Below are 143,826 nucleotides of genomic sequence, written 5' to 3' on the forward strand. Positions count from 1 at the left end.
AACAAATTACAGTTGGGCAATTGACAAATAAAGAGAGCATGACCATGCACATACATATCATGATGAGTATAGTGAGATTTAATTGGGCATTACGACAAAGTACATAGACCGCCATCCAACTGCATCTATGCCTAAAAAGTCCACCTTCAGGTTATCATCCGAACCCCTCCGGTATTAAGTTGCAAAGCAACAGACAATTGCATTAAGTATGGTGCGTAATGTAATCAACAACTACATCCTTAGACATAGCATCAATGTTTTATCCCTAGTGGCAACAGCACAACACAACCTTAGAACTTTCTCACATCGTCCCGGTGTCAATGCAGGCATGAACCCACTATCGAGCATAAGTACTCCCTCTTGGAGTTACAAGCATCTACTTGGCCAGAGCATCTACTAGTAACGGAAAGCATGCAAGATCATAAACAACACGTAGATATAACTTTGATAATCAACATAACAAGTATTCTCTATTCATCGGATCCCAACAAACGCAACATATAGAATTACAGATAGATGATCTTGATCATGTTAGGCAGCTCACAAGATCCGACAATGATAGCACAATGGGGAGAAGACAACCATCTAGCTACTGCTATGGACCCATAGTCCAGGGGTAGACTACTCACACATCACTCCGGAGGCGACCATGGCGGCGTAGAGTCCTCCGGGAGATGATTCCCCTCTCCGGTAGGGTGCCGGAGGCGATCTCCTGGATCCCCCGAGATGGGATCGGCGTTGGCGGCGTCTCTGGAAGGTTTTCCGTATCGTGGCTCTCGCATGCGGGGGTTTCGTCACGGAGGCTTTAAGTAGGCGGAAGGGCAAGTCAAGAGGCGGCACGGGGGGCCCAGACCATAGGCCGGCGCGGCCAGGGGTGGGGCCGCGCCGCCCTAGGGTTTGGCCACCCCGTCGCCCCTCTTCGTTTCGTCTTCGGACTTCTGGAAGCTTCGTGGAAAAATAGGCCCCTGGGCTTTGATTTCGTCCAATTCCGAGAATATTTCCTTACTAGGATTTCTGAAACCAAAAACAGCAGACAAAGAATCGGCACTTCGGCATCTTGTTAATAGGTTAGTTCCATAAAATGCACGAATATGACATAAAGTGTGCATAAAACATGTAGATAACATCAATAATGTGGCATGGAACATAAGAAATTATCGATACGTCGGAGACGTATCAGGGCCCATCATAACTTCTTTGTTTGTAGTTGGTTTATCATTATTCAAAATCAATCCTTTGTTCACAAATCATTTATTTGATCACAAAGTAAACCATACCTACAAGATTCAATATGTACTTCGATCTCCATGGCTAAAACACTTTTGTAGTCTTGGGAGCCATGATCGTTATGGCCGCTTCCGAAACCAATTCCGATGCTGCGCTACTCTGATCATTATGCTCAGGTTCATAAACCTTATCAAATTATATTGTTCTCCCACTCAAATACTTCACTAGAAACAATTTCTCGGAAATAAGAAACATTGACAAACACTTTTGTCTTTGTCTCGTGGGAAGAATTCCCAATTAAATCTCTGGGATAACCAACAAAGACATTCATCCGATTTTGGTTGTAAACTCTTAGACCAAAATTTAAAGAAAAGACTATTAGGGTTTATACCCATACCATAACTTGTATGGTGTCATTTCAACGGATCATGATGATGCTCTATTTAGTGTAAAAGCGGTAGTCACTAAAGCATAATCCACAAAAATATAATGGCGTCATAATATTTTATCTCATCATTAATCCAACAAGGTTTGGATACATATCTCGGATACTATATCATCATTATGATACTCCAAGAAATGTGAGTTGTAGAACAATTTCATAACTCTCTTAGATGTTCGCTAAAACTCGTAATTCAAATATTTCCACCATGATCCAATCATAGATATTTGATTTTTCTATTACGATGATTTCCACTTCATGCTGAAATTTATTTGAATCCTATTCAAATGTTTCAAACTTTTCCTTATTGAATATATCCACATATATACTCAATTCATTGTTTGAAAGTTTTCATGAAGTAGAAGAATCTTCCGCACACAACTATGCCCAGTGAACCACATATATCATTATGTATGTTTTCACTAAGTTAGTTGCCCGTTCAACTCTTCGGCCTATGAACGGTATTTCAGTCATTACTTTTTAGAAAATATTTTGCAAGTGCCAAACGATTCAACAAATCGAATGACTCCAAAAATCCATTTGCATGGAGTTCCTTCATGCGATCCTTTCTAACATGACCTAAATTGCGGTTCCACAAATAAGTGGAATTCAAATTATTTGCCTTATGGCATTTTTAGCGTCAGTGTTATGTATGTGTGTTTCACCATTAAGATTTATAATAACTTATCCATCGTACATGGAGTAATGTCATAATTTGAACAACTCATTGTTTTCATTTGACCAGAGCAAAATAACAATTATTAAGTTCTTTATTATAAATTCTAAGGGCTAGATAGAATGCCAACGACGAACATAATAACACTTTATTTTGTTCCAGACGTGCATTCCTATCATATTCCTTGTCAGTCACTTAGGTCATTGTATTCTTGTATTGCGTTGTTTTGTATGACACTTCATACCAACCAATATGGTACTAATACCCAAGAATTTCATTGTGTGACTTAACTAGGAATACAACCATAACATGTATATCATTTATATACACCTGAGCTAGACTTTCTAGTCTTTTCTTTTCTTTTGCCAAAATATCTTTTGCAGTTTCTCTTTTAGCTTTCCTCATTATTCAGAAAAACATTTCAACATCAATAACTTCTAGGTTTGTTGGTCAATTACCAATAACCTTGAGGTTCTTACTTTGAAGTTGATCATCATATGACAAGTGTTTCAGATTTCACTATTAGTAACTTTGTAATACGATGAACAATTTCACTCATAATTTTATCCATCAATTCATGATAACTTTCTGAGACCATGTCTATACATGCTAGGCTCATAAAGTTTAAACCTTAGTATTCGCATATGCAAATCTGGCTTGCACCCGTTGGAAGCACACGTAGAATCTATAACACCCGATCATCACGTGATGCTTCGAAACGACGAGTCTTAGCAACGGTGCATACTAAGGACAATCACTTCATGGATATGTGAATATCGTTAGTGCCCCAATAGTTGGAGGATTGGGACGCCTTGCGTCTTCAACCTTCGTACATTCCCATAAAACTTATGAGTTTATGTAGTCTCACCAAATTTATATTCTATCATCTTGCAATAAGGTCTTAGATATCACATATATCTCGTACCTTGATTATTTCTGAAAACTAAATTTTCAGCTCCTTACTTTTCAAACAGATTTGAACTTCAAGTTTCACGGAGACAAGATAACTTTAGGTACTAATTGAAACCATAGCTCTCTGAATCAACAAAGTGAGGTTTACTAAAAGTTTGCAATAGGAATTAATCATTTCTTGATTCATTAACAATACGGTACCAATCCGTAAAGTTTCTAGTCAGATTTTAACAGTATTTCTATCTCAATTATAAGACTAGCGCATAGTAGTAAACGGATGCCAATACTACAAAATTAATTCAAAATACTACTCAGACTATGTTTATGATAATTAGTTCATGTTTTAATCTAATTACTAATGAACTCCCACTTAATACAACATCCCTCATAGTTGTAAAGTGGTACACGATCCAAATCCACTACACCAAAACCGATCATCACGTGAGATGATGTAGTTTCAATGGTGAACATCAACATGTTGATCATATCATCCATATGACTCGTGTTCAACCTTTCGGTTTCCATTGTCCCGAGGCCATGTCTGTACATGCTAGGCTCGTCAAGCAAACCCAAGTATTCCGCGTGTGCAACATGGCTTACACCCGTTGTATGTGAATCGTTGAATCTATCACATCCGATCATCACGAGATGCTTCGAAACGACGAACTGTTACAACGGTGCATACGAGGGGAGATCACTTTATTATCTTGATATTAATGTGAGGGATCATCTTATAATGCTACCGTCGCGATCTAAGCAAAATAAGATGCATAAAAGGATTAACATCACATGCAGTTCATATGTGATATGATATGGCCCTTTTGTCTTTGCGCCTTTGATCTTCATCTCCAAAGCACGGACATGATCTCCATCATCTTCGGGCATGATCTCCATCATCGTCGGCGTAGCGTCAAGGTTCATGGCGCCGTCTTCATGGTTGTTCACCTCATGTAGCAACTATTACAACTACTTTGAAATACTACTCAACATGAAATTTAAAGACAACCATAAGGCTCCTGCCGGTTGCCACAATACAATAATGATCATCTCATACATATTCATCATCACATTATGGCCATATCACATCACCAAACCCTGCAAAAACAAGTTAGACGTCTCTAATTTGGTTTGCATATTTTACGTGGTTTAGGGTTTTCGAGAGAGATCTAATCTACCTACGAACATGGACCACAACGTTGATACTAATGTTGTCAATAGAAGAGTAAATTGAATCTTCACTATAGTAGGAGAGACAGACACCCGCAAAGCCTCTTATGCAATACAAGTTGCATGTCGAACGAGGAACAAGTCTCATGAACGCGGTCATGTAAAGTTAGTCCGGGCCGCTTCATCCCACTATGCCACAAAGATGCAAAGTACTCAAACTAAAGATAACAAGAGCATCAACGCCCACAAAACCATTGTGTTCTACTCGTGCAACCATCTATGCATAGACACGGCTCTGATACCACTGTAGGATAACGTTGCATAGAAAACAAAAAATTTCCTACCGCGAACACGCAATCCAAGCCAAGATGCAATCTAGAAGACGGTAGCAACGAGGGGTTTATCGAGTCTCACCCTTGAAGAGATTCCAAAGCCTACAAGAGTAGGCTCTTGTTGCTGCGGTAGACGTTCACTTGCCGCTTGCAAAAGCGCGTAGAAGATCTTGATCACGATCGCTTCCGGTGCCACGAACGGGCAGCACCTCCGTACTCGGTCACACGTTCGGTTGTTGATGAAGACGACGTCCACCTCCCCGTTCCAGCGGGCAGTGGAAGTAGTAGCTCCTCTTGAATCCGACAGCACGACGGCGTGGTGTCGGTGGTGGTGGAGAAATCCGGTGGAGCTTCGCTTAAGCGTGCGGGAAGTGGTGGAGGAGAGAGACCGCTAGGGTTTGGGGAGAGAGGGGGGTTGGGCGCCGGCCCTCTAAGGGGTGCGGCCAAGGCTGAGGCTTGAAGTGGTCAGCCCCACTCTCCTATGCCCCTCATTATATAGGTGGAAGCCCCAAGAGTTCCAGTCCAAGTCTTCGAATAAGACCCCAACACTAAAACATCCCATATGTGGGAAACCTACTCAAGGAGGGAGTCCTACCCAAGGTGGGACTCCCACCTTTCCTTGAGGTGGGGTGGCCGGCCACCTTTAGGTGGAGTACACCTGGGACTCTTCCCTTTAGGGCTGGCCGGCCATGCTAGTGGAGTCTCTTCGGGACTCCACTTTCCAAAGTGCCATTCTTCCGGACTTTTCTAGAACCTTCTAGAACCTGCCATAAATGTACCGGATCATTTCCAAACTTGGAATATGACTTCCTATATATGAATCTTATTCTCCGGACCATTCCGGAACTCCTCGTGATGTCCGGGATCTCATCCGGGACTCCGAACAAATATTCGAACTCCATTCCATATTCAAGTTCTACCATTTCAACATCCAACTTTAAGTGTGTCACCCTACGGTTCGTAAACTATGCGGACATGGTTGAGTACTCACTCCGACCAATAACCAATAGCGGGATCTGGAGATCCATAATGGCTCCCACATATTCAACGATGACTTTAGTGATCGAATGAACCATTCACATACAATACCAATTCCCTTTGTCACGCGATATTTTACTTGTCCGAGGTTTGATCTTCGGTATCACTCTATACCTTGTTCAACCTCGTCTCCTGACAAGTACTCTTTACTCGTACCGTGGTATGTGGTCTCTTATGAACTCATTCATATGCTTGCAAGACATTAGACGACATTCCACCGAGAGGGCCCAGAGTATATCTATCCGTCATCGGGATGGACAAATCCCACTGTTGATCCATATGCCTCAACTCATACTTTCCGGATACTTAATCCCACCTTTATAACCACCCATTTATGCAGTGGCGTTTGGTGTAATCAAAGTACCTTTCCGGTATAAGTGATTTATATGATCTCATGGTCATAAGGACTAGGTAACTATGTATCGAAAGCTTATAGCAAATAACTTAATGACGAGATCTTATGCTATGCTTAATTGGGTGTGTCCATTACATCATTCATACAATGATATAACCTTTTTATTAATAACATCCAATGTTCATGATTATGAAACTAATCATCCATTAATCAACAAGCTAGTTTAAGAGGCACACTAGGGACTTCTTTGTTGTCTACATATCACACATGTACTAATGTTTCGGTTAATACAATTATAGCATGATATATAAGCATTTATCATAAACATAAAGATATAAATAATAACCACTTTATTATTGCCTCTAGGGCATATCTCCTTCAAATTCTTGGTTGATCTTGACCTTGATCTTGTCCTTGATCTTGTCCTTGATCTTGCCCTTGATCTTGTCCTTGATCTTGCACACTAGAGGGAGGGTTTTGTTCTTGTTCTTGGGTTGGTGAATCATTTGCTTCACTTGATGGGGTTTGTTGATGTTGAGAAGATGAGGGCTCCACCGTGGTAGAGCATAGTACTTCCCGAGACGCCACACCGTGTCCCTCAACGGGGCGGAAAAATCCCACACCCATTCTTACTATGGCATCTTGAGGTATTTCATCACCTGCACATACATCAACTTGCCCCACTTGGGAGCCATCATTTTCTTCGAACCTCACACTACAAGATTCAATGATAATCCCGGAGGCTATATCAAAGATTCTATAAGTGTGAGACTCGGCACCGTAACCAACAAATATACCCTCCAAAGCTTTAGGAGCGAATTTAGATAAACGAACCCCTTTGATTTTGTAGAAACACTTACACCAGAACACCTTGAAGTATGAGATATTAGGCTTGTTCCCGGTGAGTATTTCATATGGAGTCTTGTTCAAGCCCTTGCGGAGATAGAGCCGGTTGGAGGAGTGACAAGCGGTGGAGATGGCTTCGGCCCAAAAGTTATAGCGGGATTTATACTCCGCCATCATGGACCTTGCCATATCCATAGGAGTCCGGTTCTTCCTCTCCGCAACACCATTTTGTTGAGGGGTGTAAGCAGCGGAATATTGATGACGAATCCCCTCATCACTAAGAAAATCATTGAGTGTGTAGTTCTTGAACTCGGAGCCGTTGTCACTTCTTATTGCCATAATGAGGAGGTTGTGTTGGCGTTGCACCTCGGTAGCAAAGTCAATGAATATTTGTTGAGTCTCATCTTTCGTCTTGAGAAAGTAGACCCAAGTGTATCTTGAGTAGTCATCGACAATCACCAAGCAATGTTTCTTCGCACCAAGACTTGCATGAGTAACGGGACCAAAGAGATCCACATGAAGGAGCTCCAAGATCCTCTTGGAAGAGATGATGGTCTTGCTTGGGTGCGGAGAGTCATGCATTGTGCCTTCAACACAAGCCCTACAAACACGATCTTTGGCAAAAGACACATTTTCCATTAGTCCCACAATATGGTTCCCCTTGTGAAGACTTTGCAAAGTTCTCATGTTGACATGGGCTAGGCGGCGATGCCACAACCAACCCATGTCCGCCTTTCCGAATAGGCACATCGCACTTGTCGTGGTGGTCCCCGAAAAGTCCACCACATACAAGTTGTGTTCGCGATACCCAACGAATGCGACTTTTAGAGTCTTGCTCCACAAGAGGACCAAAATATCATTATCAATAAAGACGGCGAAACCCATCTTGCCAAGGGCGGAAACGGAAAGCAAATTGTAACCAAGGGTTTTGACAAGCATGACATCCACAAGAGTAATGTTGTGTGCAACCACAACCTTGCCAAAACCCAATACCTCGGATGTAGAATTATCGCCAAAGGAGACGGTGATATGATTTATGTTGGGCCTCAACTCCTTGACGAGGTTCTTGCCGCCGGTCATATGACTTGTACATCCACTATCAAGTACCCATTTTGAACCTCCGGCGGCATAGTCCTACATGAGATCAATTCTTGGATTTAGGTACCCATTTTTCAATGGGTCCTCTTTTGTTAGCAACAAGGGTCTTTGGAACCCAAATAGACCAAGCAACATAACCATCATATGGACCAACATATTTAGCATAAACATCACCATAATAATCTTTAAAGAGAACATAGTGAGGGTTATCTATTCCCGCACCATCATCATTAATGGTTTTGCCCTTTCGGGTTTCACCATTAGCTTTCTCATGTGCGGGCTTGGTTTTTTCTTGTTTGCCTTTTTAGCCTTGGGATTATAACCAAGTCCCTCCTTCCCATTGTTTGACCTTTGCTTACTCAAAAGATCATCCAAGGAAAGTTTACTTTGGGGAGAGGAGGCCTTAGCAAGTTTATCCTTCAACCTAGCATTTTCCTCAATAATATTTGCATGATCACATGAAGGAGTAGAGGTACTAGGTATGTCATATGAAGCAAGCCTAATTTGAAGTTGCTCATAAGACTCGGAGAGGAGAGAGTATTCACTCTTCAAGGCTTTGTGAGCCTTGTTTAGTTCATCTAGATCCTTCACAAGTTTCTCATGATCAACACCAAATTTGGCCTTTTCCTTTATAAGCACTTTAGTCTTAGCTCTAGCAAGGTCTCTAGCTTTAGTGAGCTTGTTAAGTTTATCTTGAGGTTCTTCAAGATTTTCTAGCTTCTCTTCAAGAGATGCTATAGTTTCTTGACATTCCTCAAGAGCATTTTTAAGAGCATGTATTTCTAGAGAGTCTTCTCTCTCTATTTGGCACTTTTTCTCAAGAGTATCATTTAGTTGAGCCATACGTACCATGAGACTTGAAACATGCTTCTTAGTGTTACCTTGTAGGTTATTAATGAAATCATCAAACTCTAGCATTTCTTGTTTCACTTTTAGACTAGCGGGGTCAACCCCTAGATCATTAGAAATGTTAGGCATAGAGGGGTTAGGAGATGATACCTCGGAAGATTTAGCCATGAGGCAACTTTCTTCCTCCACATGAATGACCTCATTGGGAGATTCACTTGTTGATGAAGAGTTAGTAGAGAGGGAGGCAAGGGCAACCAATCCATTTGAGGTTGCATCTTCTTCATCATCAACATCTTCATCTCCGGAGGTATACTCTTCTTGAGTTGATAGCACAATAGATTTGTCCAAGGTGGACCTTGCCATGAAGCAATGTGCATTCTTGCGTTGAGGGTTCTCATTGGGTGAATCAAAGAGAGAGGAAGAGGGAATGTTGGTGGTGACAATGGCGGCCACTTCTCTTGAGCTTTCCTCTTCATCATCACTAGCACTTGCAATCTCATCGGAAGAGTATTCTTCATTAGCAACTAGCACAATCCTTGAGGGCCTCTTGCCCTTCTTGTTCTTGTTATAGAATTTCTTGTTGGGGGGCTTTGAATATTTGCCCTTTGAGTCTTTGCTCTTGTCCTTGGGGATGAGCCTTCCACCATGAGTCTCCCTATTCTCATAGGGACATTCGGCAATGAAATGGCTCTTGTCATTGCAATTGTAGCAAGATCTTGTTCTTGGGCCCGAGCTTGAGGGACCCCTTGAGTTGTTTCTCTTGATGTTGTCCTCCTTGGCCTTGGAAGGATCAATCCAAAAGGTGTTTGCATGGAATGCCATGTGGTCATGGTAGTGGTGTTCCAAGTCTTCCGGATAGGTCATGCTCCAAGATGCCCTATAAGATTCTTGAGGAATCACTTCTTGCACGGGGTCAACCACCAAGGCAAGGTTGGACCCTTTTGTCATCCCAATTGCACGATTGCGGGAATCATGAGAGTTTTGCTCAAGCACCTTGAGAGCTTGCATCTCGTGCACGGCTTGTTGAGAGGTGAGAGAGGCATAGCATTCTCTTCCGATAAGAGTCTTGACATCAATAGGCTCGAACGGCATCATGCACTCAATGTACTTCTCCTTGATCCAAGAGTCATTAATTTGAGTGGCTCCAACAATCCGGAAGGCGTCGGCAACGGTGAGGAGTCTTCCATACATGTCTTCATGATCTTCATCCGGAAGCCTCATGAATCCTTCGGCTTTATTCCGAAGAGCATTATACTTGTTCCTTCTTGTGCTCTCACTTCCAATGCAACTCGCGGCCAAAGCATCCCAAGCATCCTTGGCGGTGGTGAAATGCCGAACACGAGACAACTCCTTTGTCCCCACGGCAGTTTGGATCATGTGCAAGGCGGTGTTGTTGAGTTGACTATCAACCGCTTCTCTTCTAGTCAACTTCTTGGGGTTGTAAGGATTGAAGCCTTCCTCAATGATTCTCCAAAGTTCATTGGAGGCACTGCGAACATGAGAGCTAAACTCAAATTGCCAAGTATCGTAATCATTAACGGAAAACTTAGGTGGGTCGCCCCGGATGTTTATATGCGGATGGGGAACCGGTATATCGGGTGATTGGAAAGGTGGAGGTACTCGATTGTAGCTCTCACTTCCACTAGTTCCCTTGGGAGATGCAATGGGGGGTTTGATAGTGTTCAAGTTATCACCATCCATGGGTGTGGTAGCGGAAGGTAATACCGAAGTATCACCCTCTACAACCGCATCCGTGATATTAACCTCTATGATGGGAGCCACGGGACGGGGAGGAGCCAAAAGCTCGGAAATCATTTTTCTCATGCTTTCCATTTGAGCATCCATGGATGACTTCAACGAATTGATATCCTCCATGGTGACCGGCCTAGTCTCCCCTTCCGAAGGTCCATCGTCCGGCATACTCTTAGGCGGTTAAGCCCGAAATAAGAGCCGAGGCTCTGATACCAATTGAAAGGATCGTATGCCGCACCTAGAGGGGGGGGTGAATAGGTGCTAACCAATTTTTAGTTCTTTTTCAATTTAGGCTTGACACGAAAGGTAAATTCTCTAGATATGCAACTAAGTGAATTTACCTATATGACAAGGCTAACAACTAAGCAAGATATATCTAAGCAAAATATAAGAGATAGAATAGGATAGAGGTAACCGAGAGTGGAGCACGCGATGACACGGAGATGATTCCCGTAGTTCCCTTCCTTTGCAAGAAGGTACGTCTACGTTTGGAGGAGTGTGGTTGCTACGAAAGCCAAACCAACAGCCACGAAGGCTTCACTCAGATCTCCGGTGAGCAACGCCACGAAGGCCTAGCCCACTTCCACTAAGGGATTTCCTCGAGGCGGAAACCGGGCCTTTACAAGGTTCTTGGGGCACACATCCACAACTGAATTGGAGGCTCCCAAATCTGTAACAATACAACAATCAACAACAACACATCAACACAATCAACTAGGGAACCAAATAGGAACACTAGCATGAGATCCCTCAAACAAGAGAGGGGGAAATGAAGAACGCTTCGGTGAGGATGTAGATCGGTGTCTTCTCCTTCGAATCTCTAAAGATCAAGAGCTTTGGTTGGGGGAGGAAGGAGATCTTGCAAATCTTGTGTTTCTTGAGGTGGCTCTAATGGAGGTGTCTTGGCAGATTTCTTGTGCAATGATTGAGCAAGCATCCAAGGTAGAAGAAGGGGGGTATTTATACCCCCCCCCCCCCAAAAAATGAGCCGTTCAGCTTCCGGGGGGCCGGATATTCCGGCCTAAGTAAGGGCCGGATAATCCCCCCCCCCCGGATAATCCGTCCTCTGGGACAAAACCATGAAAAAATCCGGCCAAATGTCCGGCCCCATGCCAGACTTGTTTTTCTTCAGGTCCTTAGCCAAATTCGAGGGGGCCGGATATTTCCAAAATATCCGCCCCGGATATTCCGGCCCTGGTACAAAACCGGGACAATATCCGGGCAAATGTCCGGCCCCTATACTGCGCTGCTTTTCCTCAAAGACTTAGCCGAAAACAGGGGGCCGGATATTTCCACAATATCCGGCCCGGATTATCCGGCCTGACCAACTTTTTGCTGATTTCTTTTGACAGACCGACCATATCCAACACACATGAACATGTATCTATGTAATCCCTGTACCACTTAAACAAACATTAGTGTATCACATATATTGACATCAAACACACAAAACATAATGTGAGAGATGTTCTTTCAGATGCTGCTCCAGCACGGCGGCCCGGCCGCTGCGATCGCGCCCGCGGCCACGTGTGGGATCACCATTAACTTTCCACGAACAATCCAGTCACTATGCATCCGACCACTGGATATAGATATAGAAACATTTTTCGACCGCGCGGTGTCGTTAAGATAGCCCTTAGAGCATCTCCAGTCGCGTCCCCCAAACCGCGCCGGATTGAGCGTTTGCTGCGAAGAAACTTCCGTGCACGTATTCGCTGCGAAGAAACAACACTCTTCATCATCAGTCGTCCTCCTCGTCGGTGCTGTCGCCGTGGTAGTCCCGGCGGCAGCGCGTCTCGTCGAAGACCATGACGCTCATGTCCCTGTCGCCGAAGTAGGAGAACAGGAGGATGAAGCCGGCTTCGAGGCTGTGGTGGCACACGAACTTCTCCCAGCCGATGTTGATGTACATCTTGCCGCGCGCGTCGTAGATCACGTCGACGATCCACTGGTAGTAGCCGCACGAAGCCTCCCGCAGATGCATCGTGCGCGGGCGGTCGTCTTCGGCGACGTACTCGGCGAAGGAGTCTGGCAGCCTCTGGATGCCGCGTGGGTCACCCTTAAGGACGAGGATGAACTCGAACATCACGCCCGGCTCCACGTCCATCTCCGACGGTGAAGACGACGGCGTGGCAGGCAACGGCGAGCGTGCCGCTCTGCTGCGGCCACGACCACGACCATGGCCACGGCCGCGAGCTCGGACTCCGCCTCTATCAGACACGACGTCGACTCTTGTTGAGTACTGTTAGATGTATTTTCTTTCTTTTTTCTACATCCACTGATTCAGAAACCGTAACTTGTTCCGAACTCGAGGTAGAATAAAAGTTGATGACATATGTGTTTTTTTTTGCGTGAATTTGCGACCAGATGATGTATTTATTTTACACAATTGTTTTTGCACGTCGGCCACCCTAGATGGAAAGAACGATTAGAACTTTTATTTTTAGAAAGTGAGAAATGTTAGATTACTTTATTTTTATTTTTGGGTGGAACACTCCTTAAGACTAACTGGTGATAGGGCACTATATAGCCATAGAGTTTTTTTTTTTTTTTTTTTGCATAGAATATCGGGAGCTTTATTAAATATGGTTTCCAATACAATCAGCCCTTAGGCTGCTGGACAAGAAACTAGGATTTTCATCAAGCCAGCTACAGGTTTGATCAAGTGTACAAGCTAGTCTCGCACATACATGAGCAGAATTATTTGCCGAACGCCTAACATGCTGAACTGAGAACGACACAAAATCAGAAACCAGCTCCCCAACTTCATCTAAGATAGGCGCCACGATGGAACGATCATCCTGGCGCAAAGACCAGAGGTTAACTACCTCCAAACTGTCCATCTCCATCACCACATGTGAGAACCCTCGGAGTTTCGCGAAGATCACTCCATCTCTTAAGGCCAATACTTCAGCAATTAATGGATCAGTCACTCCAATGAAAGGTTTACTCCAAGCACCCAGAAAGGACAGGTGAGATCTAGCAACTCCACCACCGCCACCCTTCCCCTCAGGTGCATTGATGGCGCCATCTGTATTGATTTTAACCCATCCCGGATCAGGTGGTCGCCAACATTGTCCCTCTGCAAGTTTCGAGTTCTTTCCTTGCATTTCTAACATATACAACTCCTCCCTAATCTTGCGCATTGACAAGATCGGATCATATGTCTCATCATCATGAACCCATCGATTCCTGGATGACCAAATTGCATACATGGTACTGATAATAGTGCACCTTTGGTCATCACTAAACATGGGGTCACACAGAATGTCCTTTGCCCATGTGTTTTGATGAAGCCGAGGTAGCTTCAGATCAAACATCCGCCTACCTTCCTCCCAGAACCTTTGTGCATGTGAGCAACTTATCAGAGCATGCATGAGGTCTTCTTCAGAACCAAGACAAATCTCACACCTCCCAATCTCCTTAATATGTCTACGCTTCAGGGTAACACTGTCAGGTAAAATACCCCTTAGCACCCGCCACCAAAATACTCTGATCTTAGGCAGCACTCGTAGTTTCCACAGAGATTTCCACGTATTTTCTTCTGCAGTTGAAGTTCCCATGACCGTCCCTTCTTCTAGAGCAAGATGCTCTTTCCGAATCATTAGAGCACGGTATGCTGTTTTAACAGAATATATGCCAGTCTTCTCTAGACTCCACGCCAAAAAATCCTCCCCTCCATTTGCTCTTAAAGGAATATTTAAAATTGCATCCGCATCTGGAGCAAAGAAATTATTCCGAACCACATCCACATTCCATGTACCACTTCCAGCAATGATCAGATCAGAAACTTTTTCCAATGGTAGAGTGCCCATCCGGCCCATAGGTTTCAATGATAGAGTACCTGGGATCCAATGATCTTCCCAAGTTCTTATCTGAGTTCCATCGCCAACTCGCTTAATCAGCCCTGTAGATAGAGCTTCTCGTCCCGCCACAATGGCTCGCCATGTCGCGGATGCACCTCGTGGTACAGTAGCCTCCATAAAATCCACATTATGGAAATACTTCCCTCTCAAAACTTTAGCACATAAAGAGTCTGGGTGAGTTAAGAATCTCCACCCATGCTTGCCTAATAATGCTATGTTAAACTGCTCCAGGTCTCGAAAACCCAAACCACCTTTTATCTTTGGTAAAACCATCTTTTCCCAAGATAACCAATGTAAAGACCGTTTGTCCAAAGATCCACTCCACCAAAATTTTGCTATACTTGAAATCAACATTTTATACACCTTTTTGGTGAGCTTAAAACAACTCATACTGTATAAAGGAATAGCCATAGAGTAGTGCTAGTCGCCTCACATAGACTTTTTTTTCGTCTCCAGATCTATGTGTACACGTACGGATGTACCGAATCTAACATTGTATATTTGGTTCGATGGTATCGGCGTGGGCACGTGGCCCCGCGATGAGTAGTGCGTCTGGGCTATAGTCTCGCTATTTCCTGAGGCCCAGTTATTTGGGCCGTATCCCGCCGAGAGCCGCGATCGCACCCCAGCCATCGGGTGTATGTACTTGTTTTGTCCCACATCGTCTACGTAGCACAGCACGAACCAGCTTAAATTAGGTTTCCGGGCGTAACGCTCTCGCCGAGTCCATTAGCGTGGGCTCAGAACCCTAGCTTTGGGGGGCCAGCTCGGTCGGTGTGACGTATTGCTGGGTCCCGGCCTTGGACCTGTAACCCTTGGTAAAACATGTTGATTCATCCATGTTGGGAGCGGAGCCTCTATCCCTCCGAACTGCTTTTTAATCCCAATTTCTATTTTATTACTAACCTGTTGATACTCTTCGCTACGTTTCCACTGCCGCCGCCACCAACAGCGCCTTGTCCCATCCCCTTGATTGCTCCATTGCCATTACAAAAGATGCCCTCCCTCTCCCACCCAATCTGCCACCGTCAACCTTGGATCCTACACTAGATAAGGCACCGTAGGGAGAGATAGTGTCTGGCTCTAGCGTGTACGATATTTCTATCCAGTGCCCATCCGAGCTGGTGGTAGTGGCTGCTGAGGCCCAAACATGGTTGTGATGTCCCGTCATGCTTCGGCGAGGTGGTTACCCCGTATTTGCGCCGCATTTATGTTTCAACGGATAGACCGATCATTTTGCATCGAATCGCTAGGCTGAGGTACAGATCAATTTTTTTCGCACTGACATAAATGGTTACTTTGTAGTTGTTTGCGTTGGATCCACGAATATATTGATCCATTTTAGTTCGGGTGCTCTGCTAGATTTTCAGTCCAGTGTGTCCGCGCGGATATGCACTTCACTCTCCCACGACTTAGGGCATCTCCAACGGGGCGACGCATATCGGATACCTAAAGTGGTCGTGCACGTATGTTTGTGTCAAACCGCGGACATGAAAATGGTCGCTTTTGACCGCGCGTCCGTTTACGCCTGGGGTGCCCCTAGTGAGTCTACCCATAATGATTTTACCTATTTTTTTTATTTAATCATTGATAGAAACATTACACAAACTACTACATAGTTTGAAACATGGTTGAAACATTGCAAAATGAGGAAACCTACTAGTGTTGGCCTCACGAGTTTCATTCTTTCGCCGCCAAGAAAGTGAAGGATAACGTTGCATAGAAAACAAAAAATTTCCTACCGCGAGAACGCAATCCAAGCCAAGATGCAATCTAGAAGATGGGAGCAACGAGGGGATGAACGAGACTAACCCTTGAAGAGTTCCAAAGCCTACGAGAGTAGGCTCTCGTTGCTGCGGTAGACGATCACTTGCCGCTTTCAAAAGCGCGTAGAAGATCTTGATGGTGCCACAATCGGGCAGCACCTCCATACTCGGTCACACGTTCGGTGTTGATGACGACGTCCTTCTCCCCGTTCCAGCGGGCAGCGGAAGTAGTAGATCCTCCTCGGAATCCCGGCAGCACGACGGCGTGGTGACGGTGGTGGTGGAGAACTCCGGCAGGGCTTCGCCTATGCGCTGCGGGAGTATTATGTGGAGGAGGAGAGGCTAGGGTTTGGGGAGAGGGGGAGGCTAGGGCGCCGGCCAAGGGCAGCCCTAGGTGGTGCGGCCAAGAGTGGGCAGCCCCCTCCCTCTCCTCCTCATTATATAGGTGGAAATCCCCAAGTGTTGGTATCCAAGTCTTCGAATAAGACCCCAACAATGAAACCTCCCATAGGTGGGAAACCTACTCAAGGGGGGAAATCCCACTCAAGGTGGGACTCCCACCCCTTCCTTGGGGGGTTGGCCGGCCACCCTTTGGGGAGTCCACCTTGGACTCCTCCCCTTTAGGGTTGGCTGGTCATGCAAGGTGGAGTCCCTCCGGGACTCCACTTTCCATGGTGATTTCTTCCGGACTTTTCTAGAACCTTCTAGAACCTGCCATAAATGCACCGGATCATTTCCAAACTTGGAATATGACTTCCTATATATGAATCTTATTCTCCGGACCATTCCGGACCTCCTCATGATGTCCTGGATCCCATCCGAGACTCCGAACAAAACTTCGAACTCCATTCCAAATTCCATATCTACTTAAACGACATCAAACCTTAAGTGTGTCACCCTACGGTTCGTGAACTATGTAGACATGGTTGAGACTTCTCTCCGACCAATAACCAATAGCGGGATCTGGAGATCCATAATGGCTCCCACATATTCAACGATGACTTAGTGATCAAATGAACCATTCACATACGATACCAATTCCCTTTGTCACGCGATATTTTACTTGTCCGAGGTTTGATCATCGGTATCATTCTATACCTTGTTCAACCTCGTCTCCTGACAAGTACTCTTTACTCGTACCGTGGTATGTGGTCTCTTATGAACTTATTCATATGCTTGCAAGACATTAGATGACATTCCACCGAGAGGGCCCAGAGTATATCTATCCGTCATCGGGATGGACAAATCCCACTGTTGATCCATATGCCTCAACTCATACTTTCCGGATACTTAATCCCACCTTTATAACCACCCATTTACGCAGTGGCGTTTGATGTAATCAAAGTACCTTTCCGGTATAAGTGATTTACATGATCTCATGGTCATAAGGACTAGGTAACTATGTATCGAAAGCTTATAGCAAATAACTTAATGACGTGATCTTATGCTACGCTTAATTGGGTGTGTCCATTACATCATTCATATAATGATATAACCTTGTTATTAATAACATCCAATGTTCATGATCACGAAACCATGATCATCTATTAATATACAAGCTAGTTATACAAGAGGCTTACTAGGGACTCTTTGTTGTTCACATAACACACATGTATCAATGTTTCGGTTAATACAATTATAGCATGGTATGTAAACATTATCATAAACACAAAGATATATTATAATAACCATTTTATTATTGCCTCTTGGGCATATCTCCAACAGTCTCCCACTTGCACTAGAGTCAATAATCTAGTTTACATTTGTAAAGATATAACACCTTGGCCTTCTAGTGCTTTATCATGTTTTGCTCACGGGAGAGGTTTTAGTCAACGGATCTGACACGCTCAGAAACGTATGTATTTTGTAATTCATTTGCGTCTCAATCGCATCACTCATTTCCAAATGAGTCGGCATTAAATATGTTTGATCTTTTGGTGGAACCTTAATTCCGCTGTCTGAAATATGTCACTAATATTGTCACACACAATATAGCTTCAAAGTTCGAGTCGGAACTACACCAAGTTCTCAAAGAACCTCTTGACTTTAACATCCTTTGTCATTGTCAAAACAATGACATATTCTGCCTTCTTTTGTAGAATCCGTCACAATATTTAGAACTCTTCTAAATCTAGCATAGACAACTTCTAGCTTATTGTGCTAACTTTTAAAACAACACTTAGTCTAATTTGAGATTGAAATTTTATTTTTTTATATGTGACAAAATAAATATCGGTGTAATCACCTTACAGCGATTTGTTTGTCATTTCTCCATACAAAACTATATATATATCCTTGGTTCTTCTAAAGTACTCAAGGATACTCTTACTGTCGTCCAATGATCATCTCATGAATCATTCTGGTATATGCTCATAACATTTTAGAGCACAAGATATCTGATTTTGTACATATTATTCGTGATCTAAAATCACTCATGTGTTTTTACTCATCGAGTGTCATATACACTCAAGTCTTGTTAAACCTTCACATGAGAAGAACATTTTCTTAATATTTCTATATTGAACTACTTCAATATCCATTCTATGTACTTTGACTTAAACTTATTATGTGTTTCAATCTATCTTCATAGATCTTGACACTAAATATGTTTCAGTCCATATCCTTTCATTAAAATTAATTTCTCAATGAAACCTTTTAATCAAGTATATAATTACATCATTTATAACCAACTATATGTCATCTACATAAAGTATTATAAATATGTCTCAGCACTCCCACTTAATTTCTTGCAAATGCAAGCCTCTTCATCGTTTCTGATGAAATCAAAAACTCTTTGACTATTTCATCTGGTGAAGATTCCAACTCCGTAATACTCACTTCATCCAATTTGAAGTTCGTATACCTATCTAGTATTCTACGGACTAGCAAAACAATTGGTTGTATCTTGTATACATACTTCTGTTAAGTAGTGTATTTTGCCATCCTACTAGCATATTTCATAAAAGAAATATGTAGTGATTACTAGAATAATCCACATAGACTATAAGCATTGCTACGGAAGATCTAATTTTATCGTAGTCAACTCTTTGAACTTTGTCGTAAACAATTTTTCGACAAGTCAAGCTTTCTTCAAGGATATTTCATCCAAGTCCATCAATTTCATAGATCCATTTACTTTCAAAAAGTATTCATCTATCTTGGATTTCATGGCGTATAGCCATTTTAACGGAGTCAGGGCCCATCATAACTTCTTTGTTTGTAGTTGGTTTATCATTGTTCAAAATCAATCCTTTGTCCACAAATCATTTATTTGATCACAAAGTAAACCATACCTACAAGGTTCAATATGTACTTCGATCTCCATGGCTAAAACACTTTGTAGTCATGGGAGCCATGATCGTCGTGGCCGCTTCCGAAACCAATTCCGATCGCGCTACTACGATCATTATGCTCAGGTTCATAAACCTTATCAAATTATATTGTCCTCCCACTCAAATACTTCACTAGAAACAATTTCTTGGAAATAAGAAACATTGACAAACACTTTTGTCTTTGTCTCGTGGGAAGAATTCCCAATTAAATCTCTGGGATAACCAACAAAGACATTCATCCGATTTTGGTAAAAAAACTCTTAGACCAAAATTTAAAGAAAGGACTATTAAGGTTTATACCCATGCCATAACTCGTATGGTGTCATTTCAACGGATCATGATGATGCTCTATTCAGTGTAAAAGCGGTAGTCACTAAAGCATAATCCACAAAAATATAATGGCGTCATAATATTTTATCTCATCATTAATCCAACAAGGTTTGGATACATATCTCGGATACTATATCATCATTATGATACTCCAAGAAATGTGAGTTGTAGAACAATTTCATAACTCTCTTAGATGTTCGCTAAAACTCGTAATTCAAATATTTCCACCATGATCCAATCATAGATATTTGATTTTTCTATTACGATGATTTCCACTTCATGCTGAAATTTATTTGAATCCTTTCAAATGTTTCAAACTTCTTCCTTATTGAATATATCCACATATATATACTCAATTCATTGTTGAAAGTTTTTCATGAAGTAGAAGAATCTCCCGCACACAACTATGCCCAGTGAACCACATACATCATCATGTATTTTTCCACTAAGTTAGTTGCCCGTTCAACTTTTGGCCTATGAACGTTATTTTAATCATTCTCTTTAGAAAAGATTTGCAAGCGCCAAATGATTCAAAAATCAAATGACTCCAAAAATCCATTCGCATGGAGTTCCTTCATGCGTTCCTTTCTAACATGACCTAAATGGCGGTTCCACAAATAAGTGGAATTCAAATCATTTGCCTTATGGCATTTTAGCGTCAGTTTTATGTATGTGTGTTTCACCATTAAGATTTATAATAACTTATCCATCGTATATGGAGTAATGTCATAATTTGAACAACTCATTGTTTTCATTTGACCAGAGCAAAATAACAATTATTAAGTTCTTTATTATAAATTTTAAGGGCTAGATAGAATGCCAACGACGAACACAATAACACTTTATTTTGTTCCAGACGTGCATTCCTATCATATTCCTTGTCAGTCACTTAGGCCATTGTATTCTTGTATTGCGTTGTTTTGTATAACACTTCATACCAACCAATATGCTACTAATACCCAAGAATTTCATTGTGTGACTTAACTAGGAATACAACCATAACATGTATATCATTTATATACACCTGAGCTAGACTTTCTAGTCTTTTCTTTTCTTTTTTCCAAAATATCTTTTGCAGTTTCTCTTTTAGCTTTCCTCATTATTCAGAAAAACACTTCAACATCAATAACTTCTAGGTTTGTTGGTCAAATACCAATAACCTTGAGGTTCTTACTTTGAAGTTGATCATCATATGACAAGTGTTCTAGATTTCACTTATTAGTAACTTTGTAATACGATGAACAATTTCACTCATAATTTTATCCATCAATTTATGACAACTTTTTGAGACCATGTCTGTACATGCTAGGCTCATAAAGCTTAACCTCAGTATTCGCATGTGCAAATCTGGCTTGCACCCGTTGTAAGCACACGTAGAATCTATAACACCCGATCATCACGTGATGCTTCGATACGACGAGTCTTAGCAACGGTGCATACTAAGGATGATAACTTCATGGATATGCGAATATCGTTAGTGCCCCAATAGTTGGAGGATTGTGACGCCTGACGTCTTCAACCTTCATACATTCCCATAAAACTTATGAGTTTATGTAGTCTCACCAAAATATATTCCATCATCTTGCAATAAGGTCTTAGATATCACATATATCTCATACCTTGATTATTTCTGAAAACTAAGTTTTCAGCTCCTTACTTTTCAAACAAATTTGAACTTCAAGTTTGACGGAGACAAGATAACTTTAGGTACTAATTGAAACCTTAGCTCTTTGAATCAACAATGTGAGGTTTACTAAAAGTTTGCAATAGGACTTAACCAATTCTTGATTCTTTAACAATACGGTACCAATCCGTAAAGTTTCTTGTCAGATTTTAACAGTATTTCTATCTCAATAATAAGACTAGCGCATAGTAGAAAAACGTATGCCAATACTACAAAATTAATTCAAAATACTACTCAGACTATGTTTATGATAATTAGTTCATGTTTTAATCTAATTACTAATGAACTCTCACTTAATACAACATCCCTCATAGTTGTTAAGTGGTACACGATCCAAATCCACTACACCAAAACCGATCATCACGTGAGATGATGTAGCTTCAATGGTGAACATCAACATGTTGATCATATCATCCATATGACTCGTGTTCAACCTTTCGGTTTCCGTTGTCCCGAGGCCATGTCTGTACATGCTAGGCTCGTCAAGCAAACCCAAGTATTCCGCGTGTGCAACATGGCTTACACCCGTTGTATGTTGAGTTTATCACACCCGATCATCACGAGATGCTTCAAAACTACGAACAATGCAACGGTGCATACGAGGGAAGAACACTTTATTATCTTGATATTAATGTGAGGGATCATCTTATAATGCTACCGTCGCGATCTAAGCAAAATAAGATGCATAAAAGGATTAACATCACATGCAGTTCATATGTGATATGATATGGCCCTTTTGTCTTTGCGCCTTCGATCTTCATCTCCAAAGCACGGACATGATCTCCATCATCAACGGGCATGATCTCCATCATCATCGGCGTAGCGTCAAGGTTCATGGCGCCGTCTTCATGGTTGTTCACCTCATGTAGCAACTATTACAACTACTTTGAAATACTACTCAACATGAAAATTAAAGACAACCATAAGGCTCCTGCTGGTTGCCACAATACAATAATGATCATCTCATACATATTCATCATCATATCATGGCCATATCACATCACCAAACCCTGCAAAAACAAGTTAGACGTCTCTAATTTGGTTTGCATATTTTACGTGGTTTAGGGTTTTCGAGTAAGATCTAATCTACCTACGAACATGAACCACAACGGTGATACTAGTGTTGTCAATAGAAGAGTAAGTTGAATCTTCACTATAGTAGGAGAGACAGACACCCGCAAAGCCTCTTATGCAATACAAGTTGCATGTCGAACGAGGAACAAGTCTTATGAACGCGGTCATATAAAGTTAGTCCGGGCCGCTTCATCCCACTATGCCACAAAGATGCAAAGTACTCAAACTAAAGATAACAAGAGCATCAACGCCCACAAAACCATTGTGTTCTACTCGTGCAACCATCTATGCATAGACACGGCTCTGATACCACTGAAGGATAACGTTGCATAGAAAACAAAAATTTTCCTACCGCGAGAACGCAATCCAAGCCAAGATGCAATCTAGAAGATGGGAGCAACGAGGGGATGAACGAGACTAACCCTTGAAGAGTTCCAAATCCTACGAGAGTAGGCTCTCGTTGCTGCGGTAGACGATCACTTGCCGCTTTCAAAAGCGCGTAGAAGATCTTGATGGTGCCACAATCGGGCAGCACCTCCGTACTCGGTCACACGTTCGGTGTTGATGACGACGTCCTTCTCCCCGTTCCAGCGGGTAGCGAAAGTAGTAGATCCTCCTCGGAATCCCGGCAGCACGATGGCGTGGTGACGGTGGTGGTGGAGAACTCCGGCAGGGCTTCGCCTATGCGCTGCGGGAGTATTATGTGGAGGAGGAGAGGCTAGGGTTTGGGGAGAGGGGGAGGCTAGGGCGCCGGCCAAGGGCAGCCCTAGGTGGTGCGGCCAAGAGTGGGCAGCCCCCTCCCTCTCCTCCTCATTATATAGGTGGAAATCCCCAAGTGTTGGTATCCAAGTCTTCGAATAAGACCCCAACAATGAAACCTCCCATAGGTGGGAAACCTACTCAAGGGGGGAAATCCCACTCAAGGTGGGACTCCCACCCCTTCCTTGGGGGGTTGGCCGGCCACCCTTTGGGGAGTCCACCTTGGACTCCTCCCCTTTAGGGTTGGCTGGTCATGCAAGGTGGAGTCCCTCCGGGACTCCACTTTCCATGGTGATTTCTTCCGGACTTTTCTAGAACCTTCTAGAACCTGCCATAAATGCACCGGATCATTTCCAAACTTGGAATATGACTTCCTATATATGAATCTTATTCTCCGGACCATTCCGGACCTCCTCATGATGTCCTGGATCCCATCCGAGACTCCGAACAAAACTTCGAACTCCATTCCAAATTCCATATCTACTTAAACGACATCAAACCTTAAGTGTGTCACCCTACGGTTCGTGAACTATGTAGACATGGTTGAGACTTCTCTCCGACCAATAACCAATAGCGGGATCTGGAGATCCATAATGGCTCCCACATATTCAACGATGACTTAGTGATCGAATGAACCATTCACATACGATACCAATTCCCTTTGTCACGCGATATTTTACTTGTCCGAGGTTTGATCATCGGTATCATTCTATACCTTGTTCAACCTCGTCTCCTGACAAGTACTCTTTACTCGTACCGTGGTATGTGGTCTCTTATGAACTTATTCATATGCTTGCAAGACATTAGACGACATTCCACCGAGAGGGCCCAGAGTATATCTATCCGTCATCGGGATGGACAAATCCCACTGTTGATCCATATGCCTCAACTCATACTTTCCGGATACTTAATCCCACCTTTATAACCACCCATTTACGCAGTAGCGTTTGATGTAATCAAAGTACCTTTCCGGTATAAGTGATTTACATGATCTCATGGTTATAAGGACTAGGTAACTATGTATCGAAAGCTTATAGCAAATAACTTAATGACGTGATCTTATGCTACGCTTAATTGGGTGTGTCCATTACATCATTCATATAATGATATAACCTTGTTATTAATAACATCCAATGTTCATGATCACGAAACCATGATCATCTATTAATATACAAGCTAGTTATACAAGAGGCTTACTAGGGACTCTTTGTTGTTCACATAACACACATGTATCAATGTTTCGGTTAATACAATTATAGCATGGTATGTAAACATTATCATAAACACAAAGATATATTATAATAACCATTTTATTATTGCCTCTTGGGCATATCTCCAACAGAAAGAAGACTCTAAGAACCCAAACTAGAAAATCCATCGGGCTCTAGGTGCCCTGTTGTTCTTCTATCCGCAGGAAGAACATACAGAAACATACAATAATGGCTTCAATTGGTCGGTGGCATATTCGCTGCAAAGAAAAAACACTTGAACAACACTAACTGGTGGCATCTTCGCTCCAAAGAGAAAACACTTGAACAACACTAACTGTCGGTTTCCCTGCCGGACTCGTTCGTGTGGTATTGTCTGCGGCAGGATATGTTGTCGAACACCTTGACGATCATCTCATCGTCGCCTTCGTAGAGGAAGGTGAGCAGGCAGTCGTCCTCGCGGTTGCGGACGCGGGCGAACTTGTCCCACCTGGTGCGCAGGTACATCTTGCCCTGCCCGTCGAACAAGACCTCGGCAGGCCACCGACAGCAATCGCACATGGCCTCCCGCAGCTGCAACTCGGCTGGCTCGGCGCCATCGATAGACTCGGCGAACTTACCGGGAAGCCGCTTGATGCCGAGGGGGTCCTCGTCGATGCGGAGGATGAACTCAAGAGCACCTTGCCTCCTGCAAAGACGATGACGCCGTAAGCGACGACGAGTGGAGGGGTGATGCTGCTCCAGCACGGCGGCCAGGCCGCTGCGCCCGCTCCCGCGGCCACATGTGGGATCACCATTAACTTTCCACGAACAATCCAGTCACTATGCATCCGACCACTGGATATAGATATAGGCACATTTTTCGACCGCGCGGTGTCGTTAAGATAGCCCTTAGAGCATCTCCAGTCGCGTCCCCCAAAGCGTCCCCCAAACCGCGCCGGATTGAGCGTTTGCTGCGAAGAAACTTCCGTGCACGTATTCGCAGAAACAACACTCTTCATCATCAGGTGTCTTCCTCGTCGGTGCTGTCGCCGTGGTAGTCCTGGCGGCAGCGCGTCTCGTCGAAGACCTTGACACTCATGTCCCTGTCGCCGAAGTAGGAGAACAGGAGGTTGAAGCCGTTTTCGAGGATGTGGTGGCGCACAAACTTCTCCCAGCCGATGTTGAGGTACATCTTGCCGCGCGCGTCGTAGATCACGTCGACGATCCACTGGTAGTAGCCGCACGAAGCCTCCCGCAGATGCATCGTGCGCGGGCGGTCGTCTTCGGCGACGTACTCGACGATCACGGCCACGGCCGCGAGCTCGGCCTCCGTCTCTACCAGACATAGCGTCGACTCTTGTTGAGATGGTTCCGGCTAGGGTTGGGGAGAGAGGCGCTAGGGTTTGTGTGTGAGAGGGACGATGAGAGGCGGCCCTTTTTATAGGCCGGAGGGAGGCGGGGGAGCGGTGGCGCTCATTAATGCCGGCACGCAGAGCTAGGCGCGACGAGACGCGTCGCTGCGCCTCTGTGGGAACTGCACCGTCGCTGCGCGCCAATAACTTCCGTCGCGAGGTAGACGACGGTTAGGTCAACATTTATTGTGCCGCTGACGGGTCGGCCCCGCCTCGCTTTTCGGTGTGTCCGGCATCCCCGGTGCGTCCCGTGTGGGGCAGGAACGGGCTCGGGACGCCGGACACCGTATTGGAGCGCGCCGGATAAAATTGGGCTTTGGAGAACGTAGGTAGAACCATTTTTTAAACCCATCGCGCCCCAAATTGCTTTCAGGAACGCGACGGAGATGCTATTATCGAGTTTGTTGACCACGTCCACGTCCTCGCTCCTTCCTCCATGGACCACCGTCGGAAGGGAACTCATCTATCTTCCTATCGACGCGCCGTGCGGGCTGCCGGTCCAGCACGCACGACCCACTCCTTTTCTCCTTCTCCTCGCACGGCACGCCCAAGTACACGGCCCCCGTCGCGGGCGTGACACGCCCACTAGGATAGGATCCCCCGGGTAGGTAGCCCGCCCGGCTGCTCCTCTGGAGCTGCGTGCGCAACCAACCCGCCCGCCCATTTCCCCGCTCCTCCTCCTCCACCCCACTCCCCACCCACCTCTCTCTCCCCGCCACACCGCCTCTGCGCGACCCACCCGCGGCCACCACCCATGGACGCCACGTCGCTCAGCCCCTCCCCCGCGCTATCATCGCCCGTCAACGCCGCCAGGAGGGCGGGCTGGCGGCGCGCGCCCCCGCCCCCGCGGCCTAGGCTCTCCGTGGTGGCGAGGCTGGAGGGGGGCCTGGGGAAGGGCGCCGTGCCCACCACCAACTACGTCGTCCCGCTCGACAAGCCCACCGGGATGACCCGCCCGCTCGTCGAGATCCTCCGGGACCTCAACAAGCGCGTCCCCGACAAGATCATCGACCCCGAAACCAACACCGTACCCTGGTGAGAGACACCCGCTGCCGATTCTAGCTAGCATATTCTCTGCCCGACTCGATCTGTTCTCTTCTCCCTCGAGGTGCCGCTGTTCTGCCTGTCTAACCACATGATCCTTGCCTTGACCACCGCGCCTAATTAGTGATCGTTCTGCTGAGATGCTCAAAATCTGCTCCAGAAGTCAATAGGGATTTCTGCAGCTGCTGTTTCTCCCATCTGTACCTTATTCGCCTCTGAATTGAATTGGTAGGATTGGGCTAATGAAATGGTCCTGACCAACGCATTTGGTCCCAGCATAGCTTTCCTCCTCCTGCTGGATCACCCATACCACGATAACTCATCAAAGTTTTCCACCGCTGGCAACAATTCATTTCGTTCATGATAGATAGCTCACCCAATTTCCACCACGGACAAAAAAAAAAAAAATCCTCCGACCCATATTACTTGCTAGATTCGATAGGATGGTTCTGAACTTGACGTGCTCTGCACTGATATGTTTAATCACCTCTCTGCCGAGTCGATAACTTTTTTCTGGCCTAAACTAAGATATAAGTTCAGGTACTAGCTTAGTCCCTCCCTAAAGTGACCATACTTTTGTCCTTCATATGGTTTAATATTCTCAAACTTAGGTTGCTGCTGCTGCCGTGTTGGTACATGGAAAAAAGTCACTTGAGCAACTTAGTCTTGTGTTTCACTTTCAAGCTTCGTAGATAGATAAAATAAGTATAAAGCCAGTGCCCAATCATTTGGTGTTGTTGATTAAGTTATGCTGTTTGGACAAGGACAGTTTGGTGGGCAATTCTGTTATGTTAGTCTAAAACGGGGAAGAGTTCTGCTACTTCTGGACTTCGTAAACAGATATTATCTACAGTGCATGCTGTCATATCATCCTGTTTTGAAACCGCGTACCTATCTTGCTTTAAGATGAAGCGTGGGGATCTGGTCTATATCTGGAAATATCGTTTACATGCAGTTTTCCTAGGTTAGCTGTGGCAGTTTGCGAGTTCAGCGGCAGATATAATTTCTGCACCTGCTGTTTCTTCCTTCTGTAGCTGTTTAGCCTCTGAATTGAATTGGTGGGATTTGACAAATGAAATGGTCCTGACCAACGCATTTGTTCCTAGCATAGCTTTCCTCTTACTGGATAGCTCACCCAAGTTCCACCGCTGTCAATGATTCATTTTGTTCATGATAGCTCATCCAATTTCCACCACTGACAGAAAATCCTCCGGCCCATTATTACTTGTTAGATTAGGTAAGGTGGTTGTGAGGTTGACATGCTCTGCTGTGATATCTCCTCTCTTTTGACTCGATAACTTTTTGTTGGCCTAAAGTAAGATAGGTTCAGGTACTAGCTTGGCACTAAAGTGACCATACTTTGTCATTCAAATAGTTTAATGTTCTCGAAGTTAGGTTGTTGCTGCCGTGTTGGTAGTTTCGGAACTTCTGTTGGATGGAAAAGTTACTTGAGCAATTTAGTCTTCTGTTTTACTTTCAAGCTTTTGGCAGATAAAATATATAAATGGCAATGCCCAATCATTTGGTTTTGTTGATTAAGTTATGCAGTTTGGACAAGGACAGGTTGGTGGACAATTCTGTTATGTTAGTCTAAAAAGGGGAAGAGTTCTGGTACTCTGGGCCTTGTAAGGGCACCCACAATGTATAGCCAAATGTGGTTCTATATTAGCTTTTTGGCTTTTGGAACTAGTTCCCTACATTGTGAAGGTAGTTCCAAAAGAAGCAAAAGTGGGAACCGGAGCAAGTAGTTGCTCCGATGCCAAGTTTGTGGCCAAATGCTTGATGGGTTAAAATATGCATATCTAAGGAAGAAAGAGAAGATGGTTAAGGTGAGAGAGAGGATGGCTGTAAAGAAAAACAATTCTTTTACATTGTTTGTGTCAGTATCAGGGCCCATTGTGTAGACATTTGGAACTAGGCAACATTGTGGAGGTGTAGCCATATGTAGTTCCGATGCCAAATACTGTGCTTTGTCAGATTTGGCCATTCATACATTGTGGATGCCCTAAACGGATATTAGCTACAATGCATGCTGTTGTATCATCCTGCTTTTAAACCGCCGTACCTATGTTGCTTTAAGATGAACTGTGGGGATCTGGTTTGTATCTCGAAATGTCATTTACTTGTATGATAAAACGATAAACATATATGCACAGTCTTCTTAGCTAACACATTACACTGTTGGTTTAAATCATTTCCTGACTAAAATTGAACCTTAGCTACACATTACACTGGAACATCTGTTAGATGGGAAAGTTACTTGACCAACTTGGCTTCTGTCTCACTTTCAAGCTTTGGTAGATAAGATCTATAAAGTCATTGGTCAATCATCTGGTGTTGTTGATTAAATTATGTGATTGATTTGGCGATTCTATTAGTATAAAAAGCGGAAGTATTCTGGTACTCTGGACTTTGTAAAGTGATATCAGCTATCGGCCTGTGTATGCTGTCGTATTATCCCTTTTTTTAAACCGTTGTACCTATGTGTCTTTAAGATGAAGTGTGGATCTGGTTTTACATCTAGGAATATCATATATTCGTATTCATAAAACAGTTAAAGTTACATGTACAGTCTTTTAGATAGCACAGTACACTGTTAGTTTAAATCATTTCCTGTATGTTAAGTTGGACCTTAGCAGTGATCTGAATTACTTCATTTCTATCTCCTTTTTTGTAACAAGAAACAATATAGTGGTGTGTATGCTTTTAGTTATGGCGAATAAAATAAATCACCTTGATATATAAGTTATCCTAGCCAATGGAGAACATATTGTGAGGTTAAATAATAGGAGAGTAGAATGCAACTCAAGTATAAGGTACTCATGGCATCTACCTCTTGTCAGGTGAGAGAGACATGTCTAGCATATCTGCAGATCTCTTGAGCTAAAAATACAACTAAGCTTCCTTTTTCCATTTGATAACACATGGATAAAAGTTCGTTGCTATTTAGATCCCTTAATCTTGACGCTGGTCCTGTCCACTCATTAACAAGATAAATTTGTAGCATCTTCTTTTGTCATGGTTTGATTTTTTTGGATGAAGAGTAGAATAGTTAACACCGCCCCTAGTCTTTTGATAAGAAAGGCTGCAGCTACCTATCCTGTGTTAAGCTGGTGACAAATTAATTGTATTTTGTGAACCTTTCTTTTAACAGATACAAAAGCCAGTAAGCCTAATAAACAATGACATGCAATCAGTCATTTGGCTTCTACTATGACTACTCTTTTTATCAATGTTTGATATAGAAATAGAATCATGTAGTTTGATACCTTTTCCCTTGCATAATCTATTTTCCTCTCTCATCGCAGGTACCATGCCAATAGAATGCTGAGTTTTTACGCACCAGGTGATTTCTCATTAAACTTCCCTCTGCAATTAAAATTTTATTTTCTAGTGGATTCCTGAGTCTACTCACCCTGATGCTTTCATTTGTTTGAATACAACTTTAGTTCCAAGTCTGTTTTTTGATGCCTTGTGTATTTGTGACCTCCCAATTTCATATTGAGCAATACCAACTTATCAAGTACACATTACAAACTTATACCATGCCGTACTTTCGGTTTGTTACATAGAACTAGAATGATGGTCATTATACTCTGCATACATAATGCTTGGCAAATGTGCCATGTTTCAGCTACTAAAAGTTCTTAACCTCGTTGTGTTGGATATTTGAACTATTGGCACACATCAACACTTGGAGATAACCATGTAAAAAAATAAAAGGAAACAATTTGTGTACCGTCGAACACAGAAAGCACCACCAGTAATGAAAAAGTGATCAACGGTTCCTATTTTTTCAGGTTGGTGTGGTGAAGTTCGCGATGTTATTTATTCTAACAATGGAACTGTGACCGTGGTCTATCGAGTGATTCTGAAAGGAACCGATGGAGAGGTATTTATTCTCCCTTTTCTGCATTAGTTAGACACATAAAACATGGACTCATCGAGATCCGAACCAGCTGTACCAATTCGTTTTAGTTGAGCATCCTAACATACATAATAATAAAAGCGTTGGTTTTCCTTCTTGTTCATTTTTCTTGCCATACCATTTGACACTCATATATGTGTGGTAGGCTTTCCGAGACGCCACAGGCACAGCAAAGGTTCATGAGGGGCGTAGCGACGACGCTGTCGCGGCTGCAGAGGAAACAGCCTTCAGCAAGGCCTGTGCACGGTTCGGTTTTGGCCTATACCTGTACCACCAGGACGAGATCCCATAGGGAGGATGCCAGCTTTCAGGCACGTTGGTGTAGGAACTCTCTGGGAATTTGGAATTTTTTTAGACTGCTGTGAATCATGCTTTCCCTGGGGCTTATGCAAGAAGCCTGTAAATTGTTCTTCTGTTACGGTCTCTGGTGTTATCAGCCTCGCTTGCCAGAATTCGTCCAGTTATTAGAGATAAAACGAAAGGAATATTAAAGATGTATTTTTTCCCGCTTACGTTTTGATAGAAAATTTCTTTTTTTTCCTTTTACTTTTTGTTAGAAACTTTCTCTTGTAGTAACAGTCAAGCACATTTTACCAGCCAAATTGTACTTATAGTTTCAAGACTTTTGTCCATGTCTAAAATCCTTTGAAAGACCGGATGGAATATATCACTTCTTATAAATAGTAGTACTCAAAATTTTCAAGCAAACGTGATGGAGAGTTTTCTTCCGACAGTGTAAGTCATGTGCACTTGCCAAAAATCATAAAAGATATGGCCACACTTGTGACCTAGACCAAAAATAGACTTGACATAAATAAAAAGAGGAGTTATATACAAAGGAGTCTATATTTAAGATGCATGTAATTGTAAGTGGTACAAATGTCTCATTGAGCAATACCAACTTATAAAGTACGCATGAAGCTTATACCATGCCATGCCTGAAGTTTGTTGTACATAACCAAACTAAAATGGATCGTTATACTCATAATAGTGCTTGTTGAAAGTGCCATATTTCAGCTAATAAAAGTTTATAATCTCAGTACGTTTCATATTTGAACTAATGTGATTACACTTAAATACTCGAAGATACCCCCACATGGCCACATAGAAAAATAGAAGGAAAAAATTGTGGAACATCGAACACAGAAAGCACCATCAAACACAGAAGGCAGCATGCAGACTAAAGATAAGTGATCAACCATTTCTATTTTTTCCAGGTTGGTGTGGTGTGGTTCGCGGTGTTAAGAATGGAACTGTGACTGTGGTCTATCGAGTGATTCTGAAAGGAAGTATCTCTTTCCCTTTTCTGAAGAACATTGTCCACTATGTATTATGCATTAATCAGCCTCCATTTTTCTTCTTCTTGTCCTACTTCCTTACCATTCAACTTGATGCTTTTTTTTTTTGAAACGAGGCAAAATATTTTCCATTTTTATTGATTAAGGAGAAGTCTTAAAAACCAAACACACTTGACTAAAAGTCAAGCACAAATGAACCTAGCCTATTCTCGCGTCATGACATTACTCAAAGCCTTAGCCCCGGCGAGACTCCATATGGCCACATCTTCCTTTATTTATCAAACTAACATATTTGAGGTAGAAGCTTCATTTCGGAATACTCGTGCATTTCTTTCCTTTCAAATTTCCCATGAGATCAACATAGCAAGCGATGACATGTCCTTCTTCCATTGTCCATGCTTGTGCACTCCATCCATCCACCACTCTTTGACGGAGCGCATTGTTTTGGCAATCACTTATGTCCACCTCGTTTAACCCAAGACAAGACTTAACTTTGGACCATATCCGGATGACGAAACACTATTTGAAGAGGAGGTGGGAGGCGGTTTCTTGCACTTGATTACATAGCTTGCACATACCACAATTTGGTCATCCTCTTTTTTGGAGCCTATCCGTCATCCACACTCTATTTTGAATGATCAACCAAGAGAAGAACTTGCATTTCGGTGGTGCCCAAGGCTTCCATACCATGGAGGGCAAATGAGATTTTGTTTGACCCAAGAATTGCATAGTGTAGGCCGTTTTGGAGGAGTATGATCCATTGTGGCCTTAGTTTTTGGAGATGTGCCTCTTTTTGTTAGAAACTTTCTTTTTTTCCCTCTTACTTTTTGTTAGAAACTTTCTCTTGTAATAACGATACTTCAGAACTTTTTAGCAGCCAGATTGTAGTTAAATTTTCAAGAATGTTTCCAGTGACGAGCTTCGGACAAATTGGGTAAAGAGACACTTCATGCCACTAATGGGGGTGTAAAATGGGCCAAATATAGGTTATTTTGTCAACATTTGCTATATATGAAGAGATTTTAGGCAAAAAAAACTTTGGCTAGGGGCGGTGCCCCCACTCCCCAGCTACCCTGCTGCGAGGAGGGGACCTGTTTGTTTAGGAGGCCACCATGGTAGCACAACTACTGCGGTGCGAGGAGGTTGGTGTCAGGGTAGGGACGTAGGGTGGTGACCAGTAGCAGCACAACACTGCTGCAACCATCGAAGACTGAATCGATGCTACCGTGTTGAGTGCTCTCCATCTCCGGAGTGGACTCAACCATACATATAGGCATGTTCGGTAACCTTTTATTTAATTTTATTTTATTACTCGGCTCATGTAACAACCACTAGCGGTTTGCTTCCACCACCCTGTACCAGCACCGACTACTGCAATTGTTCACGAAAGAGTGGGCGGTTGAAACAAACTTCTGCAAATGTTCACCATTCATGGTTGCCACACGCAAGATCGGCCCAGCTACGAGCCATTGGTCGCGGGGCAGCACAACTTGCCGACAGGGTCGGAGGAGATTGGGGAAGCCGCATGCGTCTGGGAAAGGCAGGACGGTGCCCAGGGTTAGGAGGAAAGGGGGAGGCGAAGAGTTAACCATGGCGCTCCGCCTTGATGGGTGGGTACAAGAGGCGGTGTGTGATCTCACGAAGGAGGCACCCTCTTTCTTTAGGTTAACATGCGACTGACATGTGCTCCCTGTCATCCTAATTTCCCGGTCCAAGTTCGACTAGTTTTGACTAAAGAATTCATTATTTATTCAAAACGTTTGAAATCGTAGTAAATGAAACGTAGTGCATTAACGGTCAAATTTGACTAGTTTTAACTAAAAAATTATGTGTATACACGGATTTTTTAGAATAATAAACGTTTTTTTCATTAACCGGTTTGTAGATTGCTGATATCGTGCTTCAGAAGAATTTACAAGTTGCGTGCACATATAACAACTATAGTTGCCTAAATTGTTCCTGAGAACAAACTGGTTTTCTTTTAACATTTTTTTTGCTTGAGAATTTTTTTTAAGAACAGTTGACACGAGAATTCAGGAAGCCGGTTTAGGGTCTGGTTTCGGCCCATCTGGAACACTCTGCCATCTTCCGAGAAAATCCAGCAACGCACACAACGCGTACAATACCGGCCAAGGCCAACATCCCGACAACCACACGGCCACGCCCGACCCCGCGAGAGAGTTGCAACGAAATAGGCCGGCCGCTTCGAGAAGCCCCGTCAAGATCAAGCCGCCTCCCCGGAATCGGAAATCGCCCACCCCATTCGATCGCTTCCACGATCCATCCACCCCCGTTCGGCGACGCGGCGGAGGAGGCAGCCGAGCAGCAGCAGGCGGAGACCCAGAAGAAGAGGAGATGGCGGAGAACCCGCAGCTGTTCGGCAACGGGATGCCGGTGCCCTTCAACGGCGAGATGTTCGTCCTCGCGCGCGACGGCGTCGAGTTCAACGTCGACAAGATCCCCTCGTGCGTACCTACCCCCTCTCCCTCCCCCCTTGATTGTCCCTGCCGCGCCGGGACGGATCGGCTCTCGCGATCTGGCCAGCGATTACGCTGCCCGGATGGGGATTTTGTTTGATTAGGGATTATATTAGGGTCGGTCGGTTTCGATGGGGGAGAAACCGTGTGGGGTTGGTTAGTTCATCTGAGATTCCTCCGTGCTGGTGGTGCGCGAAGCCGAAATTGAGCAGCGGATTTTGGCGTGTCAGTAGGGCTAGCGCGCTGCCGCATCTTCATCCTTGTAAAACATGGACGATCACGGGCTAAATTGCTGGTGCCATCTGCCATGGTGGTGTTTACTTGAACTTTATAGCTTAATATGCACTGGTAATAGAATTCCGTACAATTGGTGGGAGCTGCTGGATGGCAGGAAAATATATGCTGAATATTGCGTGGGCTTGCTGAATACTATTTAGAATAACCGAAAGACTTGGTGGCGCAATTCGTATCTACAGATATGTGCAGCTTGTTTATCATGCTGAGCACCCATCTGAGCTAGATGACAACTGCTTCCATTGTTGTGGAGTGCTTCCATTGTTGTAGTATTAATTTACAAGTCTTTGTCAGTTATGATCATCTTGAGTTATTCTTGTACTAAACACTTCTCTGCGAAAAAAATGAGCTAACCCAATACTATCTGTTCTCAGAGCGCCTGGCGGCCACGCAAAAACCAAGGGCACCATTTACCTCTCCAACATAAGGATGGTGTTTGTTGCCGCCAAGCCTGTTGGCAACTTCTTTGCTTTCGATATGCCCCTGGTGAGTAATTACATCCTGAAAGTTGGCTCTTCCTATTACAGCCTGTGAATTTGTGAGAGGAACAACTCTTGGCACTTCCTTAATTATCTATGTCACTGAATCACGAGTTCTGAACAAAATGCGCATTCCCTGACATGGCAAATTGTTTGCAGTTGTACGTGCATGGTGAGAAATTTAACCAGCCGATCTTTCACTGCAACAACATTTCTGGATTCGTTGAGCCGGTGAGTGTCAGAATATTTCATATAGAACTGGAGCATGCCTGTACATCTTCTACATTCCTCGCAAAACAGAAGGCACTTACCTTGGGGTTCTCAATGCAGGTTGTTGCAGAGGGCCAGAACAGGGCTCTGTACTCGACCCACACCTTCAAGATCTTGTTCAAGGAAGGAGGCTGTGGTACCTTTGTCCCTCTCTTCCTGAACCTGATCACATCTGTGCGGCGCTACAACCAGTTTGAAGCCCAGTCTGCTGCTACGCCCCGTGTGGACCCTCTGCAAGCTGCGCAGACCCCTGTCGACGAAATGATGCGCCATGCGTGAGTGCACCATCTGATATTTCCTTATCTCCTTGTTCCGGCTATATTCCTGTTTGTAAACCCGCACCGCTTGACATTTGCAGGTACGTTGATCCAAATGATCCTACCAAGATTTTCCTTCAGCAGCCTGCTGCAGAATCCCAGATGAGGAGGAGAAACTACCACGGGCCTGCTGATAACGCGTACTAATGTTTTGGCCTGACTGCGAAACTTCGATGATCTATGTAGTAGGGAAGGGCATGTGTGTTTCCTGTCTTTGTGGTGATTGTCATTAAAGAATGCGGTGAAGTATAGTATGATCTCGGACAATTGTGTATTTCTCTGTCGGATTCAGTCCAAATGTCAGTAATAATGTACATATTGTGTGATCTGCTTTACTATTGCTGACTATGGTTGTTTCCCCTTCTCTGTATGTTATCTAATCGTTACGGACGATGGTTACAATGCGACTGGTCTGAGTTGGAATCTTGTTTACTGTCAGCCCTTGCGTGTGATCAATTCCATCTGTTTATTGGCAATTCCAGAAATGGTTCACCTTTGAGTTAAGGGTGACTCCACCAGGATGTGTCCAGCCCATTGATAACGTAACCTGCTATGAAGATGTGCAGACATCGGTGTACGAGCAGTGATCCTTTGAAAGTGTTGTATTGTACAGTAATGCCGATCCTTTTGAAGGTGTTGCATTGTAGCAGTACCGTGCTCTCAAGTAGTATTCATATCTCCGTGCTAGTGGATAATATATCCTTGTCGTTCTGAATGCGCTGATGCGCAGTAATGATGGGTTTCGAAAGATGATAAACTCAACATGACAATTATTTGTTATCGGTAAGGAGAACAGCGACGGGTTTCAAAACATGATGATAGACTCAATTATTTGTAATTTCTGTATTCAGCAAAGCTGATTTGTTCAGCTAACATATCTGCCATCGTCTCAATAAATTTTACATATATGTGCAGTTGGGGACCCAGACAAAGTGGATTTCGCTACAGATTCGCAAAAAATAAAAGTGGAAATTGCTACAGAAAAGAATATACTTCGGCTCAAGTCATAAAATACTTTCTTGTAGGAGGGGAAAAGTACAAAAATACTTGGTCTACTTGCTCCGATTTGTCCCGATCAGCAACCTCCTCATTCTTCTTTGTCCCCAAGCCCTCCTCAAGGGTTTTCCTCTCTCACCGCTGCTGCCTTACCTTCTCCGCAAGCCTCCGTCGCCGCCGCCCGCCCGCGCGTCCGATCCGCCATGGCGTCCGGTAACTAGCTCCAACCGCTCCTCCTCGTTGGTCTTCCGCGCCGCTCACATGGTTTCCGCTGAATTTTTCCGCGCGCTTCGGTTCCTCCCGCGCTGCTCCATGATCCCGTCCGCGGCTAGCGTCCAGCCGCTAGATCCGCGGCAGGGGCCGTGATTTGGGGAGTTCCAGTGGTCGCGGCGCGGGAATCGGAGCGTTTGGTGCGCGCCGTTTAGATCGATTTTGGGGGATGTGGCATGTGGCCGAGGGGAACCGAACTGGTGTACTACACGGCAGTAGCAGTCAATTCTATAGGTGTTGGATCGATTAATGTCAGGACATCACAGCTGCTGGTACACCATTTTAGGGGATTCATCTGAGGGGAGCCAGTGTGGAGTGGTGGTTTTGGAGCTCATCGTTGATTCATGGCAGTGGCAACTAATTGTTTATTTTTGGATCGATTAATGTTCGAACATAGTAACACTGTTGTTCTGTACTACTATGATTGCTTCACTCGTCGTTTGCCAACTTGTTTATTTTTAAAGTAAGGCGGCATGTGCTTATAATGCCTGGCTAGAGTGAGCTTCTACCTTGCTGCTGCTGTGACGTGATGGTGGGCAAGACATGTGTAGCTAACCTGAAACCATCTGCTGCTGGTATATGATGTACCTTGGAGCATGCTCTTTTAACTAAACCATTGTTATTACTGTAATTGTGTTGAGCACGCAATTGTTGGCATTAATTACTGGTTAAGACGCTTAAATAGTGCTTGTAACTTCACTCTGTGATTAAGACAAGACATGCAATGGTAGATGCCTTTATTTATTTCTAATGCATGATTCTATAGCCTCTGATGTGCTCCTTTTTCTGTCCGACAATTGCATTTCAGACCAGAACAAAAGTCCGAAGTCGGATGGGTCGTCTGAGGCACAGAAAGGGTCTTCGCCGACAGCTAATGCAGGCCTTCCCAGTCCTTTTGATTTTTCCAACATGAGCAGCTTGCTCAACGTATGTTTTCTCCTTATGCCCTTGATATGTTCTGTTAAGTACGGACTTCAAATGTACTTTGACCGCTGGAAGCGTGAAACATATTCTCTTCTGTGCATTGCAGCAGGTCTACTTCGTGTATATGTCTAACTTTGTCGTTGTCACGTGCAGGATCCATCTATAAGGGAGATGGCTGAGCAAATTGCGAGCGACCCTGTATTCAACCAGATGGCTGAGCAGCTTCAGAAAAGTGCTCAGGCGACCGGGGAACAGGGTCTTCCAAATTTGGATCCTCAAGCGTACATGGAAACTATGACGCAAGTTATGCAGAATCCTCAGTTTATGTCAATGGCAGAGCGTCTTGGGAATACTCTTATGCAGGTATCACATTTTATTTTCTCACTTGTCATCCTGGTACTATACTCCATGTTATTTTTGCCTAACGTGTTCCCTATGTATGACAGGATCCTGCAATGTCCACTATGCTCGAGAACATGACTAGTCCAGCTCACAAAGAGCAGCTTGAAGAGAGAATGGCCCGTATCAAGGACGATCCATCTTTGAAGCCTATTCTTGAAGAGATTGAGAGTGGTGGTCCATCTGCAATGGTGAAGTAGGTATCGTGTGTGTTAGAGTAATTCTTGCTCAGGAGTTAGCTAGTACCTTCTAGTAGTACTGTAGGTGCTGGTATGTTCTAGTATGTTCTAGGAGTACATTACATATGTAAGTCTTAGCCAGTAGAACACTCTGGATAACTCTACTAGTAGATAAGGATAGCAGTAGAAAGCTCTAGAAGGCTTTAGAAATCTACATGTTGTACCTAGCTTGTATCCTATAAATAGCACTATGCAATACAAGCTGCATGAAGCTTTTGGCAGCATCACAAATCCAGACCACTTCCCACACACTACACTACCTGTGAACTAGCTAGCAAGGCTAACAATTGGTATCAGAGCCTTGGTGAAGATAGGATCCTGAGAGATGTCAGCTCCAGTTGGAGGTGTTGTTGGCAGTCCGCCTCGCCAGCCGCGGCGCCGTTCCCCTTCACCACCACCGAGACGACCGCGCCACCGTGATGCAGGAAGGCGCGAGGTTGTGGTCGAGCGAGTCGTGAAGGACGTCGGCGATGGCAGTTACCCGATGCTGACGCGGACGAACTACACCGAATGGAGCCTCCTCATGAAGGTGAAGCTGCAGGCTCGGGGCATCTGGGATGCAATTGAGCTCGGCGCCGACGACTACCAGGAAGATCGAATGGCGCTGGAGGCCATCTTGCAAGCGGTGCCACCAGAAATGATGGCTGGACTAGCCGTCAAGCGGACAGCCAAGGAGGCGTGGGAGGCGATTCGAGCCATGCGCGTCGGTTCGGATCGCGTGCGGAAGGGCAAGGTGCAGCAGCTAAAGAAGGAATTTGAGATGATCTCATTCCGCGACGGGGAGTCTGTTGATGATTTCGCGCTACGCCTTACGAACCTCGTCACAAACCTCGCCACGCTCGGAGCACCTATCGACGAAACTCAAGTCGTCGAGAAGTTTTTGCGGGTTGTGCCGCCAAGGCTGTCGCAGATAGCCCTTGCGATCGAGACCCTCCTTGACACTTCTGATATGTCATTGGAGGAAGTCACCGGCCGGCTGAAGGCAGCTGAGGATCGTCTCGAGTCGCCTGAGCCGGCGCGTGAGCAGGGCAAGCTCCTACTCACCGAGGAGCAATGGCTAGAGAGGATGAAGGGGCGCCAAGGAGGCAGCTCCTCCAGGCCTGCACGCAGCAGCGGACAGCGACGACGACGGCCACCACGTAAGAAGGTTGGAGAAGGCAACGACGATCGTGCAGCAGCTAGGGACGGCCCGCGAGATGACACATGCCGCAACTGCGGCCGTCGCGGCCATTGGGCCAAGGATTGCAGGCAGCCCCGGAGAAACAGGGCATACCTGGCCGAAGCAGAGGAAGATGATGAGGAGCCTGCACTCCTCATGGCGCAGGTCTGCACCACTTCTGCCCCTGCCATGGTGGTGCAGCAAAGCACTACTCCAGCTCCAGCCATGCCGGTGGAGAAAAGTGAAGCTCCAGCTGCTACCATGGTGGTGCAGCAGAATGTTGCTCCAGCCCCGGCCATTGTGGTGCAAGATAGCACCATCAAAGCTCCAGAGCATGTTCCTCTTCACATCGACGAGCCGAAGGCAAAAGCTTACCTTGGGACGAGCAGCGACGACGAGCGAATCGAGGGCTGGTACCTCGACACTGGGGCTACAAATCACATGACGGGCCATGGGGACGCCTTTGCTGAAATTGACCGTACAATCACCGGCACTGTCAAATTTGGCGACGGCTCGGTCGTGGAAATCAAGGGCATGGGCACCATCATCTTTGCAGGCAAAAATGGTGAACACAAGGCTCTCAGCGGCGTCTACTACATCCCACGCCTGAAGAACTCGATCATCAGCATTGGTCAACTTGACGAGAGCGACGCATGCGTGCTGATCAGGAGAGGTGTGCTTCGCATATGGGATCAGCAAGGACGACTCCTTGTTCGGGTCACACGCGGCAGGAATCGCCTCTATCTCCTCCATCTTGAGATTGCGCGGCCAATTTGTCTCTCTGCCTGCCGCGATGATATTGCTTGGCGCTGGCATGAGCGATTTGGGCATCTCAACTTTGATGCTTTGGAGAAGATGGGACGCCTCGCCATGGCACGTGGGCTGCCACGGCTGGAACACATGGAGCAGTTCTGCGACACATGCGTCATCACGAAGCATCGTCGCAGCCCGTTCCCTCGGCAAGCAAGGTATCGTGCACAGGAGCCACTTGAGCTTGTCCACGGCGACATCTGCCGTCCCATTTCGCCGGCGACACCTGGAGGCCGGCGCTACTTCTTGCTCTTGGTGGATGACGCCACTCGCTACATGTGGGTGATGCTCCTGGCAGCCAAGAATGATGCAGCAGATGCCATCAAAAGAGTTCAGGCAGCAGCGGAAGCTCGAAGCGGACGCAAACTGCGTGTGTTCCGCACGGACAATGGCGGTGAGTTCACCTCAACGGATTTTGCATCCTACTGTGCTGATGACGGAATCGAGCGCCACTTCTCCGCGCCATACACCCCACAGCAGAATGGCGTCGTTGAGAGGCGAAACCAAACAGTGGTGGCAATGGCACGTTCTTTGCTGAAACAGAGGAGTATGCCAGCTGAATTTTGGGGGGAGGCGGTCGTGACTTCATCTTCCTCCTAAACCGAGCTCCCACCAAAGCCCTCACAGGAAAGACTCCTTACGAGGCGTGGCATGGCCGCAAGCCGGCTGTCCACTACCTTCGCACCTTTGGGTGTTTGGCATATGTCAAGGAACAGGGGAACCTACGCAAGCTCGATGACCGCAGCTCTCCCGCTGTCTTCATTGGCTATGAGGATGGAGTAAAGGCATACAGACTGTTGGACCCAGCCACAAGGCGTGTTCGCATCGCTCGTGATGTCATCTTTGATGAAGAGCGAGGTTGGGATTGGGCAGCAGATGGCGGCGAAATCCCCAGCAGCAACTTTGACGTGGAGTATATCAGCCGTCATGCCACAAGACTGCCTAGCCAGGTGTCCAGTTCAGCGGGGGACAGATCTCTGTCTTCGAGACGTGGGGCTCAAGGTGCCTCAACCAACACCCCACCAACACCTCCATCAGCTCCAGCAACAAGTGTTGCAACCGCATCAACCCCGGTTTTCGTCACGCCACTAGCAGATGATGATGACCGACTGGATGCTGCGCATGGAGACACACCGGTTCGCTATCGCAGGGTCGAAAACCTGATTGGAGACGAACCAGTGCCTAGGCTCGTACCGCGCAACCTCGACTCTGAGCTACACTTGGCCAGCACGGGGGAGCCGTGCTCATTCGCAGAAGCTGAGCGCGACAAGGCATGGCAGGCAGCCATGCGCGAGGAAATTGAAGCAGTGGAGCGAAACAACACATGGGAGCTTGTTGACCTGCCACTCGGGCATCAACCAATAGGCCTCAAATGGGTCTATAAGTTGAACAAAAATGAAGCCGGCGAAGTCATCAAACACAAAGCACGGTTGGTCGCTCGTGGCTTCGTCCAGCAAGCCGGCATAGACTTTGATGAAGTCTTTGCTCCCGTCGCTCGCATGGAATCAATCCGGCTGCTGCTTGCTTTGGCTGCCCAGGAGGGGTGGCCCGTCCACCACATGGACGTAAAATCAGCCTTCCTCAATGGAGAACTGAAGGAGGAGGTCTATGTGAAGCAGCCACCGGGTTTCGTCGTCACCGGAGAAGAAGGAAAAGTCCTACGGCTGCGCAAGGCCCTCTATGGTTTGCGGCAAGCTCCGCGGGCATGGAATGCGAAGCTCGACTCCACGCTCAAAGAAATGGGTTTCAAGCAGAGCGAGCACGAGCACGCAATCTACCGGCGCATCACGGGTGACGCAATCTTGCTCATTGGAGTATATGTGGATGATCTGATCATCACAGGTTCGTCCAAGGGAGCAATTGAGAGTTTCAAGGCCGAGATGAAGACAAAATTCCAAATGAGTGATCTTGGATTGTTGTCATTCTATCTCGGAATTGAAGTCCAGCAGCACGGCGATGGCATCAGCCTATGTCAAGCACACTATGCCTCGCGCATCCTACAGCTGGGTGGAATGGAAGGATGCAATCTAGCACACACTCCAATGGAGGAGCGGCTCAAGCTTAGCCGTGAAAGTACAGCAAAAGAGGTGGATGCTACGAAGTACCGACAAATCGTTGGCAGCCTACGCTACCTCGTCCACACCAGGCTAGACCTGGCATTTGCTGTTGGGTTCGTCAGTCGTTTCATGGAACGACCCACAAAGGAGCATATGATGGCGGTGAAGAGAATTCTTCGCTACGTCGCTGGCACGACCCACTATGGTCTTCACTACCGACGGAAGACAAAGGATGCACATCTAATTGGTTACAGCGACAGCGACCTAGCCGGTGACATTGACACTAGGAAGAGCACGAGCGGCAATCTGTTCTTCCTCGGCAACTGCTTGGTGAGTTGGCAATCTCTCAAGCAAAGGGTGGTTGCTCTGTCTTCATGCGAGGCATAATATGTTGCGGCCACAACTGCAGCAACTCAAGGTATTTGGCTGGCTCGACTTCTTGGAGAACTTCAAGGAAGAAAAGCCAAGACAGTTGAGCTAATGGTGGACAACAAGTCTGCCCTGGCATTAGCCAAAAATCCAGTCTTCCATGAGCGCAGCAAACATATCGATATTCGGTACCACTTCATTAGAGGCTGTTTGGAAGATGGAAGCATCAACGCCAGCTTCATCAATACTTCAAATCAGCTCGCTGATATTTTGACAAAATCACTTGGGCGAGTGAAGTTTCAGGAGCTGAGAGCTAGAATTGGAATGGTCCAAATCAAGTCAAGCATGAAGAGCAAGGATTAGGGGGAGAATTGTTAGAGTAATTCTTGCTCAGGAGTTAGCTAGTACCTTCTAGTAGTACTGTAGGTGCTGGTATGTTCTAGTATGTTCTAGGAGTACATTACATATGTAAGTCTTAGCCAGTAGAACACTCTGGATAACTCTACTAGTAGATAAGGATAGCAGTAGAAAGCTCTAGAAGGCTTTAGAAATCTACATGTTGTACCTAGCTTGTATCCTATAAATAGCACTATGCAATACAAGCTGCATGAAGCTTTTGGCAGCATCACAAATCCAGACCACTTCCCACACACTACACTACCTGTGAACTAGCTAGCAAGGCTAACAGTGTGCGTGTATGGGTACCTGATTACAGCTTTAAGTTGCTGAGATTGTTTGCGCTACTTAATCTAGGTACTGGAATGACCCAGAGATTCTTCAAAAGATTGGCCAGGCTATGTCATTGAACTTCCCAGGAGCTGATGCTACTTCCACTGTACTATCTGGACCTCAAGAAACTGAGGAGGAAGACGACTATGACGAGGAGTCCATTGTCCATCACACCGCAAGTGTTGGTGATGCAGAGGTAATTGCATTAAATAACCCTTGACTTCTAATTACTGTCTGCTGCTAGTATTTGAGTTGCCCATTTTATTAGTATTTATACATGTTAGTTTTTTCACAAGAATGCTCAAGTATGCTACTCCCTCCATGTGAAAATAAGCATCTCAAATTTTTCTAGATACCGGTGTATCTAGATACACACCGGTGTATCTAGATACACCGTATCGGCGTATTTAGACAAAAGTGAGACACTTAGTTTAGAATGGAGGTAGTACTTAGTAGTTAATCTGTAGGGTTTGGCATATCTCAGTATCCAACCAGTTTTTTGTCAATGCAAAGCATGTATCTCCAACGAAGCAGCACAAACTTATATTTATATGACAAAGAATTCTCCCTTCCTCCCATGATTTTAGATCATAATCAGTGTTCCTGGGCTTATAGCTTATGGGCGACATGCATTATCTGTTTCTGTTAAGCAGCTCGCAAATCAGCCGACATTTGGTGTAGATCTTGAAAATGTGTCCATTCTCAGATGATTGCTGCTCCTTGCAGTAGATTATCTGGAGTTGAACTTTGAGCACATTTCTCACCGGACACAACCTGTATTTTTCTCTTTTGAATGGACATCTCTGAGAACCTTCCATTAGACATGGTTTCTGCCATCTTCGATCTTTTATTTCCATCCGAGGAAATCTCTATGAAATTGTTGTACTTGTTAACTATAAAGTGCTGCATTGACAAGTTGAATAATACAACAGGGTCTGAAGAAAGCATTAGATGGTGGAGCAGACAAGGATGAAGAAGATGCAGAGGGAAGGAGGGCCTTACATTTTGCATGTGGATATGGCGAGGTGCGTTATGTGCGGAACTTTCGTAAACTTAAACCAATGATGCACCATTCATTCAGACTAATGTGAATATCCCCGTACACCCTACTATGTTTCCACATTTTGGATTTTCTCTTTCTGTCACTTGTAAGTTTGAAATTCCATCAGTTGGTAAATCGGCCTGCCTTTGGTTGACCTGTTTCTAGGCATGGTGTATCTTGTTGCAGCCAGTTTGACCAATATACTTTGTGATCTGGTAAATTGCTAATGTTTGCAGATACTTTACTTGCAAGGTGTTTTCTTAACAATCACTAGTCCTTAGTTGTTGCATTGCTGCAGAATTGCATACTGTATTATACTACTCCAAGTTCTGAATTCAAAGTCCTGTGCTGTATGGTTATTTCTATCTGTTAGATATCTTCTAGGGGGTCCTGTGTAATCTAGAAAAATGGACTTGGTTTATCAGCAATTAATTGGATGATTTTTTGTATTTTTCAGTTCAAGTGTGCAGAAATCCTTCTGGAGGCAGGTGCTGCAGCAGATGCATTGGACAAGAACAAGAACACCCCACTGCATTACGCCGCTGGGTATGGTCGCAAGGAATGCGTGGATCTTCTCTTGAAGCATGGTGCTGCTGTGTAAGTTAAACCGCCTGTTTACTATTAACTTGGTTCAATCACGGATACAGTGGTTTAGATTCAACTTTCTGAATGGTTGCAGCACGCTCCAAAATCTGGATGGGAAGACCCCCATCGAGGTGGCCAAGCTCAACAGCCAGGACGAGGTCGTGAAGCTGCTCGAGCAGGACGTGTTCCTATGAACAGAATCCCTGGACTAGACTCAGCGCGCATCGAGCATAAACTTCCTTTGGTTATAGACTCCTGTTAGCATCTTGTCGTGGCGTGTTGGTCGCCTGTAAACCTGTGTGGCCGTTCGGTTGCTTCCTGACACTTGTGCTCTGTTCTATCTTCATCGACGTTGATTTGATCCAGCTGTGTAGAAGTGTCATCTCCAGAACCTGTGGGCAGCGCTGAGCCTGATCTTGCTATTTCCCGTGGGAACTGCCAGTGGTGATGGTTGGGTCGTGAATATTTCTCGGTGTTTTCATATGATACCACAAATGTGATTTTCTTTTTCCTGAATCTTTGGACTCATCTCGCGTTTCGTTATTCGGCGCGTGTCTTGTACCCAAAACTGTGAGCTCGTGCAACCTGCACGCATACGCATGCTGTTGAACTTGATTCTGTTCTTCAGGCGGAAACGCATGCAATTGTGGTTGATGGCAAGACGTAACCAGCCTGGTTCAGACAAACAGTCTGCTACCTACCCCTGGTCACTGGACAGTTGGCCCTTTGCTTGCTGGTCTGTTCAACATGATCAGATATAGGGTCTCAAAATCTCTAGGAACTGTTAGGAATAAATTAGGCTAATAAGGCAGTTAGCATTTTCATTAGAATAACTGCCTAACAGTTAGAATTATAGTGTTGTCCAAATGCTATGTACATCGAACAGTTGCTACGCCTTTTAGAAGCGACGCAAATCTTGTAACTGACATTGTCGAGCACCTGTTGGGACCTATAAATACCCCCCAGTCACAATCAATAGAATCAATCATTTCCCTTCATTCTTTGTGCTTTTCTTCAGGAACTTCATATACTCTTGCGACCCTAGGTGTGACGCCGTGGTAACTCAAAAACTTCGCAATGAAACCATTGGTCCAGCTTTGACTTGTCCTCCGATTAATATGTTTTTCAATGAAAAAACTCTACTTCATTGCATGTGAATAATGTAATACTACCAATCATTCGAGAACACAGAAGCATGAGTTTTTGTTGTTTATGTTTTTTTTCAAAAAGAGTTTTTTGTTGGCGCTTTCCCATCAGTGGACGAGACGGTACGAAACGTTCGATCCTGTGATCCTTTCCGTGACGCAAACGCTCGCAGGCTCTCGTCTCCTGCCACTGCCAAGTGGGTCCACTCCCAAGCATCTTTTTTCCCCGTAGAACATGGCGCAGAATATGCCGCCGTTACCCTCGCCACTACACCCGCTGACGCTGGGCCCGCCGAGTCCTTCGGACCCACCCGTCAGGCCGTCACCGTAACGGTCTCCCACTCGCTCCACCGCCGTTGCTTCTCCCACCCGCCTTCCAGTCGCCCGGCCGGTTGACCGGGCGGTGGAGCGAGCGAGGCCCCGCGGCGCCGTTTTATACACTCGCTCCTCCCCCATGACCGCCGCACCGCGAGCGCGCCACCACCACCATGCTCGGCGCCGTCCTCCGGATTCGCCTGCGCGTGCTCCGCCGCCACCTCCGCCTGCGCGGCCGCCGCCGCCGCCCGCGCTCCCGGCGGGGCGGTGGTGAGACGGCGCCATCGGACGAGGAGGAGGGGGCGCGCGAGCCGGTGCTGCTGGTGTCCGGGATGGGCGGGTCGGTGCTGCACGCGCGCCGCAGGTCCGACCCCAAGTTCGACCACCGCGCCTGGGTGCGCATCCTCCTCGCCGACACCGACTTCAAGAAGTACCTCTGGTCGCGCTACAACGCCGACACCGGTGAGTGGGTGCCCGTGCTCCTCAGGTGCTCGGCGAAACGTTTGGCCCGGCTGTCTGACCCGTCCACCATCGCATGTTCTCGCGCAGGGTACGTGGAGTCGCTGGACGACGACGTGGAGATCGTGGTGCCGGAGGACGACCACGGCCTCTTCGCCATCGACGTCCTCGACCCTTCCTGGGTGAGTGAGCTGAGCTTCTGGGTCCGTGTTAGTTCACTGAACGGAGCTGAAAACTAGGCCGTTTCTTTTGGTTTCTGGGCGTTCGACGAATGGTGCATTGGCGATGGGGTTAGATTAGATTTTGCCCCTTTCTTTCGAGCATGGCCCTCCCTCATGAGTTCTTTTTTTTTTGGGGGGGGGGGGGGGGGGGGGGGGTGATTCTCGTAAAGCTTGGTGGTGTCTTTTAAGTGTTAATGAAAAAATAGGAGATTAGAAAATGGACACATAGAGATAGGGGATAACAGAATAAGGACAACCCCCATTTGGTAGATACGGTTGCATTTAGGTTGCCTTCTCGATCCTTCCTGGGTGAGTGAGCTTCTGGGTCCGTGTTATTTCACTGAATGGAGCCGAAAAAATAGATCTTCACTTTTGCGTTTGGCAGATGGTGCAGTGGTGCGGGGGGGTTAGCTTTTGCCTCTTTCCTTGAGGAGCATGGCCCTTTCCTTGAAAACGGGAGAAGAGAAAACGAGCACATAGAGATAGAGGAACAAGTGATGGTTATTGGTGCCGTATGAAAAGCTTTCTTTGTCCTTTGGCTTGCTAGTGCTCCTGGAGAATGGATAACCGAATAAGGACAAGCATTTTGGTAGATATGGTTGCAGACACGCATGGATAGAAAAACAAAATCGGGTTTATGTGGACAAATGTTGCTTACCAGTAACTACCACTAACAGGACAAAATACTGGGCCGTACCTAATAATATAGTCCATCAAACTTACAATTTTATTTTCTTATTAGTTCTAAGGCATGAAGACATGCTTTCGCTCACGAAGTGTTCAAGCAAATTTCCTAGACAAAACATGCGATGTATGCAGCATGTGAGGAATTAGGGGGCTAATACTACTGGTTTTAGTCTACTGTTTGCTTAAAATAGAGCACCGAGACGGGGATAATACATGCTAAGTTGCTAACATGCTTGCGTGTCATGTCTTCGAGATTTGTGTTAGAGCAATTAAGCCGTAAGTGAAAGTGATGCTGATGCTGCTTAGTTGCTCGTGGTACTTAAATATTTTGACATTCATTTCATTTTCAGGTGGAATTCCTTCCGTATTAAATTAGGAAATAGAAGTAAAAGGGAATTTAGTTGTTGGTACCTAATGGTTTCACTTAAGTTGTACAAAATTGATAAGAGAACCTTTACTTCCAGAAAATGGGAGAAGAAGAAACGGACACATAGAGATAGAGGAACAAGTGATGGTTATTGTTGCCATATGAAAAGCTTTTTTTGTCCTTTGACTTGCTAGTTGCTCCTGGAGAATAGGTAATGGAATAAGGACAAACATCTGGTAGATATGGTTGCGTTTAGGTTGCGGACACGCAAGGATAGAAAAACAAAATCAGATTTATGTGGACGATGGTTACCACTAACAGGACAAAATACTGGGCTGTAGCTAATAATATAGTCCATCAAATTTATAATTTTATTTTCTTATTAGTTCTAAGGCATCACGCCATGCTTTGGCTCATGGAGTGTTCAAGCAAATTTCGCAAAACCACACGATCTGTGCAGCATGTGAGGAATTAGGGGGGCTAATACTACTGGTTTTAGTGTACTGTTTGCTTAAAATAGAGCATTGACACGATAAAGGCAGATGCCAAATCGTGGGCGACAGCGGGGGCTTCGGGACTTGCGGCACTGCTCCCTGCTCCCCACAGCTTAGTCTGTAGTGTGTCGCGTTGTACTCAGGTGTGGCCTCTCTAGGCTTTTGAAACGCAAGCTTTTGCGTTTTCTTGAAAAAAAAATAGAGCATTTAGACGGTGATAATACATGCTAGGTTGCTAACATGCTTGCATGCCATGCCATGCCTACGAGATTTGTGTTAGAACAATTAAGCTGTAAGTGAAAGTGATGTTCATGCTGCATTGTTGCTCTTGGTATTTAAGTTTTTTGACATTCATTTCATTTTCAGGTGGAATTTTTTCCCTATTAAATTAAGAAATAAAAGTAAAAGGGAACTTAGCTGTTGGTACCTAATGCTTTCACTTAAGTTGTACAAAATTCATAAGAGAATCTTTACTTCCAGAAGATGGGAGAAGAGGAAATGGACACATAGAGATAGAGGAACAAGTGATGGTTATTGGTGCCGTATGAAAAGCTTTTTTGTCCTTTGACTTGCTAGTGCTCCTGGAGAATGGGTAACTGAATAAGGACAAGCATTTGGTAGATATGGTTGCGTTTAGGTTGCGGACACGCAAGGATAGAAAAACAAAATCGGATTTATGTGGACAATGTTGTTATCAGTTACCACTAACAGGACATAATACTGGGCCATAGGTAATATAGTCCATCACATTTATAATTTATTTTCTTAATTCTAAGGCATGAAGCCATAGTTGGCTCATGAAGTGTTCAAACAAATTTCCCAAAGAAAACACGTGAGCTATGCAGTATATGAGGAATTAGGGGGCTAAAACTTGTGTTGGTGTATTGGCAGCTGAAAATGGACCATTGGGACAGTGATAATACATGCTAAGTTGCTAACATGCTTGGGTGTCATGTCGATGAGATTTTGTTTGAACAAGTAAAGCTTTTGGTGAAAGTGATGAAAAATCTAAGTAATTGCTCTTGGTACTTAAGTTTTTTCTACATTGATTTAATTTCCAGATGGAATTCCTTCCCTATTAGGTGAAAATAAAATAAGAAGTGGATATTTTTTTATTTGTACAAATTTGACAAAAATGTTACTTCCAGAAAATATTGATATTGATACCGAATGATTTCACTTTCCAGAATTCATGGGATAGATGAACTCTTCAGGGTATTTAATCATGTAGTTGAAAACAATATTAAGAGGTGAATCACCTAACCATTTGTCCCAAAGACCATACATTTTGTTCTCTGATTTGTGCTCCATCTCTTTTGACTTCAGTTTGTAGAGATACTCCATCTGACTATGGTGTATCATTTCCATGATATGATTGATATGCTCATTGACTGTGGATATGAGAAAGGAACAACACTATTTGGATATGGTTATGATTTTCGTCAAAGCAACAGGTACAATCCTCTAAATCAACCTCGAAGTGGGTTCTTTTGCATTCTGTAATCAGTAGCATCAATAAACGAATGGCTTAGCCTAAAACATTTTACTGTTGTGCAAGCACAAGGTGCTGTAACAATGGTTTTATCTGGCAGGATAGACAAAGCACTGGCTGGTTTGAGAGCAAAACTTGAGACAGCTTATAAGGCCTCTGGTGGAAAAAAAGTTAACATAATCTCACATTCTATGGGAGGATTGCTAGTGCGCTGTTTCATGTCTATGAATCATGATGTGAGTTGTCTTGTTTGATATGCCACGTTGCCTGTGCAACCAAAATTTGGTTCTCAAACCTTCCCTTTTCGTTTTTTCTAGGAATTTGCAAAGTATGTCAATAAATGGATTTGCATTGCTTGTCCATTTCAAGGTAATGCACTTTCAGTCAATTGATGTAGACTGCCACTGGTGACCTATGATAGAATGCACTTCTTATGTTAGTTCTCATAACTTGGCAGGTGCCCCAGGATGCATAAATGATTCTCTACTTACTGGACTGCAGTTTGTTTATGGTTTTGAAAGTTTCTTTTTTGTATCTCGATGGACGATGCACCAACTGGTAATTTCTTGACTATGTCGAAACTAAGCTTCGTGAACTTGTCAATGTTTTCTACTGTACACTTGCTATTCCATGCCATCTAATAATAATCTCCATCTCTTCTCTCTATGTAGCTTGTTGAGTGCCCATCAATCTACGAAATGCTGCCAAATCCAAACTTCAAGTGGAAGGAAAAACCAATTGTTCAGGTTTGGCGAAAGAATCCTGACAAGGATGGAACAGCGGACCTAGTTCTCTATGAAGCAACTGAGTGTGTTTCTCTGTTTGAAGAAGCTTTACAGAATAATGAGGTAACCATACTCACCCTGTACATGCTTTTCATGTAATAATGTCGTTTATATTTGTTCGTGGTGCATAAGGGAGTTACAAGCTCATCTACTGGAGACAGAAAACATGTAGATAAAGCACATGAAAACTGCATGAACATTGTCCAGTACATTAATTTCACAGTGTACATTATTTGTGAATTCCAGTACTTCTTTACTTTGATGGTTAGGGTAGTGTCCAGTACAAAGGAGTTCATTGTTTTATTGTTTGTGGATAGGGGCAGTGCACCAGCTGAGACTATGAGCTTCATATGTCCTAACTGCTATGCTGTTGCCTCTTGATTATTATGCTGTGTTCAACCTAAAAAAATTAATGAACTATTTAGACATTGTCACGTTTCCTTGTATAATTGCCAAAACAACTTTTCCTTGCATTGAAGTTTTTGAAAATTGTGGAAGTTGACCTGACTCTTGCATAAAGCTTCGTATAGTGGTTTAATTACTTTGTTGACTCCTGGTCAGCTACTCTCTTGATACTTCATTCTATTCTTTCATCTGTATGTAGCTTAAGTATAATGGGAAGACAATTGCAGTACCATTCAATATGGCCATCTTCAAATGGGCTACTGAGACTCGTCGTATCCTCGAAAATGCTAAACTACCAGATACTGTGAGTTTTTATAGCATATATGGAACATCTTATGAAACACCATATGATGTCTGGTAAGTATTATGGTGACAGTTCATACTAGCATCATTAATCTTTTTTATACTGTTCTAGATAAATGTGTGAAATTTATCATTATTATTTTGGGCAGTAATCTTATCACTATACAAAGTTAAGGTGTCATAAGTCTAGAACTGATCATTAGTTGGGCTATTTGTATACAACAGCTGTTATGATCGAATATAAATGAAGCAATTTCCTGTTGATGTTTGCCTCACGGTAGTCTGCTTAGTCAAGCAGGAGCTATCAGCTTACAGTTCAATATCTTTTTCTTTTGCAAGGATAACGTGGAGTTGTTTTGTTTTAGATAAACTCAGAAGCTGATGAATCTGATAGAGAATGTACTTAGTTTAATTCCTCCTGGCTTTGTTTTTGGCACAGCTATGGCACTGAAAGCTCCCCAATTGGAGATCTGTCAGAAGTGTGCCGCACAGTGGTACAATACTCTGTTGCTCGAAATCTGACATATTCTTGTTTGTGAAGTTGCAATGAATATTTTGTTTACGGTAATGACGTGCTGTTATCCAATTTTCAGCCTGCATACACTTATGTGGATGGAGATTGCACAGTTCCAGTCGAATCAGCCATGGTAACCATTCTTTCTGTCATAGTGAAGCATGTCAACAGTCTAGTATGTACTATCTGAAGCAGAACCTTCGGTGTACAAAACTGACTTCACTAGCCAACTAATAATCCTGTTCCATTTTACCTGCAATAAATATATTAATAATCCTGTACCATTCGTTTAAGAAATAACAATCCTCTACCATGTCTCCTGGCAACAGTGGTTACACTGTGCAAGTCTTATTATTGGATTGTCCGATTGTACATCTTCTCCCTCACTTATGGTCTTTGGAGCTATATTTCGTTGACAGGCTGATGGTTTTGCGGCGAAAGAAAGAGTCGGCATCAGGGCAGACCACCGAGGGCTTCTGTGTGATGAGAATGTGCTCGAGCTTCTCAAGAAATGGCTCGGCGCAAGTGAGAAGATGCAGCATCGGGTATCGAAGTCGCGGGTGATGGCATTCTCCCAGAAAGGAGCCCCGATCAGGTTCTGCGGTGACTAGTCCGCCCATGATAAATGTGGCATCAACATTTTCAGGAGAATGGTTATTTTGGTCCTTTCTCTTGAAGAGACGTGTTTTCCACGTCGGTGTAAATGTGTAATAGTGATTGTGTACAAAGTGTATTTACAAGTTTACTGTAATGGAATGGTCGCTACTCCGTGTAAGCAAAAAGAACCATCTTCGTATCGAAACAGGCCTGATCGAACGTTATGTTCTGTTTATCTAGGCTGCACCGCGATGTTCCTATCTAGTTCTCCATCCGTTCCTAAAAAAGCTTCGCAACTTTTTTAGATATGAATGAATCTATATCTAAAATATATCTATATACATTCGTATCTAGCTTTTTAAAGAACGGGTGAGTATAATTCTTTGAATGAGTCGAGTTATGCAAACGTGGCTTCTCGTGCATTCGTATTTTATGTAAGAACATCTCTTTTTTTTTTTTGGCTCTAGGCTCCAATAATCCTTTAAAAAAAATGAAATCACACTTATGACTTTTTTAAAAATATAAAAAAAAATCTGAATGTACCAATGTTGCATCTCACAAATGTGCGCATATCAATTTTAAATACCTTGTAATTTGAGTTTGAGAAAATGATAAAAGTGTGGTTCTCGTTACACATATTTTAAAATCTCCGAAATTTTTTCAGATTTTATCATTTTTGTGTATCCTGTAATATAAATTTCGCATTGCAGTTTTACATGCTTGCAAGTTACAGCATTGAGTATGTCTAGATTTTATTTTCCCTCTTTCAAAAAAAAAAAGATTTTGTTTTCCATAAATTTATGAAACTTATAGATACTCCATATGATTTTTAATTTATTTTTTAAATAAAGGAAGCTGAAGAGCCAAAGACACTTTCCGCAAAAACTGAAAGATTTTTGCCGTGTGCTTCAAAAAGTTTTACGGCACCAAATTGGTGTTTGGGAGAACAGGTACTGGAAAATGGTAGGCGTATAATCTGTGGGACACTCAGGTCTCCTTTTTTTTTTTTTCTCCCTTCCCCTTCTTCTTCCTAGTTCCCCCCAACCCGCCGCCCCGCACACTTGACCTCTGCCCGCCCGCCGGCGCCACCCGCACCGCGTGCTCGCGCCGCCCTCGCCCGCCCTCTTGCCGGGGTTACGCCTGCGCATCCGCGCGCCTGCCTAGAACCCCTGCAGGCTGAAGATCCACCCGGCGCAATTCCTCCGCCCCGTCGGTAAGGGATCCCTAGCTCGTCCTACCCTCCTTCCCGTCGTTCCTTTTTGCTGCGAGGTTTCATCAGACCCGACCGGATCTCGGCCGATCGATGTTGATGGGTCACATCATGTTGAAGCGCAATCCAGCGCGCAGTGCACGAGTTCATCTGGATCCCCATGCGCTTAATGCGGTCGCTTCGTTCTGTGGCATCAGTCGAGGATGTGGGTTTGCCTCTGAACCAGCGTTTCCCGTGGCCGTGGGGATCTCCACGAACTCGCTTCGTTCTGTAGCATCAGTCCAGGATGTGGGTTCTGTGCGTCCTGCTGGATCAGTTTCCATAGATTGATAAGATTCACGGTTTAGTGTTTGAGCCCAGTTTGGGGGCACTAAATTAGCTGCCTAGCTTATTTCTCATTCATTTGATGGCAGGCCAACGCCGCGATTCCTGGATGAAGCACATATACAAGATCATCGCGGTGCTGGCGGCGATTACCGCCGTCTGGGTTGCGCTCCTTGAAACCTCGACGGTTCCTCGCAGCTATGCTTGGTTGGTGAGTGTCATCAAAATTTTCAGTTCCTAATTTCTTTTAAGTTGAGAAACTGTGTTCAGACAGATTAAGATGTTTTCTTGGCAATTCTGTTCTTGCAGCTTCCGATCTACTTGGTAGTGGCGCTCGGGTGCTACGGCCTTTTTATGGTTGGATATGGGCTCATGTTCTTCCCAACGTGTCCTCAAGAAGCCGTGCTATTACAGCAGGTAGCTGATTTAGTCCCATCAGCCTATTTTTTCGTCTATGCAATTTCTCCGCTATGTTAAAACTAGTTGTGGTTAAGGTCTAGTTTCTTTCTTCTTTGCTCATATGATAGAGATAGAGAGTGCTTATTCAAGGTATTAGTATTACGCAAAATACAAAGGATTGGGACTTCGGAAACTCTATAAAATCCTCTTTTACAGTATAGTATTATTGGATGAATCTATATGCTGGTCACAAAGAATGCCCCGCCAACTAAATATGGAGGCTTTTGTTTTGCTGTATCAACTATATTTCTGGCTCACTCCTATTTGTAACTTGTTTGAACTTGACTTGGCATGCAGGATATAGCGGAGGCCAAGGAGTTCTTAGCTAAGAAGGGTGTTGATGTGGGCTCTGAGTGAGGTGTCAATTTCAATGATCTATGTTTTATGACCGCTTTGACGATTCATACGAAGCTGCTGCTTCCTTGGAACTGTAGTGTTTAGATACTGCCATTAACATAGTTTCGGTGAAAGACGTGTCACAATTCTACTTCTGTTAGTTTTGGCGAGTGACTTGTTAATGGAAAGTGAACAATGAAATGAATAGTTTGTTAACAAGTGCATCAGTCTTCAGGGATGCTTCCTTTGTAGCTCAATGGATTTCCCATCACTGGATGTGTATCAATTGTGCTGTGAAATATATCATTTTATGGTGATGCTTGAAGTTGCAATTTCCTTTGATGTTCATCATGTACTAATATGTCGAAGTCTCTCATTTCTCCATGTTTTGTTAGGGTTAACATCGAATCCAGATGTAGGATAGTAGTCCCCACATTTACGGATAGGATTCTGAGAAAACTTAGAGATACATCCAAGGCCTACAACTATATATGTTTACAAACAATAATGAACCTACTATACACAAAAAAAATCCTAATGTACACATGTAGCCACATGCCAGGTTTGCAGCAGACGAATTCCTTCTACTTTCAGGTGCTAGCTGCTGACGCGGACTTGTTGGAAGCTGGTTCATCATCTTCTCCGGCATCCGTAACTTGCTCCGCCGCGTGGTTCTCTGTTGCTGCTTCCTCGTCCGTTGCAACGGCAACCTGGGCCGTGCTATCGGCGGTCTCCCTAGAGCCCCTGCTTGCAGTAGGTTGTCAGCAGTGAGTTGTGAGAATATGACACTATCACAGTAAATATTTCTAGCTACTCTTATGAATGTTCAGAGGCAGAAACAGAAGAAAACGACATTACTTGTATGAGTAGATGACGAGCCCAATTGCTGTGCCGGCGAAAGCAACAAAGTACATCCAGTCGACCTGCAGATGCCCAAAGTTTGCTCTCATCGGTTCAATATATATAGTGCGGTTTGAATTGTGAAAATTTCAGCATGACCAGATATTTATGTGCACAAACCTTCTCATGGTAAGCAAAGATACGGATTAGAGCTGCCCACATGTCCGAGGTTAGGAGTGAGAGGTTCAGCATAGTTGCGCCGAATACCTGAAACAATCAAATATGAACTAAATTCTTGAAAAAATATTCCAGGACAACCATGAATCTGACTACAATAAGATAATGGTCTACCTTCAGGATAATAGGTACTGTGGAGTAGAACAAGAACAATGCTAGAGCGAATCCAATAAAAGGGAGCAGCTGAAAGGATGCAGAAAGCCAGCGTCACAACAATAGTGGTCTCAATTCAAAAATAAAAGTTATGATTGGCAAGGGTAATTTCTAGTGGCATGCCATGGAAATATGTTGACCTCCACAGAAGGTTTTGACATTGCAAATTTTCTGTTGGATGACAGATAATTTTTATGAACGTTAACCAGTATGTAAAGTTTAGAAAGACTGCATTTCACAGGTGGATGCCTGATAATTTTTACTAGCAGTTTAACAGCTTTGGAAATCTTTGAAAATACTGCATTGCAATACATTCCAACATGATCATAATTCAGTTGCTTTATGCTTTGTCAGTTGGAATCTGAAGTTGTCGAAAAGTAAACTGTAATATTCTATGACAGTAATTTAGGTTTATTGACCCTGAATCAGAATAACAGAAGTGCAGGGACGGCGGGAGACTCACCGCAGCAGCATTCCATTCTGTTGATCTAAGTTCCTCCCTCTCAAGTATGCTTCTGTTGCAATGTCAAGGGATAGGTATTCTAATTTCCAGCTTAGTTGCTTCTTTCGTTCCTTGTTTTGATCCAATCACTATGCAAGTAACCGTGGATGATTAAAATTGCGTGCTACTTTCAACTTTGAGATGTTTTAAAAGAATACTATGGGTGAATTCCATGTCATGTGGGATGAGACATGATTGGTTAATCTATTACTTGATTATATTCTATTAACATAAGTATGAGTTATTAAATATCTTCCAAGCAAAGAGATAACATATCATCAAAATTACTATGGAATGATCCGGTTCAGTATGTCAATTCGCTAACAAAATATGATTGGATACTTTATTTGTCAAAGCTGAAGCACCACAAATATAGTGAACAAAACAGGAATGTACTAACTCATAATTTCATCAAGCCAAAGGATACATCTGTATAGCACTTATAACTGCTCCAAAAACACCTAGCATCGCCATCAGCTCAACTCTGCTACCTTCTTTGACAATATACTCCTGAAATTTTGTAGACAAGATATATGTGATATAAACTTCTATTGATATAATTAAGGCAGTGGAGTGTTGACAGCTGAGGATTAGTTGATACCTCAGTAACGTTGCTGACAGCATAAAGTGTGGCCCCAGCAAATACAAGCAGGTCACCTTTCAGTGGGTTGGGTCCTTCTGCAAGACATTCCAAAATGTAATATTTATAAGTGCTTCAGACATGTGCAAAATCGAGCAAATCTTGGTGTGTGGGAAATAAAGTGTACACACACAGTTAAAACTGCGAAAACCATGAGTACCGCTAACGTGGCACCGAATTTGGATACACCTCGTTTCATTATTTAGGGACAAGTTTTTAACATAACAAAGAAAACTTAGAAGTCGAGAAGATAATGGAATGCTAAATTAAGTACATATAGGCTACATAGATGATTGTAGGAGAACTCTCATATATAGGAAATGATGATCTTATTACTTGATTGACGATCAGAGGCGTGGACATCGGAGAACACGACCAATACGAGGCCAGCCACGCAAACTCCGACACCAAACAGCTTCCTCCACCCATACTTTGTCTTCAGGAAGATCCAGGTGAAGAGAATGACGCATGGAATGGCCCAGCAATCCAGGAGCATCACACTCGTCAAGGATGTGTACTGATAAGCCTTCACAACTGTATGAACAAGAGCAAGCAATTTTAGAATCTACCCAGGTAATGAAACAGGAACCAAAGTTCCAATAGACACCACACTATTTTCACTAATTCTAGACATATCCGCACCGATGTAGTTAGCCTCGACGTCGATGATGGCGAGGATCAAGTAGTAGTACCATTTAATCTGCAGGAACAAAATGTTTTTCAAATTGAAGAATATTTTCAGGGTTCCTGCTTGTAGAAACGTTCATGGTTTCGCATAGTTGTGCCACCACATATACACTTTGGACCATTGACGATGATGAAACATCATGATCAACTCGTGAACAAGAGAATCAGAACAAGCATAAATATCCTTTGCTAACATAAAGGCACTGGATAATACATCAGCCCCGTGTAGAGGGATAAGATCATAAGATGCAGTAAACACGCACCGTACATGCAAAAAATCAGGAAATCCACAAGGATATTTAGACATTCCACTTATTTATTCTATCCTTTTACACCCTGCTATGGAGATTTATTTGAATTTTAAGAGCTGGTGAGCAAGTTATGACTGACTTGCCATCTCCTAGTTCCAAAATTTTAAACCAAATTTACATCAGAACATCCCTTTTCCACAGCAAAATGCAGCACCCAAACACACATACCTTCACGCTCTGCTTCTTATAGATCAACACTCCTCCATAGACAAGCGCAAGAAGTACATAATTTAGCAGAGATTGCGACGTCGGCGCATTGACGCCTGAAAGCAAACATCATAATTCAATCCTGTCACCATAATTCAGAATACTGAAAACCTCTCTTCTCACAGTCACATGCAACCATCTTGCCACTTTGCTCAAGTGAAGAAAAGGAAAACAATAGTAGGTTTTTCTCCCAAGGAAGAAAATATGCAGAACTCAAATTCCTATGAATAGGGCTGATTGGGACTGTGGTAGATTAGGCTAACCCTCTTTGGTCGAGCCGATAGACATGAGAACTAAAACCAATAACACATTTTAGTTTTGGTCTTTTGGTTTCAGACTTGAGAGCAGCTCAGTGCGTGTAACGAAATTAAGAATTGTAACATAAGAAATTTATGTCAAACTAGCTACAGAAAAATACCACGGAGTCAGAAGAAAGGAAGCGAAAACACAGGCAGACATCGATCAGGACAGACGGGCGGCGCCGGCGGTACCTCGGCGGGCGAGCTCGGAGGAGGAGAAGCCGGTGGAGGTGATGAGCAGCGACACGAGCTGCCCGAGCGCAAGCCCCACGAGCACCTCCCGCCGGAGCCACCACCTAGCCGCCGGCAGCGCCATTGCCGGCTAGCTGGCTACTCCGCGCTCTTCTTGCCCGCGTCGCCCCCCGCCCCGCTGCTGGTGTCGTGTAGCAAGCGAAGACAACGAAGTGAATAAGTGATGATGCCTAAAAAACAGAGCTGCTATTGGTTGCCGTATATACCTTTCTGCAGTGCGGGCCATACAGCCAATGCATGTGGCACAAACCCGGCGTTCTCTTTTTTTACTTTACACTAGTAATTGTGCACGTGCAATGCACGTGTAATCTTAGGAAATCAATCAAAGTAGCAGATGCGGCCCATTCTCACAACAACTACCAAACAACAAAATTCAGTCTTATACATACAAACCTGAAGGCACAATTCACGGATTGGTTCTTGCTATTTGAAGTAGCATCTGTTTAGTTGGAAATAAACAGCAACAGATTACAAATGTGCAATGAACTTGAGAAAGAGAATATCACAAACATACGCTTTTAAGCAACAATCTCCTATCGGCAAAACTACACTTCTGTATTCTAATAATTGTAGTGTAATCTGTGGAGAATTGAGTAATTGCTACAAAGTGGGATTTTTTTCCTTCTTCTGATTGATTTAATATCATCATCATCATCATCATTATTTTCCTCTTGAAGGTTCAGAGCGGTTCTTTTCTTTTAATCCGCAGCTTTTGTTTATTTGGTCGAGACTATTGAGAAAGTTGTATCAACCTGAGGAAATAAATGGATTGGATGGCATGCACTTTTGGCCAAACTAAATTACCCCAAGCCCATGTAATGGTACAATAAACGTACTGTTAACATTTCAGACATGCAAAACTGTGGATGACTCGCAGCGTCTGGTCCATATTTGTGTCGACACTTGAGAGTAGACCTAACAGAAGCAGTTTGACAAGCATGTCAACCCAGATCAGTATTTACATACTGTGTATAAACAACAAATCTGTGGTTGAGCGAAAGCATATCTGTCTAGCAATTAGAGCATCTTACCTGCTGTATGTGTATCTTGCGCAACTACTATTCCTGGCGCCATTTACACTTGCAATATTTATTAGGTTTCGATGGCAATCAAGCTTCTGGGCCACTACTTAATTCAGCTGTTAGATGACGGGTGAAAGGAAGATAGCGCAAACACATATAGTTGACGCTTATGTCAACATTATATCTGATCATATGAAAGAGGCAGACTTACATTTTCAGCGCAATAATAATAATAATAATTCTCAATTGAAACTTGTTGGCGTACTGAAACATGCAAGGTACTATGATCTAAACATGTCACCGTAAAGAATAAAGGTCCAGAAGAAATATAACTCTTGGAAGATATTGAAGTGGAACAATAAGTAAGAAATTTCTATAAAATCCAACATTCTAATTATTATTTTCCAGCCAAGTTTCATTGATGGAAAAACACAGCAGCGAACAACAAGACTGAGAAAAAAGCTAAACCACCAAGGCAAGTATCAGCCCCGTTCTCAAGCTGTATAGACCTATACATATAATCAAATGTATGTGGGAAGATCCTATTTCAAAACCTGGCAACATAGCGGTGCTGCAAAACACAAACATGCTTATATCAGAATATGATAAATGAGCGATATCAAATGATATGTTCAATAGATGCAGTAGGAACATTGAATACTAATAATAATTGACCGGACCGAAGGAAGAACAAACCTGTTTCATCCCTCCAAGACATCCCTGTACACAATATTCTTCGTGCTTTTTCCAGTGGGATCTATGTCATTATTTGGCTTGGCCAAAATCCGAGTGGTCTGCCTTGACACACCCCTCGACAGTGCAACATAAAGCTGGCCATGCGAGAATACAGGCTCAGGGAGGTAAATACCAACAGTTGGAATGGTTTGCCCCTGGGCTTTATTGATGGTCATAGCAAAACTCAACCGTATGGGGAACTGTTTCCTCTTGAATTTGAACGGAAGTGAAATATCATCCGAAGGCGACAAAGGGATCCTCGGTATAAACACTCTATCTCCAGCATGTTGTCCACCAACAATCTCTGCATCAATTGCATTATCTTGAAATGCTCTAATCATCAATCTTGTTCCGTTGCACAACCCGTTGTGAGGATCGAGATTTCGGAGAAGAATGACAGGACAATTGACTTTGAGTTTCAGAAGATGCGGGGGCAGGCCATTTGGAGTTATGGAGTTTAGATAGTTAATTGGGTAGTTATTGTGTGCATCATCTTCGACAGAGTCAAAGCTATAATATACCTTTTCTTTTCCAGGAAACCTTTCAATCATCTTTGTATTTAGATTGTCCACATGTTCATTCTTGGTTGAAAGAATGGCACGTGAGCTCATGTAGGATCCAGATGCGGCGTTTTCATGAAGCGATGGGAAGACATCTTCAATAAGCTTGTTCACTGGTTCTTCTGTAGAAGTGTAAGGAATAACAATGTCATCCGGAAGACGCACATAATCGCCACCGATCGTCTCTTCTGTTCCATTCCCAATTCTCAAGAGGTAACTGGAGAACCACGGGTCAGTTTGTGCCCTCATATTATGCGTGAGACGTATCTTTCTAATCTTCTCCCATAAATGAGACCTCCGTAGTGTGGCGTCAGTGATCTGCGCTCTTGTCCCACGCGTCACCACTGGAAGGACCTGCCTAAAATCTCCTCCAAACACCACAACCTTCCCACCAAAAGGCAAATCACATCCCATGATGTCTTGTAGGGACCTACCAACAGAATTGAAACATGTTTCTAATATTAGAATGGAAATTTTGATGCAGATTTAAATTGATAATATGTATAGGATTCCGAGACAGAGTTGGGACAGAATTGGAACTTGATAGGGGGATTAATTTTGGAGGGTAAACAGAGCAGTCAATCATTAACTCAGCCTTAGTACAATAGACTCATGGCATAGTATATATGTGCAGGAATAAGCCTTGGTACAATATGCAGATCGATTAGGCACGGAGAGGAACTCTAAACAGCACATGTGAGCAGATGAAGGTACGACAATCAAACTGTTGAGAAAAAGGAGAATACCGAAAAAGCCGGTGGAATTGCTCACAGAAAGAAGAATATCGAAAAAAATGACAGTAGAAAGTAGAAACTATATTGTCCAGTAGATTGCAGCCGTTATAATTTGATCTCGCAACATGATTAAAAGTTAAGATAATCCAAATGATGTGGGAACATGGCGCCTCTAGTCTAAAACCCCGTATATTGCTTTTAATATATAAGTAGAAAGATATTCTAAGATTATGATACTGCAGCCTTTATGCGGAATGTTTTATAGTAAACTGATTTTTGAAATAATATATATTTATGTTTTGCAAAATTATATTTTACGATTATGCTCTACATGTAGGACTGTTTTGGCACATTCAGGCAATGGCTATTTGACTACAGGCATGAATCTGAAGCAGTATAGATACGAATGAAACTGGTTATTGCAAATATTGCATAATTAAAAATTGTATGGAGATTGGAGAAAACCTCAGAATTTCCGGTGACAAACGGCGGCGGACGGCGGGGGCAGCTGAGACTGTGTACCTAGCACGAAAGGATAAAACAATAACATCACACATTTTCTGGTGCAGATATGAAAGTGTATTTATTTCAACTATTGTTGACTCAAAACATAAACAAATATGATCATACACTCATAATGCTTAAATCATGCAATCAAAGCAAGCTCTATGCTTGCGCTGCAGACAGACTTGCTTTCCTTGTGTATCATATTATAGATAACCATGAGACAAACATCCATCAAAATGAAACGTGTAGAAACTTGGACAATATTTTCCTGCTTCAGACATTGGGTTGCAATCTTTTATATGTAATAGCTAAAGATGTTTTATCAAATTCTGTCAGTCATTTTAGCACCACTGGAAACGGTATTTCTAAATGAAACCCGGGAAGACATGCTCCTGGTTAAATAAAAGAACATCCCAAATAAGAGATGTACATATCTATGTCCTATGTGCAGACATTTCGAGCATTGAAACTGTCATACCCATTAGAATCAGCACCCAAGATTTTGTCCCTGTACATGCCATATAAACTACGAATATAGTAAAGATCCTCGGGAAACGGTATATAAGCTATCAAAAGTCCATTCTTATATCGCAAACAAGAGAATCTACTTTCACTGAATATTTCAACTACACATACGTGTAAATCAAGAATCAGGTTTCAGTATAAAATCAGAACAAACCACTTAACCCGCGAATCAGGTTTCAGTCCAAAATCACAAACTACTTAATCAGGTTTCAGTATAAAATCACTAACTACTTAATTAGGTTTCAGTATAAAATCACTGAATATTTCAACTACACACACGTGTAGATCCAGAATAAGGTTTCTGACGGCCAAAAATGATGTTCACTATTCACTGGCATGAAAAAATATATCAACACATATGTATGTTGGGAAATATCGCCATACTATACCATGCAATAATTCAGATATTTTCTTAAGATAAAACTAAATAAAGCGGTCGAAAGAAACTTCCAAACCAAGATGAATAAGTGTAAAGGAACCAATTCCTTACCTCTATAGCAAGCTAATGACCTACCTGTGCACCACAACTGAGCCAATAAGACAAAAGTTCGGTTCACCAAGAACATTAATTGTTTCCACAAAATCAACCACTTTGTCTCATTGTTCAGGCCCTTCAAGCAGAAATAAATCCACCATTTATCCTGGAACCAAGTACACCTCCATGTGAGAGGTATTATAGTAAGAATTTCACTTTGTAATCTAGATAAGTCGTCCACTAACCACGAAACAGGTTTCTATTTCCTTCTTGGTGGCGGCCGATGACGGGGCGGCGGGGCGGCGGGCGGCGGGCGACGGCGGGCGGCGAAGCGATGGGCGGCGGCCGAGACGCGCAACGGGGCGGCGGCCGAGACGGGCGACAGCGGCGGCGGCGGCGACGGCGACAGGCGGCGGCGGCGGGCGGCGACGGCGAAGCGGCGACGTTGTCCAGGGGATTACGTCCGGGTGATTAGCGTGCGACGGGTGATTAGCGATCGGGAGTTGTCAGCCTGGCTGTTTTAGCGCTAATCGTGGTGATGATTTGGAGCGTTAGATGTCCATCTGATGGCCGTGTTTCGTTGGTTCTGCCAACTCTGTGCTTTTTTATATTGGTATAGATTAATTGTTTCCACAAAATCAACCACTTTGTCTCATTGTTCAGGCCCTTCAAGCAGAAATAAATCCACCATTTATCCTGGAACCAAGTACACCTCCATGTGAGAGGTATTATAGTAAGAATTTCACTTTGTAATCTAGATAAGTCGTCCACTAACCACGAAACAGGTTTCTATTTCCTTCTTGGTGGCGGCCGACAGCAAAGCGGCGGGGCGGCGGGCGGCAAGCGATGGGGCGGCGGGCGGCGGGCGGCGACGGGCGGCGGCGAGACGCGCGACGGCGACGGGCGACGCGCGACGGGCGGCAGCCGGGCGACGCGCGATGGGGCGGCGGGCGGGCGACTGGCGACGGGGCGGCCGGGCGACGGGCGACGGGGCGGCGGCCGGGCGACGGGCGACGGGCGAAGGGCTACGTTGTCCAGGGATTACGTCCGGGTGATTAGCGTGCGACGGGTGATTAGCGATCGGGAGTTGTCAGCCTGGCTGTTTTAGCGCTAATCGTGGTGATGATTTGGAGCGTTAGATGTCCATCTGATGGCCGTGTTTCGTTGGTTCTGCCCCCTCTGTGCTTTTTTATATTGGTATAGATTCCTTGATTGATTCTCAGGATTCACGGTAAAAAAAAAAGTAGTATGATTACGATGACATGTCATCTTGATTTCTACATGATCAAGGAAGTATGTGATTGCTTATAGCAAGTCTATTGTAGAAGTTTTCCCAAGAGGTTGAGGTCAACAACTAATTTTCTAACCAAAGAAATCTTTGAAAAAGTTCTCCATGATTGCAATGACATGCCAGGATTTGCCGCTATGATCCCAATGACATGTCATTTGAATTATAAATCATTAAACAAATGCTACATTGCTCATAGCAAATACACTGTACTATTCTTTTTTTCAAGAGGTTGAGGTCAACCGCCAATTTTCTAAGCAAATATATCTTTGGACTTTTTTTTTCTAACATTGCAATCCTGAAAATCGAACTGTCTATCTACAATAGCCAATAGGATTATAAGTTTTGCTCTAATATGCGAGGCCATGAACTCCTTTCCGAAACTCCCCGATTTTAACTTTCCTAGATACTCCCTGACAAATTGGAGTATACATTAGCAAAACTTTATCAGGGAATATTTTTGTTACTTAATGATATTAATTTTTATTATCCATTTTTTTGTATATTAATGATCAAAGTAGAAAAAATTGATTGCGTCATTGACTCGTTCTCTTCATAGTAAAAGTTGTTCACAATATGAACCAGAAGCTTATAATGTACAAACCATTTTCTTTAATCACAAAAATAAGAAAAATATCTGAAAACATGGCGGAATTTTGGCTCTAGATGCATACTAATATGGTGAAAAAATATTAAAAAGTTAAGATATTCTTTCCAATATATATGTCTCTGTTTTTCATAAGTGCAAAATTTCATGAAGGACACATGTTGTATCGTCGGCGAAAATTCTAAACCGGGCGCTCTGATTTTTGTTTTGTTTTGGAGTTGGAGCCATGTTGCTTCACACATGCCATAAAACTCTTCTTTTCATGCAAATTTGCATGCACACATAAGACATGTACATGTAATTGTGTATTTCATTTGCAATAAAATATACTTGTCTATTTCTATTTAGATTTTTTTTTTACTTTTATGCTCCTGGGTACCTGCCGAAATAATAGGCGCATACAAGATAGATCTATTGCTATCAACCAAGGTGTCATGGAGTACTATTTTAAGTTTTTTTTAATTATCGTGTGGTTATGATGGAGTACCATATGTTCAACTTCTGCAATTGTAGCATTTTGTTTTCATAAACCTCTCATAAGTTGACATTGTGCTACTTGTGTATTTGTTTGTTGCTGAGAAGTCAACAATTGCGGACATACGCAATAATCCATATGTTTTACGTTCAGTGTTTCTTCTGATAGAACTGCACACAGGGTACTCTCAAGTCTCACCCACGTCACTTGCGTGCACATGTCAACTTGTGATTATACTCTCCCTTATCTGAAAAATAGTACATGCAAACTAGCATTTCCCTTCTGACCGCAAGAATGTTTCTTGACATCTCTATAAACGAAATATTGCTTATTAATGTATTAGTACAATCTTGTCGTCATATCAACTGTGTCTGTCTGGATTCCCAATGTTCATGTCAAGTTTTCGTCATCATAGTGGATCACACTAATCTTTCTTCTTGGGGCCAAATTTGCATGTTTGTTCATTTGGTTCCTTTTTTGTTTCTGATATTTCAGAGGAAAAAATACACCAGGATAAATGAAATGAATATATATGTAGCCTGCTGATAAATTTTATTTTTTACAAAATAGAAGTTTCATTATCTGGCTTCTTTCCGCGCCATCGAAGGATGCATACAACCGGCTATTACAAATATGATGATAAAATTCGACAAAAAACGAAAATAAAAGAATAAGGGCACGCCACATCAGTTTGCCTTTTTGTTTGAACGAATGAATTTCAGAGGAATCATTCACTAACTAAATTCCTTCAGTACCCGCACAACTTTTTTTTAAAGAACATTTTTTTAGATTATTTTTGAGGGATCATAGCTCTTTATTACTCAATAACCAAGGGTACAATATCTGGAGGATTAAGAAGCCACAAGCGGCGACCTTGTACTAAATCCAGAGAGCTAAGAGCTAGATCATGGGCATGCCCATTAGAAACTCTATTTTCATGAATGAATCTAACATCCATGAACTCAGCACTACGCTTCTTTATTTCACACAGAACACTACTAAAGTTTGGATGAAAGTTTTTCTTCAAGGCAGACACTACTTCTTTACATTCTGAAACTATAACACATTTGGAAATCTGTAGATCACTAGCCAACATCAATGCCTCATGGCATGCAATGGACTCCAGAGTGGCAGGATCCACAATACCCATACAAGCCAGAGTTGAAGCACACATAAAATGTCCATCCACACTACGGCAGATTGCCACCACCACACCACGATTTCCAGATCTCGCAACTGCGACATCAACATTAATTTTAACATAATCAAATAGGAGGAATCCAAGTAGGCGCTCTTAACCGTTGAGGTGTCCCCATCATCGACCTGGTCTGAGTTTTAGCACCTTGATTATTCAGTTCGTTGTTGCAATTTTCAATGAACTTATAGATCGCAAACGGACTTTGGAAAATCTCCTCATGGATGGCCTTCCTTCTTGCAGTCCAAATAGTCCATAGGGTGATAACACACTTTACCAGCCGAGAATGGTTTAAAGATTCAATGAGAAAAAATATCCACTCTTTAGCATTACTGCATTGATTAATGGAGATGTGTTCAACTAGTTCTTCATCCAACAACGCCCACACACTCTGTGCCATCACACAATATATCAATGAGTGCCTCCAATCATCCAATGAAGCATGGCAAAAACAACATTCTGCCATATTCCTATGAAATCAGATTGATCTAGTAGGTATAGATTGGCGGTACAGTCTCCACAAAAAAACACGTAATTTGTTTGGGACCTTCACTTTCCGCATCTTGCACCAAAGCTTTCCGTCTGCTGATGAAGATGAACTCGATTGCCTCCCCTCGAGCCAGTCCTCCTGTGTTTTTTTTGTGTTCACAAGAACTCTATATGCAGAGCGGACCAAAAAAGGCGAGACTTCTCAAAGTGCCATGCCCATAGGTCCCGTGATATCCATAGACAGAAAATGTTGTTGAAGTACTTCACGCTTCCAAGATCCCGATGAATGATCTAATATTTCCGAGACCAAAGTAGGCGGATTGTTTGTGAGAGCAACAAAAGGCCGAAGTCTAGAACTTCGAGGTATCCAATTGCCCTACCAGATTCTTGTACTTTGACCATTACCAATTCTCTTGAAAACTCCTAGGTTCAAAGCTTCTCTTCCCTCTAATATTGCTCTCCATATCTGGCTTGGCCTATTGCCCAGATTCGCCTGCATCAGATCACAACTTGGGAAGTATAGAGATTTTAGTATTCTGGCACTCAAAGAATTGGGTTCTAACAAAATACGCCAAGCTTGTTTGGCAAGGAGTGCCATATTGAACAATTATGTATCACGAAATCCGAGCCCACCCATGAATTTGGGCATAGTAAGTGTATCCCCAGAAAACCAGCAAGGCTTCCTTTGTCCATGTTTACTTCCCCACCAGAAGTTTCTGAGCAGCGCATCATTTTTTTTTTGGCATAACCCTCTAGGCAGTTTAAAACAGGACATCGAGAAGGTTGGGATAGCATGGACGATAGATTTAATCAAGACTTCCTTCCCTCCAACAAATAGGATTTGCTTAATCTAACCTTGAATCCTTTTCCAAATTCGGTTTGTCAAGTACTTAAAAGTACCATTCTTATTAGTACCCACATGTGTCGGCATGCCAAGATACTTACCAGATAAGCTTTCATTAGGTACTTGGAGCAGCACTTTAATTTCTTCCATGATTACAGCTGGGCAACCTTTGCTAAAATGAATAGAGGACTTGTCCCTATTAATCCGTTGTCCTGATGCCCTACATCAGATATCAATAACCTTATTGATCTCATTAGCCCCACTCAAATTTGCTTTGAAAAAGCAAGCTGTTTGCGAAAAGAAAATGATTGACTGGGGGTGCTTGGGGCGCCACAACGATGCCCGATAAGTTTTCATTCCCTCTCCTCCTCAAAAGGCAAGAAAGACCTTCAACTGCTAACAAAAGTACGGTGAGATGGGATCACGTTGTCAAATTCCTCTGGATGGCTGGAAAAAATCTGTGCTCTCTCCGTTTTACTAGCACAGAGAAAGAAATCGTAGAGACCAACTTCATAACCGAATTGACAAAACCTTGATGAATAATTTTTTTTAGGGGAACCTTGATGAATAATTGAATACCCAATTTTAGCATGACCGCACAACGGAAAGCACAACATGTGTGCTCGACGAGACGACATTTTGGTTGGGCCTCAGCCCAGTATGTTAGCCACATATCATTACGTATTTTCTTAAGCCCAGCCCGGCCTGGCCCTGTTCGGTACCGCAGGCTCAGCCCGATCCACACTTCCCTCCGCTCCTCCCCATCTCCTCGCCGGCGTCGGCCTCCGTCGATGCCGCCTCCCCTCTCCACCAACCCTCAGAGCGGAGGCGGCGCCGGAGCGAGGGGAGTGACTTCTCCAGTCGCGCGCGCTTCCCTCGCCCCTGCCCCTGCCCCTCCCCACCCAGCGGCTGGACGAGCAGCTGGCATTTTGAAAATGCGCTCGTCTCGGGTCGCCGGCCAGATCGCCGGACCGCGTAACGGGTAATGCCTGCATCCCGATCACCCCTCATGTGGCCCTCGTCATTCCTTGGTACTCGCTGATTGTCTAGGTTTCGCTGGTGTATTCGTATCTGTATTGGCAATTTGGTATTATTGCTGCCGTGTTCGGATGATGGGGACGCGCTCGCGCTGAGGACAGTCTTGCGCAATTCAAATGCGGAATTTCGTTTATTCGCGCTTGAATCCGTAGAGGTATTGTGATCTGGTGGATCGACGCTGAATGTGGTTTAGTTGCTGAAATGAGGCCAACTGCCTGGGAACTGGAGTAATCTAACTCGTTGGTTGCCAAATCGTGCTGTATTTGTTTACACAAATCTTTTGCATTTGCACTCAGATTGGCTCTTACGGCCTCAGTGAGCTCAAGCAGTTCAGTTTGGTCTCGCAGGACCGTAATCATCTCAAGAATTTTAGCTTGTACATCCACACTTATCAAACAGAAGGAAAAAACACACACGACTAATGGCGTTAGCAACTGAGTGATTTGGTCACACTTAGGCTCACAATTTCTTATATGAAAAAAAAAACGCATGTATTATATTTATGGATTTACTTTAGACATGTGACGTATGAGAACTGAAGGGGAGCCTTGGCGCAGTGGTAAAAGCTGCTGCCTTGTGACCTCACGGGTTCAAGTCGTGGAAACACCCTCTTGCAAATATCGCAAGGAAAGGCTGCATACAATGATCCAATGTGGTCCGACCCCTCCCTGGACCCCGCGCAAAGTGGGAGCTTCATGCACCGGGCCTTGGGTATGAGAACTCCGATGCTACTTTGTTTCATACCTGATGAATCAGTGGCTGGACTACTTGATTGCTAACTGATGTTAATGCGCTGTCAAAAGCTTTATGTGGACTATATAATTCTGGATTGTGAATGGTACTGCCTTGTCGTCTAGAGATCTTGTACATCCATCCATCCTTCAGCTTGGTCCTTGGAACCTATTAATACAGAAAAGGAATATGTTCAGGACTGGTAACGAAATGCTATTCTCCTGGAAACAACATGCCTGGTTTCGCATACTAATATGGGGATTGTGCTCTTTTGTTGGCATTATTTTATGTGTGGCTCATTCTTGCATATATCGAGACTGGGGGAACATCCTAGCCTTCTTTGTGCTGTTCTATTGTGTTGCTTCTTTCTTGGAATGGCAGTAGTGTAAGTGTAGTTAGTAAGAGTAAACTGTTCATTGGTAGAAGGATGAAGAAATAACTATTTTGTTAATAAAGATTTTATGCCCTAATTAAATCGAAGAAAATTAAGCTCGGATTTACTATATTTTGAAAAGCGATGTGTATTTGTTATCTCTAAAATTCTTCCCTTTATGAATATATGGGTTGATGTCGACTATTCAGCAATTCACAGAAACTGTTCCCCCTAGATCATATCTGTGAACCCCATGGTTGCTTCAGATTAAATACTAATGAGCTAGCTATGCATCTACGCATATGAGTCGAGTGCTGTTTTCTGGCTCCCCTGGTTCCCGTGTGATTATGTGGCTATGTATCTATCTCATAGTCACACCTATCTTTTACTATTTTCTTAAGTAAAATATGAAATTTCAGCTGCGCCTACCTTCTGCCACCAACACCACTCTCCTTTTGGCAGTTGAAGAATAGTGCAGCAACTGGTGGTCCGAGATTGTAGAATGCTGAGAAGTCTCTGATGTTAAAATTTGGCCGCCATCCTGGTGCATAAACTGTTTGCCGTGCTTCCTGTTTGAATAGCACAAAAACAAGCCGATGAATTCCGGCAGGTGGCCGTGGAGCTTCATAGGGAACTATTTCATTGCCTGAAACATTGTGTATTCTATATTAGACATGCTTGACTTGATTTTTGTAAAGTTGGAGAATAGATTTGACCATTTCAAATTACAGACTGTCATTGTTTGAATTAATTTGGATTATATGCTCCTCAATGTTTTGACAGATATTTCCCGTAGTTCAGTGGCAGCTCAGCCCTGTGCTGCCTTATTTATTTACCTTCCCTCAAAATTATATACCTAAGTATACCTAATGTGGGTCTCTGCAGACAGAAATATCGTGCCAAATACCATGTGCTGCATATCCACCATAATAACCAGGCAGAACATAAACATATTAAAACTGAAGATTGATTATATGTAGGTGAAAATTTTCCACTGACAAGCTTATGAAAAAGGGACATAGATAATTTGATTGCCTACACTAATTGTGACAATTCCCTCAGATTAGTAAATGTGTTGGCTGTGGCATGTTAGGGTACTTCTGTTTAATCTGTTCTAAATGTTTTAACTTGTGTTTAAAATTTTAAAACTCGTTACTGAATAGTAGAAACATGTATCTATCTACTAGTCTAAGCCAGATAAATAGGTTAGGCTAATTTGTGGTGTATGCATTACTGAAGATATATTTGGCTGCTAAAGTAGTAATGTGGCTGAGTCATAGTGCTTGTATTTTTTCTGTGGACATTGGCAATAGTATTTTGTGATAGCCATAACTATGTTTTGTCTACTCATGCTAATAAGTACTTGTGCGCTAGTAGGCAGCATCTTCAATGGGGTATAATGCACTGCAAAAACTGTACAGCTTGGTATTCTAAGCGGGATATTATTCTAGTGTTTTGGTTTTAGTTTGAAATGGAGGTTAGCATGTTTGGAACATCTGAATTATGTTTGATGAATTTGGAATATAGGTGTATCTTGTATTTCTGTGGCCCCACACATAAGATACCGTTGGTCAAACATTGTACACTGTCTAGCAGTGAAGCAAGTAACGCTTGTCCATCAACTTGGTTTCCAGTTGAAGACTCGACAGATTGACAAATATCAACAAGTGGGGCCTACAGAAAGTTACACGGTTTCAGATACTCAACTTGAGGTGCTGTTGGGCAGGCAACAACCGTCCAACTGCTTAACCTGCATCCAAAATAGGTGCAGTCACATATTATGGCAGGGTCCACCCCTCTTTCTAAAGTGCTTTGCATTTGTTTCACATGTATGTGCATTTGACATGTCTCTGTGTAGTTTAGTATTCAGCATACTTGAAAACTACCTAGTCTTCATTCTTCTTAGTTGCTGCAGTGTGACCTTAAATCCAGAAAAACAAGAAGTATATGGATATATAACCAAAATACCTAGTTAAAGACAAAGAATCCCAGCATATGGTACATTAACTTGTTAAATGAAATGCTATGCAGATGTTAGTGACTGATAGTAAATGTAGCACCCATAGCAATCTTGAACAACTACTGAATTGATCATATTTTTTAGTTCAATAGATGCATTAATTTTCTAAAATCCTCGTTGACATCTTTCCTTGCAAAGTTTTATTCTTCTGGGAATATGAACCATGGATGCAGGCTTAGAACTATAAGATGTGATGCACCCTCTTAAACTTGCTGATTTCCTTAACATTTGCTTTCAAATAACTGATTCCTTAATATTGGTGTCTAATATGAGTTGTTGCATAGGTAAACACACTTTGCAGATTTCTACCTTAAAATCTAAAATGCTGCCAGCTACAAAAAATAAGCCACCAAGCTTGCACTGTAAACATGTTACTTATCATCTTCAAAATTTATGCAAACATCATTTTTTAGCAAAAGAGTTTACTTGATTATTCCATAAAAAATTACAGGTATATGCTTAGTCCACAAAATGATTTTGTGGAACACATCACATTGGCAACAGCCGTGTTGCTCTAATTACTTAGTCACATCTCTATTTTCATTTTTTTCCATTTGACATAATTTTTTCTACCTACTTATTACTTAGTCACATTGACACTGTGACAATTGAATAAGCTCAGGGACCTGCACAGTTATGTATAATTATTCCATTATTAGAGCTTATGTTAGGTGTTACCCACCAAAACGTGCATCTGTTGCCTCAGGGATGTCTGTCACCAACCTGTATAAATCAATTAAGAAGAAAAGTAAGCAAGACAGCACCTTTAGATCTTTTATCTGTAACATAACTGCTCATACATGATGCAAAGTAAGGTACATAAATGGTAAATCCTGTTAAATTAACTAAATGTTCACGTATGGTCAAATTGCAAGTTTCTGTAAGGAGTTGAGTTGTGCAAACACAGATCAGATTAAACTATCAATTACATGGTATTTTGACAAATATTTTTGTACCAAATTCTTAATAGTAAGTAGCCTGAGAGAACTTCACCATTCAGCCAAATTAACAACTTGTTGCAAATAGCCAGCATGTTTTATCATACCAACCTATGGAATGCTGGTTGGTGCCAAATTCCATATTATTTTGTAATAAGAAAGTTTCCTAAAATCTTCTGCTAGCCTTTAGCTTCTAAATAATCTTCACCACAGAATATTGACACTTATAAAGTAAAAGTTCCAGTTTATTCTGGTTTATAAACAGAGAAGGAACCATAGTTGTCAGTTAAATATTAATAAATGTTTTAAGCAATATATCTTCTACCAGTAAGCATTCGTCGGTTCAAAAAACCATTAAGCATTGGCGGCATAGTGCCACCACTTTGGTTTGTTCAAGATTCCCTTTGAATGGTAAGCATCACATGACAGCCTTATAATGCTTATGTTTTCCTTAACTGTATTATTTGGATCACATGCATGTTTAATGTCATTTTCAGTTAGATCACATGCATTTTTTTCGTAACTTTTAAAGTCCTTGAAGGCTAAAATATTTTGTTGGAGAATGTAGAAACTATTAAGATAATTAAAAAGCAGCACTATTGGTTATCTAATTTTCTAGCTACCAAATATTATCAGTTTGAGAACTAAAGGGAAGTTGATAAGAATGATAATCTGAACAATTCTTAGCTTAAGGGAATTATGGTGCTAGAAAAGAATTAGGTTACCGCAGAAATGGTACTTTCTTACCCAATAGCATATAGAACAAGAGTTCTTCAGCTGTTGATGTATGGAAAAGAAACACCCCCCTCCTTTTTCGAGAGGGCTGCATTCCAATCCTGCAGGTTATCTAAGTAAGGGGTTCTTGAACTATAAACATAAAAACAATGTGGCAAGTAGCACTCGTATGTTTTTAAGTAATTTTCATTACGGAGATTTATGAGAGTACATATACAATACTTGTATAACAAATATAATAAGCTCACCAATGCAAATATTCCCGGTATTCTGGTTTGCTTGGACTTGGTGCATCAGGATCCACCATGACCTTATAAGAGGTAAGTTCTATATCTTAGCATTTAAATGTATATAAATGGGCAGTTGCATACCTAATAGAAGATCTAGGACACAACTCTACAAAGCAAAAGAAAAAAAGGAAAAAAAAAGAGAGCAAGAAAGGGGAGGGGGTCACTTATGTACTTTTCCATAGAGGGTTCGGGCAAATGATTTGGATGTTGAATATTCCAGACATTCTAACTAATTTATCTGTCTAGCTGTGTCTATTCGGTCAAAGAGGGGATGTTCATAGCAGCAACCATGCAACTTTAATAGAAGAGGACTTCAAACTCCATTCAAGCAAAACTGACAGCTCAGGGTCTCAACCTATCCAATATTCTTATACCATCGATGGTAAAAAGCATTGATGTACTTGATCACTACCAACAGGTTATTAGGTGATACTCTTTGCATAAGCAACAAATACTATCTGGGGTGGTGGTCTAATTTGTTATCGCAATAATGTTCTGTGTAACCTACATGTCTGGTGTTTTTTTTTATAAAACATCACCTCTGGATTTCTACAATAGCCTATATTTGTGCTTAAGTTTCTTAAAAATGGAGGTTCCTTTTGAGTAGGAGTTGAAGCTATTTTCCGATGAAAGATTTTGTTTGACACCTAACACAATGCCCGAAAACCTTGTGCATTATACAGACCATGATTCTACAATATAGTGTCACTTACGAGTGTGTAGAGCTTCGTCCGGTCAGGACCTTCTATCTCAACCTGGGGTGCATTGAGCACAGCAGATGCTCGTAACCCAGTGCCATTTGTAATCTCCTTCTCACCATAATTAATCCTCATCGCGGCTGACTTCACGAAAGGGTCCAACACATCACCAATTACCTGGCTCAATGCCAAAGGATCCCTGCCTCGCGACATAATTCAGTACTATTACTGAACTGAAGGCTAGATGAGAGGATTTTACTGACGCCTTGGTTGTGGTCGACTAAGGGTGGGAAATATTCAATATGGTGGAGGCTAGCCAGAAAATTTCTGTGTGCAAGAACAGAGTAGTTCGACGTAAATTTATATTAGGAGCGAGGCATCCACCTTTATGTTCCCAACATTCCATTGTGCACTATGAGCCAATGGAATATAACTTTTCATATCATATTATTTTCCCTTAGCTGCTTCTCTATTGCATGGAAATGTTGAGCACCTATCAACCTCCAGATGGCCTAGTTGTAGGTGTGGCTGTATGATCTTTGTGAATGGCTTCTAAGGTCAGTTGCTCCTGCATATATTCTCCAAAGATCTGGAGGTATGCTTAAAGCTCCAAGAATTAGCCTCCCCCGCATGGCGCCTTGCCTGAGCTAGGACAAAGTTTTGCTACGAGTCGTTTCATGTTCAACGATACTTCTGTGAGTGGTGAGCACTCAGCTGTAGAAAGAATATTTCGATCAACATCAGGATTCAGGAGGATGAAACCTGGGGAGGTAGAAACATGTCATTAGCAATGTTCCCTTGATGGCAATTGGAGTATCTAGTACTTCACCCTTCACCCTCAGGGAGAAACTATTCGCAGGACCTATCCTACCAGACCATTGTTTATGTGTTTATATCCCTTATATGCTAGCTGGGTGTAGTCACCTACCGGGGCTTCTTATGGAGAAACAATTAGAGGCTTCATGAGTGACAATATAATGTTCAAAACTTCAAATCTTTGCAATTAGATGGTGGCCATCCTTGTGTTCTTGAGAATAGCAGGTTGTCTCGTTGTGATTCATTTTCAGTAAACTTGGACCTCCTTTGACTTTGATATCTTATAACCAGATTAGGAAAGCTAAATATTTCCTATATTGGGATAACATGAGTAGCCTCCTTGACTTTGTGAGGCTGGTTAGTTCTTGTACGCTATATTGCTGGGTACTTGGAAACTGGCAAGTTTTGATCAGGAGGACAAAGTAGTCAAAACTGGCAACTGCTATGATCGATACTTGGTGAAAATTTGACGTATTTTTTTTTTACTTTGGAGAACTGGTTCTTCACTCATCTCTGACTTTTCTCATTATGTTTTAACCAGAGGTATTGCACAATCTAATATAATGGGTTTGGAAAACCTATATTGACCACTTTCATTGCTCAGTTAACTCGATGAAAAGTTTAAGACTGTCTTCTACAAGTTTCCATATTGAATATATTCAACTGCTTGATAAATTAAGACGGTTTCTGGTGAGCATGGGACTATAATGTGATTCTTGTCAGTGGCCGACCTAGAACTAAATTCACCAGGTGTCCACTTGCCTGTCACTGTTTGTAGCTCCTTAGACAGCAGATGCCACCCATACTACACATTCTCTGTTACATTGATAAATAGTTTTACAGGGGTGTTCAGTCCAGTGCACCCTGGTGGCATAACATAGGTCCGCCCCTGATTCTTGTGCAAGAACTTGAAAAAATGGCATATCCTTTTTTGAGCTCCGATAAGGAAACAAAATGTCCATGTGCATAGTTTGGGAGGAAATTATTTCCTTAACTAAAGCCTAAGATCTGCTCACTGGACTTTTAGGGTGTGGGGAAACTGCTCGCTAGACACTTCCTGTGAAAGATGGCAATCGCACAGGACTTCCACAGTTTGATATTTTATCCCGTGGTATATTTTCTTACAACAGCGATGTTAATCTGTGATATCCCTACATTATTGAAAGTCCATGTAAGATATAACTTTTTAATGTATGTTATACCATCATCATGTACTTATGTTTGGCTGCTTTCCATGAACACATAATACACAGCTGTACAGGATCATTCATACCCGAATGGGAACCAGATGAGCATCTCCTGATTCAAGTTGAGATAGGTGCTATCATTCTACGGAGGAGCTGTACCAGTACCTGCAAGAATACCACATGCAGCTGTGTCGGCTCTCCACATAAACATCAATATCAGCTAATAAGGAGCACCATGAAGAATCCATGCAGATTTTCAGCTGGTAATAAAAGTTGGGGACCATGGCTGCTACATTTTGAACCCTTTACTCGGCATCAACTTCAGAATAAGTGCTCCGTACTGTGCTAAACCTTTTCTTTCCCCTTTTCTGGTCATGCATGCGAGATAATATTAGGAGTATTGGTGTACAGGAACTAACAGAAACTCTACAGAAAATAAGTTAAGTCTCTAAAACTCCTAGCCAATACCTTCGTGCCAATGGGGCCTTAAAGAAAGCATGTGGTAATTTGCAAAAAAGAAGCATGTGGTAACGGGTATACCATCAGTCTTCCAGGAAACATAAGTGCATGTATTACCAAACTACAAACTACCAAGAGCTTGAGAAAAAAAAGATCGAGGCAAATAGGCTAAAAAAAGGACACTCAACCTAGTATTTCTTTTGCCAATATTTAAGTGATGCAAATTGGTGTTTCCGAAGAAACTTGTTGACAAGGAAGCTAGCTCTTCCCGTGGTACGAACTGCTTTTGACATTTGGATAACTACTTTTGCACGTGTACTGATACAAAGTTTGTTGGGGACATGCTAATATACGGTGAGATCATAACCCACCTTTTTTATGTATAGGGAATATACTCAACATGTCACAATCTTGTTGGAATAAAGGTACAGTCGTGCAGATCAGATGGGCATCTCTTGCTAGCAGAAAGGCAGAGAAGATCAACTTTGAATTGCTGAAAGTTCTTGCATGACAATCGCAGGCGAAAAGGCAACAAGGAATTTCCCTCCACTGCAAACTACCTACACCTGACTTCCGTGGACAAACTATTGCCATGCATGCCATTGCAAACCCTCTCTGCTGCCTATGGTCCCTCTAGATTGTTCGCGGTCCAGCTGTCAACAGCACTAAAGTTCATCTAATCCAGGTCAGAGCTGAATCTATTCTAATGGAGTGCAATCTTATCATTTGGCAATCTGCATCTAATGAGAATGGAGGATGTAGCTTATAGCATATATGCTCTTTCCCTAGGTATTTGTCATGACGGGCTACAGTGCGGGCATGACTGGATACAGTGGCAGCAATGGGCCAGGAAAAGTAAATCGGGGTCGCGGTTGACTTGACGGCTTTCTGATGGATGGGTCCAGAGAGACTTGGGTTGGTGGGGATTTTATTCTGTTATTATGCACTAATGACAATGGCAAGTGGGCCCAGTAGTGGTGGAATAAGACTGATTTAAGCTAAACTGCTCCTCTTGTTTCTCAAGTGACAATTATTCTCTCCAAATGTTTATCTCCTTTCTGGCCATGAGGTGATCATAACCTGTGGTACATTGCTCTAGCAGCTTATGCTGAATCCTGTGGGGGTACTCTGTGCTATTTTTTTTTTTTTTTTTTTTTTTTTTTTTTTTTTTTTTTTGCTTTCTAGGAGCTTGCAGGTTTGACTTGTGGCATTTGTTTACTGGTTTCTCTAACAATCTCAATCAATTCATTCTGTTTGTAGAACACAAGGCGATACCCTTATCAGTACACCTGATTCATGCAGATGCAAGAATTTGTTGAATCTCGTGAGTATACTGCAGTGTACTCGAGACAAGCTTAAGTGTTGATCGGATATTTGGATGGATTTAACAGTTCAAGGGATTCGAGCGGCCGGTTATTGATTTACGACTATATAGAATTCATCTGGAGCCGTCATAGATGGATGGGATTCAACCATGGACCCAGATATTCTGGACGGGTTTGAGCGAGCAAGGAGAAACTGCTAGAAGATGTGCTGCAGCTTCTTCTGCTCCGGCTTGCCCATCCTAGTAAAAATCGCGTAATTCCACCGTTGCTGGGTGTGCACCATGAGGGCGAGCACGACAGTGTCAACACGTCACCGGCTTTGGCAAAAGATCGCCTGGTGCTGGTGGCATCGATGAACTCCTGCTTGCGCACGTCGGCGTCACTTGAGCGGCCGTTTCCCATCACCCGGGGGAGCAGGAATAGGTCTTGCACCGGCGCGACCAGGTGTTCCACAGTCACGGCCTTCCAGTCTTTGAGAGATGATAATACGACATATGAGAGTAATGACATTAATGTACTAACATCCTAGGATACTATATGATGGTGCATCGAATATACGAGGGGGGCTATATGGTTTAAAAACATTGGTGTTGGTTGACAACCCTCATGCTTTTTATGTGCATTGCTTTGCCCACCAACTGCAATTGGTGGTTGTGGCTGTTGTGAAAGGTGTTCTAGCTGTTGTTGATTTTTTTGGTCACTTGAATAAGATTGTCAACATGGTTAGTCCCTGTACATTGGTCACTTAAATAAAATTGGTCATTGCTCACTTAAATTTTCATTCTAATTTCTAAATGGACATTTTTTTTTGTAGATGAGTGCTTCTTGTAAGAAGAAAGATGCGTTGTTGCAAAAGCATTATGATCATATGGGTCAACGTCAAGAGACAAGTTTAGCAAGACCAGGTGATACACGTTGGTGGTCACACCATAGAACACTAATCCGGATTCATCAAATATGGGATTCAGTGATTTTGTTGCTAGATAGCATTTCTCATGGTGGGATAGATGTTGAGGAGAGAGGTTTGACTTCAGGTTATATGATCAACATATATGGAAACCTTTGAATTTGTTATTATCTTTCATTTGATGCTTCGAGTGCTTGGTTTAACAAATGATCTATCATACACATTGCAACAAAAGATCAGAATATAGTTTGCGCTATGAATATGATTGTCTCTGTGAAAAGTAAAGTCTACTACAGAAATCGAGAGATGATGGATGGGAACCTCTCTTGCTGGCCGCTACTAACTTTTCTGATGGAAGAAATATTATAGTGCCGAATATGGATGATAACATTTATGCTAGAGGTTATCCAAGGAACTTACACAAGATGGTCACTTGCTTGCATCATTACAAGATACAAATCTTTAATGAGGTGCTTCATAGAAACATTGTTAAGATGAACAACAGATTTGGTGAGACTTTTACACGCCTATTAAAGTGCATTGCATGCATTGATTCTAGAGACTCATTTAGCTCATTTTATCATGACAAGGTAGTTGAGCTTGAAAGTACGTATTTTATTGATGTTCTCTTCACATGATTGCTATCTCTTAAGTGACCAACTCAACATATACATTGATGTAATATGAAGAGAAGCCCCGAGTTCTTAACTTGTGATAGCCGGAGTGGTCTTGCTCTCAAGTTGGTTCAAAATGGACATCATTTGATCTTTTCATTAGTCTATCGCCTCATTACACTTACATTGATATTACCTGTGGCAACATCATCAGTTGAGAGTATATGCAGCCATGAATATTATATAAAGACAGATTTTCGAAGCAAGATGGGTGATGATTGGCTCAATAACTTGATGATTTACTATGGTGAGAAAGAGATATTTGTAAAAAATGATGACAAGAAGATTATGCTGCATTTTCATTCCTACAAGGAATGTTGAGGTCATCTACCTCGACAATTTTGTCTTCCTGGCATGGATACAACTTGATGGTATGATACTAGTGCTCTACTTTGCAAGTTGTTCTTATCGATTTTTTGCATGATATATTAATGAAAGAACAGAAAGACCGCTAATGGCTGTGAAATACACCACTTTTTCTCATGTTTAAACCCTTAGCTAAGTCAAAAAATTGACTAAGTTCACCTCTCAATTTATTACTAATAACTAATTAATGAAAATATGTGCAATCTCTCCTATCTTTGAATGGTGTGCAGGAAATCACGTCATAATGATAAATGAACCTGCAATTACTGAAGAAAATCGCGTCACAAGTGCAGCAAAGTTGACAAGACTTGAAGAGGCGATTCCATAAGGTTTCATGAAAAAGCGGATTTATATTTGCCTCTTTACTTTGATATTATTAATGAGAGATATTTACCAAGATTTTTGAAGGAACACATCATAGGGAAGAGAAATATGAAGTCACCTACAAAAGGTATATCCCATGTTTCCCATTTTAGAAGTTTGAAATAGTTTATGCTACTCAGTAGAGTTGTTAAGATATGGTATTAGTGGAAGTAATTTGAAATAATTAGAGTTTTTATTTGTGTGTTTGATTAATTGTGAAAACTCTTACTCTAGTTTATTTAGTTAACCGAGTTTTGCCTTGGAAATAATATTTTCAAACAAGTACAACAAGAAGAAGTCTAGAAATATGACTTGTATGATGACCGATTGTCTTAAGGGTTTAACTTTGGAGATACTCAACTCCATAGATATGGTGATAAACTTGATACCATTCGTGATAGGAGTTATTTTATTGAACTGAAGTCTAGTTGTAACTGAGAGGCATGCCAACCTATAATATTGTGAATCAAGTAGGATAATGCTTAAAGCTTGTCTACAAACTGTGGTGCACACTCTTGGGATGATAACAACTCCGCTGGCTTATGAACAATTTGAGGTATAAATCTCAACTTTAGCTATTGAGTTGAAGTCACGGGTAGCCAGCTACTCATGTGTACTATTAGCCCCTTGAGTGTTGCAAAAGTTTACTAAAAGGTCAGTCATGACTCTTGTTTGGAAACTATCATTGGAATCCAAAAGTATCACTTCTCAAGTCTTGGCATGGACTCGTTACTACTAGATGGATCTTCTCGAAAAGCAATGAATAGATAGTAAGTGTTTATATAGTATTGATCTATTGATGTGGGCGTAAATAAGTTACTTCATTGCTTATACCTCTTTTAACATGAATGCTTATACTTAATTTTGATGATAATAAACTTCCTAGTGTTCGTTGGAAAACTGAGAGTTAACTACTTAAGTTAGACTGATTGTTTACGCAACTAGTTATTCATGCTCATAAATCTTTATTGTGATTGTCTCGAGTTACCAATGCTTGTATTATATTCTTGCACCTCTCTAACTATGCTAAGATTTCGAATGGAAGAAGTGCTAGACTCATAAGGCTACCACTTGTAAGTGAGTTTACCTTCTCCTTATTTTGGTTTAAATGTCAAGTTCCTTATGGTTCTTTGTTTTTTGCTCGAGGACGATTGATACGTCTCCAACGTATCTATAATTTCTTATGTTCCATGCTAGTTTTATGACAATACCTACATGTTTTACATACACTTTATATCATTTTGATGCATTTTCCGGCACTAACCTATTAACAAGATGCCGAAGCGCCAGTTCCTGTTTTCTGCTGTTTTTGGTTTCAAAAATCCTACACAGGAAATATTCTCGGAATTGGACGAAACAAAAGCCCACTGTCTTATTTTCCACGGAGGCTTCCAGAACACCGAAGAGGAGACGAAGAGGAGCCACGAGGTGCCCACACCCTAGGGGGGCGCGGGCCACCCCTCTGCCGCGCCGCCAGGTGGGGACCCCACCTCGGGACTCCACCGACATCACCCCTTCGCCTATATATGCTCCCGGATGTGAAAACCCTAAAACAATGGACGATATTCCACGAAGAGTTCCGTAGCCGCCGCCATCGCGAAGACAAGTTTCGGGGGGACAGAAGTCTCTGTTCCGGCACGCCGCCGGGACGGGGAATTGCCCCCGGAGTCATGTCCATCGACACCACCGCCATCTTCATCGCCGTTGCTGTCTCCCATGATGACGAGGGAGTAGTTCTCCCCCGAGGCTGAGGGCTCTACCGGTAGCTATGTGGTTCATCTCTCTCTCCCATGGTGTGATCTTTATGTGATCATGAGCTTTGTATCACTATTAATCTATGTGCTACTCTAGTGATGTTATTAAAGTAGTCTATTCCTCCTCCATGATGTAAAGTTGACAGTGTGTTTATCATGTAGTACTTGGTGTAGGTTATGATTGTAATCTCTTGTAGATTATGAAGTTAACTATTACTATGATAGTATTGATGTGATCTATTCCCCCTTTCATAGCTATTGTTGACAGTGTGTATGCTATGTTAGTACTCGATCTAAATTGCAACGGTCTATTATGCACTCTAGAGGTTACTTTAATATGAACTCCGGATTCACTCTCCACGGTGTGATGGTGACAGTGTGCGCATCGTGTGTGGTTCCTTTATGAAGTTGTGGAGCTTGTTTACTCCAGCTTGAGGTGTGCTTTGTAGCCCTACACAATGAATGATGTTTCTATCCAACAAGAGAGTGTTTAAGAGTAGCATTTATTTATTCAGTTATGTGATCATTGTTGAGAGTGTCCACTAGTGAAAGTTTGATCCCTAGGCCTTGTTTCTAAGTATTGAAACATCGTTTCCAACAAGTTCTGTTACATGTTCGCTTGCTGCCATATTTATTTCAGATTACAGTTACTACTTACAATCATCCATATTACTTGTATTTCACTATCTCTTCGCCGAACTAGTGCACCTATACATCTGACAAGTGTATTAGGTGTGTTGGGGACAAAAGAGTTTTCTTGTATCTTAATTGCAGGGTTGCTTGAGAGGGATATCTTTGACCTCTACCTCCCTGAGTTCGATAAACCTTGGGTGATTCACTTAAGGAAAACTTGTTGCTGTTCTACAAACCTCTGCTCTTGGAGGTACAACACTGTCTACAGGAATAAAAGCGTGCGTAGACATCAACGATCAAGTTTAAGCTTGAGGAAGTTGATGGCTGTGAAATATGCCACTTTTTCGCGTTCAAACCCTTAGTTAAGTCAAGAAATTGACTAAGTTTACCTCTCAATTTGTTACAAATGACTCATTAATGGAAATATGTGCAATCTCTCATAGCTTTGAATGGTATGCAGAAAATCACATCATAATAACAAATGTATATGCAATTACTGAAGAAAGTTGGGTCATAAGTGCAGCAAAGTTGACCAAACTCGAAGAGGCGGTTTGCAGAAGGTTTAACAAACATCAGTACGGGAAAGCCCCGCCCGTACCATCCACCCGTACCGTGTGCTGCAGACTTTCTGAGGTCAAACCCTATAAGTTCTATGAAGGAACCGTCACCAAAAGGAGAGCCATTCGTCACCAAAAAGAGCCGCCATCCATCAAATCCGTCTACATCACACCAAGGGAGATTCACCACCATAGTTCATCCATTCAATCACCAATCTCTCCCATAGCCGTAGCCATAGCGATCACCATTGTAATAGATATCCACTTGAGAAATAGCAACCATTGTAAAAATATTGTGATTTCAATCGAAGTATTTACCACAATAATTTCTATCTTTGATTTTGATCTTGATATTATGTGTGAGTAGTCCTCACGCGCTGCGGGTTGGGGTGAATCCTTGCAGTGTTTTGATACGTCTCCAACGTATCTATAATTTCTGATGTTCCATGCTTGTTTTATGACAATACCTACATGTTTTGCTCACACTTTATAATGTTTTTATGCGTTTCCGGAACTAACCTATTAACAAGATGCCACAGTGTCAGTTCCTGTTTTCTGTTGTTTTTGGTTCCAGAAAGGCTGTTCGGGCAATATTCTTGGAATTCGACGAAACAAAGACCCAGTATCTTATTTTTCCCGGAAGACCCCAGAACACCGAAGGAGAGTCGGAGGCGGGCCAGAGGGACACCACACCATAAGGCGGCGCGGCCCCAGGCCTGGCTGCGCCAGCCTATGGTGAGGAGGCCCCAGGCACCTCCCTGCGCCGCCTCTTCGCCTATAAGACCCCTTTCGACCTAAAAACGCGATACGAATTGACGAAACTCCAGAAAGACTCCAGGGGTGCCGCCGCCATCGCGAAACTCCAATTCGTGGGACAGAATCTCTGTTCTGGCACGCCGCCGGGACAGGGAAGTGCCCCCGGAAGCCATCTCCATCAACGCCACCGCCTCCATCATGCTCCGTGAGTAGTTCCCCCATGGACTACGGGTTCTAGCAGTAGCTAGTTGGTACTCTCTCTCTCTCATGTACTTCAATACAATGATCTCATGAGCTACCCTACATGATTGAGATCCATCTGATGTAATCGGTATTGTGTTTGTTGGGATCCGATGGATGATACATTATGATTAGTCTATCTATAAAGTTTGTGAAGATATTGTTGCTGCAATCTTGTTATGCTTAATGCTTGTCACTAGGTCCCGAGTGGCATGATCTTAGATTTAAGCTCTATAATTATTGCTTAGATTGTATCTACAAGTTGTTTGCACATATTGCTGTCCGGAACCTGAGGCCCCAAAGTGACAGAAATTGGGACAACCGGAGGGGAAGGCTGTGATATGAGGATTACATGTTTTCACCAAGTGTTAATGTTTTGCTCCGGTGCTCTATTAAAAGGAGTACCTTAATTGCCAGTAGATTCCCTTGAGGTCCGGCTGCCACCGGCTGGTAGGACAAAAGATGTCATGCAAGTTTCTCATTGCGAGCACGTATGACTATATATGGAAAACATGCCTACACGATTAATAATCTTGATGTTCTGTCTTAATGCTATTTCAATCCTATCAATTGCCCAACTGTAATTTGTTCACCCAACACTTGTCAGTTGTTATTGGAGAGTTACCACTAGTGTAGATCGCTGGGAACCCCGGTCCATCTCTCATCATCATATACTCGTTTTATATGTCATTGGAAGTAGTATCAACTATTTTCTGGTGCCATCGCCTACGTATTCTTATTCTTTGCCGTATTCTTGTTACTATTGCTCTCATATTACTGCTGCTTTCACATCACCCCTGTTACTAGTGCTTTTCCAGGTGCAGCTGAATTGACAACTCAGTTGTTAAGGCTTATAAGTATTCTTTACCTCCCCTTGTGTCGAATCAATAAATTTGGGTTTTACTTCCCTCGAAGACTGTTGCGATCCCCTATACTTGTGGGTTATCATGTTTATGTGCATCTAATCTTATAATATGTGTAAGGATGGAATATGAGTTTTGCAATCTTGTATCCCTGTCTCTTTGCCTCAATTCGATGATCTACAGGTGCCCATGTTTATAGATCGGTCAAAAAAAGAGGTGGGATGAGTGGAGAACGGAGTGCTACCACGAAACCTCAGTGATAGAAAGGGGAAAGTAATGGTACATGTTTAGTGATTCATTCGGGATCAATGATACAATCATCTAGCTTAATGCTTTGGTTGGACCAAGAGGCTCTTATCACCTTTGACTTTAGGGGCAAGAGTATTTACGGATGTGCTACTCACAAATCTCTTATCTCTATTTTATTTGTTACACATTTGCACTTTAACTATATATGTATGCATAGCTGCAGGAGAAACCTTAACCCTGGCCTATTTCTATCGTTGAACATAATCCTCCTTAAAAGTAAACTAGATAGGTCCAGTAAACATAAAATCAAATTAACTAGTAAGTTTTGTAGATGTTTTCTTTACATTATTTTAGCAGTGCTTCCTAAGATTCGATTAAACCTAGGTCTTCTAAGAAAAATTCTTATCATACTACAATCCGTAATCGGATTGAAAGTATCAACCCCTTGCAGATATATAAATGTCATATTTTGTACTATCATTAGTTTGCAATATGTTATGTACATTTGCAGGAAAACTATTTATGTAGTAATAAAATATATTTTGTCTATAGGATTTGCCTAAATTTAGATGTATTTAGATATGAATGTATATAAATAATATTTAGTGTCTCTAAGGGAGCAACTCGTGGGGTGTTCCGCGCTTGAGGAGGAGATCCAGCAAGCCCTCTCTATGATGACTGAGGAGGAGCGCGCCATGCCGGAGTGGTTCCCCAGGAACCTCTCTGAACGGGACGCGTACTTCCGTGACCGGCGCCAGGGGGGGCTCGATGCGTACGATGGCCCTCCGCCGCCGTCGGACGGAACCTTGATAACCCACAAGTATAGGGGATCGCAACAGTCTTCGAGGGAAGTAAAACCCAAAATTATTGATTCGACACAAGGGGAGGTAAAGAATACTTATAAGCCTTAACAACTGAGTTGTCAATTCAGCTGCACCTGGAAAAGCACTAGTAACAGGGGTGATGTGAAAGCAGCAGTAATATGAGAGCAATAGTAACAGTAATACAGCGATAAAGAATAAGAATACGAGGCAATGTCACCAGAAAATAGTTGATACTACTTCCAATGACATATAGAACAAGTATATGATGATGAGAGATGGACCGGGGTTCCCATCGATCTACACTAGTGGTAACTCTCCAATAACAAGTGACAAGTGTTGGGTGAACAAATTACAGTTGGGCAATTGATAGGATTGAAATAGCATTAAGATAGAACATCAAGATTATTAATCATGTAGGCATGTTTTCCATATATAGTCATACGTGCTCGCAATGAGAAACTTGTATAACATCTTTTGTCCTACCAGCCGGTGGCAGCCGGGCCTTAAGGGAATCTACTGGAAATTAAGGTACTCCTTTTAATAGAGCACCGGAGCAAAGCATTAACACTTGGTGAAAACATGTGATCCTCATACCTAAGCCTTCTATCGAGGGTACTCCTCGGCAATGCCCTCCGTTTGGGGCTTAGGGTTGACGGAATCCTGCAAGCTGACACGAGACATCGGTTCACAGACAAGCGGGGAGAGCGATTTACCCAGGTTCGGGGCCCTCGATGAGGTAAAACCCTTACGTCCTGCCTGTCTGTTCTTGATTATGATAATAATGGGTTACAATGGGGTGCCGAATAGTTCGGCTGAGATCTCGTCGAGAGGCTAAGTGCTACGGCGACCTAGCTCTAGACTTTTGGTGGCTAAGGCTACTAAGATTGATTGTGTCCCTCGGCAGCCCCTCTCCTGGCCTTTATATAGGTGGCCAGGTCTCAAGAGGTCTAACCGAGTACGACTAGGTTTACAGCACTTTTAGATCTATTCTTTCCTTGTTCGGCTGCTTCCTTGTCTTGCCCGTCAAGGATTCCTCTGGTGCGCCGTCCAGGTTGCCCATCTCGCCTCCGAGTGTCTTCATGGGCCTCCAGTTAGTCAATATAGGATAGGGCAATGTCGGTTACCCGAAGGGTAATGCCCACGTCAGTAGCCCCCGAGTGTCTAGCCGAACATTGTTCGGGTAGAGACTGAAGCATGTCTTCTTCTGATGTTCTTCTCCTTGATTGTTCTTGTTCATCTTGAATCAGCATCGTCTTCTTTTGTCGGGTGCGCGTCAGCGCTCCCGATGGGAGTAGCCCCCGAGTCTAGGTACGGATGCTTGCAATTCGTGCGTAGACTCAAGTTGTACCACTCGAACATTCTTCTCTGCCAAGGTTTTCTGCAAATCTTCATAGGTCATCCGATATATCTTCCGCTTGCAAGGGATGATGAGTAACGTGCCCAACTTTTGTTGGTTAACTACCAATGGCAAAACAACGTGACCCAACACAGAATCAAGTCCCCGGACATGATCCCGGAGTACACAAAAAATTCTGTCGGGTGCGCGTCCAACGCTCCCAATGGGAGTAGCCCCCGAGTCTGGGCACGGGTGCTTGCAACCGGGTGCAGACTAGAGCTGAGCAAAGGTTTTTTCCTCATCCCCTTTTTTCTTCAAGTCCTCAATCTATCGGGTGCGCTCAGCGCTCCCGATGGGAGTAGCCCCCGAGTCTAAGCACAGATGATTCGCAATCTGTGCATAGACTCGAGTCCACCATCCGATAGCTTTTCATTCCTTCGAGTGCTTCAAGCATTCTTTATGACGTCATTGTTGACGTGTGACTGCTGCGGTTTGATTTTGACTGACAAGACGCGACCCGCTGGGCCCATTCTCTCTTCTCGCCCTCGATTCTCGCAGCCATCAATTGGAAGAACGTCCACTTGATAAACTGACATCAACGACACGTGCCCACGCAATTCTCCTCCTCTTAAGATCTCCAAAGGGCGAGAATCCCTAATCTTCCCCTACATTTGCCTTAGCATCCTCTTGCCTTTCTTCTTCTTCTTCCTTTCGCAACCGCTGCGCCGCCACCACTTCCTTTCCGATCCTTCCTAGATCTCATAATGGTGAAGAAGAAGAACCTTACTGCCGCCGCCAGTTCCACGAGCGGTGGCGCCGCCGCCAAATCCTCCTCAAATGTTCCGAAGAGGAGTGTTCCAGATGTTCCTCCCCCAGCTCCGACACCGCCAGCGCCATCGGGCTCGGTAGCCAAGACTAGGGATTGGCTGGCGTCCTCCATCACGAAACGTGATGAGAAGCGGGCCCAAAGCCTCGGGCTAATCTCCTCCGACGAAGGGAACGTGATCCTTCCAGGTGCGATTTCTCGGCCCAATCCTCCTGCTGGTTATACCGTGGTGTTCTTGTCGTTTCTGTATCGGGGTCTCTCGCTTCCTGCCCACGAATTCCTTCTTCACCTCTTGCGGACTTACGAGATCCAACTATGGCAACTCACTCCCAACTCAATCCTTCACGTTGCTGTGTTCATCACCCTATGCGAGGCGTTTCTGGGCATCGAACCTCATTTTGGGCTGTGGAAAAAGATCTTTTATGTAAAGAGGTACAACAGTATCAATGGATCTTTTGTCATTGGAGGAGTGGGGTTCATGGCTCGTTCAGAGGTTAACTACTTCAGTTTCCCAATGAGAGAATCTGTGCAAGGATGGAGACTGAAATGGTTTTATGTCAAGGATTCCTCGACAACCGAGTCCCAGCTCCCTTGCTTTGCCGACGTCTTTGAGGCTAAGCCGAAAGATTCTTGGAAGAACGTTCTTTCTCCCGACGAAAGAGCAGCAGCCGACGAATTATTCGCCAAATTCCTTCGAATCAAAGAGGCTGATGGTCAAACCATGATCGGCACAGAGGTAGCAGCGGTGTTCCTGAAGCGTCGGGTTCAACCAGTCATGGCAAGAGTTCGTCCAATGTGGTTGTATACGGGTCCAAAAGATGAGACCAGGATCAATGTTGCTGAACTATCGGAAAAGGAGCTGCTTGATGAAGTCCGTCGCCTTACTCTCTTTAGTCAAGAAGACTCAATTCCATTGATATCTTCCTATACTCCTCTTGACGCCAACCATCCACCATCAGTGGTAATTCTCCTTCTCATACTCTTATTATGCTGCTTGCACTTAGTCGACATATATTCCATTGTTCTTACGTGTTCTTTTTCTTCGGCAGGTCCCCTTAGTTTCTGGAAACTTACGCGATTTGCCAAATGACACTTCTGAAGGAAGAGGTTCCTCAGTTCCTGTTGATTTTCATACTACCGAACATATTGACCCTGAGGATGAACTCGATGACCCGATAGATTTGGGAGCTGCCCATGCCAACCCTCCTTCCTCAGCCGACGATACTAGCGACACAGAGGGATCAGTGCGTGACGATGACGCTGATCATGATGCCTTTATTGATGCAGCTGCGGAGGAGGCCAGGGCTTCACTCGCGAAGAGATCGACCGGCGGCTTTGCCGATGAAGACGACCTCTTCGACATGTAAGTACCTTCTTCCCTGAAGTCGTATGTTGTCCTTTTACTTCTTGCATTCCTTTCATAACTTTTGTCAATCATCTCCTTTCATAGTGACGAAGGTTTCATCGAGCCGCTGGCTAAGAAGGCCAAATCCGGAGCTGCTCCACCGGACGTCGCTGCTTCCGAAGCATCGGTTCCTAAAGCAGCCCCCGCGGCTCAGGTATCGACAGCTTCCTTCCTTTCTAAAGGGAAAGACGCTCCTTCAACTGCCACCGCCAGGACTCCTCCTTCTGTAAGTCTTCTTTGATTACAGCATGATCTTTTCTGATGTGTATCTTGCTTAACGATTCTTCATCAAACATTATTTTTCCTTTTAGGACCTGCGAGGAGTTATCTCCTCTTTGGAGGCCTTCGCTTCTCAATTCACTTCTCTGGAGGCAGAGAAGGTTCGGCTGCAGAAGGAGGTTAAATCTTCCTCCTCGAAGTTGGATGGTGCGGTCAAAATAGCTGCCGAGGCCCGCCAAGAAGTCGACTACCTGAAGGAGGAGCTGGGCAAGCTAAAAGAGAAGTTGAGGGAGGAGGAGGCGACCAGGCTGGCTGCCGAAGCTCGGGCGGCTGAAAAGGATGAACTCCTTCGTCAGTCTTCCTTGGCTTTACTTGGTAATCTCCTTTGTACATTTCTATCGATTATTGCACTTGTGGGTTTCGGCCCTTTATCAATGACCTTCCCCATTACTCTCTTGCAGAGGCTGCCAACATCTCTGCCGATGCCTTGGACAAAATCCCAAGCAACTCTCCGGCCAACGCTCTATCGATGACCCTCGCCTCCCATCAGCTCACGCGGGAGCTTCTCGAGAAGGGAAAAGGTGCCATGGCGCGGATACACTCGATGATCTTCCCCAAGATCAGTCAAGACAAGACTCTGGGGCAATTGATCGACGCCTTCGCGGTTGACACCAAGGAGGTTATCGAGGTATTCAAACGTACTTCGCGTACCTATGGTGCCGTCCTTGCCTACCAACTTATGATGGGTCACGGCTTTAAGGCCGATATTGAAGAAATGTCCAAGGAGCTGCCGAAGGAGGAGGATGGGCGGTTTGTTGATTTAAGCACCTTCAAGGCGTCAGCCGTTAAATGTGCACGCCAGCTCCTCGAGTTGGTTTCATCAAGGAAGACATCGGAAGGCCCTAGTTTATCGACTCAGACCCAAGCCCTCTGATATTTGTAGCAAACTTTTTCTTTTGATCGCATGTGAAACACTGTCCTGTTGGATAACCTTTGATTGTAATAAACTTTGTGCTAACAACGTTGCTAGCACACTCTTCGTTATAATATTGTCTTTTGCATTCTCCCGATGGGAGTACCTTCCGATGTTGGTGTGAATTGTTCTGTCATGCCTTTGACGCTGTTTCTTGCAGGTGTTTCCCGTGCCTACATCTGTCGAAGATTCTTCGGGTGCTCTTTCTGAAGATGATCGGATCCAACGTATGAAGGATCGGATCACGCAGTTGGAGAAGGATCTGCGCAGCACCTATGCCTTGGCTGCTATCATCAAGAAGAAGGGCGAGATTGCGGCTGACGTAGAGCGCTATGCCCTTACCGAACTTCATAAAGCCACCGAAAGTTTAAACTGTAAGTTCACTGATCCTTGCATTCATTGCTCTTCCGTCAAAAACGTATTGCCTGATCTTCCATTAATTGCTCTGCCAGTCATATCTTTGAATCATGCGGAAGAGAACAAGCGGGTCCATGAGCATGTACATGCATTAACCCAGCTATCATCAGCCGAAGAAATTTTCTGGCGGGAGCAGTCAAAGGCTTTAGCTGTCGCGCAATTTCAGGATCGGGTCCAACAAGTCCACCATTTCTTCGACAAGTGCTACAAAGCCCTGAGGGTAGTTTGAAGGACGATGTTTCCCTTGAACAGGGTTCCTCCTACACTGCTAACTCTGATGTCGGAGTTTGGAAATACCAAAAAGATCTGGGACTTGGTGCGAGCCCAGGTCTTTGCAGGGGCCAGGTTTACACTTGCCCTCGTCCTTGCACGTTATCCTTCAGCGAGTTTGCTGTCTATCGCTAACGCGACTGGTGATTTGGAGACGCTGTATCCGAAGGTTTTGCTGCCCGCCAACATTATTGTTGACAAGCTTGAGAAGGATTCAAAGGCACCTGAAGAAGAAGACACTCCGCAAGGGTAATTTCAGGAATTAAGATTGTTTTTGTAGATATTTTGGCTTCTTAATCCAAGTGTTAGGATTGTTGAACCGAGGCTTTTTATTTGGTAGATACATGTATATGTATTTTTACCATATTGATGCCGTTGGCAAATTTTGAAGGAGCAAATCTTAATTGCTCGTATGTATATTCGTTGGTCACAAATCTTTTGAGTGATCAGCTCGTGTTGCGGGTTTTGCTAATCCCGTTGTATGCGCAACTTTGCTTTCAACCGATGTATGCTTCGGCAGTCACTCCCGAATATTTCGGGTGCAATGAGTCTGCCGATGAGCCCGTTGTTCTTTGATATTTCCATAAGTAAAATATCGAACGTGGGTTGTGTTCATGTTTACTTCCAGACTCTTGCTATTTACGGCGCTCGTAGAGGCATCTATAGCAGATGGAAGGGTTGGTGTCCTTGTTTACTTTGCATCCTGTAGCACTCGTAGAGGCTTTTTTCGGAGCATGATCCTTTGCCGCGTACTGTGTCGTACCATCGTTCACCACGGAGCGTGGGCAAGGTTTACAAAGATGCGGTTTAGGCGCTCCGATCAACTGCAATGCTTTTCAAGGGATCAAAACTTAAGTTCTTATTAATAATAAAAAGCGGAACTAGAGGGCGAAAAAAGGGAGAGCCCTGTTTGAAAAGGAAAAGGAAACTAAACACTAGTAGATTGCTTAAGTATTGAAGGGGTTCTTCTCATCTTCTGGCTTGGTCACCGCGTCGGTGTTTTTCGAAGCGTCGTTGATTTCGCCAGAGGCCTGGGCAGCGATTGTCAGTGTCTTGCTGCCTCCTATGTCTTCTGCACCATCAACTGCCGAAGCTTTCACTGCCGAAGCTTGGGCTGCCGAAGTTTCAAGGGCAAGGTCGGCTGACTTCTTCTTTGCTTCTCTGACGCGTTCTTCTTCCTTGTTACTGCGCGACGATGTCTTTGACGGAAGGTCAACAACTTCCTGCCCCAGGCCAAACTTAGCAGCAATCCTCTGAAAGTCCCGATCACAATTGTCCGAGCGTGAGAAACTTCCATAGACTGTAATGTTTGTCCCGTTGTTCCCAGGCATTTTCAGCTTGAGGTATGCATAATGCGGTACAGCCATGAACTTGGCATAAGCTGGTCTCCCGAGTATAGCGTGATACTGCGATTCCCAGTTCACGACTTCGAACTCGATCTTTTCCTTCCTGAAATTGTCGTGTTTGCCAAAGACGACGTTCAGGTAAACTTTGCCAAGAGAGTACGCCGGTGAAGTGGGGAGGATCCCATGAAAGCGGGTGTCTGATTCTCCTAGCATTCTCATGGTGATCCCCATACTCTTAATTGTGTCGAGGAATATCAGATTGAGTCCACTTCCACCGTCCATGAAAACTTTGCTCATCTTGAATCCTCCGACCTGCGCCTCCACTACTAGGGCAGCGTGTCCTGGTTTTGGTATAGTCATCGGGTGATCCGCTCGGCTGAACGTGATGTTCTGAGACGACCACTCGACATACTCAGGGATGTTCGCCATGATGCTTTCTGCCAGGTTGATTTCTCGAGTGAGCTTCTTCATCTCTCTTCTTGAAACACATGTCCTATGGATCATACTCATCTGCCCACGTGGTGGTGGAAATGCCTCGTTGGGTTGATGAGGTTGAGCCTGCTGGACCTGATGTTGTGGTGGAGGTGGTGGAGGTGGTGGCGGTAGCTGTTGCTGGCCTGCCTGCTGGATGAGTTTGTGCATGTCAATGAACTGCCGACAGTCCCTGAGCAGGTGGCTTGACTTCATTTTGCCGTCTTTGGAATCGGTATACGAGTGCAAGTAACAGGGAGCGTTGATCTGCTCAGCGTAGGGTAGTTTGGGAGTCCTCTGTTGTCGTGGTTTATAATTGCCACGGTTCCCAGAGTTATTCTGATTACCGTCCTGTCGATCATCTCGTCTGTCGTCATACCGATCGTCCTGCCGATCAGAATACCCTGCAGCTACCAGGTTGTTGTCGTCATAACTGCGGTTCTTCCTTCTCTTGTTGCGATCCCTTCGACCACCCGAGTCATGCTTCGGCTGGTCATCGTCTTCATCATCACTGCGCTATCGCGGCTTCCGAACGTTGTCCTCGCCATCGGCCCAACTGTTGGCGATTTCCATTAATTTGGTTATGGTTTTCGGCTTCTTGCGTCCGAGTTCCTCTATGTAGCTTTCACGTCGGATGCCGTCGCTGAAGGCGTCGATTGCTCTGTCGACAGATACATCTTCTGCAGCGTTCAGGAGTTTGGTGAATCTCTCGATGTATGAGCGCATCGACTCCTTCTGCTTTTGCTGGCAATGCCGTAACTCTTCGATCCCGACGGGCCTTTTGTACGTTGCTTGGAAGTTAGCAACGAAGGCTTCTACTAGGTCGTCCCATGATTTGATGGAACCCTTCGGCAGACCTCTTAACCAGGCTCGCGCTGAATCCTTTAGGTAGAGCTGCAGGCACTGCATTGCTGCTATCTGGTTCCCCTTTCCCTTTTTCACAGTCTGCAGATAGTCATCTATCCAGGACCTGGGCTCCTGCTGCCCATCGTATTTGGCAGCGTCAGTAGGCGTGGGTTTGAACTTTCTGGGAGGCATTGCCTCACGGATTTTGTAACTCAAACAGTCAGCTCCCCTAAGCTCGTCGTCGTTCTCCTGACTCTCATCCGAAGAGTCGCTGTCGTATTCCTCCCGAGCGGCGCGTCGTCGTCTTGCCTTGTCGATCCTGCTCTGGGTGATTTCATCCCGAGCGTCTCTCGCATGATGCTTCGAGCCACTAGCTTGCAACGTGGTCTTTTCCTTTCTTGGGACCAGATTGTCTCCCAATATCACGAGACTTTCTAGGGCACCTCGGTGGGCTTGAGCCATGGAACCTTCAGGGCGCTGATTGATGAGGTATGCAGCGAGGTTGGCGGTCGCTCCCGCGACGGTTTTCGGCCGTGGCATGCCCGCGGTGTCCGTGGTCATAAAGGACTTGGTTAGATTCGATGTTATTTCTCTGGCATCGTCTTCCGAGAGCCTGGACATTCTTGATCGATGTTTGCCTAGACCATGAGTACTTCGAGAGGCACTTCCTTGCGAGCCCCTTCGTCGCTCGCTGGATCGGTCTGCCGCAGACAAGCGTCTCTCGAGGGTGGCTTGTTCCTTGGATAGTCGCTCCCGATTTTTCTCCAATATGGAGCGGTAAGCGTTGAGAGTGCCAACCGTGGTTCCTGCGGGAAGTGGCGTGTTGTTGAGCACGGCTGCCTTGGCTGCTGCCCACTCCTCCTCTGCGATGGTGTGGTCGCTGTTGTTGTTACTGGCGCTGTTCTCAAAACTGGCTCGCCTGCTGGAACGGGGGTGCGATCTCCGTCTCCCCTGTTAGCGACGTAAACTTGGTGGGGCGCCACTCCTCGAGTGACGCCTCGAGCGATGCTGTCGACGCTGTCCTCTCCCGATGAATACCGGGCATTGCAGATGAACGGTGTGTTGCTCGATCCCAACCCGTGCCTGGTGTCGCAGTTCAAGCAGTAGTACGAGGTTAGCTCCGAAGACGCGGGATTGTCGGATCCAACCGACATGCAAGATGCTGAACGGGGAGTCGAAGGCGCGGGCGAACTCGGAGGGCTTGTCGGGCCAGCCGAAAGGTCGAGTGATGACGATGCGCTTGGGCTCGTCGATCTGGAGATGGGCGATTCCAGCAGCCGAAGGATTCCTTCCGAGTTGACGTTGTAGTGGACGCTCCCGAAGGTCATCTCCATGTTGCCTTGCAGATCGGAGAAGGTCGAGCGAGACGAGTCGCTGTGCGGGGTGAACTCATAGGAGCCAAAACGAATCGGGCTTCCCAGATGAGGCGATGATGGTGTTGATGAAGCTGCTGATGACATGACGGGCTCCACCGATGTCCGATCTTGTGCCGACATGGTTCCCACAGACGGTGCCAATTGTCGAGGGTACTCCTCGGCAATGCCCTCCATTTGGGGCTTAGGGTTGACGGAATCCTGCAAGCTGACACGAGACATCGGTTCACAGACAAGCGGGAAGAGCGATTTACCCAGGTTCGGGGCCCTCGATGAGGTAAAACCCTTACGTCCTGCCTGTCTGTTCTTGATTATGATGATAACGGGTTACAATGGGGTGCCGAATAGTTCGGCTGAGATCTCGTCGAGAGGCTAAGTGCTACGGCGACCTAGCTCTAGACTTTTGGTGGCTAAGGCTGCTAAGATTGATTGTGTCCCTCGGCAGCCCCTCTCCTGGCCTTTATATAGGTGGCCAGGTCTCAAGAGGTCTAACCGAGTACGACTAGGTTTACAACAGTTTTAGATCTATTCTTTCCTTGTTCGGCTGCTTCCTTGTCTTGCCCGTCAAGGATTCCTCTGGTGCGCCGTCCAGGTGGCCCATCTCACCTCCGAGTGTCTTCATGGGCCTCCAGTTAGTCAATATAGGATAGGGCAATGTCGGTTACCCGAAGGGTAATGCCCACATCACCTTCCCCTCCAGTTATCCCAGTTGTTGTCACTCTGGGGCCTCGGGTTCCGAACATAGACATGTGCAAACAACTTGTAGATACAATCTAAGCAATAATTATAGAGCTTAAATCTAAGATCATGCCACTCGTGCACTAGTGACAAGCATTAAGCACAACAAGATTGCAGGAACAATAACTTCACAAACTTTATAGATAGACTAATCATAATGTAACAATCCATCGGATCCCAACAAACACAACACCGATTACATCAGATGGATCTCAATCATGTAAGGCAGCTCATGAGATCATTGTATTGAAGTACATGGGATAGAGAGTACCAACTAGCTACAGCTAGAACCCGTAGTCCATGTGGGAACTACTCACGGATCATGATGGAGGCAGTGGCGTCGATGGAGATGGCTTCCGGGGGCACTTCCCCGTCTAGGCGGCTGACACGCGTACAACACGCGACCGTTGTGAACCCCAAGTGGAAGGTGTGATGCGTACAGCAGTAAGTTTCTCTCAGTTAGAAACCAAGGTTTATCGAACCAGTAGGAGTCAAGAAGCACGTTGAAGGTTGATGGCGGCGAGATGTAGTGCGGCGCAACACCAGGGATTCCGGCGCCAACGTGGAACCTGCACAACACAACCAAAGTACTTGGCCCCAACGAAACAGTGAGGTTGTCAATCTCACCGGCTTGCTGTAACAAAGGATTAGATGTATAGTGTGGATGATGATTGTTTGCAGAGAACAGTAGAACAAGTATTGCAGTAGATTGTATTCGATGTAAAAGAATGGACCGGGATCCACAGTTCACTACAGGTGTCTCTCCCATAAGATAAATAGCATGTTGGGTGAACAAATTACAGTTGGGCAATTGACAAATAGAGAGGGCATGACAATGCACATACATGATATGATGAGTATTGTGAGATTTAATTGGGCATTACGACAAAGTACATAGACCGCTATCCAGCATGCATCTATGCCTAAAAAGTCCACCTTCAGGTTATCATCCGAACCCCTTCCAGTATTAAGTTGCAAACAACAGACAATTGCATTAAGTATGGTGCGTAATGTAATCAATAACTACATCCTCGGACATAGCATCAATGTTTTATCCCTAGTGGCAACAACACATCCATAACCTTAGGGGTTTCTGTCACTCCCCCAGATTCACGGAGACATGAACCCACTATCGAGCATAAATACTCCCTCTTGGAGTTACAAGCATCAACTTGGCCAAAGCATCTACTAGTAACGGAGAGCATGCAAGATCATAAACAACACAAAGATAGATTGATAATCAACATAACATAGTATTCTCTATCCATCGGATCCCAACAAACACAACATATAGCATTACAGATAGATGATCTTGATCATGTTAGGCAGCTCACAAGACCCGACAATGAAGCATAATGAGGAGAAGCCAACCATCTAGCTATTGCTATGGACCCATAGTCCAGGGGTGAACTACTCACTCATCACTCCGGAGGCGACCATGGCGGTGTAGAGTCCTCCGGGAGATGAATCCCCTCTCCGGCAGGGTGCCGGAGGCGGTCTCCTGAATCCCCCGAGATGGGATTGGCAGCGGCGGCGTCTCTGAAAGGTTTTCCGTATCGTGGCTCTCGGTACTGGGGGTTTCGCGACGAAGACTATTTGTAGGCGGAAGGGCAGAGTCGGGAGAGTCACGAGGGGCCCACACGCTAGGGCCGCGCGGCCAGCACCTGGGCCGCGCCGCCCTAGTGTGGCGCCGCCTCGTGGCCCCACTTCATCTTCTCTTTGGTCTTCTGGAAGCTTCGTGGCAAAATAGGCCCCTGGGCGTTGATTTCGTCCAATTCCGAGAATATTTCCTTACTAGGATTTATGAAACCAAAAACAGTAAAACAAAGAATCGGCTCTTCGGCATCTCGTTAATAGGTTAGTGCCGGAAAATGCATAAATATGACATAAAGTATGCATAAAACATGTAGATATCATCAATAATGTGGCATGGAACATAAGAAATTATCGATACGTCAGAGACGTATCAGCATCCCCAAGCTTAGTTTCTGCTCGTCCAGTGTAAACGATAACAAAGATAATTTCTGGAGTGACATGCCATCATAACCTTGATCATACTATTGTAAGCATATGTAATGAATGCAGCAATCAAAACAATGTAAATGACATGAGTAAACAAATGAATCATATAGCAAAGACTTTTCATGAATAGTACTTCAAGACAAGCATCAATAAGTCTTGCATAAGAGTTAACTCATAAAGCAATAATTCAAAGTAAAGGTATTGAAGCAACACAAAGGAAGATTAAGTTTCAGCGGTTGCTTTCAACTTGTAACATGTGTATCACATAGATAGTTGTCAACATAGAGTAATATAACAAGTGCAATATGCAAGTATGTAGGAATCAATGCATAGTTCACACAAGTGTTTGCTTCTTGAGGTGGAGAGAAATAGGTGAACTGACTCAACAATAAAAGTAAAAGAAAGGTCCTTCAAAGAGGAAAGCATCGATTGCTATATTTGTGCTAGAGCTTTGGTTTTGAAAACAAGAAACAATTTTGTCAACGGTAGTAATAAAGCATATGTGTTATGTAAATTATATCCTACAAGTTGCAAGCCTCATGCATAGTATACTAATAGTGCCCGCACCTTGTCCTAATTAGCTTGGATTACCTGGATTATCATTGCAATGCATATGTTTTAACCAAGTATCACAAAGGGGTACCTCTATGCCGCCTGTACAAAGGTCTAAGGAGAAAGCTCGCATTGGATTTCTCGCTATTGATTATTCTCAACTTAGACATCCATACCGGGACAACATAGACAACAGATAATGGACTCCTCTTTAATGCTTAAGCATTCAACAACAATTAATTTTCTCATATGAGATTGAGGATATTTGTCCAAAACTGAAACTTCCACCATGGATCATGGCTTTAGTTAGCGGCCCAATGTTCTTCTCTAACATTATGCATGCTCTAACCATTTTAGTGGTAAATCTCCCTTACTTCAGACAAGACGAACATGCATAGCAACTCACATGATATTCAACAAAGAGTAGTTGATGGCGTCCCCAGGAACATGGTTATCGCACAACAAGAAACTTAATAAGAGATAAAGTGCATAAGTACATATTCAATACCACAATAGTTTTTAGGCTATTTGTCCCATGAGCTATATATTGTAAAGATAGAGGATAGAAATTTAAAGGTAGCACTCAAGCAATTTACTTTGGAATGGCGGAGAAATACCATGTAGTAGGTAGGTATGGTGGACACAAATGGCATAGTGGTTGGCTCAAGGATTTTGGATGCATGAGAAGTATTCCCTCTCGATACAAGGTTTAGGCTAGCAAGGTTTATTTGAAACAAACACAAGGATGAAGCGGTGCAGCAAAACTCACATAAAAGACATATTATAAACATTATAAGACTCTACACCGTCTTCCTTGTTGTTCAAACTCAATACTAGAAATTATCTAGACCTTAGAGAGACCAATTATGCAAACCAAATTTTAGCAAGCTCTATGTATTTCTTCATTAATAGGTGCAAAGTATATGATGCAAGAGCTTAAACATGAGCACAACAATTGCCAAGTATCACATTATCCAAGACATTATAGCAATTACTACATATATCATTTTCCAATTCCAACCATATAACAATTTAACGAAGAAAATTCAACCTTCGCCATGAATATTATGAGTAAAGCCTAAGGACATACTTGTCCATATGCAACAGCGGAGCGTGTCTCTCTCCCACACAATGAATTCTAGGATCCATTTTATTCAAACAAAACAAAAACAAACCGACGCTCCAAGCAAAGTACATAAGATGTGATGGAATAAAAATATAGTTTCACTAGAGGAACCTGATAATGTTGTCGATGAAGAAGGGGATGCCTTGGGCATCCCCAAGCTTAGACGCTTGAGTCTTCTTAAAATATGCAGGGGTGAACCACCGGGGCATCCCCAAGCTTAGAGCTTTCACTCTCCTTGATCATATTGTATCATCTCCCTCTCTTGATCCTTGAAAACTTCCTCCACACCAAACTCAAAACAACTCATTAGAGGGTTAGTGCACAATTAAAATTTACATGTTCAGAGGTGACATGATCATTCTTAACACTTCTGGACATTGCACAAAGCTACTGAAAGTTAATGGGATCGAAAAATCCATCAAGCATAGCAAAACAGGCAATGCGAAATAAAAGGCAGAATCTATCAAAACAGAACAGTTCGTAAAGACGAATTTTATTGAGGCACCAGACTTGCTCAAATGAAAATGCTCAAATTGAATGAAAGTTGCGTACATATCTGAGGATCACTCACGTAAATTGGCATAATTTTCTGAGTTACCTACAGAGAATTTGGCCCAGATTCGTGACAGCAAAGAAATCTGTTTCTGCGCAGTAATCCAAATCTAGTATGAACCTTACTATCAACGACTTTACTTGGCACAACTATGCACAAAACTAAGATAAGGAGAGGTTGCTACAGTAGTAACAACTTCCAAGACACAAATATAAAACAAAAGTACTGTAGTAAAATAAACACATGGGTTATCTCCCAAGAAGTGCTTTCTTTATAGCCATTAAGATGGGCTCAGCAGTTTTAATGATGCACTCGCAAGAAATAAGAGTTGAAGCAAAAGAGAGCATCAAGAGGCAAATTCAAAACAAATTTAAGTCTAACATGCTTCCTATGAAAAGGAGTCTTGTAAATAAACAAGTTATGTAGGCATAATGCAATAAGCATAGGAAAACTAGACAAGCTCAATTTCAAAATTTTAAGCATATAGAGAGGTGTTTTAGTAACATGAAAATTCCTACAACCATATTTTCCTCTCTCATAATAATATCCAGTAGCATCTTGAGCAAACTCAACAATATAACTATCACATAAAGCATTCTTATCATGAGTCTCATGCATAAAATTATTACTCTCCACATAAGCATAGTCAATTTTATTAGTTGTAGTGGGAGCAAATTCAACAAAGTAGCTATCATTATTATTCTCATAACCATAATCATCAAATGTAGAAGGCATATTGTAATCATAATAAACTTTATCCTTCATAGTAGGTGGCACCAAAATACCACTATCATCATAAATGGGAGGCAAAATATCATCAAAGTAAATTTTCTCCTCCATGTTTGGGGGACTAAAAATATCATGCTCATCAAAACCAGCTTCCCCAAGCTTAAATTCTTCCATAGCATTAGCAATAATTGTGTTCAAAGAGTTCATGCTAATAACATTGCTACAACTATTTTGCAAACAAAGTTCCATGGGTTTTTTAATTTTCTCTTCAAACACCTCATGTCCTAACTCAAGATAAATACTATAAAGATCTCTAATATTTTTGTTGTTTTCCATTAAGCCTAACTAGTGAAATCACACAACTTAGTGTTCTTAGGAGTATTCATTTTAACAGTAGTAAAAATAAGTAAAGCAAACTAAATAAAGTAAATGCAAGTAACTAATTTTTTTGTGTTTTTAATATGGAGAACGCAAACAAGATAGCAAATAAAGTAAAGCTAGCAACAATTTTTTTTGTATTTTGATATAATGCAGCAAACAAAGTAGTAAATAAAATAAAGCAAGACAAAAACAAAGTAAAGAGATTGGAATGTGGAGACTCCCCTTGCAGCGTGTCTTGATCTCCCCGGCAACGGCGCCAGAAATTTAGCTTGACACGCGTACAGCACGCGACCGTTGGGAACCCCAAGTGGAAGGTGTGATGCGTACCGCAGTAAGTTTCCCTCAGTTAGAAACCAAGGTTTATCGAACCAGTAGGAGTCAAGAAGCACGTTGAAGGTTGATGGCGGCGAGATGTAGTGCGGCGCAACACCAGGGATTCCGGCGCCAACGTGGAACCTGCACAACACAACCAAAGTACTTTGCCCCAACGAAACAGTGAGGTTGTCAATCTCACCGGCTTGCTGTAACAAAGGATTAGATGTATAGTGTGGATGATGATTGTTTGCAGAGAACAGTAGAACAAGTATTGCAGTAGATTGTATTCGATGTAAAAGAATGGACCGGGATCCACAGTTCACTACAGGTGTCTCTCCCATAAGATAAATAGCATGTTGGGTGAACAAATTACAGTTGGGCAATTGACAAATAGAGAGGGCATGACAATGCACATACATGATATGATGAGTATTGTGAGATTTAATTGGGCATTACGACAAAGTACATAGACCGCTATCCAGCATGCATCTATGCCTAAAAAGTCCACCTTCAGGTTATCATCCGAACCCCTTCCAGTATTAAGTTGCAAACAACAGACAATTGCATTAAGTATGGTGCGTAATGTAATCAATAACTACATCCTCGGACATAGCATCAATGTTTTATCCCTAGTGGCAACAACACATCCATAACCTTAGGGGTTTCTGTCACTCCCCCAGATTCACGGAGACATGAACCCACTATCGAGCATAAATACTCCCTCTTGGAGTTACAAGCATCAACTTGGCCAAAGCATCTACTAGTAACGGAGAGCATGCAAGATCATAAACAACACAAAGATAGATTGATAATCAACATAACATAGTATTCTCTATCCATCGGATCCCAACAAACACAACATATAGCATTACAGATAGATGATCTTGATCATGTTAGGCAGCTCACAAGACCCGACAATGAAGCATAATGAGGAGAAGCCAACCATCTAGCTATTGCTATGGACCCATAGTCCAGGGGTGAACTACTCACTCATCACTCCGGAGGCGACCATGGCGGTGTAGAGTCCTCCGGGAGATGAATCCCCTCTCGGCAGTGGTGCGGAGGCGGTCTCCTGAATCCCCCGAGATGGGATTGGCAGCGGCGGCGTCTCTGAAAGGTTTTCCGTATCGTGGCTCTCGGTACTGGGGGTTTCGCGACGAAGACTATTTGTAGGCGGAAGGGCAGAGTCGGGAGAGTCACGAGGGGCCCACACGCTAGGGCCGCGCGGCCAGCACCTGGGCCGCGCCGCCCTAGTGTGGCGCCGCCTCGTGGCCCCACTTCATCTTCTCTTTGGTCTTCTGGAAGCTTCGTGGCAAAATAGGCCCCTGGGCGTTGATTTCGTCCAATTCCGAGAATATTTCCTTACTAGGATTTATGAAACCAAAAACAGCAGAAAACAGCAACTGGCTCTTCGGCATCTCGTTAATAGGTTAGTGCTGGAAAATGCATAAATATGACATAAAGTATGCATAAAACATGTAGATATCATCAATAATGTGGCATGGAACATAAGAAATTATCGATACGTCGGAGACGTATCAGCGGCGTGCCGGAACAGAGATTCTGTCCCCCGAATTGGAGTTTCGCGATGGCGGCGGCGCCCCTGGAGTCTTTCTGGAGTTTCATCAATCCGTCTCGAGGTTTTAGGTCGTTAGGGGTCTTATAGGCGAAGAGGCGGCGCAAGGAGGCGCCTGGGGGGCCCACCCCATAGGGCGGCGCGCCCCCCCTCCAGGCCGCGCCGACCTATGGTCTGGGGGCCCCAGGCCTCCCCTCCGACTCTCCTTCGGTGTCCTGGTCCATCTCGGTGAATTATGATGTTTGGTCTTTGTTTCGTCGAATTCCGAGAATATTGCCCGAACAGCCTTTCTGGAACCAAAAACAACAGAAAACAAGAACTGGCACTTCGGCATCTTGTTAATAGGTTAGTTCCGGAAAATGCATAAAAACATTATAAAGTGCGAGCAAAACATGTAGTTATTGTCATAAAACAAGCATGGAACATCAGAAATTATAGATACGTTGGAGACGTATCAAACCTCACCGCCGTCCTCGACCACAACTAGGCGGGGAACTCCCGCGTCCTACAGATGCCACCGCAGGCGCCAACGTCCTTCTCTCGGCGGATGGCATCCACATCTTCGTCAAGCGGATCGGCGTCGCGCTCGCGTTCCACAGGCACTAAGCCGCCAACGACCCCGACGACCCTGCTCCGCGTCAAGCCGAAGCCCATCTCGCCATCGTGCAACAGAGGAGGCCGTGTAGTCATCCGCGAGAGGTGCCTATCCCCTTGATGTCTACGCACGCTTCTATTCCCGTAGACAATGTTGGGCCTCCAAGAGCAGATGTTTGTAGAACAGCAGCAAGTTTCCCTTAAGTGAATCACCCAAGGTTTATCGAACTTAGGGAGGTAGAGGTCAAAGATATCCCTCTCAAGCAACCCTGCAATTACGATACAAGAAGTCTCTTGTGTCCCCAATACACCCAATACACTTGTCAGATGTATAGGTGCACTAGTTCGGCGAAGAGATAGTGAAATACAAGTGATATGGATGAATATGAGTAGTAATAACAATCTGAAATAAATATGGCAGCAAGTAAACATGCAGTAGAACAGTAAATAACGGTGATTCGATATTTGGAAACAAGGCATAGGGATCATACTTTCACTAGTGGACACTCTCAACAATGATCACATAAATAAATAACTTGTCTTCACTTGTGCTACTTTCTCACACTCTCTTGTTGGATAACAAACACCATTCATTGTGTAGGGCTACAAAAGCACACCTCAAGCCGGAGTAAACAAGCTCCACAACATCCGGAGTTCATATTAAAGTAACCTCTAGAGTGCATAATAGACCATTGCAATTTAGACCGAGTACTAACATAGCATAAACACTGTCAACAATAGCTATGAAAGGGGGAATAGATCGCATCAATACTATCATAGTAATAGTTAACTTCATAATCTACAAGAGATTACAATCATAACCTACGCCAAGTACTACATGACGCACACACTGTCAACATTACATCATGGAGGAGGAATAGACTACTTTAATAACATCACTAGAGTAGCACATAGATTAATAGTGATACAAAGCTCATGATCACATAAAGATCACATGGGAGAGAGAGATGAACCACATAGCTACCGGTAGAGCCCTCAGCCTCGGGGGAGAACTACTCCCTCCTCATCATGGGAGTCAGCAATGGCGATGAAGATGGCGGTGGTGTCGATGGAGATGACTCCGGGGGCAATTCCCCGTCCCGGCAGCGTGCCTGAACAGAGACTTCTGTCCCCCGAACTTGACTTCGCGATGGCGGTGGATCTGGAAGGTTTTCCGTATCGTGGCTTATTCGTGTCGAAGTTTTAGGTCACGAAGGCTTAAATAGGCGAAGAGGCGGAGTCGGAAGGGTCCTGGGGGGCCCACACAGTAGGGGGGCGCGCCCCCCCTCTGGCCGCGCCGCCATGTTGTGTGGAGGCCCTGGGCCTCCCCTCTGGCCCCTCTTCAGTGCTCTGGAAGCTTCGTGGAAATATAAGATCGTGGGCCTTGATTTCGTCCAATTCCGAGAATATTTCCTGTGTAAGATTTCTGAAACCAAAAACAGCAGAAAACAGGAACTGGCACTTCGGCATCTTGTCAATAGGTTAGTTCCGGAAAACGCATAAAATCATCATAAAGTGTGAGCAAAACATGTATGTATTGTCATAAAACAAGCATGGAACATCAGAAATTACAGATACGTTGGAGACGTATCACCCCTCGGCCCAGCCGTCTCTCCGCGTCGAGCTTGAGCCGGAGGAGGACGGAGACCACGCTAGCGGGCGCCTCCGGAAGCCAAAGAAGGAGCCCGCGCTCGCGACTTCCCTTGACGCCGGGGAAGACGCCATCCTCGAGGCGGTGCTGGCGCGCTCGAAGAACGACGTCGTCCCCGCCGATCTCCAGATGCCGCTCGACGTGGAACTCGCCTGGTCGAAGGCAGAGTGGGAGAAGGAGGAGGACGAGCGCCAGCAGCGGCTGCTTGAGGAGGTAGCGTTGCGCCGCGCCCGCTATGTCGTCATCCTCGACGACAACGACGATGACGGGGGAGCGTCTTCCCTTTCACCGTGACGCGTCGAGGACCCAGGCCAGGGCAGCAGCCAGCAGCCGCACTTGCCGCCACCGAAGGACGAGGACGACGACTTCGACGCCGACGACTACATGGTGTTCTATCATCATTTTGGCATGTTGATGCTGATTTTTTCTTGTTTTTATCTATCGTCTGTACGTCGAATTCATATATTTATGAATTCGACGCAAAAACTTCGAACTCGCCTAATATGTACAAATTTATCCTAAATTTCGCCTAATTTTGTTGTGTTTTCACAAATTTCGTTCATATTACAAGTTTTTCGCCGTGTCCATGGGCTTGACGCTGGGAAACTAAGCTTCCCAGACCAAAAATTTCATCCATCTAGCAGTAAATAGTGCCGAATTTCGACATGCGGAGCGGCAACAAGCAGAAATGGTCTTAGAGCATCTCTAGCGGACCCCCCCCCCATCCAATCCCCATCCTCATAATAACCGTCGATTTCCGGTTCGAAGGGTAAAAAAGGCGCCGTTCAGATCCCGCATCGGATCCCCATTTCCAAAAAAAAAATCCGGGCCGCCCCGATTCGCGTCGCGTGACCCCCCAAGTTCTCGGGTCGGAGGGGCTGTGCGAGGCCGGCCTCCATCCATTCCCCCCCTTGGCGTGAAGGAAGTTTCAGTTCCTCCCCTTCGCGCTTCCGCTCCACCCGCCGCTCCCGATTCCGCCGCCCCCGCCCATCTCCGACCACCGGAGCCCCCGCGATCGCCCCCGACATGGACGCAGCCGCCCCTCCGCCGCTCCCGGGTCAAGCCGCACCGCGCGGACCAGCCTGCAGCGACAACATCTGGATCTAGCGCCGCCGCGGAAGCCACCACCGATTCTGCCATGGTCGTCGCGCCTCTCGCTGCTGCAGCGGCTGGAAAGCGGAAGTGGCTGGGGAAGCACATCGTCCCCGCGCCTCCCGCTGCCCCGGCGCTCCCCGCTGCAGCTGCACCTGCCATCTCGGCCAAGCGGGTGAAGTGGCCGAGAAGCAAGGTGACGGCGGCGGCGCCGAAGAAGCCGGCTCCGAAGAAGGCTGCGAAGAAGCCACTGGCGGCGAAGATGGCATCGCTGACTGCTTTGACAGCGTCATTGGTGCCTACACCGACGGAGCCGGCTGATGCGCGCAAGGTGGTCGATGAAAGTCCGGCGGTTGATGCCTCGCCGGAGTCGTACATTGACATGCTCAATGATGCTACCATCGACATCGACACGGCACTGCTTGCGGACTACGGTGACTACAACGATGGATTGGAGGAGGGGCTCGACGGGGAGGAGTTTGAGGAGGAAGGCGACGCTGGCGGCAAGGAAGAAGATGAATTGGAAGAGATTGAGGAGGGGGCGTTCGATGGGGCGGTGGCAAGGCGAAGGGGAGAGCGATCCGGACTGGCAACCGTGCTTGGGAGGCGGTTTTGATGGATGCCGTGACCGGCACCGACCAAACCGGCAAGAGGTATTGGCAACGCATCGAGGATAAATTCTTTCAATTGATGCCGCCTCTCTCTACTACTCCGACACGCTCCTACCTCTCGCGCCAAGGCCGACGGGACACCATCAAGATGTCATGCAGCCGGTGGGCAGGTTGCATCTAGGGCGTGAGGAACGCGCCACCGAGCGGCACCAACGCCAGTGATTGGGATGCTATTGCACATCAAAGGTTTCAGGAGATGCCGGGTTTGAAGCATGTACCGTTCAAATTCTCTCATTGTTATGCCCTTCTTGAGCACAATCAGAAATGGAAGTTGAGGGAACAAGAGATGCCACCGCCAAAGCACAAGCTTATCGAGTTGGAAGACGTGGAGGAGGATGACGTGCTTGAGACCAAGAAGAACAAGGACAAGAGGCCGGATGGATGCAAGGCGACCAAGGAGAAGATCAAGAGACAAGTAGAGGCCGCTTCATTGTCCCTCAAGATCGATGTGATGGTCAAATCCAAAGAGGCATTGTTGATCAAAACTTTGGCGGTGAAGAAGGAGATGATGGAGGCGAAGACAAGGGAGAAAGAGGCAAAGTGGGTGACACTCCGAGAGGATGCAAAGCGCAAGACCGACATTGAAGAGAAGAGAGCACGCGCCGAGGAGCACCGTGCCATGGCCGAGCTCATCGCGGCGGAGAATTCCACAATGTTGATGAACCCGGCCTCCATGGATGAGGAGACTCTTGAGTGGTGGAAGCTCACAAAGACGCAGATCTTGGCGCGGAGGAGGGAAGCAGCACGCGCTGCCATGGCTGCCACGATGACTGCCGGAGGTGGAGACGCTACGGCGAGCAGCGGCGGCCGTGTCGATGCTCCGCAAGCGACGGTGAATCGTGATCACTTCCCTCTTTCATGATGTGATGTTCGACCTTTTTTTGATGTCGTGTTTGATGTATGATTGAGTACTTTGAACAATCTATTTTGCATGATTATGATGCTGCATTTGAGAATTATCGAATAATTTGCAAAAAACTGTGTTTGCGGTTTTTGTTTGCGGATCGAAAAACGGCCGCGCAGTCCAGACGCGTCAAACGCGGCCGGCATAACAGCATATTCCTGAATATACTATTATGCGGGCCGCGTTTGGCATATCTGTACTGCGCGGCTATTTTTCGACCCCAAAATGCGTTTGGGGTGGTCCGGATAACCGGATATGAAGTTTGTGGTTTTAGGGATCTCCTAGAGGTGCTCCTCTTCGCCGATGCCGGAAAATGCATTCGCTTCACAAGTCGGCCGTACGAGGGTCGTCCACGTTCAAATTACTACTAGTTTTTTCCCCATCTATCGTTTGCCCTAATTAAAATTTAAAACCTAGTACTGTATTATCTTCGTGTGTCCAGACTCCAGAGGCTGGGGCACGGTACCGCCGCCGCGAGGATTTTCGCAATGCCGCCATAGCACAACATTGTCTATCGACTATCCTCCTGCGTCCGCCCCAGGTAAACCTTCTGGCCTGCGCGTGCCACACGGATCCATCATGGATCACGCCCCATCCTTACGTTTCCACCTCCTATTTTTTTAGCTGCTCGGAGTCGGATCTGACCGCGGAGCACCGGCAGCCAGTCAGTCATCATGCCACTGCCAGGCAGCGGCGGCGTGACCGTCCTGGACGACCTTCCCGAGTCGATCGTCGTCGAAGAGATCCTCATCCGTTTACCGCCCAAGGACATCCTCCGCTGCCGCGCCGTTTGCAAGTGCTGGCGCAGTGCCACCTCTACCGACAAGTTCATGCTGGACCACCACCGTCGCCAGCCCTTGCTCCCGATCCTCAGCCACGCCTATGGCCAAGACCTCGACGAGCAGGACGGCCGCCTCTTCGTCTCCCGTGACGCCGGTGCCGGCCAACAACAGCTCAGCTTCCCTGTCATCCGTTGCTCCCCCCGCCATGGTAGACTCCATGGCGCCCTTGATGGTATGCGCGTCTCCGAGGGACCCCGGTACTTCATCTGCAACCCGGTCACCCGCAAGTGTGCTCCACTATGGACGCCTCAAATGGAGGGGGATTTTCACCACCATATTGTCTGTTTCTATCGGCTTCAACAACCAGCAGGAGAATATCGGGTGCTTTGGGCCACTAGCCCGGTATACATCGACCCAGCAAACGCGAATTACATGACATCTTACAATGTCGTAGCGGTGGGATCGGATAATCCAAGATGCATCCGACAGGCATGCATTCCACACCCAACCGACGTCGTCGCCTTACTTGGAAGTGGTGTTACGGGGTGGGCTGTTCAGCTCGTGCAATTAGCCAATTACCCACCGGTACACCACCGTGGCAACCTGCACTGGGAACTTGGAATATCCTGCATAATAGTGTTCAACACGACGACTGAGGTATTTCGGTTAATGTCTAGTCCTGCCCAGTTGCGCGCACAGGAGTTGTTGCTTGTTGAGATGGATGGCGCTCTTGCTTTCTGCAGCTTCAGCACTAACAGAGACACCTTAGATGTTTGGGTGATGCAAGACTACGATGCTGAAATTTGGGCTTTCAAACATCGGATTAATTTGTCAGTGGTGGATACAACATCACGTTGGGATTCAAGGATGACAATGTACGCCAAGATGGCTGTGCTCAATGGGTGCGAGCTACTGATCCAGTTCTCTCTTGGGCATGTACTACATTATGATAGTCATGGCAAGTTCTTAGGATATGTGAAAAGCGAAGAGGACCGAAAAATCTACTTGTGGGTTACCACGCATTACCTCCAGGAGAGTGTTTTTCCCCTTCCACTAATCCATGAGATGAGAGAAGAAGATGCTGCAAGTAAGGAGCCTCCATTTTTCGTAGGGCTATAGGATGCAATGCTTGATCTGGATGTTCTACACTGCTGTTTTGTTGTGCTTTTGGAGTATCTACTCTATATGAGCCCTCCTTTTTCCTCTTAGTTGTTCCTCTAGTAGAACAGAACATTTTGGATGGTAGCAGAGCACATATGCTATTATCATTTAGAGCCTAATATTTTGTCTTGAGAATCACACAAAGTTCTAAAATATGGACAATCTTTTTTTTAGTAGAACTGCTCTATTTTGTTCCCCTCATTCTGATTTTGCAATTCGCCATAAGTCAGATTTTTCTATACTAGAATGACTAAATGACTTGTTCGCTAGCTTCCCTTCATTCCGACCAGTTAAAGAAACATATAAACCATTCAGCCTGGGTTTTATCTTCCGTTTTTTTCTATCTTCCTCACAAAAAACTTCAACTCAGTTCCCGCGCACTGGAAAAGAAATCAAAACGTGGCCTACGTCACAAACATATGTCTACACCCCACCTCTTTTTTGGGCCTTACAACAACAGGAGGGAAAAATAGACAAAAGCAAAAAGGACACAGCAAGCCTACTGAATACTACATAATTTAGTTGCAGTACGAAGCTCCGGTACGGAACTTATTCATTCGCTGTTAAAACTTCAGTGAGAGAATGAGCGTGTGAATTAGTAGGAACTAGCACATAGATGAACGTATCTGAGATGCAAGTACATGCAGCTCTAAACCGTCGAACCTGGAAGTACTTAACCCAAGGGATAACAAATACTGAAGGTCTGTGAAGAACATCGACAAATAAGCTCGGGTACGGAACTCATTCACTCGTTGTAAAAAGTTCAGTGAGACAATGACAATGTGAATCAGTAGGAACTAGCACATATATGACCATATTTGAGATGCAAATACTTGTAGCTCGAAACCGTCAAACCTGGAAGTACTTAATCTGAGGGATAATAAATACTAAAGGTCTCTGGCAAACATCAACAAAATACTGTAGATTGATATCTTGCAGAGGCAAAATCAACGGACAAAATGGCTATCAAAAAATACCACTACCACAGTTGGATGGTTTCATCCTGACAAAGCATTTCCCAACAACTGACTAACTGAGTTATCGGTTCCTAGAGATTCAGTAGAAGGCCAATTGGACTGTGGTCTCTGGATGTTACATCCGGAAGAATGTACGAATCATGAACCTCTATCAATGATCGACGCAGGCACAAGAAAATACTCCAATCGCGCCAACCTTGTAAATGAACAACAAGATACTAGAACTAGGTAAGCTTTCATTTCGACAGAAGATAAGAAAATCAAAGGTAGTGATCAAAAAGAAAATTGAAACAATGCAAGCATGAAACAATTATCGATGCAAAAAGGGAAATCTACCCTGGAAAAAGGAATAGTTTAATAGAATTCCTTTTTACCACTGATTCATGAAATTCATCCTGCACTTAGGCGTAGAAGAAGCTTCATTACCTCCTTGGATCTTGACAAGGATAATCCGGCAATCCACAAACCAAACACCGCGTATGTTGATGAATCTAATAAGAAAGGGGCTGAAATGGGTGCATCTAGGGTGCTGTAAAATAATTATATATTTGGTGTCAGATCTTAGGGCAATGACCAACACAAAAGGATGTTTTGGCCTGTGTGGATCTTCTCAAATTTATCTCAATAAGAACAATGCTTCAACTAGAAAATAAAGATGTACCCGTATGTTTCCTACTTAGATCTCAACTAAACTGCAGATGAAGAGGGACTTCCGGCTGCATCATGAATACAGAAAAACATATCTAAACCAAAGCGAATGAAATTGGTCTTAATGAACACGTTTTTTTGTTTTGGAGAACGGAGAAAATAAGAAACCGAAGAACAATCAAAGAGACTAAAGTGGAGTACTCAATAAGAGAATGAGAAAACAAGATGAACTTATTAAACCGGGGAACAAAGAGGACTAGACAAAGGAATAAGAAAATGAAGTAATAGGATGAACTTATTAAATCAAGGAACAAAGAAGATTAAAACAAAAAAGTAAAAGAGATAAAAAAATAGTAAAATGAGGAAAGCGAAGACTGAACAAAACAATGAGGAAATGAGAAAATAAGAAAATAAGAGGATCTGCTAGAACTGGAATATTAAGTATAATCTAAGAGACCTAACTAACTAAATAATGATAATGAGATAACACAAGAACACAAATGATGACTGAAGAAAATAATAATAACTGATGATAAAGAAAAATAATAAAAGAATATTGAAGAAAAATAAAAGATAATGATAAGAAAAGAAGACCGAAGAAAAATAAAAACATAATCATAAGAAAAGAAGACTGAAGAAAAAGAAAATAATAAGAAATTAAAAAAAGAGTTAATGAAGAAACAATAACAAAAATGATAGACTAGTTTTAAATATGATATGACTGAGCTCCTAATCATGAGAAACTGAGCTAAAATGAACACCGACAATGAACACCGAAGAATTGAAATGAGTAAATAAGAGAAAAAGGGCAGAGATAAAATAAAGACTAAACATAAATAAGGACTGAACAAGAAGAAAAATGAGGTGTGAGAACTAAAGAATGAAGACTGAACAAAAGAACGAGGAAATGAGAAAATAAGAGGAACTATCATAAATGAGAAACTAAGTAACAAATAATAATGAAGAACAATCTAAGAGACCCAGCGAAATGAAGAATGATAATGAGATAACAAAATAATACAAATGATGACTGAAGAAAGAGAATAAACTTTGAAAAAAATTGCATTCAACTTTGTCCAGTGAGTTCACATTGCAAATTGCAATGACCAAACCCAGAATACTACAAGTTTCATAGAAAGACTTAACATGCGAAACAGATAACATAAAATTTAGTACAATGTCTTCAGATACGATTTCCTGCGCGAACACACACATGGCAACTTCCAAAATTACCCGGAATCAACAGGCACCCACCCACCACCCACTACCCAACTTCACACCTACATCACATACATTGAGTCCACAGGATCGAGTCCTGCGTCAAAGCATTCATCAGGACGAACTGGTGCCATCCAGTTCTGAAGCTAACTCTTCTACCAAGGCTTGTGTACAAATCTACTTCCAGGCATTTCCATGAATCCATGATACATCGACAGACCTTTAGCTAAACAAATGCATGGAAAACAACAAAAAGGAGATAAATATACAATTATTAGCTCAAAGAAAAATAGTTTTGAAGAAGATTGGAAGGAAAAAATTATATGCAAATAAATACAACGATTATAGTTTGTAGAAGACTGAAAGCCCAATTCTGGTTCGTTTCCAGATTGTTGCAGCTGAAACCAAGCAGGATGTATAAAACAAAGAGAGTATGAAGGTCCATATTTTCAGGTACTATTTAACCTATGCAATAAAAGATGAAATGCCGAACGTGAAGGTTCTGTGTTCATTTCTATGCACATAGATCTAATTGTTTTGAATAAAATGCTCTTTGGTAAATACGGCAGGGCAATTTTCATAGATGGGGCCTGCTGCGAGGTGAACTGGATATGAACTAGGCACATGAAGCTGCACAATTCTAGGCGTGGAAAGGAAACAATGGATTTTTTTTTTGATGAATCTAAAAACTTATATAAATATCACAAGCTATTGGCCGTCTCAGAAATACTCACTATTTATATGAAACATAAACTGATGATCACATTCAAGAGTTGCAGAAAGAAGGCAGGGGCTTCTCATCTTCCGAAAGTAATGACAATGTTTGGCGTTTGAGTGAGTTTCAGAGCATTTACTCATCAAAATATAGATACTTTTGCACAAATCCTGGGCGGGCCACAGCCCGGTTCAGCCCCTGAGTAGCTCCGCCAGTGAAACTATCCCCAAACGGATTTGCTTGCCAACTGAATGAGAAATCAGATCCACGCCAAAATGAAACCATAGGCAAAATTTGAGATAAATTCCTCCACACCAACGAATTTCGTCACCATTCAGCCCCGTGTAGACAGAACTAACAAAACATTGAGCTGGATCCAGGGAATAACAATGAGAAATCCACCATTCAGGCGTCTGAATACACCATGACACCTACAGAGCTACAGGAGTGTTCGCTGCTAGTACATAATAGAAGGAGACGAATGAACAAAAACGTAACAAACCCGTTGCCGCTACCAACTTGTCCCACCTCCTCCATCCAATGATCTCTCTGGTGGCAGGTTCATCATGGAATAGCGCGCCGCTCCACCTCCTTTTCCGCCTTTCTCTCGCTAACTTGAGGTGGACAGGCTCCACCGCCCCTATCCCGTCCCCCAACTCCACGCCTCCTCCTTCATCTGATGGACTCCCCGGTCGACGCTCGCCGCCGTGGATACCGGAGAGAGATCGAGGCTCCGCCATGTCGGCCGTCGCCCTGCACACCTCTCTCCCTGAGAACGAATCGGTGGAGGGGAAATTAATAGACGAAATAAACCGGGCTCAGCTTAACTGAAATAAAAATCGGAGTGGAAAGAGAAAAACCATACAGACGGTACGACCTATGCTGCGGCACAGAAGCGCGACTAGATTCGCGCCAAAGAAACAAAATGAACGGCCACGGATCTGACTTAAGACGAATTGGGTTTTCATCTAGCTGAAAATTAGCAAAAGTGCAATTATAAATGGGTAGTAATGTGGGTATTACCCTTCGGTACCCGACATTGCCCTACCCATTGCAGATCATTATGAAGGTGGACCGGCACATGGATTCGACAAGCTAGACCCGCACGTATTATCAACTTGGACAACAAGAAAGAAGGCTCCAATACGTATTCTACTAGGACTTTTGTAAACCCTAATATAGTTGATATATAAAGTCAGGCAGGGGCACCCCTTAGGGAGGATTGATTCAGAAACACAATATGTAAAAAATCGCACACGCGATACGCCTAGACACCACAACCCGCAGACTAGAACTAGACTAGATAAGTACAATAACTCCGTCTATAGCGGTACCCTGTACTCATATTTTCATATACTAGATTGCTAGCAAGACGTAGCGATCCTCCACCGTGGGGACATGAACCTGAGTACGTCGTGTACCATCTCGCTCCTGGAGTCTCCATCGTCACTTTTCTCTAAACCAAAACCCCTCATGATGGCAATATCGTCAAGATCGCATCACACCGGTCATCTGCATCACACCTACAGTCGAAGGATGAGGGGTGCTGGGTATTGGTAGGGCAAAAGCAGCGGTGACCGCCATCCAATGAACGAAAAGGAGCAGCTATCGCTTATCTTTTTTATTTTTGCGAAATAGCTATCGCTTATCTGCATAGTACGAAATCCTTGTCCAGTCCTTTTTCTTCACGTGAAGACTTGAGATTGTATCAGTTTGTATCAGGTCCAATACGAGATGGAAACCCCGCTGTTTCCGGGCACGCAAAGCAACAAGAAGCAATCAAACTACTGCACAGGCGAATCAAGTCCCAAAGCAAAGCGTGCAGTCAAGGAATTTAATAGGTCAAAGAAAAAAGTACAAAAGCTGAAATTTCCACTATTTAGCGGCGGGCGCAAGCTGTACATCACCAAGCCCAACACGATCACATCTACAAATTCTGAAGTTTCAAGGAAAAAACAAGGAGTCAATCACGTTGCTAGTAGAGCTAGCTCACGTACATAAAATTTCTGGTGAAGATGACGCCATCACGGATTCCCCAGGGATACCCGTCACGAACTCGTCATCCGACAGAAGATCATCAGGTTTTATATTTCCAAGTATGAAAAAATTATTTCGTCAAAATATTCTTCGGCCGGTACTATTTGCGCGTAGTTTTTGCGCCGTAATATAACTGCAGATCGGGAATAAGTTTCGATTACTTTGTTTTGTTGATCCCGTCGCCATCAAACGTTCACCTCATCGATTACTACCCTCCTACATGGATCAAGCCATCGAGTTCATCAGCGACGAACATCGATGCAAAAATATCAGGTGCTATATTTCTAATTAATTACTACTTGCAAAATTTATTTAGTCAAATATTTTTGGCTCGTGTTTTTATTTTGCGCCCGAGACTGCGCACTACAATATAACTGTAGATTGAAACAAAGCTTCGACTGCTCTGTTCGGTCAACCGTGTCCGCCATCGCGCACCCGCCACATGCTCTAGGGCTCGCCTGTCACGGACTCAATAAATTCGGGTACTCACCAGTCGCGGATCCGCCATATCAACTACATCTTCTTCATCGGCCACGCCAGCTGGATGCCGCGCTACTACATCAACTATTTACGGCTGCGCAATTATTTCGACTGCGTCATCTTCATTGACTACTTCCGGTAAGGCGCTTCGCGGCTACATCGACTATTTCTGGTTGTGCAACTGTTTCGACTGCGCCCGCCACATCGCCCCTCTTCTGGCCACGCAACTACTTCGACTGCGTCTACCATGCGACTTGCCTCCACATTGGCCTCGCCGCAGCCGAGCTAAGTGTTCTTTTTCCAAGAATCAATTATTATTTACTTTTGCCACACCCGACGCTCGGGGAGGCGCCATACATCGTTACCGCTAGCACTCTCGATTATTTGGTGTATTTATCTTCTTCGGCTCTGGATATATCTTCCCCGACTTAGTGGATTTATTTTCTCTGGGTCCGCCGCCAAACAGCTCGCCGAGGAGGAGGCAAAACACGCGGAGGACGTCGCGATGGAGGAGGCGATCGCCAGGTCGCTGCAGGACCTGGTGCCCGCTGACAACACCCTGCCCATGGACGCCGCGCTGGAGTGGTCCAGGCGGGACTGGGAGCGCCAGGAGGCGGAGCAGCAGCGGCGGATGCTGGACCTAGCCGCTGCGCGGCGACTCGCCGCCTCGGCAAGGAACTCCCCGTCCAGGCCCGTCGAGCTGGTCAAGCTCGAGGAGAGCAGCGACGACGACCTCTACCGACCGTCACCGGCACGCGCCGGCGACCCTGGCCAGGGTTCGAGCCGCTGGTATGAGGCGCCGCCTCCCCAGGACGCCGGCAACTCCAGCGACGACGACGGCGGCGGCAACTACACAGCCTTCTACCGCCATTTCGGCATGTAGAAGGCCGCTTTTAGTTTAAGTTTTACTTTGCCTAAGGACGAATTCAAATATATGTACGAATTCGGCCTACTTATGTACTAACTCGCCTATATATGTTAAATACCATTAAATTTCGCTTATGTTTGACTGAGTTTCGCCTATTTTTGTTTGAATTCGTCGTATTTTGTCAAAAACTTACATCCATCGTGGGCTCGCCACTGGAAAAAATAGGCTCCCCGGACCAAAACTTACATCCATCCGGCGCTAAATAGCGTCGGATTTGGGCTTGGGGAGCCCCAACGGCTAGGATGCTCTTAGAGCATCTCCAACAGGCGCGCTATAAATCGGCGCGCTATACCACGCTGCCGCCGCGCTGTAAACCAATGGTGCGTGCCGGAGCGATTTTTCCCCCGTCGGATGCTCCATTTTGCAGCGTACGTTGGCGCGCAAAAAAAGCACCTCCGCCGAACGCTCTATTTTGCAGCGCGCGGGCGCGGCGCAAACAACAAACAAACACAACTATGCATCGAACAAGATCAAACAACCATATAAAATTCACAAATAAAATGTACCATCCAAATATAATACATTGTTCATACCAAATACAACACGTCCAACATACAAGAATACAACATAGTTTTGAGACAATACAACACATAGTTTTCAAACAAATACAACAAGTATGCAACTACTGTTTTCCATTCCAATTCCACCATTCTTCCATGAGATCTTTTTGAAGCTCATTGATAACACGTGAAGCACACGTCCGTTGGGAACCCCAAGTGGAAGGTGTGATGCGTATAGCAGCAAATTTCCCTCAGTATGAAACCAAGGTTATCGAACCAGTAGGAGATGACGGCCACGTGAAGGTTGTTGGCGGAGGAGTGTAGTGCGGCGCAACACCAGGGATTCCGGCGCCAACGTGGAACCTGCACAACACAATCAAAATACTTTGCCCCAACTTAACAGTGAGGTTGTCAATCTCACCGGCTTGCTGTAAACAAAGGATTAAACGTATGGTGTGGAGAATGATGTTTGCTTGTAGAAAACAACAGAGAACAGTGATTGCAGTAGATTGTATTCAGACGTAAAAGAATGGACCGGGGTCCATAGTTCACTACTGGTGTCTCTCCCATAAGATAAATAGCATGTTGGGTGAACAAATTACAGTTGGGCAATTGACAAATAGAGATGCATACATATCATGATGATTACTATGAGATTTAATCAGGGCATTACGACAAAGTACATAGACCGCTATCCAGCATGCATCTATGCCTAAAAAGTCCACCTTCGGGTTAGCATCCGCACCCCTTTCAGTATTAAGTTGCAAACAACAGACAATTGCATTAAGTATGGTGCGTAATGTAATCAACACAAATATCTTTAGACAAAGCATTGATGTTTTATCCCTAGTGGCAACAGCACATCCACAACCTTAGAACTTTCTGTCACTGTCCCAGATTCAATGGAGGCATGAACCCACTATCGAGCATAAATACTCCCTCTTGGAGTCACAAGTATCAACTTGGCCAGAGCCTCTACTAGAAACGGAGAGCATGCAAGAACATAAACAACACATATATGATAGATTGATAATCAACTTGACATAGTATTCAATATTCATCGGATCCCAACAAACACAACATGTAGCATTACAAATAGATGATCTTGATCATGATAGGCAGCTCACAAGATCTAAACATGATAGCACAATGAGGAGAAGACAACCATCTAGCTACTGCTATGGACCCATAGTCCAAGGATGAACTACTCACGCATCAATCCGGAGGCGGGCATGGTGATGTAGAGCCCTCCGGTGATGATTCCCCTCTCCGGTAGGGTGCCGGAGGCGATCTCCCGAATCCCCCGAGATGGGATTGGCGGCGGCGGCGTCTCTGGAACTTTTTCCGTATCGTGGCTCTCGGTAATAGGGTTTTCGCGACGGAGAGTTTAAGTAGGCGGAAGGGCAGGGTCGGTGGAGACACGAGGGCCCCACACCATAGGGCGGCGCGGGCCCCACCCTGGCCGCGCGGCCCTGTGGTCTGGGAGCCTTGTCGTCGTGGTGAACAGAAAGATGCCATAGGATGGCTTAAGTTGGGGCCGAGTTGGACGCTAGAGGATTCGGGGGAGGGTTTTGGATCAGGTAGGATGAACTTCCGGGTGCTTTCCTCAAGAACTTGGCCAAGGCCAGAGGTAGAAGAAGAGAGACACAAGGATGAACTCCGTTCTAGATCTTCTCTATTCCATGAACAAGGTTACAAGAAGTTTTCATACACACATGCTCGTATTATCTCGTCGTCGCCCGTGAAGGAGGCTGCCCCCTCTCCTTATATAGGGGAGAGGGTGGCTTACAAGGGAAGAAACCCTAACGGCATCTTTGAACAGACAAACTACTTTACAAAGCTACTTTATAAAGCTACTTTAATCATAGGTGACGCCGGTATCTTCTTTAATCAGGGAAGCTGATGTCCTCCGGTTGCTTTGGGCGTCACCATTGTCTTTTACGTCATGGCTTCGTTTAAAGCTACTTTGCTTAGCTCATCTTTGTCTTCTAGCTCCTGGGAGAATCTTTGACCAGCTTGCTGATACCGGTAGTCCGGTATCTTCTTAGCTCATTCCGACATGCCTCTCTTTGGTCATACCGTTATTGGCTTCCTTAGCTGAGAGCCTAAACTCACAGTCCGGAATGAACATCTAACCGGTATCTTGATGGCTCAAACCATCGGTTTAGCATGCCTTTGGCATACCGGGGGTCATCCCCCCAACATTAGTCCCCGAAGCTGGTATGGTCCGGTGGATTTCATCCGGCGGTCCATGCCAGGTTCTTATCTTATTAGTTACCGGTTTGATCCTTCCGGCTCCCTGTTCGAAGATGCCGGCCTTTTTGCCTTAGCCTCTCTCTGTTATCTTCCGGATTTTTCTGGTATCTCAATTCATATTTTCATCTTGCTTCCCTTGCAAGGTGTCTCCGGTGTCTTTTCCTCCGGTATCATCGACATTTACTCCCTCCTCGGCGAAGTCAAGAATTTCTTGGGTACAGTGCCTGTCAGAGACATGCGCACTGTTTCTGCCGTGTCAATGTCAGTGGTCACTTCGGTTCGGCTTCTACGCCAGCATTTAATGTGCCGCACCGGATCCTTTTGGCCATTCCGGATCCGCGCGGCGACCCTGTGGCTTCTTCATTTTTGCGCGTGTATCTTTGCGCCACGTGGCGGCCCACGAGGCGAACCGCCGCGGCCCGACGGTTTTCGGCCCACTAACTTCTTCTCCTACATAAGAGCGGAGCGGTTCCACTCCATCCTCTTCTTCGCACTTGCCCCCATTTCTAGAGTACTTCAAGCTCTTCGCCCCGCGCAACTTCGTCACCGCTGGTTACCGCCAGAGCCCTGCTTCCGACGAACTCACGCCGCTGCTCTCGCTGCGCCGAGGATCTTCGCCGCGGAGAGATTCACCGGCGCTTCATCGCCACTGCTGCTTCGAGCTTTCATCGGCGGCTTTCACCCCTCGCCGTCGCCAGCCTCCCTCGGCCTTCGCGAGCTCACCGTTGCTCCGGCGACCTTCTCCTTGAGCGTCTCCGCCGCCCCAGGTTAGGTTCGATTCGCTTCTACCTTTCCTTTCCTGTTTTCCAGATCTTGGGTCGGTAGAATATTTACTTCCTCTTTTCTTTTGCTTTTCTTCTTACTCGTAGATCTTCGCGCGAGGGTAGTTCTTGGGAAACTTGTTTTTCGAGTAGATACCGGCACCTCTCAGATCCGTATGTCTGGAGAGGAGTCTCTCTCTGCTTCGTCCTCCAGTAGAGCTTCCGACGGGCTAAGCGCAGATCTTGCCCGGATGGAAATCGACTCCGGCAACGATCAAGAAGCCGGCAGTTCTAGCCAGGCCCCCGGAATAGATTTATCCGGTAAAACACGCGGGGCTTGGAGGGGCTCCGATGTTACACAACACGAGATCGACTGGCTCCGTCGGTCTAGGAGGATACCGGAGGGAGTATCCTGCCGGCTTCCCGGCGACGAAATCGAACCGGTACTCAATCCCGGTGAGTTCGTGGTTTTTCTTGCTCACTTTGAGCGTGGCTTCGGCCTTCCAGCCTCTGACTTTTTTCGTCAGTTCTTGGATTTCTATCGGCTTCAGCCTCACCACCTTCCCGGCAATGCCGTTTTCTATCTTTCTTGTTATGCTACCTTCATGGAGGCATACATCGGCATCCGCCCTACCCGCGAGACTTTTGCTCGCTTTTTCTCTCTTCGGATCAACTCGGTCCAGGGCAAGGAGATTCCTAAGCCCAAACCCCCCCACTACAAGAAAAGTTCTGATAGACAACGTCTCAAAATCGTCCGCTAAGGGGTATTTTTCGTCGCCTATGGGCCTAACCCGACGATATGGGTTCTGTTGTGGAAATTGCGTCAGGCAAAGTCCTACGACGATTTTTTCGGTCCGTCGCGCTTGGGCGCCCTTCCGCCACGGAAAATCGGACCGTTGCCCAAGTGTTTCCGGGAGCCCGTTGACTGCTCACGTCATGCAAACTGACACGTGGCAGACGCCGTTAATCGCGCTTAACGGCGTTAACCGGCTGAAACCCCGTGGTAGATGGTAGGCCCACACGAGGCCTGCCACGTCTTAAGCGGGCCGGCCCATTAAGTTTGCGGGTCGGGCCAGCTGACTTAGTTTGACCGGTCAACTATATAGCTGGGCTGGTCCATTAGTTACATGGGCCGGGCCTAACCTCTAAGGTTGACTGGTCAAAACTTTAATGGGCCGGCCCACTAAGCATGTGGGCCGGCCCACTAAGCATGTGGGCCGGGCCGAATGCACTCGTTTGACCGGTCAACAGGCAAAAGGGCCGGCCCACAAGACATGTGGGACCCACTTTCCTGGTATCGGGCCAGCCCATTTACAAAGTATGGTCCACATTAAAGCAACTGGGCCGGCCCAAGAAGTTAGTGGGCCGGCCCAATTAGCATGTGGGTCCCACTTTCCTGCTATCGGGCCGGCCCATTTAGTACGTGGGGTCCACATTAGATCAAATGGGCTGGCCCAACAAGCCGCGGTCGGCCAAAAGCACCGGTGGGTCCCACTTTCCCGTTAAAGGCCCACCCATTTAGTATGTGGGGTCCACCATATAGCAAGTGGGCCGGCCCAACAAGATAGTGGGTCGGCCAAAAACACAGTGGGTCCCACTTTCCAGCTTAAAGGGCTGGCCCATTTAGTATGTGGGGTCCACCATATAGCAAGTGGGCCGGCCCAACAAGATAGTGGGTCGGCCAAAACACCGGTGGGTCCCACTTTCTGTTAAAGGGCCGGCCCATTTAGTATGTGGGGTCCACCATATAGCAAGTGGGCCGCCCAACATGCTAGTGGGCCGGCCAAAAACACAGGTGGGTCCCACTTTCCCGTTAAAGGGCCGCCCATTTAGTATGTGGGGTCCACCATATAGCAAGTGGGCCGCCCAACACGCTAGTGGGTCGGCCAAAAACACAGGTGGGTCCCACTTTCGTCTTAAAGGGCCGGCCCATTTAGTATGTGGGGTCCACCACAAAAGCAATTGGGCTGGCCCAACTAGTTAGTGGGCCGGCCCAGTAGTGGGTGGGGTCCACCTTAAAGCAAGTGGGCCGTCCCAATAAAAGTGTGGGGTCCACAGTAAATCAAGTGGGCCGCCCAATAAGTAAGTGGGCCAGCCCGTTTAGTTCTTGTTTATATGCCGGCGTAATAGGCGCTTTAGGATTTTGCGGGCCGGCACATATGTGATTTCGCTTAATTGGGCCGTTTAAGGGATGGGAATTCGTGATTTAGATGTCGAGAATATTTACGCAAAGCATTGATTTCTCGTCGGATAGCCTCACTTGCCACAAGCACCAAAGAAAAAATGCGCGAAAGAACTATAAAAACTAACTAAATATTACATCAGCTGCAAGGCATTGAAAAAATATTACAGAACCCAGAGAAATTGAATGGTAATTAAACCTAGCAATACAATGAAGGGATCCGGCAATCTTTTAAGTTGTCCATGCAAAGACCTATATCCGAAACAAAGACATTACAAGTTAAGACAACAACAATGGAAAGGCAAAGACACTACAATATTGTTTGCCAAAGAATTTGGAACTCATCATTTCGTCGTTATAACAAGATCATTGTAATGCGCACAATAAGCAAACAAAGAGTGCATGCCGCATACCAACAGCCAATATAACAGAGCATGTTAGAATGAAACAAATAGACTTACTACTGTCGAGTCCCATGCAAACCAACATGTTCAGGGAGTACAAAATTGGCATAAACAACATAGTAGCAGGCGATAAATTTTGTAACCACGACTGAGCAAGATGAAGTTATGATGGCTACATCTACAGAGCAGGGAATGTAAACCAAAAATAGAAGTTACGATGGCAAAAGCTAAAGAGGAGGGAATGTGAACCAACATGTGCCAATAGAAATAACTTCAATTTTGCCTAGAAATAAATAATACTCATTAACATATATTTAAGGGGATGATAATAAAGATGTTTAGGCATATAAACATGTAATGAGCAACACATAGAGGATAGTTAATGCTGGAGCTTAGGATGGACCAGATACATAATATAGTGGGATCACCTGTGAACTTGTATAAGAGGGAATGCAAACCAATATGTTCAGCTTTCCATATGTGAGCGTTATGCCAAGTCAGAGAAACAAGTCAATAATGCAGCTTTTGAAGAACAAGATGGCACGCAAAATTATTATCTAGTAGTATGACAAGTTTATTTGTACTACATGCTAGATAGCAGAGTGATAGCATGCCAAACTAAGTCCTTACTTTGTTAGCTTACAATGAACTAGATACAAAACAATGGCATCACCTGTAGTACAGGGAATGCAAGCCAACATGTTCATGGAGTAAAAAATTGGCACAAACAACATAGTAGCAGGCCATAATTTTTGTAACAACGACTGAGCAAGATAAAGTTATGATGGCTAGATCTACAGAGCAGGGAATGTAAACCAAATATAGAAGTTACGATGCCAAAAGCTATAGAGCAGGGAATGCGAACCAACATGTGCAATTACTTAAAATTGGCCATGAACTAAATAATAGCAGGATGTTACTATAATACCTATAATTTTTGTAACAACGATCACAAGCAAGATAGAAGTTATGATGGCTGCATCTACAGAGCAGGGAATGCAAACCAAAATGTTCAATCGCTTAAAGTTAGCAATGAAGTAGAAAATAGCAACGTGTTACGGTCATAGCTAGGAATGAACTAAAAGAGCTTCAGACAAACAAGCATCTGAACCCAGAACATGGAGCTAAAACAAGGGACTTACATTAGGAGAAGCACTCTGTGGGAGTCACAACAGATCTTCCTGGGGTTGATAGATCCGGTGATGAAGTACGCTACATGTGCTACTTGGGGTTGGAGAGACGGCCATTACACTTCATGGTTACTCATCTCATCTGCAAAAAAGTAACGGCGCGTCGTTAGCACAAACAGGTTCCCCCAAGATTAAACAAGAACTTGCAGGCAAGCAATAGAAAAGCGACAGTAGAAGAGTTTAGATCATGCACGGCGCCGGTGAAGCAGATCCGGTTCATGCACAGCGGTGTCGGTGAGCAAGATCCGATGCGGTGGAAGACGGATCCGGCGAAGCGGCTAAGCTGAAGCGACTGCGGTAGACTGCTGGATGAGCATATGGTTTCGAGGTACGGCGGGGATGATCCGGTCCGGTTCATGACGGCGTCGATGAAGCGGCTCCGGCAGGCAGCCGGATGACGAGGATCGCGAGGGCTCGGGTAGGCTAGGGAAGTCCGGCGGGGATGTTCCGGTGCGGTGGTCGTGGAGGTGGGAGAGAGGGACTTGGGAAGTTCCGGTGGGTGGTCTGAGGGAAATGAATTTTTTCTGGGAGGGTTTCCGGGCTAGGGAGGTGGTGATCCAAAAAATGACGGGCATACCCCCACCCCCTCCACCAACCGACCTTTCTGTCATCTCCGCAGGGGTAGAATGGGAATTTGGAAGCGTGTCAAATTTTTGTATTTTGTGGGCGGGAAGTTTTGCCGCTATGAGATTTTGAATTTGGCTAAGGTCCAACTATAATGATTAAAAAATGTGAGACCGTACTAGTACCTCTGTTCAAGGCCGAGTGCAAAATCAAATCATCATCACATTAAATACCGGTTACTACCATGATCATCATCTATCTCTGAAATTGGCTCATCCGCTAGATCTTGCAAATTATAGTGATAAAAAATTGTGAGACCGTACTAGTATTTCAGTTCAAGGCCGAGTGCAACATCAAAACATCATCACGTTGAAAATTTGTTACCCTGATCATGATCTATCTCTGAAATTGGTGCATCCATTGCAAAGTATAATGCTAAAATTTTGAGTGACCGTACTAGTACTTCTGTTCAAGCCCGAGTGCAACATCAAATCATCATCATGCTGAAAATTTGTTACCATGGTCATGATCTATGTCTGAATTTGGCGCATCTGCTAAATGTTGCAAAGTATAATGATTAAAAAAATTGTGAGACCATACTAGTACTTATGTTCAAGGTCGAGTGCAACATCAAATCATCATCACGTTGACGATTTTTTCTGTTACCATGATCATTATCTATCTATAAGAGCATCTCCACCGGCACATCATCCTCTATTTGGGGACGCTGCTCCCACACCGGCGGCCCCAAAACGGCAGCCCCGATAGATTTTAAAATTTAAATTGACATCTAAAAACCCAAATTCATACGAAATTTATACCAAAGTAGCTCGAATTTAAACATAACTAGACATAAACTTAATCCTGGTCTACTGGCCGTCGGTAGGGGCGCTCGACGGCCCTGCCTCATCGTTGTTCTTCGCCATTGCCGCCTGCTTCCGTGCCCGCTTCTCCTCCGTTGCTTCGCGCATCTGGCGGTGGAGCATGGCGGCCGGCGTCGCAGGGGCTTGCTGGCGGCGCTGTCCCCGCGCTTCCAGCCTTTCCCGAGAAGCTTCGATCTCGGCGCGCCTCGCCTGCTGGCGAGCGAACGCGTCCTGGTGGCGATGAGCATTGAGCTCTGCGAGCTTCTGTCGCTCCGCCTCCTTGAGGCGGCGTCCCGCCTCCTCCGTGACCGCTCGCTGGCGCGATATCTCGAGGACGTGCTCGAGGTTCGCGTCGTTGACGAACTCGCGCTCCTCCTCCCTCAACCGCTGGTATTGTTGTGCGTTCAGCGACGCGAGGATCGCCGCCTGCTCCGGGTCGGCGGGGGCCTGCGGCGGCTCGCCCGACTGCGCTGACTCCTCGATCCGCCGCCTCGCTTCGCTTCGCTACGTAGACATCGTGCCGGGACTCGAACCGTGGGTCCTCGTCCTCGTCGGAGCTGTGCTCGCCGATGGCCTGCAGCTCCGCTCCGGCCCGGCTGCGCGGCTGCCGTGGTGGTGGAGGCAGCGCGCGGCCGTTGAGGCCAAGCATCGAGTAGGTGGTCTTCAGACGGCGCGGCATCTTGATGTGGAGAGTAGAGAATGGAGCGGCGGTGGTGGACGGCGTACGTCCTATATATCTAGCGGTGGCAACTACCCACATTTACGGTGACTGGACGCCGCGTGGCCAGTCGCTGCCCTCGTGGCCAGTCGCTGCCTCGGTTTCCGCGCGGGAGGCCATTTAAACGCCGACGACCAACCTTCCCGCGTCGTGGCCGCCGATGCGAACCGTCGCGTCCTCTCGCCGACAAGGCGCCTCCACCGCCGAAACCGTCGTTCCGCGAGGCACCCGGAGCGCTCGATTCGCCCCTGGCGAAGGGGCCGGCTCGGGGATGCCGGCGATTCTACTCGGCTCGACAAATAGCCGGCGCCGTTTGGAGCGCACCGGTGCGAGCCCTAAAACGACGCCGGCCCCCAAATCGCTATGGGTGCTCTGAATTTGGGGCGACCGCTAAATCTTGCATAGTATAGTGATAAAAAATTGTGAGACCATACTAGTAGTTCTGTTTAAGGCCGAGTGCAAGATAAAATAATCATTACATTGAAAATTTGTTACAATGATTGCAAACTATAGCAATAACAGGAAAAAATGCTCAAGGATTACAATAACAGCAAAAATTCTCAAATACAACAACAAGTCGAAATAACTCAAATGATACAAGCCATACAAATGGCATCATCGGCAAAACTGCATTTCTGTTAGGTAGAATTCATCGGAGTGCAAGTAACAGCTGGCTTTCCATTAGATCTGCAGAGTAGATTATTAAGGATCTGCTCAATCCAAGCTTGCCTATTTTTCAATTCATGTATCTCATTGACTGTTATGATGATATTTGAATCTCTTTCATCTCTTTGCTGCTGAATTATATCAATTGATTCGTGTGCAAAGGTAGCGATTGTTTGCGCTGGAATGGCTGGGACAGTAGCTATCATCTGACAATCAGATGAATTGGCATTGTCACGGCTGTGCTGTGGAAAGACCTGGACACTTGATGTACATGCCCCCGCCATCCGCCTTCCTTGCTCTATTCAGGGGCTGAAAACAAGACAAAGGTGCAAGTTACTGAGAACCATACAATTTGAGAAAACAACCATATTATTAGTTGTCACAGATTTTTGCAAAGCATCAATACAGATGGCAGATTTTCAGAAAGCAGAAGGCATAATAGAACAAAGCAAGCTATCAACCCCAATGCAACAGCAGAGCAACCGGATGGCAAATATGAACAAAATAAATCAAGTAACTAGACAATCGCCTAATAAAATAAACCAGGAAACCGCATAACAATGTCTATTAAAATTGACACTTGGAAGGGGTGCTCCAGATCCCTTAAGTTCCACAAAAGTGGTCATGTGGACAAAACTAGCCAGACATTGTGCGCTTGGAGAATCTCCAACCCCTAAATTTCATTATTTTAATCATCGGCCAGCCATGGGAATGCCTCGATAAAAGAGAAATATATCCATTTGGTGCCAAATATAAACGAGCAGGACCAATTAAGACAGATTAGACAAGAAACCATTCTGGGGATTCATATAAACCGACATATTATTTCAATGTTTAACCCATGAGCGCAATATAAGGGAAGGAGAAACAAACAAATGAACCATTTTGTGCCTAAAAATAAAAGATGGGTCAGCCAAAAAGTAACAACAAATCTTATTTATGATACCTACGGAAGGTGGATTTGCTACTACAGAAGGTGGCATTGGAGTAATCAACTGTGAAATCCTAATACAGTCTTACCAAAAACCTATATGCTCATTATATGCCAGAACAAGCATGCCGTATAGTCGCAAGGTTTATATGTTTTAATCATCACCAACTCAATGAATCAAGGACTAATAACCAATTGAATCATCATCTGACTCATATTCACCAAGCAAAACATTCTTATCATTATGGAAGAAATCCAGAAGACATAACGGTATGAGGAAGTGCATGAGCAATCAAACATTATGTGGCTGGAATAAAATGCCAGATCATTTAAGTTAAGCAGAACAATTAAATTGGTTTAATCACGATCAAACAAAAAAAGATTAGACAGGCAATAGAACAAGTTTGAGAAGCTAGCAGAAAATGAACGAAGACGTGCGGTCATACAAATAGCATGATTTATTTCAAACCAGTTATCCTATCTATATGGAGAGTAAATGTGTTAAACACAAACTGGTTCCAGCACGATAAGCATATCAATACAAAAATGAAAGGTACTTACTAGATTATAGGGGTGATTCACTCCACGATTTGTTGTGTTCCATGTGATAGTGCAACATCAAATTACAGCAAAGAGTTAGGGTTGCAGCTCTTGAAGAACAAAAACAATGAAGAATTTAAATGTACCAGAGCAATGAGTTCACACATGTACTACAGGATGGCAAAAGGATAGCAGAAAGGAAATAGTAATTGGCATTTACCGTCATTGTTTACAACAAAACAGATGGAAATTATAATGTAAAACCTTGTGAACACAGAAGAGCACAGACTGGCGGAATATAAAACAACATTATGCAACGAACAAAACAGACGGCGGCTATGGTCCCAAAGACACAACCTGTCACCTGAGAATAAGAAAAGCAAACAAACATGTAGGTTTCCTAACAAAAATAGATGAATTACATAGCATGCAATTACTGTTCTAACATTAGGACGAACTAGATAGATATTATAGGGGTGTTTCTTGAGAGTTTATAGAGCAGGGAACGCTTTGCTAGTCTTAGTATGAACAAGACAAAATTAATACTATTTTTTGCAACACACAGTACAATCATAGACGCTCACACGTACATACATACACTCATCACTCAAGCACACACACTACCCCTTCGAGCACCTTCAGGAAACTGCATCCAAGAAACTGTTCCGACGGGTATTGAGATTGACGAAGTCACCACTAGCACCACAATGTCATCGGAAACGCCGCATCCCACAGAAGAATATTCCTCCATTTTTGAGACACCAAAGCGTTAAATCTGGGGTGCCATCGTCCTCCTAACCATCCAAACACAGGTTGGTTCTCGGTGATTTGGTACTTGACATGTACTACATGATATCTAAAATGAAGTCGGTGTCAGGCTAACAAGCAGGGTGCGGCGTCGTTGCTTGACGTGAGTCGGTGTGATGCCACCACAAGATGAAGTGCATGGTCCATGTGATCTGGATTAGGGGATACTAGCATAATACCCGTGTGTTGCAACGGGTTAATAATGAAAGATGGCTCCCTCCAAATATAGAATAAATGGAATGTAATCGCAATGTCTATGTCCAGGATGTGTGGCCACATGGTCCTCATTTTTCTTTAGAATCTGTGGTACGTCAGTATCATACAATGTGCACTATTTTTTGTCATCACTGAGACAACTCTGATGCTCGATCGACCGATCCGAGTTGATCAATCGACCGATCTAATTAACATGTTTGAACAAACGATCGAATAATTCATAGTATTTATTGAATGATACTCCCCCAGTGCCAAAAATAAGGCGTCTAAGGATTAGTTAAAAGTCAATGTTTTTAAAGTTTGACCAAGTTTACACACAAAAATATAAATATTTACAATACTAAATCATTATCAATAGAGTCACCCTAAAGTATAATTTCTTAATATGTCAATTTGATATTGTAGATGTAAATATTTTTTAAAATATTTGGTCAAAGTTTGTAAGGTTTGACTTTTGACCAATCCTTAGACGCCTTACATTTTGGGACGGAGGGAGTATATGGTAAAAGGTGCCCGTTTTACACCATCTTTTTTAACAAAACACGGTACAATATAAATGCTCACTAAATGCATACTCGCTCCTACGAACGCACAAATGCACATGCAATCTCTATGAACACCTTCGAGATACTTTGTCTGAGAAACTGATTTGTCGAGAACACACGTCGAAACGTGGCCCCAACTGAACAGATATTTCTCTTTATTAATGAAACACCCACGCATGAAACATGGTTTTTTTAGGGAGAATGTCACTGCGCTCCAAAACATGTGGTTGATTCTTGTCACTAACCTCTTAAAAGCTGCAGGGTATGAAAGCTTTGTTTTTTTTAAGGATTTTTAGTTGCATAAGTGTTGAGATTTGTATGTCCTACGAATTTTAAAGGGAAAATGCGTGCACATGCAAAAATTAGGAAAAGAAACCTAGAGTCATATAGGTTGTCACTGTATGTTTGCGAATGAAAGAAAAGTTAGAAAATTTAAAGTAGCACGGCAAGAGGAGCCTAATCAATGGGTCTCTTTTGGCCTTTTTCTTTTTTGCCGATTGTGTCGATCTAACCGGGATTGCCGGACACGCGTTGATGAACTACGGCAGAGGAGAAAGGACGGATCACCTGCCGATATTTTACAGAACTATGCCAGAAAGGATATAAAGATTGACCGGTACAAAAACCATCTCCATCAATCTACGCTCGTTAAGGAGAGGGTTCCTTAGAGAATAAAAAGGGGAGCGAACAAAAAAGATGTGTGGCTGAACCGATCTATGCTTGTCTTACCGATTAGAATTAGGAAAGGGATGCTGATTTTGCTACCTAGTGCTACTGATTGGATTTTGGTCGTGACCTAACTAATCCTGATAAGAACTCCTCATGGAGCCGGTCACGCTGACCTTACTTTTTATGTTCGGGGTGAGTTGTATACACGTTTGACGTACCATCACCAACCACCGCGGCCTATTTTAAATTTAATAGTAAAGATAGTTTATATGACAAGATTATGGGGGGGATTGTTAGTAGTAATCTTATCAATGTGGTTGGCTAGTAAAGGAGCTAGCTTAGTCATGAAGTATCCAAGGTATGTAGAGAGAACTGTAGAATGGGAAATGTTCTAGAGTAAGATATTTACGAGTAGTATGAAATATCTAGAGTTTGTAGAGTATTCTAGAAGTATGGTATAGGGTTTGGATTCTGGCACATGGCAACAATCTAAAGGGTCATGTACAAAAGTTTAAATAGAGTATCACCCGTCCCATGTAAGTAAGCTTTGTACCACTGAGATATCCAATAAAGCTTCCTAGTAGTAGTAGCCCTGTGTGTAAGTGTATGTGAGGCACAAGCTTCCTAGTATTATAAGCCCTGTGTGTGAAGCACATCAAGACAGAGAGCTCAAGGAGTGGCATGGGCAAATGCGCAGGATCCTGCCATCTGCCACGCGCATTGAGAGCGGGGCGGAGCTGGATCTATGGGACTTCTCTGTTGATGCTTTTTTAGACGGACGAATCAGTATATAGACACATTCTAGTTGACCAAGACATGCTTGAACCTTCTATGGTAACAGACCAAAACGTGTAGGGGGGAGGGGGTCTGGTTACCTCGACGGCGGCTTCGTGTAGTCATACTCGGCATCCTTGCGGGTCACGTCGACGACGGCGGGGGTGCTGCGGTTGCGGTGGGCGTCGGCGTCGAGGAAGCATATCTGGGGCGGTCGATGATGGGTTCGGGGAAGCAGATCTGAAACGAGCGAGTCGGTGAAGCAGATCCGGTGCAGTGCACGGCGTCGTTGGTGAAGCGGATCAGGTACGGCAGACGAGGGAGTCGGCGAACTCAGATAGTGCAGTGCACGGCGGCGTTGGTGAAGCGGATCTGGTGCTGCGGATGAAGCAGTCGGTGAAGCAGATCCGATGCAGTACACGGCGGCGTTGGTGAAGCGGATCTGGTGCTGCGGACGAGGGAGTCGGTGGCCTCAGGTAGGTGAGGTGGTATGCCGGCTAAGTACGGCTGGGATATTCCGGTGCGGTGGTCCGGCAGGTGAGAGATGATGGGCCTGGAGTATTGCGACAGATTTTTTGCGGAAATGGGGAAGACGAATGGAAGGCGGTAGACTATATATATCAGAGGGGATGTGTAAATTACGAACGAGATCCCAACCAACGCTGGCTTCACTTGTCTGCCTTTGCGTCATTGGTAATAGGGGTCGAAAGGGAATTCGAAATATGTGCATGGAGGCGGGAGTTTTGGCGCTCAACTCGTATTTTGAATCTCCCTGGTGTATAAGCAGTATAGTATACTAGATATTAAATCATAGACCAGGGAAGACAAGTACAGTAGTACAAAAATACTGTAATGTCTACATTGCATGATGCTGATCTACCTTGCGTTAGTGTTTGTACTTTGTAGTGGTATCTAAGTGGTGCAAAGAAGACATATTTGTAATTTCTACAACTAAGATATATCTATATACATCTGTATTAGACAAAACTAAGACACCTCCTTTTAGACGAAGGTAATATTAATTTTGAATCTCTTTGTACTAATGTTGATGATTTTTAATAGATCTTCAGAGTTTCGTAGAAAAAAACTAGGCTCCTCTCGAGAAACAAATAAGCATACAATTAATTAAGTACGTGGGCGGTTATTATTATTTTAACAGGGAAACTGCATTCGTGCCCTATGGCCCGTCATCTTAAAAATCGTCCAAATGCATGCATCTAGCGACGGGCGGTTTGCAGGCCCTGGCGTGGCGGTTAACATTCGTCTTCCTCATTTCGTCTTCTCCCTGACACTCTCGCCTGTGCCCCTCTCTCGCTACCCTCCATGGAAGCGTTCTACCAAGGACACACTTTCCTTGCTCATGGAACAACCACCATTACGGCGAACTATACCAATATGGCGTCTAAGGTGGAGGAACACATCAACAAAATCGAGTTGATACTGGAGAAAGAAGACTCGTACAAAATTGTTGGCCTAGACGTAGAGTACACCTATGGGCCTGAACAGAAGGCTGCCCTCATACAGTTGTGCATGGGCACAGACTGCCTCCTGTACCAGATTTCCTCGGCCGACCAGCCCTGCCCCAAACTCGCTGACTTTCTTGGCATGCCTGACATAACATTTGCAGGTGTTGACATCGGCAACGACATTACCAGGCTTGGGCGTTGCAACCTCTCAGTGGCGAACTTCGTGGACATCCAGAAAAGGTGGAAGCCTACCGATTCCACTAGTAACAATAAGGATTCGTTGGCTGACTATGCTGCGGCCATTATAGACAACCAGTACAAATCTATCATGAAAAAACTTACGAAAGAGGAACACAAGCTGTGGAAGCAGGTGCCCTTGTCCATGAAGCATATCCTGTATGCAAGCATCAATGCATACGCGACATATGAGGTATACAGGCGAATAGTGAACTTTGAGAAGGGTCAACAAAAATTGGCGGAATTCCAGGACAGCGGGAGTAAGAAGAAGAAGAAGAAGAAGAAGAAGAAGAGCAACATGGTACAGGCTGTGGAAGCTGAAGAGGAAGACCACTGATAAGTAGTTCTGTACATCCAGCTATATTTTATCCTAGTGTTAAAAGTAGTACAGTACTAGTATGTATACGATCGTGTGTGTATGCACCCAGTGATAAGTAGTTCTGTACATCTAGCTATATTTTATCTTGCAAGTAGTTTTAAAAGTAGTACAGTACTACTGTAGTATGTACGATCGTGTGTGTATGCTCCCAGTGTCATGAGTACATAACTGATGATAATAATACTAATATGTATGGTAGATCTTTTTTTATCTTGCATACTCCCTACGATCCATAATAAGTGTGCCGTTTCACTCTAACAAAGATCCACTGTGTTGTCCACAACAGCTATCCTCGTCCACAAGCAATAAGTGTAGTCCATGCCCATATATATAGTGGACACGTACAAGCTTTTGGTTGCCCATAAGTAAATAGTAATTATTTTACTCTGTGCTCTGTCTTGCATGTGTGTACTTCTAACAAATATGTGCGTCCCAGCGTGTGCCAAACTTAACCTTATACTGAGTATATTGTATAGTATTACTCCCTCCGATCCACATTACTTGATGCTAAAATGGAAGTATCTATAGCTACAATATGTCTAGATACATCTACATTAGAGTCAAGTAATGTAGTTGCTGTTTCAGTAATCTTGTGGTTCCCATAGGTGGTGCCTTAAATGACAAAAGTCATGGCCATATCTAAACCATGATTAAGCCGAACCTCTGCCCCAAGACATGACATCTCTTCTAGTAGAATGCTCTCCGTCCATAATAAAATAATCAATGGATGGGACTGGATACCTTTGTTGGGAAGGTATCGTCACCTGCCGAGTAGGGTGTATGTAGGCATCCTATCACGTCAGACAGCTATCCAAAGAGTAATATCCATCTCCCAGCTGACCCGCCTATGTGTGTGTCTTGTCTTGTCGATCCATGAACATGGCACCTATCGAGGTACTCCACTGCTGATGATTTTGTAGAGTACGTATATTTATATGAGCACGATGCTTTGTACAAAGTTGTCCCGGTCACCTCAAGGTTGCATTAGCAGGACGAAAAACAGTTACTCCCTTTCTTGTTCTTTTTCTTTTGTTGTCACATATTTGAAACCAATAAGTTCAAGTTATGTTCCTGATGATGTTACCCAACAATAGAAGCGAAACTGAAATAATAGTACAACTCAGACAGTGTTAGTACTAGTACTTTACTAGAGGTTACATCCGCATTAGCACTATACTAGTACGTATCATCATATGGAGTAGGAGTACTTATTTTGAGGATTAATTGTTCTCCTTCTCGATGCGAATGTAGAAACGCAGCAGCTTGGAAGGTCCACCAAGCACCAGGTACAGCGGCGGCACCGAGAGGAACGACGTGAGTTCATCAAACGCGATGTCGCCCGGCAAGGCGCAGCTCGACGCCTCCAAAGACACACTCACGGTGTCCGCCCTGCTCCTCGCGTGCGCCAACGAGCACGACGCCGACCCATTCGCCCACATCTTTGCCGTGTACAGAGGCCACACGCACGCGGCCGCCCTAACGCACACGGTAGACACGATGGTGGTTGAAGTCGAACCGAGCACGCCGATGATCAGGACGAACATGGCGCCGTCCTCCCCTTCGGCAATGATCCGCAGGCACGGCGAACCCGGCACCGGCACCGGCACCTGGAACACTTTGGTCGTGTTGTACGGCGGGAGCTTGTGCACTTGGATCGAGTGGGCCGCTGCGAAGTGGGCGACGAGCGCTGTTGGCGGGGCGGCGAAGTCGCAGCCGGGCTCCGTGCAAGCGCAAGGGGCGTGCGGGCATGCAATCTTGTGGTCGTGGACCTGGTGGTAGGCCACCAAGCTCCTGCAGCTGCTGTGGGGGCACTCAACCGTCGCCGCTGATACGACGGCGTCCATTGCCGGGTCCTGCTCGAATCCGCCGCGGGGTTCCACGCACCTATGGCACCGGTTCCCGGGAAGCTCGCTGAGGCAGCGGCCGCAGGCCAAATGATTACCCTTGCACTGCACAAATCAAAGTTCGTGGATTCCCATTTTTGCAGTAGTGAACCCACAAAAGAAACATCAATGGAGTGTGGGAGGGAAAGGGGTCGACCTTGAAGACGGGGGGCTGGAGGGGCTAGGAGCAGAAAATGCAGTGAAGCACGGTGGAGTCCATCTTCAGGGTAACGGTGACAGTTTCCAGCATTGCGAGCGCGCGAGGAGTATGGCCTATCGATGGCCTCTCTTATCTCCTAGCCTCGAGGCTGGAGTACTCTATTTAAGGGGATGGGAAGGGATTTTGCTTAAGACGAGGAAAACCCAATATAGTACCTCCATCTCAAAGCTTAAGGCTTATATTATTTTTAGAAAGTCAAATTATGTCAAAATTGACTAAGCATTTACCAAAAATCATGGTAGTTAAAAAATGTGTATCTCCACCATCATACTATTTGAGACTATATTTGTGATGGTAATAGGCACAACTACATACACAAAAATTGACATCATCTGATTATTAGTTATTTGGACTGCGGGATGAACTTTTTGGAACTGTGCACTAAGCACCGGTAACCACTTAGGGATTCTTTGATTCATAGGATTGACATAGGAATTATGTTGGATTTGATTCCTATGGGAAAATTTCAATCCTACACCTTTCCTATTTCTACACTCTCCACATTCCTTTGAATCAAAGCAGCAGTGCTTCTTTGTTTTTTATAGTATGTGAAAGGACATCTAAAAAATAGGAGAAATGATCTGGAAGTGCACATAGTTTTATATAAATCAGATGGAGGGGTTACAATTACATATAGTTGGAGTATTCACTTCCGATTCACAAAAAAAAGGAGTATTCACTTCCACGCTGCATTATTATTAAGTATAAGTACTACTACAAACAGTTCAGCACAAATATGAAACGAGGAATCCATAAAAAAATAGCAGCCGTACGAACAATCAAGTACTTTTCAGCGAAATTTATCATTCCTCATGACAAATTGACAGTTTTTTCAACTACGCAAAGTAGCAGTAGCTACATCTGCTTGCATATGCGAATGTAGAAATGCAGCTCCTTGGACGATCCAGCACCAACGAGGTATGGCCCCGGCACAACGAGGAACGACGTGAGCTCCTCAAACACGACAAAGACTTCCGGCGACGCGCTGCCGTAAGCATCGGCAGACATCTTCACGACATCCCGCCCGCGATCCGATTTCGAGGACGGCGGCGGGCCATGCGCCCGCATCTTCACCTCAGAGAGCGGCCACACGGATGTGGCCGAACCGACGCATACCAAAGACAAGACAATGGCCGGGCCGAGCGCGTCGATGTACAGGACGAACATGGAGCCGTCATCCCTTCGACGACGAGCAGCTCGCACGGCGAGCACGGGTGCGTCATGGTCACCCGGAACTCTATGGACTTGCCATACTCTAACCTGTGCACCTGAATCGAGTGGGCCTCTGCGAGGTGAACGAGGAGCGCTGACGGTGGGGCGGCGAAGTCGCAGCCCTGCTCCGTGCAGTTGCACCGGCCGTGCGGGCATGCGATCTGGTGGCTTAGGGACTCGTGGTAGCTGACGATGACCCCGCAGCCGTCGTGGGAGCACATGACCTGCGCCGTTCCAGCGATGTTGTACGCGATGGCCTCCAAATTCATAGCGTTTATTTCCATAGTGCCGTCCATCGCCGCCAGTTGGTTGAATCTGGAGCCGCGCTACTCTTCTTCTGGCGCCGTTTACTTGGAACCTCGCCGACGGTGGCAGGCGGCAGGCCTCATACCACGCTGCAACTCCGATCAATATTAATTGATGGTAAAATGGATGTATCTACAACTATAATGTGTGTAGATGCATCTATATTACCATCAAATAATATGAATCGGAGGGAGTACAAGGAATGACAGTTTAGCACAAGTGACACCAGCAAATAAAAATCAATGGACTCTCAGAGGAAAAGGGGGCGACCTTGTTGAACTTGGGGTAAATCAATGGAGTCTGACAGACAAATGATGCGATATCTAAAGCCGGTTAGAGAGAGAGAGAGAGAGAGAGAGTGTGTGTGTGTGTGTGTGTCCGTGGCGGGGGGAGAGAGTTTGTTCACTTCTTCTTGGTTTAAAACGAGGATTCGTACAAGGAAATAGAGCCCGCATCCTCGACTGGGTAGACAGCCAGGAGTGACCCCAACATGGTCGTGCCACAAGGATTCATGTCAAATGAAAAGGGAAGCATGTATCTTTGAATCTTGTCAAATCCTAGGTTTGACCAAGATAATTTAAACAAGTTTAAAACATGAAAATGAAAAGGGAAGCATGTATCCTTCTTAGTCACTCTAAAATGAAGTTTTTGGGAGGTTTTTGAAATTTCCATGTTTGAAACCCAAAACCACTTCTCTTCATGCTTGACTTCATAAGACGGAGTTTAGGGGTTAGGGGGTAGATACATGATTTGTATGGTTTGATATGTCTAGACCTTGTTTATCAATTTTAATGCTTACTATATGACATAAGAAGACTATGTGATTTTGTTTTTCATTTTTCTGTATGCACTATAATAATCAATCGAGTTTTTACACCAACAGGTCTGTCACTTACGTGTGGTGCCCACGCTTGAGGTCCCACACTTCAGTGATTACAAGTCACGTGCAATAGGTAAGCAAACTCCCAGCCATCTTCTTTGTCAATAGTAGACGCATCAGGATGCGTATTGGAAGTATGTGGGTCCTTCTGGATCCTTCGGTTGTCCCTCTCACAAAAAAAAAAACAAATCTCTCTCATTCTCGGCCTCGCTCGACTCGCTCGCTCGCACCTCCTGCTCACTGACAAACCCTGCACAAAAGTCATCATCATTACCCGAAAAAGTGGAGACACCATAATGCTCTCCCTTCTTCTCTCCTTCCGAGTGATCCCTCTTCCTCCGAGTTTCACTCGACGGGCAAACACCCATGTGCTGCATAGTAATAATAAACAGGTAGTAGAAAAATTGATATACGAATCCATAATTAAATATGTTAAACTAGGGTTTTGCCCAGTTCTACAAATCAAGGGTTCAAAAAAATCCAACTACGGGGTTCGAACAACACGATTCTAATCCAAGAATTTTTTCGACCTCATCCAAATGGCCTCAAACTATAGGGTTAGTATCTAGTGCAGTATGTGTGAAAATGTATGCACTATGTGTGCTATAAATTGTATGTCTTTCAAATTTGAACCAAATTTGAATAAGTTTGAAATATTTGAAAAGGGGCTTTTGGCTTAAACGTTTGAAACCAAAACCACTTCTCTTCATGCATGCTTGACTTCATAAGACAGAGTTTAGCTAGGGTTCGGGGGTAGATACATGATTTTCCTGGTTTGAATATATGTCTAGACCTTGTTTATCAACTTAATTGAATGCTTACTATATGACATAAGAAGACTATGTGCCTTGGTTTTTCATTTTCTGATTTTTTTAAAAAATTATGCCCATTTGAATCTTGGTAAAATCCTAGGTTTGACCATGGTTTAAATAGGTTTAAATCATGGATATGAAAAAATAAGCATCTATCCTTCTTAGTCACCACGAAATGTAGCTCTTGGGAGGGTTTTTGAAATTTCCATGTTTGAAACAAAAAAAATCACTTCTCTTCATGCATGCTTGACTTCATAAGACAGAGTTTAGGGTTAGGGGTGTAGATATATACATGATTTTCTAGTTTGAATATGTCTAGACCCTGTTTATCAACTTTAAAGCTAACTATAGACATAAGAAGACCATGTGCTTTGGTTTTCATTTTTCTGTTTTTTTTGAATTTTATGCCCATATATTTGAATCTTGGTCAAATCCTAGGTTTAACCAAGATTTAAACAAGTTTAAAACATGAAAATTAAAAGGTAAGCCTGTATCCTTCTTAGTCACTCTAAAATGAAGCTTTTGGGATGTTCTTGAAATTTCCATGTTTGAAACCCAAAACGACTTCTCTTCATGTAGACTTCATAAGATCGACAGGGGGTAGATACATGATTTGTCTAGTTTGGATATACCTAGACCTCGTTTATCAACTTGAATGCTTACGATATGACATATATAAGAAGACTATGTGCTTTTGTTTTTCATTTTTCTGATTTTTTTGAATTTTGTGCCCACCCATTTGTATCTTGGTGAAATCCTAGGTTTGATAATGATTTAAACATGTTTAAAATATGAAAATGCAAATGTAAGCATGGATCCTTCTTAGTCACTCTAAAATGAAGCTTTTGGCCGGGAGGTTTTTGAAATTTCCATGTTTGAAACCCAAAACCACTTCTCTTCACATGCTTGACGTCATAAGAGAGAGTTAATTATTTTAGGGGTTAGGGGGTATAGATACATGATTTTTGTGGTTTGAATATGTATGGACCTTGTTTATCAACTTTAATGCTTACTATATGACATAAGAAAACTATTTGCTTTGGTTTTTCTTTTTCAGATTTTTTTCAATTTTGATGCCCATTTGAATCTTGTCAAATCCTAGGTTTGACCAAGATAATTTAAACAAGTTTAAAACATGAAAATGAAAAGGGAAGCATGGATCCTTCTTAGTCACTCTAAAATGAAGCTTTTGGGAGGTTTTTCAAATTTCCATGTTTGAAACCCAAAACCACTTCTCTTCACATGCTTGACTTCATAAGACAGAGTTTAGGGGTTAGGGGGTATAGCTACATGATTTGTCTGGTTTGAATATGTCTAGACCTTGTTTATCAACTTTAATGCTTACTATATGACATAAGAAAACTATTTGCTTTGGTTTTTCTTTTTGCTGATTTTTTTTTCAATTTTGATGCCCATTTGAATCTTGTCTAATCCTAGGTTTGACCAAGATAATTTAAACAAGTTTAAAACATGAAAATGAAAAGGGAAGCATGTATCCTTCTTAGTCACTCTAAACTCGGGTTTTGCCCAGTTCTACAGATCAAGGGTTCGAAAAACACGATTCTAATCCAAGAATTTTTTCGACCTCATCCAAATGGCCTCAAGCTATAGGGTTAGCATGTAGTGCAGTTTGTGTGAAAATGTATGCACTATGTGTGCTATAACTTGTATGTCTTTCAAATTTGAACCAAATTTGAATAAGTTTGAAATATTTGAAAAGGGCTTTTGGGAGGATTTTGAAATTTCCATGTTTGAAACCCAAAGCCACTTATCTTCATGCTTGACTTCATAAGACGGAGTTTAGGGGTTAGGGGGTAGATACATGATTTGTATGGTTTGATATGTCTAGACCTTGTTTATCAACTTTAATGCTTACTATATGACATAAGAAGACTATGTGATTTGGTTTTTCATTTTTCTGTGTTTTTATTTTTCTTCCCATTTGAATCTTGGTCAAATCCTAGGTTTCACCAAGATTTAGACAAGTTTAACACGTAAATGAGTTAACTTGGATTTCCTACCCTTGAATCCATAGGAAACTTTGTTCTAATGCACTATAATAATCAATCGAGTTTTTACACCAACAGGTCTGTCACTTACGTGTGGTGCCCACGCTTGAGGTCCCACACTTCAGTCAGCCATCTTCTTTGTCAAGAGAAGACGCATCAGGATGCGTATTGGAAGTATGTGGGTCCTTCTGGATCCTTCGGTTGTCCCTCGCACAAA

At 44.3% G+C, this 143,826-nt stretch overlaps 9 protein-coding genes and 1 long non-coding RNA gene across 16 annotated transcripts; 7 read left to right on the forward strand and 3 right to left on the reverse strand.

The window, feature by feature from the left end:
• Positions 1-26,748: 26,748 nt before the first annotated feature.
• LOC127302385 (DNA repair RAD52-like protein 2, chloroplastic) lies at positions 26,749-31,760 on the forward strand. The gene is made up of 4 exons (XM_051332835.2): positions 26,749-27,142; positions 30,460-30,497; positions 30,952-31,043; positions 31,225-31,760. Exons 1-4 carry the CDS (start codon positions 26,862-26,864, stop codon positions 31,369-31,371), a joined length of 558 nt encoding a protein of 185 aa, XP_051188795.1. The 5' UTR covers positions 26,749-26,861; the 3' UTR covers positions 31,372-31,760.
• Positions 31,761-34,517: 2,757 nt separating this feature from the next.
• On the forward strand, positions 34,518-36,549 carry LOC127302387 (UPF0664 stress-induced protein C29B12.11c). Its single transcript, XM_051332836.2, has 5 exons — positions 34,518-34,842; positions 35,523-35,634; positions 35,787-35,858; positions 35,958-36,172; positions 36,256-36,549. The coding sequence occupies exons 1-5, from the start codon at positions 34,733-34,735 to the stop codon at positions 36,359-36,361; spliced, it is 615 nt and encodes a 204-aa protein (XP_051188796.1). The 5' UTR covers positions 34,518-34,732; the 3' UTR covers positions 36,362-36,549.
• Positions 36,550-37,270: 721 nt separating this feature from the next.
• On the forward strand, positions 37,271-46,309 carry LOC127302388 (ankyrin repeat domain-containing protein 2A-like). The gene is made up of 8 exons (XM_051332837.2): positions 37,271-37,423; positions 38,289-38,407; positions 38,558-38,767; positions 38,851-38,999; positions 44,191-44,362; positions 45,099-45,191; positions 45,666-45,805; positions 45,888-46,309. Exons 1-8 carry the CDS (start codon positions 37,414-37,416, stop codon positions 45,985-45,987), a joined length of 993 nt encoding a protein of 330 aa, XP_051188797.1. The 5' UTR covers positions 37,271-37,413; the 3' UTR covers positions 45,988-46,309.
• Positions 46,310-47,298: 989 nt separating this feature from the next.
• Positions 47,299-53,837, forward strand: LOC127302389 (phospholipase A(1) LCAT3). The gene is made up of 11 exons (XM_051332838.2): positions 47,299-47,715; positions 47,803-47,894; positions 50,808-50,935; positions 51,074-51,209; positions 51,291-51,342; positions 51,431-51,531; positions 51,645-51,821; positions 52,363-52,520; positions 52,906-52,960; positions 53,060-53,113; positions 53,400-53,837. The coding sequence occupies exons 1-11, from the start codon at positions 47,427-47,429 to the stop codon at positions 53,589-53,591; spliced, it is 1,434 nt and encodes a 477-aa protein (XP_051188798.1). The 5' UTR covers positions 47,299-47,426; the 3' UTR covers positions 53,592-53,837.
• A 761-nt stretch (positions 53,838-54,598) lies between these two features.
• LOC127302391 (dolichol-phosphate mannose synthase subunit 3) lies at positions 54,599-56,223 on the forward strand. The gene is made up of 4 exons (XM_051332841.2): positions 54,599-54,790; positions 55,201-55,322; positions 55,421-55,528; positions 55,868-56,223. Exons 2-4 carry the CDS (start codon positions 55,221-55,223, stop codon positions 55,925-55,927), a joined length of 270 nt encoding a protein of 89 aa, XP_051188801.1. The 5' UTR covers positions 54,599-54,790; positions 55,201-55,220; the 3' UTR covers positions 55,928-56,223.
• On the reverse strand, positions 56,213-60,191 carry LOC127302390 (uncharacterized). Its single transcript, XM_051332840.2, has 11 exons — positions 59,975-60,191; positions 59,445-59,539; positions 58,921-58,978; positions 58,615-58,812; positions 58,240-58,316; positions 58,066-58,148; positions 57,600-57,651; positions 57,098-57,166; positions 56,927-57,013; positions 56,765-56,829; positions 56,213-56,650 (listed from the first exon to the last, which is right to left on the reverse strand). Exons 1-11 carry the CDS (start codon positions 60,096-60,098, stop codon positions 56,497-56,499), a joined length of 1,062 nt encoding a protein of 353 aa, XP_051188800.1. The 5' UTR covers positions 60,099-60,191; the 3' UTR covers positions 56,213-56,496.
• Positions 60,192-61,757: 1,566 nt separating this feature from the next.
• LOC127298308 (uncharacterized) lies at positions 61,758-62,765 on the reverse strand. The gene has a single exon (XM_051328198.2). The coding sequence runs from the start codon at positions 62,763-62,765 to the stop codon at positions 61,758-61,760; it is 1,008 nt and encodes a 335-aa protein (XP_051184158.1).
• Positions 62,766-70,183: 7,418 nt separating this feature from the next.
• Positions 70,184-79,841, forward strand: LOC127302392 (uncharacterized). 7 transcript variants are annotated; one of them, XR_007852878.2, is made up of 5 exons: positions 70,184-70,472; positions 78,384-78,756; positions 79,163-79,201; positions 79,297-79,461; positions 79,566-79,841. It is a non-coding gene; the product is annotated as an uncharacterized lncRNA (long non-coding RNA). The 7 variants fall into 7 exon arrangements; XR_007852876.2 differs by adding an exon at positions 78,158-78,241 and having other exon boundaries at positions 70,186-70,472; positions 78,384-78,580; positions 79,163-79,461; XR_011745702.1 differs by having other exon boundaries at positions 70,187-70,472; positions 78,384-78,654.
• On the reverse strand, positions 70,757-76,805 carry LOC127302393 (protein FLOWERING LOCUS T). The gene is made up of 5 exons (XM_051332844.2): positions 76,330-76,805; positions 75,575-75,636; positions 74,336-74,376; positions 72,063-72,279; positions 70,757-71,428 (listed from the first exon to the last, which is right to left on the reverse strand). The coding sequence occupies exons 1-5, from the start codon at positions 76,525-76,527 to the stop codon at positions 71,410-71,412; spliced, it is 537 nt and encodes a 178-aa protein (XP_051188804.1). The 5' UTR covers positions 76,528-76,805; the 3' UTR covers positions 70,757-71,409.
• Positions 79,842-111,347: 31,506 nt separating the features above from the next.
• On the forward strand, positions 111,348-112,574 carry LOC127304222 (F-box protein At5g49610-like). The gene has a single exon (XM_051334920.2). The coding sequence runs from the start codon at positions 111,348-111,350 to the stop codon at positions 112,572-112,574; it is 1,227 nt and encodes a 408-aa protein (XP_051190880.1).
• The last annotated feature ends 31,252 nt before the right edge of the window (positions 112,575-143,826 follow it).

Source organism: Lolium perenne, chromosome 5 (genome assembly GCF_019359855.2).
Source record: "Lolium perenne isolate Kyuss_39 chromosome 5, Kyuss_2.0, whole genome shotgun sequence".
Classification (NCBI taxonomy): Eukaryota; Viridiplantae; Streptophyta; class Magnoliopsida; order Poales; family Poaceae; genus Lolium; species Lolium perenne.

Excerpts from the sequence above, each read along its gene's own strand:
- LOC127302390 (XM_051332840.2), bottom strand. The coding sequence starts at position 60,098 with ATGGCGCTGCCGGCGGCTAGGTGGTGGCTCCGGCGGGAGGTGCTCGTG. Across the intron at positions 57,167-57,599 it reads CAGAATGGAATGCTGCTGCG|CTGCTCCCTTTTATTGGATT; the intron begins GTGAGTCTCCCG and ends GCATCCTTTCAG. Across the intron at positions 56,830-56,926 it reads TCTTTGCTTACCATGAGAAG|GTCGACTGGATGTACTTTGT; the intron begins GTTTGTGCACAT and ends GGGCATCTGCAG.
- LOC127302391 (XM_051332841.2), top strand. The coding sequence starts at position 55,221 with ATGAAGCACATATACAAGATCATCGCGGTGCTGGCGGCGATTACCGCC. Across the intron at positions 55,323-55,420 it reads CTCGCAGCTATGCTTGGTTG|CTTCCGATCTACTTGGTAGT; the intron begins GTGAGTGTCATC and ends CTGTTCTTGCAG. Across the intron at positions 55,529-55,867 it reads AAGCCGTGCTATTACAGCAG|GATATAGCGGAGGCCAAGGA; the intron begins GTAGCTGATTTA and ends CTTGGCATGCAG.
- LOC127302389 (XM_051332838.2), top strand. The coding sequence starts at position 47,427 with ATGCTCGGCGCCGTCCTCCGGATTCGCCTGCGCGTGCTCCGCCGCCAC. Across the intron at positions 47,895-50,807 it reads ACGTCCTCGACCCTTCCTGG|TTTGTAGAGATACTCCATCT; the intron begins GTGAGTGAGCTG and ends TTTTGACTTCAG. Across the intron at positions 51,343-51,430 it reads CATTGCTTGTCCATTTCAAG|GTGCCCCAGGATGCATAAAT; the intron begins GTAATGCACTTT and ends ATAACTTGGCAG.
- LOC127302385 (XM_051332835.2), top strand. The coding sequence starts at position 26,862 with ATGGACGCCACGTCGCTCAGCCCCTCCCCCGCGCTATCATCGCCCGTC. Across the intron at positions 30,498-30,951 it reads GCTGAGTTTTTACGCACCAG|GTTGGTGTGGTGAAGTTCGC; the intron begins GTGATTTCTCAT and ends CTATTTTTTCAG. Across the intron at positions 31,044-31,224 it reads TGAAAGGAACCGATGGAGAG|GCTTTCCGAGACGCCACAGG; the intron begins GTATTTATTCTC and ends TATGTGTGGTAG.
- LOC127302387 (XM_051332836.2), top strand. The coding sequence starts at position 34,733 with ATGGCGGAGAACCCGCAGCTGTTCGGCAACGGGATGCCGGTGCCCTTC. Across the intron at positions 35,635-35,786 it reads TTGCTTTCGATATGCCCCTG|TTGTACGTGCATGGTGAGAA; the intron begins GTGAGTAATTAC and ends AATTGTTTGCAG. Across the intron at positions 36,173-36,255 it reads GACGAAATGATGCGCCATGC|GTACGTTGATCCAAATGATC; the intron begins GTGAGTGCACCA and ends TGACATTTGCAG.
- LOC127302388 (XM_051332837.2), top strand. Across the intron at positions 38,408-38,557 it reads ACATGAGCAGCTTGCTCAAC|GATCCATCTATAAGGGAGAT; the intron begins GTATGTTTTCTC and ends TGTCACGTGCAG. Across the intron at positions 45,192-45,665 it reads TTGCATGTGGATATGGCGAG|TTCAAGTGTGCAGAAATCCT; the intron begins GTGCGTTATGTG and ends TGTATTTTTCAG.
- LOC127302393 (XM_051332844.2), bottom strand. The coding sequence starts at position 76,527 with ATGTCGCGAGGCAGGGATCCTTTGGCATTGAGCCAGGTAATTGGTGAT. Across the intron at positions 74,377-75,574 it reads TACCGGGAATATTTGCATTG|GTTGGTGACAGACATCCCTG; the intron begins GTGAGCTTATTA and ends TGATTTATACAG. Across the intron at positions 72,280-74,335 it reads GGCAACAGATGCACGTTTTG|GCAATGAAATAGTTCCCTAT; the intron begins GTGGGTAACACC and ends ACAATGTTTCAG.
- LOC127304222 (XM_051334920.2), top strand. The coding sequence starts at position 111,348 with ATGCCACTGCCAGGCAGCGGCGGCGTGACCGTCCTGGACGACCTTCCC.
- LOC127298308 (XM_051328198.2), bottom strand. The coding sequence starts at position 62,765 with ATGGGATGTGATTTGCCTTTTGGTGGGAAGGTTGTGGTGTTTGGAGGA.